The sequence below is a fragment of the Eutrigla gurnardus genome, assembly GCF_963514095.1.
Source record: "Eutrigla gurnardus genome assembly, chromosome: 12".
Classification (NCBI taxonomy): Eukaryota; Metazoa; Chordata; class Actinopteri; order Perciformes; family Triglidae; genus Eutrigla; species Eutrigla gurnardus.
Window position 1 is genome coordinate 4,060,578 of NC_139926.1, and position 128,298 is coordinate 4,188,875.

At 43.0% G+C, this 128,298-nt stretch overlaps 2 protein-coding genes across 2 annotated transcripts; one reads left to right on the plus strand and one right to left on the minus strand.

Annotated features, from left to right (window-relative positions):
• Nucleotides 1-45,082: 45,082 nt before the first annotated feature.
• On the plus strand, nt 45,083-96,234 carry LOC311022291 (radixin). The gene is made up of 15 exons (XM_084023443.1): nt 45,083-45,267; nt 51,895-51,996; nt 72,765-72,848; nt 77,199-77,294; nt 77,389-77,511; nt 80,415-80,566; nt 84,404-84,487; nt 84,568-84,714; nt 85,409-85,505; nt 85,584-85,747; nt 86,828-86,958; nt 88,904-89,064; nt 89,532-89,624; nt 90,458-90,667; nt 96,051-96,234. The coding sequence occupies exons 2-15, from the start codon at nt 51,985-51,987 to the stop codon at nt 96,213-96,215; spliced, it is 1,719 nt and encodes a 572-aa protein (XP_083879569.1). The 5' UTR covers nt 45,083-45,267; nt 51,895-51,984; the 3' UTR covers nt 96,216-96,234.
• A 10,337-nt stretch (nt 96,235-106,571) lies between these two features.
• Nucleotides 106,572-113,208, minus strand: LOC311022521 (putative ribonuclease ZC3H12C). Its single transcript, XM_084023815.1, has 5 exons — nt 112,456-113,208; nt 110,957-111,096; nt 110,622-110,856; nt 110,244-110,350; nt 106,572-108,181 (listed from the first exon to the last, which is right to left on the minus strand). The coding sequence occupies exons 1-5, from the start codon at nt 113,178-113,180 to the stop codon at nt 106,683-106,685; spliced, it is 2,706 nt and encodes a 901-aa protein (XP_083879941.1). The 5' UTR covers nt 113,181-113,208; the 3' UTR covers nt 106,572-106,682.
• Between the last annotated feature and the right edge of the window lie 15,090 nt (nt 113,209-128,298).

Here is a 128,298-nt window from a genome sequence, read left to right on the forward strand (position 1 = left end):
GCAGCTGACTCACGTGACCGTAGTTTCACTGGCGTGTAGAAATCATTTTTCAATTATGTATTTCAAACGCTGCTGAGAACAATATGCTCCCAGAGTCTCCTCCAGTCACCCGGTTACTGCCTCACCTCAGTGACTCCGCTTTGCTTTACTTATTTCAGAAGTGAGCTGCGACGACGGCCGCAACGGCAGCAATACACATACCGGTAAAAATGTCCGGTGACTGTCCTGCTTCATTGATTTGAATGGGAATGTCTGTTTACTCCTAGAGTTTCTGCTCTCAATCTTTCAGGACTTCTTTAATAACGCGTGATGTTGATTTAGCTCATTTCACTCACTCTGAAGCACCACATGAAGAAGCGTCACGTGAAGCGAAGTCTGTTTCTGATTAGGATCAGCTGATCACAGCTGTAGAGATGTTTGATGAACAAATGTTCACTGTACTAATAAACACACAGTTGTGTTCACTATCAGAGCAGCAGTGTTTCCTCTCTCGACTCTTAGCTGTTTAACAAACACCTGCACATGAAGAACAACCGCAGTTCTGTATTTCTATACCTTTATGTTATTTATTCTGAATTTCTCTCTGAATTCATTCACATTGATTGTGAATCAAAACAGCCATCGTGACAGCAACAGAAAGGAGAGAGCTGCTGGACCTGAACCAGCTGCCTATAGAACCAACAGCATAGGGACAAGTGGACGATGTGCTTGTTGTAGTTCATCATTGTAGTTTCTCCACCGTCGACCCACGTCAATCACCTTTCAATCATCAGCGGGCGCATTATAATGACGTAGCTGAGTGAAAGTCGTGTTCTCTGAGCACCGTCTTTTCCTAAATCCTGATCAGTTTTCCTGCCCAGCTTTCCATGACCTTGTGACGCTTTCCCCTGATGTAAAAAAAAAAATAGTCGTTAGGGTGACCAAATCATTAACAGATTTCTGTCTTTTAATTTCTTTGTTTGTGTTATGGTTCTGTTATTTGCATCTGTATCTCTGTCTTCCCCCTGCAGGACATGTGAGGTCGGAGGCGTGGCTGCTGCTTCTGCTGCAGGGGCAACAAGGCACACACCTGTTTCCACTCGTCTCATCACCTCACAATAAAAGCTTCACTCCTAGCTGGTGATTCATTCAGTGTCTGGAAGAAGTGTTTTCTCTAGTGTCCTTTTTAGGGGATATTGCGTTATATCTATATATATTGTATTGACCTGTTGTTCTCTGATCTCCTGTGTGCCTTGCTACAGTTTTCACTTGAGATTGGGGTGTTTTAGCCAAGGGTTCTCATTAGACAACATCAGGATTAGTGTGGGACAATATATCCATATATGATGATACTCCCTGCTGTGATACATTATTACATTATTGCTGCACTGGTGCCCAATATCAATATTAAAAATAATGCTTTTATTCAAATCTGCAGGTGCTATTTACTGATTCCATGGATTAAGCCTGTAACCATGTTGCCTCACCAGAGTCACTAACATGACTCCTCTTTATGACTAAGTTGGAATGATGTCACGTACACATGTTGTGTGAAACTGACACCACAATGCAGTGAATAAACACATTAATTCCTGCTTTTGCCTTTTCACTGGAATTTTTTCTTCTTCAGTGTGACAGTGGGCTCTGTCACGGAGTACGGCAGCCTTTCCCCATAACACACCACTCATTTTTCCCTCTGTTTGTTTTAGCTGCGGCAGTGAGTGCATGCACCGTTTAGCGGCTAACCGTTCTCGATCATAAAACAGACACACATAACCCACGTAAGTTCTTCCCTCCGTAAAATAAAACGAAGAGAGTGTGAGTTCATCTATAAATTGTTTTATTGTTAGACAATATAATACAGTTGTATGTTGATACTTAGCAAAGTAGACTGGCAGATGCTGGTATGGTCCGCTGTGTTTGTCCGTGTGGCCGTACTTCCGCTTCCGGGGTATGGATGATGGGTCAAACCAGACTAGCGATACAGTCACGCGTTTTAAGCGAAGTTGTCCCGGGAAAAGGGGAATTCAGGTGAGCTCAGGTGAGCTCAGGGGGAGGGGGAAATGTCCAGTATAATAAGCTGGCACAGAGCATATGTACAATGTGGAGATCTGAACTATAAGTCTGTTTCATGCATTTTGATGGAGATATTATTAGTTCTTATTGTGTGACTACTGTTATACTGTCATATGCTTATTTTACCCTGTAACAGGTTGAGCTATGATATTGTGCCATCCCTGCATGTGTTGGTTCGGGCCATGGGGGTGCGGTTACAGGTTTAAAAGTCGGCTAAGGAGGCCTGTTGCGAGTGTGGAGGCTGAGACCTTAAAGGAGTAGGTCCAGTTGAGCAGCGCTTGTATTGTTTGTTTTGTTTGTTTGTGATTGTCCTTTTTTGAAGATTATTCTGCACCACACCCTTTTGCAGAACAGTTAACACAGATGTCATTCAAGCAGTCCGAACTCCATTTTTTTAGCTATGGTAGCCAAACAGAAACGATGGGTGCAGTCGAATAGTCTTTTTTGCTTAGGAAGGTTCCTAACTGAAGAAGTGACCCGGAAGTAAACAAGTGGCCGCCATGATAAGAGCTGTTCGAATTCTCTAAATGCATAGGAAAGGAGCTCCAATGCTTCCTTTCAGAGCTCCTTTAGCATAGGATGCAACGGACCTTCCTATGCCATAGGAAAGGAGATTACGCCGACCCACAATTCTTAGCGAGAGCAACATTTAAAGTGCCGCACACCTCGGCCGTTATGAAAACAAACGATATGTGCATTTACATATTTAACAATTACTTTCATGCAGACATGAAAGTAATTTTTATTTATTTCAATCATGTTACAAATGTTTGACAAAAACGAAACTAAAACCACATATGAAAAGTAAATAAAACAACGGTCAAACAGGAAGGAGGAGCTGCTGGACCTGAAGCCGGTCAGTGAACCAGCTGTTTATAAAACCAACATGTGGAGAAGTGGACGACGCGCCTTTTGTAGTCCATTATTGTAGTTTCTCCAGTGCAGACGCACGTCAATCGCCGGTGCCGATCATCAGCTGTCAATCATCAGCGGCCGCGTTTTAATGACGTATCTTAGTGAAAGTCCGGTCGGATTCTCTGAGCACCGCGGTCGACTATTCCTAAGTCCTTTTGCGTTCTCCTATCGCCTTTCCTTAACCCCGTGACGTTTTCCCCAGAGGTCAAGGAATAGGAGATAGGAATAGGAGTTAGGACCTTATTTTTTGACTATTCGACTGCACCCCATCTGTTCCTAACTATTAGGAACTACCTACATCAGTATGAAATCACTGAAGCACCTGTGTGACACTCATTCACACAAATCTTCAATTAGCAATCAGTGTGCAGGTCTTAAAAGGTGCAGCATCTGTGTTGTTCTTTGCCAACATGGATGTAAGAGGTCGAAGGCAGATGAGAGTGAGAGTAAGAGTGAGAGTTATTGATCACGTTATCAATCATGGCCTTTCGCTGAGAGAGGCTGGACAAAGAGTCCAACCTGTGCTAAACAGAAACACTGTCGCATCCATTGTCAGAATTTTTCGACAGGAAAACAGGTAATGTTGCTGTACATTATATACAGAAATATCTTCAGTGATATACTTTATGTAATTGTTTCCTCATTCCCATTACATGTATCCTTTATAGAATCCAAAGGCTACCATTCTGGTAGAGGGAGAATTTTTAGTGCTGAGCCGGAGGCAGCCGTTGTGAACATGGTTGTGGCAAACAATGCCATAAGGCTGCGTGAAATCAGGGCAGCAGTGATTGCAGATCAGGGCATGTTTAGGAACATCAACAACGTGAGCGTGACCACCATTAACCGCATCCTAAGAAAGAACCATATGGCCATGAAGCAGCTCTATACAGTTCCATTTCAAAGGAACTCTGATGTTGTGAAGGAGGCCAGATGTCCATATGTGGAGGTAAGGAAACAATACTACAGTATACTGTAATGCCTTGTCATATCATGCAGTTAGAGTCAACTGGAGTCACTTTTCATTGTCATTTTGCCTTTTTTTACTTAGAGAATAATGGAGCTTGAAGCTGAGGGGGCACATCATGTCTTCATTTATGTTGATGAAGCCAGCTTCAATCTCTGTAAAGTGAGGAGACGTGGAAGGAAGCTCATTGGGAACAGGGCCACTATCACAGTTCCAGGACAGAGGGGCACCAACATAACCATGTGTGCTGCCATCTCCAATGATGGTGTCCTATGCCATATCCCCACTATTGGCCCATACAACACTGAGCGCCTCATAACATTCCGGAATGCACTTCATGACAGGCTGATCCCACCTGAGGAGAGAGGGGCTGTTGAGGCCTGGCATGCCACTCTTCGTCATTATCTGGGACAATGTGGCATTTCACCACTCTTGCCTTGTCAATGAATGGTTTGCAGTACACCCTCGAATGATGATGCAGTTCCTTTCAGCATATTCCCCATTTGTTAATCCCATAGAGGAGTTCTTCAGTACTTGGAGGTGGAAGGTTTATGATCACTGTCCCTATGAGCAGATGCCCTTGCTGAATGCAATGACTGCTGCTGCCCAAGAAATAGGTGCAGAGGAATGTCAAGGTTGAATAAGGCATGCAGGGAGATTTTGCCCTCGGTGCATTGCAAGAGAGGATATTGAATGTGATGTGGATGAGGCCAAGTGGCCCCATCGTCAACACAGAAGAGACTGAGAATGAGTGTAGAAATAGAGTATAAATACATTTTTATACTTTACTGTAATAAATTTGACAACAAACGGCACTGGCATGAAAGCTACGTACAGTTATAGGCTACAATGACAAGCAATGGTGCACTGATTCGCACTGAGTGCTGTATTTTGTATTTTGTTGTCCACTGTGTAATGGTTGATTGGAAGAGCTCATACACTTGTTTGTAAGTTGTGTTGTTTGAAGGCAAAATGTGCTTTCGTTACATATTTTTAATGTTTTGGCACGGTTAGAGCCTTTTGCAAACAAAATGTGTCATTTCGACTCGATGCGCGGCGGTGCCGTCTCTGAGGCATTGAGGTGGGAGGGAGGATCGTCGTGGGGGGAATACCTAGGCGCCAACCTCTGGGACTTGGGCCGAACTGGAGGACGCCCCCGTTTCGGAGGCTGGGCTAGCCCAACAGGTTTGTCCACATCCAGATGAGCCGGCTTAAGGCGGTCCACAGAAATGCGTCCTGCCCTACCGCCAATGTCTACCACAAAATGCTTTTCCCCTGTCTCTAAAACACGGAACAGGCCGTCTGTGCTGTGAAGTGGGTACAGGCGCAAAAAGCCTAGCCTTATCCTGAAGCACCGTCCGCTGATGGGCTGAGGACCAGGGAATTATAGAGTCCGGAACGAATCTCCTGGAACCCGCAATGGCTGGCCATACACCAGCTCCGCTGATGAGGACTGTAGGTCCTCCTTAGGGGCAGTCCTCAGCCCCAGCATGACCCAAGGGAGCCTGTCAACCCAGCCACTGTCCTTGAGGCTGGCCCGAAAAGAGGCCTTCATAGCACGATGAAAACAGGTGGGCGTAGCTGGCGGCTAAAGAAAGCCAGCGGTTGCCAGGCACCATCCACCCACTGCTCGTGCAGACCGCCAACTGCATAGTCCGACGCGTCTGTCGTGATTGGCAATGGGCGCATCAGGCGATGGGTGTGCCAGCATCGTCGCTTTGGCTAAAGCAGCCTTTGCATCTGTGAATGCTTTGTCTCTCTCCGAGGACCAATCCACCAGTTGTTTTGGTGTTTTCCCCTTCAAGGCCTCATGCAGGGGGCACATGATTGCAGCAGCTCTGGGAATGAAGCAGTGGTAAAAGTTCACCATTCCAAGGAACTCCTGCAGGGACCTCACTGTGACGGGCCGTGGGAAGTTCGAGATCGCCTCAACCTTAGACGGGAGTGGCACGGCCCCGTCCTTGGTGACTCTATGTCCCAGGAAGTCGATGGTGGTCAACCCAAACTGGCACTTAGCTGGGTTGATGATAAGTCCGTGCCAGCTGAGACGCTCGCAGAGGATCCGCAGGTGAGCCAGGTGTTCGGTTTTGGAGGTACTGGCCAAGAGGATGTCGTCCAGGTAAACAAACAGGAAAGGCAGATCACGTAGCACAGAGTCCATGAGGCGCTGGAATGACTGGGCGGAGTTTTTAAGGCTGAAAGGCATCCTCAAGAACTCGAACAGTCCAAAAGGGGTGATCACCGCTGTTGGACAGGAACCTGGTGGTATCCACGGACGAGGTCCACTTTAGAAAAGATAACTTTGCCAGCCAGGTGCGCTGAAAAATCCTGGATGTGAGGCACTGGATAGCGATCTGGCGTCGTAGCATCATTAAGTCTGCGGTAATGGCTGCAGGGGCGCCACCCGCCGGCGGGCTTGGGAACCATGTGGAGAGGCAAAGCCCACGGGCTGCTGGAGCGGCGGATGATGCCAAGGCGCTCCATGCTGTCAAACTCAGCCCTGGCAATGGCCAGCTTGGCTGGGTCTAGTCATCGCGCCTGGGCGTAGACAGGCGGGCCAGTGGTGGCGATGTGGTGCTCGACATGCTTGGCCGTAGATGATGAAAAGATAGGCTCTGTGAGCGCTGGAAACTGCGAGCAGGCGATGAAACTCGTCAGCCTGTGAGAGCATGCTAGACAGTCTGATGGAGTCCACACCACTGAGAGCGCAGGTGTATGAAGAAAATGTGGTGGCGTCAATCAAGCGACGTTTTTTGATATCCACCAGCAACCCATAAGCGCATAGAAAATCCGCACCCAGGAGGGGGACAGCCACTTTGCCTGTGATAAAGTCCCCGCTAAACCGCTGACCGCCAGAACACAGTTCAACGTGTCAAGTGCCATAAGTGCTTATGGGGCTGCCATTAGCAGCCTCCAGGGGATGCCGGTCATAAACCCTCACCTCCAGGCCGAGATAAACTCCTCTATTGGATTAAGGAATGGGGAGTAGGCAGGGAGATATTCGACCAGTATCCTGTCATGTGCTGCAAACCACTGTCTGACCAGATGTGAGTGGTGAAAACGGACATTATCCCACACAACAACATACCTGCTGAGTTGGCCTCCACCCCTCTCATTCTCAGGGACTATGTCCCTGTAAAGAGTGTCTAAAAAAGTCAGCAGATGTTGTGCATTTTATGGTGAGGACGCCATCGTCTGAGATGGCTGCACACATTGTAACATTCCCTCCGCGTTGGCCTGGGACATCAGTGGTTACTCTCTGTCCAATGCGATTTCTTCCACGCCTTCTACCTTTGGCCAGATTGAAACCCGCCGATAGCCTCTTACCTTAAGTTAAAATAGACCTAACATGCCTGGGCCAGAAGAATATTGCAGGGGATTTTGGCACATTTTTGTTGGGCCGCTGCCCACACGGTTAGCTGTGTTGCTCATTCCCACGATTGCATGATCCTTACAAGTTGTACCTCTTTGTAAAGGTGACTAATCAGGCTTTCCAACTATATAAAATACAATACCAATTGGTATTATTAAAGGGGAAGAATAATCGACTGAAATAACGTTTCCAAACTTTTTTTGAGGAGTTTATATATATACATTCATATATAGCAGCGCACCTGACCCCAGCGGTTCCTCCCACGGGTGGTGAGCCCACAGGATGGCTGAGGAGCCGTTGCCACGTCACTTACTAGGTACTCCATTGCAAGCCCGGCCACCAGGCACTCGCCTGGCTCCAGACGGGGGCCCTGGGCTTCCTCTGGGCTGGGTCACTCCTCTTTTTCCTCGATTATCCATGGGGTCTTTTGAACCATTCTTAGTCTGGCCCCTCACCTGAGACCATTTGCTATGGGAAATCCTCCCAGGAGCACAAAGCTCCAGACAACACAGTTCTCAGTGTCATAGGGACACACAAACCTCTCCACCACGGTAAGGTGATGGTTCCCGGAGAGGAGAAAGCAGATTAGCAGAGCAGCAGAGAAGCAGAGATGCAGCAGAGAAGCAGAGAACAGGAGCAGGTTAGCAGAGCAGAGGCACATATTAGCAGAGTGGCAGAGAAGCAGAGCAAGGCAAGGCAAATGTATTTATATAGCACCATTCGTACAAGCAGCAATGCATAGTGCTTTACAGAAAAAATAAAATAAAAGAATAACATCATAAAAAAGACAGAATAGTCATACAATACAGGAAAATGAAATAGCCAATAATTATGATAAAAAAAATGATAAAATAAGCAATAAGACAAATGCATGAATAGTAAAACAAAGTCATTAAAACAATAATAAGATTTTAAAAAAGCACATAAAGGTTTAAGATTAGGAAGTTAAGATTACCTGCATGTTGGGTTATGAGAAAGCTGAGTAAACAAAAGTGTTTTTAGGCCTGATTTAAAAGAGCTGACAGTCTGTGCACACCTCAGGTGTTCAGGGAGCTTGATCACCTGAGGTGATCACCCAAGCAATTTCTCACGCCGACAACGCAACGGCGTGTCATTTATTTTGTCACTCAAAACCGTTAGAAACAAACATTGCGCTGCCCGCGATATCAACAAACCAGCTAGGCATCCTTAAAGAGACAGCGTCCCTAATACTGGGACGAGCTAACACAGTAAAACAACAGCGTAGCTGAGCAAGGGAAATACATGTCAACATACATTATGGTGAATTCTGTCAATATGTCCACTACACAATCAAGAAAAACTTTAACATTTAGATACATTACATTAACCATGTGTTGCCTATAGTCAACAATTTAGCTTTGATTGCCATATTATATTGAGTACTATATTATTTGAGGCAATCCCCTTCACATATGCAGATGACCTACGTTGAGAAAAACACATTGACCTATTTTTGACAGTAACGCATATCTTCTTGTTTAGTCTTCATATTTTTAGTTTCAACTCTTGTATCATAGTATTGAGATAATATAATCTGGTCAATTTGTTCCAAGAAGCAAGAAATGTTACATTGCCAGCTGCCTCATTACAAACATGACTACATTTGTCAGAATACTATCAGTTATATAGTATAGACCAACCAACTGGAACTCACTATGTAATTAAAGAATGCATGGAGTAGGACACTTTATGTAAATTACAGCCACAATTTTGATATTTGGGTGAGGATATTAAATATCTTGAATCATCTTGTTCTGTCATAAATTACTTCTGGTTAGTGGATGTGACTGCAGAATGCATCTAGTTGGAGTTCAGGTTCCTTCTTTGTGTTTGCATGTTCTCCCAGTGTAAGTGTGGGTTCTCTCCGGGTTCTCCGGCTGCCTCCCACAGTCAAAAAGACATGCAGAATGACCTGTCTGTCTCTACATGTCTCCCTGTGATAGACTGGTTACCTGTCTGTCTCTACATGTCAGCCCTGTGATAGACTGGTTACCTGTCTGTCTCTACATGTCAGCCCTGTGATAGACTGGTTACCTGTCTGTCTCTACATGTCAGCCCTGCGATAGACTGGTTACCTGTCTGTCTCTACATGTCTCCCTGTGATAGACTGGTTACCTGTCTGTCTCTACATGTCAGCCCTGCGATAGACTGGTTACCTGTCTGTCTCTACATGTCAGCCCTGCGATAGACTGGTTACCTGTCTGTCTCTACATGTCTCCCTGCGATAGACTGGTTACCTGTCTGTCTCTACATGCCGGCCCTGCGATAGACTGGTTACCTGTCTGTCTCTACATGTCGGCCCTGCGATAGACTGGTTACCTGTCTGTCTCTACATGTCGGCCCTGCGATAGACTGGTTACATGTCTGTCTTTACATGTCGGCCCTGTGATAGACTGGTTTCCTGTCTGTCTCTACATGTCGGCCCTGTGATAGACTGGTTACCTGTCTGTCTCTACATGTCGGCCCTGTGATAGACTGGTTACCTGTCTGTCTCTACATGTCTCCCTGTGATAGACTGGTTACCTGTCTGTCTCTACATGTCAGCCCTGTGATAGACTGGTTACCTGTCTGTCTCTGCATGTCAGCCCTGTGATAGACTGGTTACTTGTCTGTCTCTTCATGTCAGCCCTGTGATAGACTGGTTACTTGTCTGTCTCTACATGTCAGCCCTGTGATAGACTGGTTACCTGTCTGTCTCTACATGTCAGCCCTGTGATAGACTGGTTACCTGTCTGTCTCTACATGTCTCCCTGTGATAGACTGGTTACCTGTCTGTCTCTACATGTCAGCCCTGTGATAGACTGGTTACCTGTCTGTCTCTACATGTCAGCCCTGTGATAGACTGGTTACCTGTCTGTCTCTAAATGTCAGCCCTGTGATAGACTGGTTACCTGTCTGTCTCTACATGTTAGCCCTGTGATAGACTGGTTACCTGTCTGTCTCTACATGTCAGCCCTGTGATAGACTGGTTACCTGTCTGTCTGTCTCTACATGTCAGCCCTGTGATAGACTGGTTACCTGTCTGTCTCTACATGTCAGCCCTGTGATAGACTGGTTACCTGTCTGTCTCTACATGTCAGCCCTGTGATAGACTGGTTACCTGTCTGTCTCTACATGTCAGCCCTGTGATAGACTGGTTACCTGTCTGTCTCTACATGTCAGCCCTGTGATAGACTGGTTACCTGTCTGTCTCTACATGTCAGCCCTGTGATAGACTGGTTACCTGTCTGTCTCTACATGTCAGCCCTGTGATAGACTGGTTACCTGTCTGTCTCTACATGTCGGCCCTGTGATAGACTGGTTACCTGTCTGTCTCTACATGTCAGCCCTGTGATAGACTGGTTACCTGTCTGTCTCTGCATGTCAGCCCTGTGATAGACTGGTTACTTGTCTGTCTCTTCATGTCAGCCCTGTGATAGACTGGTTACTTGTCTGTCTCTACATGTCAGCCCTGTGATAGACTGGTTACCTGTCTGTCTCTACATGTCAGCCCTGTGATAGACTGGTTACCTGTCTGTCTCTACATGTCTCCCTGTGATAGACTGGTTACCTGTCTGTCTCTACATGTCAGCCCTGTGATAGACTGGTTACCTGTCTGTCTCTACATGTCAGCCCTGTGATAGACTGGTTACCTGTCTGTCTCTACATGTTAGCCCTGTGATAGACTGGTTACCTGTCTGTCTGTCTCTACATGTCAGCCCTGTGATAGACTGGTTACCTGTCTGTCTCTACATGTCAGCCCTGTGATAGACTGGTTACCTGTCTGTCTCTACATGTCAGCCCTGTGATAGACTGGTTACCTGTCTGTCTCTACATGTCAGCCCTGTGATAGACTGGTTACCTGTCTGTCTCTACATGTCAGCCCTGTGATAGACTGGTTACCTGTCTGTCTCTACATGTCAGCCCTGTGATAGACTGGTTACCTGTCTGGCTCTACATGTCAGCCCTGTGATAGACTGGTTACCTGTCTGTCTCTACATGTCAGCCCTGTGATAGACTGGTTACCTGTCTGTCTCTACATGTCGGCCCTGTGATAGACTGGTTACCTGTCTGTCTCTACATGTCAGCCCTGTGATAGACTGGTTACCTGTCTGTCTCTGCATGTCAGCCCTGTGATAGACTGGTTACTTGTCTGTCTCTTCATGTCAGCCCTGTGATAGACTGGTTACTTGTCTGTCTCTACATGTCAGCCCTGTGATAGACTGGTTACCTGTCTGTCTCTACATGTCAGCCCTGTGATAGACTGGTTACCTGTCTGTCTCTACATGTCTCCCTGTGATAGACTGGTTACCTGTCTGTCTCTACATGTCAGCCCTGTGATAGACTGGTTACCTGTCTGTCTCTACATGTCAGCCCTGTGATAGACTGGTTACCTGTCTGTCTCTACATGTCAGCCCTGTGATAGACTGGTTACCTGTCTGTCTCTACATGTTAGCCCTGTGATAGACTGGTTACCTGTCTGTCTCTACATGTCAGCCCTGTGATAGACTGGTTACCTGTCTGTCTGTCTCTACATGTCAGCCCTGTGATAGACTGGTTACCTGTCTGTCTCTACATGTCAGCCCTGTGATAGACTGGTTACCTGTCTGTCTCTACATGTCAGCCCTGTGATAGACTGGTTACCTGTCTGTCTCTACATGTCAGCCCTGTGATAGACTGGTTACCTGTCTGTCTCTACATGTCAGCCCTGTGATAGACTGGTTACCTGTCTGTCTCTACATGTCAGCCCTGTGATAGACTGGTTACCTGTCTGTCTCTACATGTCAGCCCTGTGATAGACTGGTTACCTGTCTGTCTCTACATGTCAGCCCTGTGATAGACTGGTTACCTGTCTGTCTCTACATGTCTCCCTGTGATAGACTGGTTACCTGTCTGTCTCTACATGTCAGCCCTGTGATAGACTGGTTACCTGTCTGTCTCTACATGTCAGCCCTGTGATAGACTGGTTACCTGTCTGTCTCTACATGTCAGCCCTGTGATAGACTGGTTACCTGTCTGTCTCTACATGTTAGCCCTGTGATAGACTGGTTACCTGTCTGTCTCTACATGTCAGCCCTGTGATAGACTGGTTACCTGTCTGTCTGTCTCTACATGTCAGCCCTGTGATAGACTGGTTACCTGTCTGTCTCTACATGTCAGCCCTGTGATAGACTGGTTACCTGTCTGTCTCTACATGTCAGCCCTGTGATAGACTGGTTACCTGTCTGTCTCTACATGTCAGCCCTGTGATAGACTGGTTACCTGTCTGTCTCTACATGTCAGCCCTGTGATAGACTACATATCATGTAGGAAATCACAACAATGCATTAATATTAAAGCGACATCATTATGGCGTTGTTTCAGCTCAGATAAGCATGATTGTATCTCGCCATACAGCATGCCTGGGAAGACAAAAAGATCAACAAGGTTGACAAAACTACAGTTCAGTCAGGACCACTTTGTCAAAAAGAATCTTTATTTATTTGCACAAGTTTCATTTGGCGGTATGGTACTGTTCGTGGACTCCCTGCTCTTCCACGTGCTTGCGTGGAAAGCCTGAGGCAGGAAGAGCACCTTCCTGCCCTTCATGAGCCATCATGAACGGCATAAGCAGGAAGCGTAGCAGCAAAGAAAAACCCCCAGACAGAGCAGAGCAGCCAACATGAACAATGGTAAGGTACATAACAGATGACGGGAGGAGCTGGGGTGGAGGTGGGTTGAAAACGCCGGCAGAGGAAGCAACGAGGGAGGTCAGGCTAGAGCGGTTTAAATAGTGCGCTCTGAATGCAATTTCCCAATAGGAAGCGAGCACGGAGAGTCAGCTGGGCCGTCAGCTGATCTCCTCGGTTTTGACAGCTACGCTGTTGCTGCTGATTTAGAGCTTGACGTCGTGGCCTGCCAGAACTAACGCTACGCTTGATGAATATAACTATTTCTGTGACTTTCTGTAAATTTGTTGAAGGCTGCTGGAAACTGTCCGTGTTGTGGCGACTCTTGTGTTCCAAAAAAAAAATGATGATCAAAAACATAAGAGCAGTGTGTGAGGAGGAGGTCTACGACTCACTAAATAAAAAGCACTCGCGGAGAGATAGTTTCGAGATTTATTTACAGAAACAAAAACGATCTCCGGGTTGACTTAAATCAAATCAAATCAAATATAATTTAGTGGTCAAAAAAATATTTCACTACTCAGAAAACACTTCCAGAACCAGCTGTCCTCACTCCCTAATCACTGGAGGAGGATCGCCTGACAAGGAGGAGGGCCCTGACTGTGTGGCTATAGAGAAACAATAATAAATAAATAGTGTAAATAATTATTATTCTACCATAATCAATTAAAAACAATTAAAAAGAATAATAGTGTCTAAATAGGCTCCAACAGTCCGACTTGCCGCAGCTTTTTGTCACAGCTTCCTGATGCTGCTGCCTGATCTCTACTTTCCAGCTGAGAAGACGTTCATCTATTGGCCCAATCCCAATGTCCACACTCACTGACTCGGAGGTGCGTTCACGCAGTTTTGTTCCACTCTGAAGCCATCGAGTGTTTGAGGACCGGCCCCGGTCCTTTAGGTTTCTGACAATGCGGCCCCTCAAACAGTGAAGTGTGAACAATAGCCCTAGTTTAAGGTCTTAGGGGGGACATTGAGATTGGGTATGGATGGATATTTTCTACAGTCTTTCCAACCCACCACAGTCTCCTGACTCTCGGTCCCTCCTGCTCATCACCTGATCTTCCCATGCCCACCTGCTCACCTGTTTCCACTCTTCCTTCATCAGTACTGCAGTACAAACACTAGTCACGCTGCTCACAATGAAGCAAGAAAGACAACATTTTTGCATCAGACTCTGCTGTGATAATTGCTGCCAAAGGCTGATACCATCAGGGTTTTGTCTTCTTTTCTCACGGTAATTAATCTTATCAGGCTGTACTGATGAGGATGGATGCTTATTTATAATTGATAATCAGTTGTATGCACAGGCTGCAAAACTTTCTGTAGAAAAGGAATTTCATGGTTCGGACATGTGACATGATGTTGTTCCACTAATATCAAGTTGATGCACTTTATTGTGTAGCCTGAAAATGTTATTTAATTTAATAGTTTTATCATATAACAATATTTACATCATATACCTGCCCACTTTTACACATATAGCAGTACTTTCACTTGAGTAAAATATACTAGTAGTATTGTAACTTTTACCATTACAGTATGTTTGACCATCCCTCAGCGGTAGAACTGATGGACCATGTGTTTTAGCACTCTCAGAATACCAGATTGGTGGAGTTAACAACATCTGAAGGCATATGCAAGACACTCAAGTCCACCATCTGGAACAAACCGTGAACATTTTTGTTGACGTGCTTATGAATGTGCCTCAGGTCTAACAATCTGTGTGAGGCTGAAGTTAAAGAAACACATGTCAGAGTGTGATGTTTAACCACCAGCTGTTCAGCAGGATTGATGCAGCCACCGTGACACAACAACAGGAATTCCTTGAAAGGAAAACGTACCAGAAATATCAAAATGTCAGTTATGTTCCGTTGACTGTCTCCGTGTCCTCTGGGACCCGGGAGATGACGTAAGAAGGGGCTGAACTGTCAGCAGCTGATACTATTTATGGCCAACATACCTGGCTGCTGCATCACACCATGAACCCTGTGGACGGGTTCATGGTGTGATAATAATAATAATCACATAGTTTAATAGTCGTAGTAGTATAGTGAGCAGGTGTAAACACAGGCAAAATCTTTCCTACCTGACACACAAAGCAGGTTTTTAATGGTAACTTCCAAAGTGCATTGTGAATTATTTTCCAAAGGAAACATATTTTATCATGGATTATTTTTGCTATTTATAACAAAGTTCAAACTAGTTCACAGGAGTCTGAGGAGGTCAGGTCCAAAAGCACAGGACTCTCACCCACTGCTGTTGATGTCCATTGTGAACCAAGTATTTTGTAAAAAATGTTTTCAGTTTCATAGTCATTTTAAGCCAGACCCTGATTGTTTTATATTAAACCTAAGAAAGGAATTTTGTTGCCTTAAATATTCTGTTTTTTTTTGGTTAACCAGGTATTTTAAACCGGCAACATCGTGAATCTCTGTCCATCTGTCTGTATGTCCTTCACAGATCTCAAAACTGTTCGTCCAATCTACTTCCCACTTGCTGGGAAAGGGTATGTATTGCTGTGGAGTGCTTTATCCACTTTTGTGATGTTCACAGGAGTCATTTACTTTAATATTCTTTGAATAAATAAGCATTCAGCGCTCTGCTCAGCAGCAGCAGGGCTTCAGGGTTCTGCAGTCCAGCATGTATCCTGCCAGCCAGCGGCTCACTGACTGCAGTTCACTCAACAAACAAAACTCTTATCCTCTGACAGTCTGCAGTCAACAGCAGCGGAGCAGACCCAAGTGTATTTCATTGCCTACACATGACACTTTTCCATTGACGGATCTCATTGACTTTGCATGGGCTTACGTCACATTATGCCGAAATGATATGTGGATCCGCTCTGTTGCATCACTTTGCTCGTTTGCGTGAATTAGTTGAGAAAAGTTCTTTTTCAGGGCCGACGGATCCGTCAGCCAATCAGATCGAGATCAGGGCTGGCTGCGTCTGCAATGGCATCTCCCCCATGTGCCAGACACGCCTTCCCTCGTCCGTCAACGGAAAGGTGTAGTGTATACGCGGCCTAAGACTGTATATTCCCGCTGTAAGACTTCAGATGAACTGCCAACAAAATACCTACTAATTAAATCCATTCTCTACTTTATACATACAGTAGTGTCAAAACAAGCGACTAACAGCACTCTTTGGAAATGACCTCCATGAAGCGTATTTCCTGTTTCTGATCACGATTAACTGCAACCTGAGTGTGTTTTTCAGGGCTGAGTGATTTGAAGGTTCCCGGTAACAACCATCTTGCTTTACTTTTCACACTTTCTCTATTTGGGAATGTTGGTACTGGTGCAAGTAGAAGAAATACTGATGATTCTACAGAAACAGTATGAATAGTGAAACTATTAGTACACACTTTTTTCACCAGTGTTTCTGTGATTAACCACAACGGGTGTAAGATACAGATATTATCATGGCAGTTGTAATGCTCAGCAACCATGGGAGGTGTGTGTGTGTGTGTGTGTGTGTGTGTGTGCTACATATCTACAGGTTTTTGTGCATTTTTAAATTTATATATGTCTTTATTAAATGGTCTTAATCTGGGCAACAGATTAAATCTTGAACTGTATAAGAGGTAAAGCACACGATGTGACGTTGAAGACGTATGATGCACAGTGGGTCTTTAGTAGGGTTGCACATCTCTCTGTGATAAACGGTTCATTATGCATCTACATACACAGGTTACGATTCGATTCAAAAACTATATCCTTTTATTACAGACCGATTCGATTCGAATCGATTCCATACAGTGTAAGAACGATACGATTTGATTCTACGGTTAATATTTGTTGTAGATATTTTATAAAATAAAGAAGCCAATTCTATGAAAGTGACAGTACAATAGTTTCTTTTCAAATATGTAAAATACCACATATCCCCAAGCATTGTGGCTGTATGGCACTAGCAAAAAAATAAATAAAAAATGTATTTATTTTTAGACATGGACCAAAAAAAAAAGTCTTGCTGAATCGTTGGATGGCGGTCACAGGACAGTGTTGTGGACGCTACCTGTGCTGCGGCCGCCTCTTGTGGCGCAAGTTGAGACACAAGCGATTGACATTCAAAGCCATCCGTCTCTCACGTGCAGTCGTGGAGTGCCTGCGGTCACAGCTACCTGTGCTGCGCCCGCCTCTCCACCTCCTCCATGTTCCGTGTTGTCCCTTGTTTATCACTCATACAGCTAGGCAGCTACGGCGTTTCGCGCGCAGCTTCAGCTCTCGCGTTGTTTTAGAGACACTGGTGTAATGCCGCCAACCGCTTCAAAGTCTCGCGATACCCGATCCATGACTCTATAACCGATTCATCTAGGAATTCATTGATAATTCGTATCGATTGAGGAGGCTGCTACCAATGCAGCTGCATCTCTCACTTGTTGAACCAAATATCCGGTCGCATCGGTTTATTGTTCACAACCCTAGTCTTTAGCATAGATATAAGAAGTGGACATCACCCATTGGTTTGTGGACTACGGATTGTTGGGCATTTTAACTGCTGCCATCTTGGGTTTTGCAACTACTGAAGGAACTGACCATATATGGACTATGGAGGAGCGACGGGTGGATCTGATGAACACAAGCGGCACCATGAGCAGCTATTTGACTCTAAATGGACCATAATGTACTAAATGAACATCGTGCTGGATTGAAGAAGACTTGAAACTAGAGATTGAGACCATAAACTCATGTTTACAATTTTTACTGAGATCGTAAATAAAGTAAGAAGTAGGTCATTTTTTTCATGGAAATCATGCAATCGGACTTCTTTTTACAAGCAGAGGATCGGCCCCTGATGGCCAGTAGAGACAATGCAAGTTTAAGGCACTTCAGAATTGACTTCACGTTTCAGAACCGGAGGACTTTATTTATGGTGGAAGTCTAGTAGATATGTCTGCACTAAAAAATGTGAGTTCTCATTAACCATCTTGACTTGTAGTCAATCATACCAAAAAATCATAATGGTCAGAGATCAAAATAAAATAAAATAATTGAATCTTATATTATCATGTGAGGGTTGCATCAACCAAATAGCAGGTCTGCACCTCCTGTGTGTGGGGCCAATCAGCTTCTGGATTGTTGAACTTCACACTGATCCATGGAGACTATTCACATATGCAACAGCTGTAGGATACGTACATACATATATACATACATACATACATACAGTATACATACAGTACATACTACTGGATCAGCTTCTACTCTGGTTCCCACTCTGTGGCTCTGGTCCAGCAGAAAGTCAAGTGAATCCAACCAGGGTGAGTGGTTCAGTTCCTGCTGGGACGACTCAAACCAAAGACAACAACACCGTACAAGAACACCATGTGCTTTTGATAAACTGCATGATACAAACATTCCCATGCCTCCTATAATGGGCTGAGTTTTTAGAGTAGGTCAGCAGCTGAACTTCCACAATACAGGTTTGTTTCTACAGGGTGTTTTTGTTGTTTGTGAAACTTGGTCACCTTCAGATTTAAAGTGAAGTGATATGTTGTATCTAAGTGGGATCTTTGAAAGGATACTGCAAGGATGAAATTATGTTATATGTTTTATGTGTCTTTTGTGTGGGTCTTTGTTATTTACTGTCATGAGCACACTGAAACAAATCCCTAGCAACTTGTACAGAGTTGTATGGCAATAAAGTATTGAATCTTTTAATTAATACCATAACATCCTAATTCATTACAAAACATGAATTATGTATTTAAATATTTTTAATACCAATATCATGTTAATGTTACATTGGAATTTTTTTTAAATAACATCTTACAAATGAATTACTACTTGAGTGCAATAAAACATTCTGTATGACATCTTTATATATATATATATATATATATATATATATATATATATATATTTTTTTTTAAGATGCACAAGCACATACACAGGTCGGCAATGTGGACATGACTTTAATTGATAGGCAGTCCCTCTCATTATCACTCAGTGTTCAACCCCGCTATCGAGCCATTTTATGACTGAACATACTGTTGATGAGTGTGTAGGACACAGCGGGATTCTGGGTTGGGCTTGGGCTTCAGATTCATGGTGTGAGCGGAACCGGACGGGAACCGGACGGGAACCGGACCGGTACTTTTATAATACAAATGCTGCTGTGTGCTTTCACTGCCCGCGTAATCAAGCTGACGAACGGTTGACGTTCTTCTTTGCATGTGATGTTGATACTTCACCTGTGTGGCTCGAGAAGTCGCGCAAGTTCTATTTTGGAACAATCACAGCAGAGCAATCGCTCTGATCCACACACACACACGGGACGAGCCTACTGTGTGCACGAGGGTGGCTGTAATTCCATAAAAGCCCACCATGCATCACTAGCGCTGTTTAGACTGGAACTTTGACAGGGGCACAAAGGCCACCTTGACCGTAAATCTAACATTTTTTCACAGGGCATCAAGGCCAAAGTGCGGGCCATGGCCGTTGTGGCCGTCGTAAATTTCCCACCCTGACATACACTATATTGCATGGAGCGGGGTCAGCGGATGCTGAGGTACATAGTGCACAGAGGTTGCCAACTTTCTGCAGAGTCAATTGCTACAGACCTCCAAACTTCATATGGCCTTTAAATTAGCTCAAGAACAGTGTAGAGAGCTTCATGGAATGGGTTTCCATGGCGATCAGCTGCATCCAAGCCATACATCAGCAAGTGCAATGCAAAGCGTCGGATGCAGTGGTGTAAAGCACGCCGCCACTGGACTCTAGAGCAGTGGGGACAATCTCTGGAGGGACCAATCACGCTTCTCCATCTGGCAATCTGATGGACGAGTCTGGGTTTGGTGGTAGCCAGGACAACGGTACTTGTCTGACTGCATCTTGCCCCGTATAAAGTTTGTTAGAGGGGGATTATGGTGTGGGGTGTCTTTCAGGAGCTGGGCTTGGCCCCTTAGTTCTTGGCCCCCTTAGGAACTCTGAATGCTTCAGCATACCAAGAGATGTTTAGATGAGACAATTCCATGCTCCCAACTTTGTGGGAACAGTTTGGGGACGGCCCCTTCCTGTTCCAACATGACTGTGCACCAGTGCACAAAACAAGGTCCATAAAGACATGGAGGAGAGAGTTTGGTGTGGATGAACTTGACTGGCCTGCACAGAGTCCTGACCTCAACCCGATAGAACACCTTCGGAAAAGTTAGAATGGAGACTGAGAGCCAGGCCTTCCCGTCCAACATCAGTGTGTGACCTCACAAATACGCTTCTGGAAGAACGGTCAAAAAGTCCCATTAACACACTCCTAAACCTCGTGGAAAGCCTTCCAGAGGAGTTGAAGCTGTTATAGCTGCAAAGGGTGGACTGCCGTCTTTTTAAACCCTATGGATTAAGAATCGGATGTCACTTAAGTTCATATGTGAGTCAAGGCAGGTGAGCGAATAATTTTGGCAATATAATGTATATTGAAGCGAACTGCTGTTGTAAACGAATGTTATAAAATACAAATTTCCTTGTGAAATATTTTCACTCTTGTTTGACGAAAATATTGAATTCAGTCACTCAAATGATTCGAACTGTAAAGATGGAAAGTGTCTAACGTGTGGCATTTGATGGTAGTGTTTTAGTGTAGTGCTAATTTTCATTCCTTCTTGTTTTACCTAAAAAAACACACTGAGCAGTGTAGCATAATCTGAGGCACCCTGAACACAAATACACAGGTTTTCTTGCAGATGTTTTGTGGAGTTGTCCAAGAGGGTTCAAGTCTTGAAACTCTCATCAAACAAACTGATTGACAGCTCTGGTGGGGGTGGCCAGGGAGGGTGGCCAATCAGATCCCAGGGGAAGCCGGTGCCACCCCTGTGGCCAGGCCCCCTGAGTGGGATGGGACAGAAAGTGACTGTGATTTCTTTCCAAAAACGTTTAACAGGTGCCTGGTGACATGGTCATAGTCGAATGAGATTCTACGGATGAGTTAGTGATGGTTTTGGAGAATAATTTAACCTCTTGCCATACAAAATAATCTTTTAAATTTACATAATATATTCAGGGTGCAATTCAAACATGATCATTACATTGTCTCTCTCTTGACCACTGTAATCAAATTTTCATGTTGAACACCGGAAGGGGCGGGACTTAGCCACCCTTTTTCAACAAAGGTTTACAAAGTGATTTTCTGTTATCAATTCTTAGAAACCTTTTGTGAGCCACTCAGAAACGGCTTCTTATTAGAGAACCCGCACAAACCATAGGTTTCTAGTGGAGTACTTCTTTACATTTGTTTTCTTGTTAGCCCTTCCCTGAAGGCTCATTACTGGTTTTACAGGTGCAGCCCATGCTGTCAGACCCTCAGCTGCCCTCCTGGCACCAGTAAAGTTTGATTTTGTTTTCACCAGGACGATAAGGGAGTTTTAGGGCAGCTTGGCTTCTTTGCAATATTCCCATGCCAGCTCATAGCTCTCTGTGCAATGAGCCAGCCTGATACAATCTACCCGTCTCGTGAATTTCAGTCAAACAGCAATTAGCTGTGTTTTCCTCCCTCCGCTACACGGTTGACCCACTCCAGAAAGCATGTAACTCCCTGCACAGGAACCCTGGTAGCATGCCCACTTATTGTTTTTCTGACACACATTTTGCAGCTCTGGTGAAGCAGTTATGTTGCAATGAAAAGCAGTCCGGGCGAAATCCCCCTTGAAGCCCTCACGGGACCCTACATCTGATGTCCATTAAGTTTCTACGTGCAAAATATCACAACATAATGACACTGAGAGAGAAAAGTCTCCATGCTGACTTGCGTCCTAGTTTACAGCTGGGTCCCATGTGATGGAAGTAGCTGCTGTAAAAGAAGCAGCATTGTTTCCAGTAAGCTGAAAGCCACAAAATATAATTGTGTGGTGATTTATGGGACTCTGCAGAGGTACAGTTATTTGAAGAAAAACATGTCAGTTTTTTGTTTTAACATCTCAATAGCCGCAAGTTGCTGGCACAGCTCAGAAGAATTTAGGACCTCCAGCAAAGTTCAGTTAAATACCCGGAGAGAAACGTTTGTTTGGGGAGAAGACGACTAAAGTAAAGCAGAGACACGGTGAATAAGAAAGATTGTATGTGTGCAACAGTCTCACAGCAGTTCCATAGACTGTATATAGTCACCATGACGTTCCCAATTGGTTTCTGGAGTTTTGAAGCCTCAAATTCGGCTTTCCCTGGCGCCATCTTGGATCTTTGCAACCAGTGAAGGAAGTGACCATATTTGGACTGGTGAGGAGCGACGGGTGGATCTGACGATCACAAGCAGCAGAGCGGCACCCCAATCAGCAACTGTAAAAGACCCTTTAAAATAACATGTCAAATTGCAATGTTTAGCTCTAATTTAAGAATTGGCTTATATGAGGTTTTTTATTTTCTATTCATTGTCAAAGTCAATTCTGGGCTTTTATTTTAAAGGCTGTGTGACGAAAAGTCCCTTTGTTTTTTGTTTGCATGTCCCTCCTGTTGTTTATAATGTGCTATACAAATAACATTGACTTATGTATTACACAGTCATATTCAATGCTTCTTTGATTGCATTAAAGCCTCAGAGTGGCATCTGGGATCGGTTCATTGCAGCACCCGGTCAGCAAGAACTGAGTTTATGGCATTGGTTGAGCCGTGGCGGCACTCAGTCCGTCCGTCGGCAAGAGAGAACTCAGTGGTCGCAGTGGTTTATGGGATGGGTTGATTTTACAGTCTGAGTCAGAGCAGCACTGTGGGATTGGTTCAAAACCTGCCGGTACCAGCCTTCGTTTGGCAAGTGAGCTGTGAGTCGAGACTTCTTGGACTCGGTCTCGTGGACAGCTATTGCAGTTCTCACGGTCGCGGATCTGTGCGAGTGTTTTGAGTCATAGGCCGACTTTTGAACTCCTACCTTCAGGAAAACTTTTCAGAGCCAACAGATTTAAAAGTAATTGTCTTTAACTCTCATCCATCACACTCTTAAACAGGTAGCCACACACACAGCATCCCTCAGCTTGAGAAGCAGTTTTTCTTTTTTATTCTAGATTTATTAGCCATCACTCATTTTTTATTTGAATGATTAAAGCAACATTATTTATTGTACCTCCTTAATCTTTTCTTCTTTTATGTGCCTTAGCCATTTTTACTCAAAAGAAGGTGCAATATACAACCCAACTACCTCATGAGTTATGTCAGCATGACGGTGTTCTGTGTTCTACACTGTATTGACAATAAAGTTTATATTATCTTGCTCACAGTATGTAATGCTACCACATATAGCCAGTAGAGGTGCTAGTGGGCCAGGAGACTAATATGTTAAACACCATAAAACAAAATGGGCTCCCTGCCAATGCTTTGGCCTTGGTAACAGCGTAGGTTACGTATGTCCTCTACTGGGACAGACGGCGAAAGGAAAACTTTATATGTTTGACAAAGAACTGACTTGTTTGCTGCTGACACTCGACAACGAGCTAACACAGAACTGACATGAGGACAGAAAACCCTAAATGACTCAAATTCAAAGTGGAAACGCTCTTCCTCTTAGGTTTAATGGAACCTATAGCACCTAGCTTGATAGTGAACAACGTTTGATTTTGATTTACTATGATACATTTGCACAGTTTGTACATGTAATACTGTTGTGTGTATTCACTTGCCTGAGTGTTTGGTGAGAATACTAGCGTTACATTTGGACTGCTAGCTTAGCCCCACCCTCTTTGTAGGGACAGCGTTGCTGTGTTTAAACCATGAGCATCCATGCTGCAGTGAGGCATCTTGGGTAAAAACACAACGTGGACTCTGTGGCTACAAAGGACCCTGCAGACTTCTGCTCTCGTCTACAAAGGCTGAAGTGTGCTTTGAATTCCTGCCTGTGGCTCCTTGAACAATGATTCTCCATCACACTCCCAAATGCACACTGATAATACACACTTTACTCCACCACAGAAACAATGACCAGTGGTACTACAACTGCTACTTTATACTCCACTACCCCTCCAAGGTAAATATTGTACTTTTTACTGCACTACATTTATCTGACAGCTTTCGTTACTAGTTACTCCCTAGATTCGGATTAAGAATACAAAATATAAGCAAATGAATATTGATATTATTTTAGCAAATCACAAGCTGCCAACCGGTATATGAAATAATATAAAATAGGGCGGGGTGATAATTTAACATGCTAATCTTTCAATGGAGTCGTACTAGGATTAATTCATATATCACAAAATATTGTGATACACAATTCCTTTATCCAAATTGATAATAACAGGCACATATTAGTGTATTCGTTTTGCATAAAAATTCTTAAGTAAATGAGAAAATACTCTTCATTTGTCAAGTATTTAATTCAGACAAGAGAATACAACCAATAGATTTTGATGTGGTTATTTCATATATCGAGATAAGGCAGAATATTTCGATCACATCACTCAGACTTATTATATATAAATATAAATGAAATAAAATAAGCCAGCTGCAACATTAAAGTGAAGTAATCATTGATGCATCAATAATCACAATACATAAAATAATGTTATCATAACATGGGCTACTCTCCATAATGAGTGTTTACTTTTGGTACGTCAAGTTTTACGTTTTGCTACTAACATTTTAAATAGATGGGTTTTTGGAATTACTACTTTTTTATTAGTACCACTGACAACACACATCCGCTTTCAAACATTCAGTTGAGACTCTGCCTCAGACAGTGTGCAGACGGAGGGGCACAATCACACTTCAGTCTGGTATCTGAAACACAGTGAACCTGCATGCTTTTGTATTTGTGTGCCTTTCATGTGAAGGTGGGTGGGAGGCCACATGAGTCTGACCTTTGCTGGCATGAAAGGAAACGCATCAGGCCAAACTTTCATCTGCCTCTTTGTTATCATCACCAACACTCTCATCTATGTTCCACATGAAATAAAAAGGATTTGAAGATCCCTTTTCCCCGGGGTAACCCCAGAATACTCCCCAGAGGAATCCCATTATATCTGAAGGATACCTTAAACATGTGAAGGCTCTCTGTTGCACATCCCGATGACAAGCACAGTATTTATCTTTGCGTATTTCGATGGCTGGAAAACATGAAAAATAACAATAAAAATGATATCTTGCATACATTTGAATCTATAACACTCCATAATAACATATGTCAACATGTCTTCCTCAGTGATAGTAGATACACAATAGATACATGCGATGACAAGAGAAGGCATATTTGCATCTTCACCTATAAAACAAATTTTAAAACATCTTTTGGGCCAATATAATAATTACATTTTAAATAAATTAACTTTTCCTCTGAAAACACAAAGAGGAGATATTATTTTGCCTGACATGATGATGATGCCCAGTGATGAAAAATGATCCAGAAGGATCTATAACTTAGAAGGCTCATCAGATGCACAATAGTTTATAATACTATGAGAGAGAATTATACAATAACTTATTGTTGGGATTTAATCATTGGGAAGATTGTGAGGTAAACTAGAAAAAGAAATCCAGCAGTCATGCTACAGAGCAGCACATATTTGACTTGCCAAAACAGCATCTTCATGTAGCTTTATTTATTTATTAGCTTTTTTTTAGAAAATCACTCAATATAATTAGTCTCTCAACATATCTGGGGCTTGAAATGTACAGCATGTTGTCATGGCAACTGGGCTGCCTTCAGCCAAATGTTTGATATCAACAGCTGTGAGTTCGTGGCCAGATATCTAACCCCTGGCTTAAAGCATCTTTGATGCAGTTTGTGACAAAGAGTGAAACATGGAAGGAAACATGAGGGGGGGGGGGGGGGGGGGGGGGTAGGTGAGGTGGGGGCGCTACCTACTAAACCGAAGTAAAACCGAAGAGATCAAGAAGCACTGAGTCCCCGCCGCATGACATTAAGGCCTCAGAAGCACATTGTCCCCCCCATGAACAGCTCCACCCCATGTCCCTCTCTGATGACTGACACATATGTGAGTCATGTTTGATGGCAGGCAGGTCAAAGCTATTCATGTTAAACGGATAAAGTGTTGTCTTATGTCTATGTATAGATCACTGCATAGATCACTGCATGTGTTCCTGTGGCCATGTTGATCATTATTTAACAGACTACAGACTGTTTCTTCTTTTAAAAGCTGCTGCACATGACATTTACCACCCACAGACATCTGTACAGTGTGAACTTCTAGGGTGATCTCCTGTTACACACTGGTTTTGTCTGTCCCTGTGTGTGAATATTTGCTTATGTGTGCAAGCATGTTTCTTTGAGGTCCTTCTGATTTTGTATGATGGTCTCTTCTCCATCATGCAACTTTTTGGTGACCCTCTCAAGTTCTTCTTCCAGGTCCTTAATTCATTGGAGCATAGACTGGTTTTTCTTGCTTCAGCACATCATTTTTGTGCTCAGAGCATTTCAGTTCTTGCTAAATATTTTTGAGCTCCAGTTCTTGGACTTCGTTCTGCTTTTATGTCATGGCCTCTTCTCGATCATGCAACTTTTTTTTTTTACCTCCACAAGTGTCTCTTCCAGGGCCTGGTTTCGTTGGAGCATAGACTAGTTTTCTTGCTTTAGCACATCATTCTTGTGCTCAGAGCCTTTCAGTTCTTGCTGAACATTTTTGAGCTCATGGTCATGTTTTGAGCTCCTGGTCTTGTTCTTGAAGGTCCTTCCAATTTTGTATGACGGTCTTTTCTCCATCATGCCACATCCTATAGGTTTGTGTCTGAAGCGTCAGGACAGCAGAACGAAGACAGCTGAACAAAGACAAGGGAGTCTATCTGTGGGAGTCCATCGGGGAAGTCCATTGAGGTAGGCATAACATCTCAACCCCCTCCCATGGCAGCCATGTGTCCTATCCCAGTCAGGACATCACACTGGAGAAGATTTTACCAGAGACCCTTCGCTCGAGGCTGTAACCCATCCAATCTCTGCTACCCACCATTCTCCACCGGTAAGGAACTTGAAGTACTAGGGGGGCTGTGGAACGGCCATTCTGCAGTCAAGAAGGCGGACAGCATTTCAGCGTATGCCTCCCTGCAGACTCTCCACTTCCTGGCCCTTACGGAGACCTGGATCACCCCAGAAAACACTGCCACTCCAGCTGCCCTTTCAACTGCCTACTCGTTTTCACACTCCCCAAGACGAACAAGGCGAGGAGGAGGAACTGGGCTCATCTCACCCAGGTGGTCCTACCAGGTCCTTCCTCTGGACCACCTACCCTGATCTGCACTTGAATTCCACGCTTTCTCTGTCACCCTTCCTTTCAAGCTCAACATCATAGTGATCTATCGCCCACCCGGTCCTCTCAGTGACTTTTTAGATGAGATGGATGCCCTCCTGAGCTGCTCCCCTGATGATGGCACACCACTCGTCATCCTTGTTGACTTCAAAATCCACTCGGGAAAGCTGCACTCATCTGAATTCATTGACTTCTTCTCCGCATTCGACCTTACACTCTCCCCCTCTCCACCCACTCACCAGGCCGGGAACCAACTTGACCTTGTCTTCACAAGATCCTGTGGCATCTCGGCACTCTCTGTTACCCCGCTCACCATGTCCGACCACCACTTTGTGACTTTCTCCCTCCCAATGAAGCCCACCACATCCCTCCCCTCTACTTCTCGAACTGTCACCAGCCGCCACAACCTGAAATCCCTCACTCCCTCCGCACTCTCCTCAACTGTTATTTCCTCACTACCATCCACAGAACAGTTCTCCTTAATGCCTACTGAGGAAGCCTCCTCCATCCTGATGTCCTCACTCTCCTCTTCTTTGGACACTCTCTGTCCCCCAATCTCACGACCTGCGCGATCATCTCCCTCCCCTCCCTGGCTGTCTGAACCTCTGCGAACCAACAGATCATTGTTGCGAGCGTCAGAGAGAAAATGGAAGAAATCGGGCCAGCACGAGGACCTTGCTCACTACCACCACCTCCTCTCTGACTTCACCTCAACTTCTACCTGGCAAAGATCAAATTTTCCCAGGAAACTCTTCTCCATGTTCTCCCAACCACCAAATCCTCCTCTCCACCCTGGCTGAACTTGGCATAACTGACTCTGCTCTCACCTGGTTTACATCATACCTGACAAATCGCACCTTTCAGGTCACATGGAATGGCTCTATGTCCAAACCCTGTTCTCTGGACACGGGTGTCCCTCAAGGCTCAGTATTAGGACCACTTCTGTTCTCACTCTACACCAGATCACTAGGTTCTGTTATTACATCGCATGGATTCTCCTACCATTGCTACGCAGATGACACCCAGCTGTTCCTCTCTTTTCCCCCAACCTCTGACTCTCACATTGCAACTCGCATCTCGGACTGTCTGGCTCAGGGTGCGAACTACGGGGGAGCCAGGGGGGTCTCAGCCCCCCTTAATGAGACATGAGCTCCCCTGAAAACATGATTCATGAAATTTATGGGGGGTCTCTAAAATATTGGCAAAATGCTGTTTTTTTCCCATGCATTTCCTTTTTGTTTTGTTTTTTTGTTTTGTCATAATCATGGATCATGTGTAAAATTAGGCTATTTTTAATGTATGATTTGCGCATGAGGGTGATTGATCACTATTTCACTTTAATAAAGATTCCGGCCTGCATGCAATTCTTGTCCTCACCATTGAAGCGTGGGGGCGTTATGTCTTAAACGTCTTAATGCGGACTTGATTCCTTGTAACCAGACTGGCATGTTTTGGTTTTGATGCGTGTGGAGGTTGGATGTGATATGTGCTTATGTGCTGGCATACAGGCTTGTAATAATGGATGTGTTTTGAGTAAGTCCTCGCTCTGAGGCACGTGCAAGCCCCCCCCCGCCAATATAAGTGAGCCCCCCCGAAAGCGGCGGTATAGTTCGCACACTGGCTGGCTGACATCTCTGTCTGGACAACTGCACATCACCTCAAGCTTAACCTGAATAAAACAGAACTCCTCTTCATCCCAGGGAAAGACTGCCCTCGCATGGACCTGTCGGTCACTGTCGAGGGCATCACAGTATTACCTTCCTCAACTGCGAGGAACCTGGGTGTAATCCTCGATGACCAACTATCCTGCACCCCCAAACATCACTGCTTTGGCCCGATCCTGCAGATTTGCCCTCTACAATATCCGCAGGATTCGGACCTTCCCAGTGGTGTAGTGGTAGCTGATGAGGTGGGTGTACTGCTAGGTAGATGGGAGGTTACAGAGGAGGACGTGGGTATACTCTCCTATATAGTCCAATGGCTTTCTGGCTGATAGGCGGGTATACTGCAAACTGCCAGAAAAAGAGGTGGGTATACCCCGTATACCTGCGTATACCCTCCACTACACCACTGGACCTTCCTCACAAAGGATGCAACACAACTCTTGGTCCAAGCACTGGTCATCTCCCGCCTTGACTACAGCAACTCTCTCCTGGCCGGACTCCCGGCCTCTGTGACTAAACCATTGCAGTGCATCCAGAACGCTGCAGCTCGCCTTATCTTCAATCTACCCAAATTCTCCCATGTGACCCCACTCCTCCGTGACCTCCACTGGCTTCCTGTTGCAGCACGCATCCAATTCAAGACGATGGCACTGGCCTTCAGGGCCATCAATGGAACGGCACCCATCTACCTTCAAACACTGGTCAAACCACACGCCCCGAAGCGAGCACTTCGCTCCTCTACTTCAGCTGGCTGGCTCAAAATCAAACAAATGTTGCACTCTTCTCTGTTCTGGCGCCTCAGTGGTGGAACGAACTCCCGACCAATGTCAGGACAGCAGAGTCATTTGCCATCTTCCGAAAAAGGCCCAAGACTCACCTGTTCAGACTTCATCTCGACTCTACATAGCATGACCCACTAACACCCCCCCCCCCCAAAAAAACCTTACCTATAGCACTCTGATCATAGCACTACTAAGGTACTACTTTACTCAGATGACACTTGTTCTATTTTTAGCTCATACTTTATCGGCAATAATATGTTGTGGTTTCTTTGTTTCCTTCTTTGGAAAAAATTTACTTATTGTAAGTCGCTTTCAACAAAAGCGTCTGCTAAATGACCTAAATGTAATGTAAATGAAGCCTTTGACATTCCTTGCACCACATGACATTGTTCACCGGGTCAGCAAGGGCATTTAGGGGGTCTTTAGAAGGCTCATCCACTTCCAATCCAATAGGGATGAGCAGGAGGAAACTGAGGCTGGGTTCCAGCAGCTGTCCGGTTCCCCCATAGTTCCAATGTGGTGATGGGGATGACTGCCACGAAGCCACTCCAGCAGTCTGGGGACATCCTCAGAGGCTCGCAGCTACAGTGTCGGCCCCACTGTCCAGATCGCTGTACTGCAGGAACATGATTATTGTCAAGTTGTTATTTGTGTTAATCAGTGGTGGATTTTATAAATAATATAAAGCGCTGACACCAGTGCGTGGTCCCTTCCGTTGCTATAGACAATATATACAAACACTTCTCATAATCATCATTTAGCTAAACAATTCACCACAAGTCATACTCTATTTACTGTAATACTGTACCATATGGGATAAACTTAATGGACTCGATGTAATAACACATTGTAGATATTACCCAGCACTGACTTTGCCTGGTTATTTAGAAGAAAGACAACATCATCTTGTTTCTTTCATGCTTCACATCAGTAATGTAGTGTTCCATACTTTAAACTGCTTCCAACTCACTTTGTATTTCTGCACTTCTTCTTTTCCCATCCGGGCTCCAGCTTCCCTCCATCCCATGTTCTTTAATAAACATCCTATATGAAGATCAGCATGTAGAAAAGTGTTACAGCTCATTGATGATTTCTTGCCGACCTAAATAACTGTTCAACAGAAACGTTTCAGGCAGACATCTCAGGAGAGCAGTACATCTCCCATTTATATACGCTGGTTTTCAACCTTATATCAATGAGAAGCTAAATATGCAACAGCAGAACTTAAACGGAGCCCTGCATATGATAATTATAACATTAAATAACATTTTCTTACGTGAAGCGTCTCATAGCAGCATTTCTCCTGCCGGTGAACTTCTCCTCATCGTTCCCTCCACCGAATGAGGCGCTCGGTGTCTGCATCCTTCCCTTTAACGAAAAATGGTGCACAACGTTATTAATCACTGTTAGTAAATATATAACCACGTTTTAAGATGGGCACTATCTCTTTAGTTAACGTCGGTAAAAACGTTGGTTTGCTAATGCTCACTGCTGACCTCTATGGTAAATTACCGTCAGTAGGCTAGCCGGCTAGCAAGACCTTTTGAGGCGTAACGTTAACGTACAATTCCAACAACAACAAAGTAACGTTCATTATTAATACAATTTATAAGTCAGCTGTAAACATAAAAATCATGTTACAGTATACTTTGTACGCAGTTTGTTTCTGGCTGATGCCAGGGCCGACACATTCGTCCGCCATCATCATCGAAAGATTGCATTTTGGGGCAGGTGAGTATATCTAGCAAGGTCTGCTGTATACTCAGAAAGTATTGCCAATGCAGTATACGTACAGGCATTTCTCACGTACACAAATTCACGTACTATTACATGTAAACGCACTACGTACTCAAATTTACGTCATACGTTAGTATGAATAGGATGTTGCATTTCGTGTGGCATTTCGAACACAACCTATGATTGTGAACTGGTGTTGAATGTATGAATCCACTCAATTTTTTTTATTATTTGTAATACGCTGTGTTGGCTTTAAGGTGTGTTTGTGTGATTCAACAGCACAGCATGACCTCAGAGGAAGAACTTGGCAGGCATGTGAGAGCGCAGCATGTGTGATTTCTTTCTTATTACCTGGTCATGGGTGGCCATTATATTCATGACCTCCAACCCGCTTACATAAGCTCAGTTGTTTAATACATTCAAGCCTCTTTTACAGTCCCCTAGAATGGGCATGCAAAACCTTTGATATTGCCAAAATGTCCGTGTGCAATTTGTACAGCTTCCTAAGAGGTGACTCAGTGCTGGAAACACACCATCAGGAAGCCATATTGGAGCTCTTGGTGCAACAGTGGCTGCATACAGCTATTTAAATTTTGCATTTTACTGACCAAAAGAATGAGATTGCACATGAAATGGTATAAGAATGTGATAAGGATGGAGACTACTGAAGGTATACTAAACCAGCTGGGGAAGATCTGAAGGCTGCAAATAAGTTGGACGGTTATCGCAGTATATACTTGAGTGGGAACATCTTGGGATTCCCCTGAAGGACGTGTTGGTTGTCTAACCAGATCTAAAGTGTAGGAGCTCCGGCTGCAGGTCGGAGACAGTACTGAAGATCTGGGTCTGTCCACAGTGGATTGGTTTTTGTCAGAGGCCCCACCAGAGTCTGAGCTGAGGGAGTTTCTGAAAAGTGAAGCCAATGCGTAAGTGCCTTAAAGGAATACTTCACCCATTTGCATTAAGCTTTGTATCGTCAGAAGCCTGGTAGTATTTTTGAATGGTCATGTATCATTCCCTCACTTTCCACAGAGACAGGAGATCTCCATATTTCTATCCTGAAAAGGAGCCTCCGATGACGCAAATGTCATCATAACACTAGTTCCTCATGTTTTCAACCCGCCTGTAGGGGGCGGGACCCACTGAGGCTACAGACCTATTACAGATCAGTGGGTGGGACCTCACTTCAGACTCGGGGTGTGTGTGGAACTGGACCGGTCCTTCTAAAATACAAATGCCAATCGAGGGATCCAGAGGCCAAGTGTTTACTAGAAATGTGTTCAGACGTGACTTGTCAGTAAAATTTCAGTCATGTTCTCTGTGGTGTTATTTTTTGTTAATGACTTTGAGACGGCTGTTCTTGAAAACAATGTAAAGCCATGCGTGTCTATTACGACGTGATGACGTATGTAGAAAAAAGGCATTTGGCCTTTTCTCGGTCAAGAAGGCATTTATTTTACATTTTGACTACATATATGGACCTACATTTTTATATAGCACTTTTGAAGCTAACTAGCTACTCAAGGCGCTTCACACTACATTCAGTAACTTTTACCCGTTCACACACACTTTCATACACTGATGGCAGTAATATGTTTTTTGACGCTGGATTGAACAAGACTCTCCATGTACTGATTCAAGTTCTCTCGTAAAGTTTCCATTTGGTGTTAGTTGTTGGGTGACACTGTTAGATATATCATCAGGAACAATAAGCAGGACCTCAGGAAGTTGGAAGCCATCCATTCCTTAATGGCAGCAAGAGCAGTGCAGAGAGAATCCAGACTATGATTGTCAAGATATGACATACAAGGAGTGGGTATATTAGGCAGTATATAAAACCTGGGAGGAAATGTTCTTGCCATGCTCTAAAGTTGATCCTGCATTAATAACTTCCTGTGGTTTGAAAGATTGCGTTTTTGGAGAATTTCTTTTTGGACCACAATGATAAAATAACAGAATAACAGCGAACATTTAGTTTGTCATTTAGTTCCTTTGGTCTCATCATTCCTGGAACGTTTTGGTAGAAAAACACCAGTAGACTGCTAAAAAGTAGGTTTCATTTCTTTAAACAAGGATGTTTGTTCTGTATAAATCATAAACACACATTTACACTTTTTTTTTATTAGTTTTATGCATACTGTCTGTGATTATAAAACATAAAGTGTACAGATACGCGGTAAATTGGATGTATTGGACACAAACACACACATACAGAGGGATAAGCATGCTCATAATCTGAGTTGCATCCCACCAAACAGGCTGGTGAATGACAGCTGGTGAACTCTGTCTCCCCTGACAACCACCGGGCTGTGAGTCAATAGAAAAGCAGAAAATGGGTCAGCTTGGTAGATTTTAGTCCATCATTAATCAACGATAGGGACATGTCTAAATGTTTTCCTTCTATTATTGTTCAGCTAGTCAGACGGGACCAAAGCCTCTTAGGGCCACTTACAATGATTATATTAATCAGATTTGAGGGGATTTGTAAATCAAATCCTTTTGAGGGATTTATTGAGATTCATTGAGCGGATGAAAACTGAAAATTGCTCTCCTTAACATAGTTTTAGTCACACAGCCTCACTCAACTGAAATATTTTAACTTGCATGCATGAACTTTTCATTGCATTGACTTTTTATGCAATCGAGCTGCGTAAACAAATGGAGCGGTTGGTACTCCAAACGCATCACTCCAGTCCTTCAGCCCCTGGCTCCCCATTTCCTATAGTGCCCAATTTATGTTTGTATTGTTGACTTTAAAATCGCTACATGGCCTATCTCCGGGGCTGCACGGTGGTGTAGTGGGTAGCACTGTCGTCTCACAGGGTCGCGGGTTCGATTCCCGGGTCGGGCCCGGGTTCCTTCTGTGTGGAGTTTGCATGTTCTCCCCGTGTAAGCGTGGGTTCTCTCCGGATTCTCCGGCTTCCTCCCACAGTCCAAAGACATGCAGGATGGGGATAGGTTCATTAATGACTCTAAATTGCCCGTAGGTGTGAATGTGAGCGTGAATGGTTGTTTGTCTCTACATGTCAGCCCTGTGATGGACTGGTTACGTGTCCAGGGTGTACCCTGCCTTCGCCCAATGACAGCTGGGATCAGCTCCAGCCCCCCCGCGACCCTGAATACAGGATAAGCGGTAGACGATGGATGGATGGATGGATGGATGGATGGTCTATCCACTTTATATATTAACTCGTAGCCCCTTAATTCTGGTCCGAGACCCCTCAGATCAGAATATCATTTGCTGTTAAAATTTCTGTGTCCAAGCTTAAAACAAAGAGGATGCGTACGACCACATCTACCAGGATTGAAATGGTTAAGTAGTAAAGCCTCTTGCTCCATTTAATTGGATTATTATTATCAAACCGCAGTCAGCAGCAGCAGCAGAACGAGTCCCTCCAGCTGACTGGCAGACTGGTAAACATCATAATCACGAGAGCAACAAGGAATGTAAACATGCGCACAGATGACATTTTCCCAGCAGGCATTGGGGCTTAAGGGAAAGTTTTTAACATCTGTGCAGTGTGACTGATTGCAGATATTTCCTCCTGATTCTTGAGAGCATTTTGCCAACACATCACCTGGCATGTTATGCCTGGACATGCAGGAGCCAATCCGCATCAGAAAAATTGACAGCTCGTCCCCCCCCCGTTCAGCTCATGTGTTGTAGCCAAATGAGGCCCTCTGACAGCATCACTCCCAGTTTAACATCTGCCATGTTGGATCTAATAGAAGTGTCTCCTGCTGCTCCCATGTGACAGGCTGTGTCAAAGAATGGAACAATGAGAAACGATGACTGAAGGGAAAAATGACGAATTCTGCATTCCATCAAATATGGAAGAGAATACTTAGCGAACTAATAATTGTGTCTGTTTTATCTGGGGAAAGAGCATGAATGTTTTAAATACAAAGTGAGTGTCAACTGAAACAGGAGAGAAGAAAAAGAGAAAACCAGACATAGAGAAAGACAGAGTGAAATAGCTGTTTATAAGGAAATCTTGTTAAAAGCATCAAAGGTTAACATTTGAACGACGGCGGGACAAGTTCAGAGAAGTGAAGCCAATGCTTTAGTGCCTTAAACTTGCATTCTCTCTACTGGCCATGAGGGGGCGACTCCTCTGGTTGTAAAAAGAAGTCTGATGCATGAAAGTGACCGTACTTCTCACTTGATTTATTATGTCAGTAAACATTGTTATCATGAGTTTATGGTCTCAATCTCTAGTTTCAAGTCTTCTTCAATCCAGCATGGTGTTCATTTAGTACATTACGGTCCATTTACATTTAGGGTGCACTCCCACTAGGGCCATTTGATCCGTACCATGCCTTGGTATTGCCAACCCCCCCCCCCCCCCCCCCCCCCCATCCCCCGCCAGCTTGCACTCACATTGCTCCAAGCCCAAATGGCCTTGGCCCGATTGTCTCTTGTACATCATCACATCGTAATATGACACACGCATGTTTTTGTGCCATCCCATTCGTATTCATGCCACTTCAAGCCCTCGCAGCCTCTCACATTCAACCAATTAGCAGTCACTGAGGGTTCAGGGTTTATTAAGGCCTTTGGGAGGACGCTGGGACTCAGCTTCTTGTTTCATTTGAGTGAACATAGAATTCACAGTCTCTCTTAATCCAAGTGAATTTCAATGAACAGGGAAAGATTTCCATTTCCACAACTGTTTATAAAGTGCTTTGGAAGTGAACCTCAGTTGTAAAGTGTTAAGTGACACATTGATGAGACAAGACAAAGAAAATCACAGACAGTGTGGGCTAAATGTTTTATTTAACAGGCCTGGTTGTGCACCTGTTTAACCTCAGCTGTGATGAGAACGGACACGTTGCCGGGATCCGTCTATCAAGTGACGTTCTTGCAGCTGAACAAATGTCGTTTTTGGCTGACAGCTTTCCAAGCTTCCAGTGTTAGTTTTTTAATGTTTCGTTTTCATTTAAATATACAAATGCGTGTGAGAGCAGGTGACCAGAGAGCAGGTGTGTGCATGGATGTCCATGCACACACCTGGCAGCAAGCCTAGATTTATTTTGAAAAGCTGAAAACAGTATAGAGTCTAAAGACAATGCAAACACAAAGGTCTGCAAGGTCAATATGGCTGCCAAGTCAAATATAGAAATGACATTTAGAGAACAAGCCCTCTTGTTAAAAGCCTGAAGGTAAAGTGAGTAGCAGTCCTGCCTGGAGAGCAGCAAAGGTCACCGATGGAGAAGCATTAGCCTCAGTAGCACACGGTATGGGGTCTGTTCATTTCTGACAGTTGTCTGAGGAATAAACCCAACCAGGAAACAACAGACATTTGTCATTGTTGTGTAAAATATTTTGATTTCATCTCCACCAGCGGATCATGTATTTGGTTTTGTGTTAGCTAACATGGCTAACAGCTTGTGCATCTCTGTCTGTCTAACCTCAGATAATGAAGGCCTTGTTCCTTTTTTGTGCTCATTTTGCTTTTTGAAAAACAATTTTCTTACCTATTGCTTCAGTTTGGGCTCTTCTGCTTCTGCTACTGATTACAAATTGTTCTTGTTGTGATTTGCCTCAGTAAGACAATCACATAGCCTATATGTAGCCTATGTCTGAAGAGAAAAACTGGAAAGAGTGACATCTAGAAACAAGCATATCTTCTGGTGTCAGTAAGCTGTTAGCAGCTCTCTCTTACATTTCAAATTAAATTATCTTATTTTAATATCACAATGTGTTAAGCTGTTAGCTGTTCAGTCTGATATGAGTTTCGTTGGCCAACCCAGATATGTATTGCTTTTTTCTAGGTAGCTGTGGATTAATCACAATGAATCACCATTCATATATATATATATATATATATATATATATATATATATATATATATATATATATATAGAAGGCGTAAATGCACAAGAATATGAAATAAGGATGCACCGATACCACTTTTTATCTTTTATTAGACCGAGTACAAGCGCTTTTCATTTCAGTACTTGTCGATACAGAGTACTGATACTTAATAATACCGTCACAGTTCTAACAATAACTTTGAAAACATTCAACCTTGTGTTTTTCTGATACAAACAGCATAATTTGCAGTAGATATTAATAATTAACTGTTTAACATGTTGTCAGTTACACAGTTAAAAGAAATATTAATATAAATAAAAAAGCTAAGAGACTCAGAGGACCAGCTTGTCACTGAAAGAGTCTTAAACCTTAAAGGTCAGCCCAGCTCAAAAGGTCAGCCCACCTTAAGTGTGACTGAGCCAGACTTTATCCCTGAGCCAGTTGCTAATGTCGGGGCTAACTGCTACATTCACAGCTGTAATGCCATCACACACTCTCTCCTAAAGCAGCTGGAGCTGCTGACTTCAAAAATGAATGCATTAACCCAAAGACATGAATCGACATGCGTTAACGTGTTAATTTTGACAGCCCTACCTTTTTCTTGTTTTGATGCGTTAGTAAATGTCAAATTACTGACCAGACTTCCTCGCCTTCCTTCACAAATATTTACACCATGATACATGTTTTATCAACTCTGTGTTTATGTCAGCAGCCACATGTCTACCTCCAAACAGCTCTGCCTTTTATGACATTACCTCTTATAGATCTTAATATTTATATGATTGGTTATTTCCAGGGGTTTCACAGAGGAGTACAAGTTGAAGTGCGTTTAGCTGGTAGATCTAATGACCCACTCAGGACCAGAGAGTTCCAACAAAGTGCTGACTCGGACTTGGAAGGAAACAAGGTCCTCGTTCTCTCTCTGCCTGAAGACTCCCAGGAAGTGCGATGTTATCATCCTAGCATTAAAGGGAGAGCCGATGATATACATTTTATAAAACCAGAACTCTGTGAGGGAGATCCAGAGGGGTGCTTGGTCCTGGTGATGGGGGTCAGAAGCCACAATATTAAGCTGATGTAATTACCAACATTATTATGTCAACACAACTGATCAAAATAATGTATCTTAATCTATGTATCTAAATCAATACATTAGATTTTTTAATTTGCAGCGATGCTTTTAATTAAGTAGTAGTAACAGATCCCTGAATAACTTTTTTAGAGTGTATTATTGCACTCAAAGATTTTTGAAATGATTGCAAAGTGCAATTTTCCACTGATTCTCTCTTTCAACCGTTACTATCATTCTCATTTATTGGTGCCTTTTCTGTTGTTTAGTCATTTTAAAGCAATTTGTTGTTTTGTTTGTGAGAAAGAGAATAGATTTTTTATTATTATTAAAGACAACACTTTAATATCTGTTTATTTATCCAAAGTAATAGTTATCGTGATATTCACTGTTATTGTTACATCCATCCATCCATCCATCCATCATCCATCCATCATCCATCCATCCACCATCCATCCATCCATCCATCCATCCATCTATCTATCTATCTATCTATCTATCTATCTATCTATCTATCTATCTATCTATCTATCTATCTATCTATCTATCCACCATCCATCCACCATCATCCATCCATCCATCCACCATCCATCCATCCATCCAGTCATCCATCTACTATCCATCCATCCATCCATCCATCCATCCATCCATCCATCCATCCATCCATCCATCCATCCATCCATCTACTATCCATCCATCCATCCATCAATCCATCCATCCATCCATCCATCCATCCATCCATCCATCCATCCACTATCCACCCATCCACCCATCCAACATCCATCCATCCATCCACTATCCATACATCATCCATCCATCCATCCATCCATCATCCATCCATCCATCCATCCATCCATCCATCCATCCATCCATCATCCATCCACCCATCCATCCATCCATCCATCCATCCACTATCCATACATCATCCATCCATCCATCCATCCATCCATCCATCATCCATCCATCCATCCATCCATCCATCCATCCATCCATCCATCCATCCATCATCCATCCACCCATCCATCCATCCATCCATCCATCCACTATCCATACATCATCCATCCATCCATCCATCCATCCATCCATCCACCATCCATCCATCCATCCAGTCATCCATCTACTATCCATCCATCCATCAATCCATCCATCCATCCATCCATCCATCCATCCATCCATCCATCCATCCATCCATCCATCCATCTACTATCCATCCATCCATCTACTATCCATCCATCCATCCATCCATCCATCATCCATCCAGTCATCCATCCATCCATCCATCCATCCACTATCCATCCATCCATCCATCCATCCATCCATCCATCCATCCATCCATCCATCCACTATCCACCCATCCAACATCCATCCATCCATCCACTATCCATACATCATCCATCCATCCATCCATCCATCATCCATCCATCCATCCATCCATCCATCCATCCATCCATCCATCCATCATCCATCCACCCATCCATCCATCCATCCACTATCCATACATCATCCATCCATCCATCCATCCATCCATCCATCCATCCATCCATCCATCCATCCAGTCATCCATCCATCCATCCACTATCCATCCATCATCCATCCATCCATCCACTATCCACCCATCCAACATCCATCCATCCATCCACCATCCATCCATCCATGTCTGAAACGACGCTAATTTCTTCATCAATATGTTGACATGGCGATTAAGTAAGATAAGTTACATATAGAGAAACATTTAAATGAAATGAAATGTCTGCAGATATTATGAGAACATAGTTTTTAAAAGAATTGTACAATGGGGTTCTGAGGTTAGAACAAACTAAACTATCAATCATTCACAGTGTCCTTGATTACTGTTCCCTTTATCTGCTGTATAAATAAAGTTATAAAACTCTAACCACCTCCATGTGCAAACACGTTGGCTATTGTAACCCAAAGGAGTGTGGACTCTCCCATCAAACAAGACAAACATGTGTTTGCTCAACACTTCGAGTAATCAATAGACAAAGAATGCCACGTGCAAACAGCAAGATTCAACACTTCAGCACTGTTTGTCTCACATTTGAGACCACAAATATGAGACCAACAGTAGGTAGTGATCTGCTGCTCTCGTGTGGCCAGGGAGGACACTTCTGGTCACATTTTAACTCCCTCTCACTTGGATCACTCCCACAGGACGTTCACCTGTTGTGCGTTTTGTATTGAGTCGTCATGTCTGAGGCATACATAGAAGACATGCAAGGAATTCATAACAACAAAAACAAAACGTGTGTCATTTTCTCACCACAGGTTTAATGTTATGGTTAATATTATTTGAAGGACGGCCTTTGTTTAAAGACAAGCAACACCACCAAACCATGTGCTGGGTCAACATGAACGAAGTTATAACATTAATTTGTGAATGCATCAATTATGAGGAAATAATACTGAGTGGGCTGATCCAGTGAGTGAAGATCAAATAGTTCACGTGTGTGTGTGTTTTTGTGTGTGTACAGGCGACAGACTCACCTGCTGTCAACAGGAGAAAAGACATTGAGTATGGAGTGAACTTTCGAGTCGTTTCAACAGTGTTTGGTTTGAGTGGGGAAGCCACACGCTCAAAAACCCAATGACTTTTCCACTTTGTTGATTGTCTGTCGTCTCACTGCAATTTCATTGGCTGATTGGTTCTGTTGTCATTATTGGCTCAGACATCAGTATTTGTGTAAAAGACGATAGTAACTGTGGTCACCATGAACAATGTGGAACATCTTCTAACAGACAACTTGACATTAAACACCTCTGTTATTTTCTGTTGTATACTTCAACAGCAACAAAATGCAACTTTCTTGACATAGTTAATTATTTTTTAAATTGACAAGCATCAAATGTGTAATTTAGTTTTGTGAGTTTTGTCTCTTTGCATCCTTCATTTGGAGATCAGGTTTGGTTCAAGAATATGAGCGTATTCAAGGAGAGCTGTTTGAACTGGATTCATCTGTTCACACCATCCCAGTTCTGTAAACATGTAGGGATTAAGAGATCCATCCATCCATCCATTCCCAGCTGTCATTGGGTGAAGGCAGGGTACACCCTGGACAGGACGCCAGTCTATCACAGGGCCAACATGTAGAGACAAACAACCATTCACGCTCACATTCACACCTACGGGCAATTTAGAGTCACCAATTAACCTATCCCCATCCTGCATGTCTTTGGACTGTGGGAGGAAGCCGGAGAACACGGAGAGAACCCACGCTTACACGGGGAGAACATGCAAACTCCACACAGAAGGAACCTGGGCCGACCCGGGAATCGAACCCAGGACCCTCTTGCTGTGAGGCGAGAGTGCTACCCACTACACCACCGTGCAGCCCGGATTAAGAGATTTAATTTTTAAAATTAATGATCTTTGGCTTAGTGAAGGTTTGTTATCTTTGTACTCTAAACCATTTTTATGAAAGTCTGTGAAGATCCTCAGTCATCCAGGTCCTGGTCCTCTTTGAAAGCTTTATCATAGACAGCTGGACTCTCTTTACTGACATTAAAGAAACATGATTGATGGGCTCAAAAATAAAATGAATAAATCCTCTGTCCTGAACCAGAAACCAGCTGCAGATACAACTGATCTTAAATCTTTATACAAAACAATCCTGTTTTAGCTGCAGCCTCTTTGTGTCTCATGTGGCCATGGAGACAGCATGAGGTCATGTACATAACTCGCCACAAGGTGTCAGTGTAGCTCAACACAAAACAGTCAACCAGTCAAAACAACCACAATCCAATGTTCAATATAGAGTATATGAAGGACAATATAATCACTCAATGGTAGTTACATTAAATCATTTTTCTAAAGCACTTTCCATACAGAAAAAACAGGGTGCATTATAATAAATGAAAAAAGCAAAATTGAAATAATACAACAGATATAAAATTCTACCAACAAAATATTACTTAGCAAGATGACAAAGGTGAATCTTGGTTGCATGTCAGATATGTATGTGCAGCACATTGCATCATTTTGGTCTATCATAACAGAAATACACTCAGATCAGGTAGGGACTCAGATCAGGTCAGGACTCAGCAGTCCATCTGCATCTTAAGGAGAAGGCACACTCCTTCGAAACCACCAACGTTTGCTATCTGGCCAAGGAAGTTAGACGATGTTAGAGAGGCGTAGGTAGGTATGTAATTAGGTACCTACCTACCTACCTACCTACCTACCTACCTACCTACCTACCTACCTACCTACCTACCTACCTACCTACCTACCTACCTACCCATCCAGGTTGGTGGATAGTACCCACCTACCTATCTACCTACTCCCCTAGCTTCCTACCTACGCAACCATCCTCCTACCTATCTACCTACTCACCTATCTATCTACTCACCTATCTATCTACCTACTCACCTATCTATCTACTCACCTATCTATCTACCTACTCACCTATCTATCTACTCACCTATCTATCTACCTACTCACCTATATATCTACCTACCCACCTACCTATCTACCTACTCACCTAGCTTCCTACCTACGCAACCATCCTCCTACCTATCTACCTACTCACCTATCTATCTACTCAACTATCTATCTACCTACTCACCTATATATCTACCTACTCACCTATATATCTACCAACTCACCAATCTACCTACTCATCTATCTACCTACTCACCTATCTATCTACCTACTCACCTATCTATCTACCTACTCACCTATCTATCTACCTACTCACCTATCTATCTAACTACTCACCTATCTATCTACTCACCTACCCACCTACCTAGATCTACTTCACATTCTTCATTATGCAGCGTTTTCACTTTTCTCAAGTTGATGTCAGTGATATTAAAATAGGCCAGAAACTCTCCAGAGATCCTTCATTATAATCTGGCCTCCATTTTCAAACTCTTCTCACATTCTTCGTATGATGACATTGAATGCAGCACACACTTCTTCTGTTTCAGAGCTGATGTTAGACAATTAATCTAGTCTGGAAATACTAATAAGGTAAAAATATATATTGTCCCACATATTCTTTTTCTTTTCCTCCCAACATTTATTAATTTTACATCTTCTATACTAATTAGTGTAAATATATTTAAATTCTAACAATAAAATGTACTATCCGGAAATATATTGAAAGTATTCTAACATCATATTTATCAATATTATAGTATAAAGTATTTTTTCATCATAATGCTGAACAAAATTTAAAAATATTGTACTATACTACACTTTCTATAAATATATTATAGGAAAATATACTTTCAGTGAAAGTCACACATAATTACTAATTTGGACATTACAGTTGTCACTGCTCTTAAATTGAATTCCAATTCATTTTAATACTTAAACTCATAATATCATGAGTATATCTGTAAATATATTAAGTTAAAACAGAACTTGCTGTTGGCCATGCATGTAATAAACAGAACAGACAGAGAGAGTAAAATATTGCTTTCTGTGACAAAAGGTTAAAACATCGACTGTTTGAAATTGGATGTCAATGTCCATGCAGGTTATTAGAAATATGCTCAAGCTATATTGTATATTTTTTTATATTCACTGCAGACTAGCAACAGTCAATTAGTATACTGTATATCTGCACTGGTGTATTAAAAAGAACTCTTTATAAAAAAATTAAATGTTAACATAATGCTCCATGTATCCAGGAGGGAAAGGTATTGTCACATATTAATTCCCTTAAATATTGGCTCCAACACAACAGATCAGATCGGTGGTATGTTTTTCTCATTATGACTTCACTTAGAGAGAAGCTGTAGGTCAATGACTCACAGATTAAAGATGACGTGTGTGCTTAACGAACTAAACAAAACAACATAGTTAGGTTTAGACAACAAACCTACTTGGTAGGTTTAATCAAATACAACATGGTTTGGATTACAATGACTATGAAATGTAAATTTAAAAAAATGGGACACTAACAGCAGTCTCCTGGGTCAAAGTCCTGTGTTTTTTGACCCGTCCACCAACCAGACTTCCTCGGTATGCAGATTTCTGTAGTCTCATTTGAAACTAATTTGTGATACGCCAAGAGCAAACGTCGTCAATGACAAAATACATTTCCCTCAAGACTTAATTGAAAATACAGTTTGGTCGTGTGGGAATTTAATTTTCAAGGATAGGCTTGTTTGTGTTATCAGTGCGCCCATGGCCTATTGATGCATCAATGTCACATAGATAGGAATAACAACTACATGTGTTCCATTATCATGGTCACCCATCAGTCTGTGGATTCTGGTTTTGAAGCCTCCAGTTTTGTTGGAATTTTTGCAACCAGTAAAGGAGGAGACCATATTTGGCCTGTCGAGGAGCAATGGGCGGATCTGACAAACACAAGCGGAGCAGCAAACAGTGAAGTAGGGTCATATTCACTTATTTTTACAACCAGAGGAGTCGCCCCCTGATGGCCAGCAGAGAGAATGCAAGTCAAAGGCACTAGAGATTTGGCTTCACTGATCAGAACTGGAGGTTGCTGCCAGGTTTATACGAAGCATTTATTCATATATATATATATATATATATATATATATATATATATATATATATATATATATATATATATATATATATATATATAGTTACATTTTCCTTAAAAATACTGTTTCTGAGGACCAAGAATTATATATATATATTAACACTGAATGCACTGTGACATCTCTCCAAACCGTTGTTAGTTTATAGCAGGGATGTATTCCTAAAGTGTGAGCCAGAAGCACCACTGCGGTCAGGTGGAGGAGTCCCGGTCCTGCACGTTTCAGTCACGGGGCGAGGAGGGGGGGTGAATCTGCAGGACTCGGCTCACCACGCCTCGGTACGGTAAGTTCGTCAGCCATATTGACTGTGTGCACCTCTCCTCCGGTCGCGCCAGTCTCTCCGCCACCGACGCTCGCATCACAGGACGCCAAGCGTGTCCGGTAAACGGCGACAGAGGACGGGGGAGGCGAAGCGCTCTATTTATACTCGCTGTGGATATATAAAGTAGCGCTGCCAGCTGGAGGGGGGCAGTTGGACACATCCTTGAGCGCAGGGAGCCGTTAGGTGAGTTTGATCCGCCTGCCTTCCTCTAAGCTCTCTTTAAACCGCGGAGGATTCACGTCCTTCACCTCAACCAGCCGCGGCGCTTTCAACTTACTCCGGAAAGGCGTGCCTCTTTTTTCTCCTTCGCTTCTCCATGTTCTAACCGGCGTCTTGCACGTTTCGGGACGGGTGAGTGAAGCGGTGTCACTTTGCGCTGTGTGTCAAGTTAAATGTTATGCAACAGAACACCATGGTGATCAGATGCCTGACCCCTTTCCTCCCAGTGCGACCAGTTCACGGACCTCGTTATTATGAAGTGTCTGCACCCCGAGCCATACTCGGTTTTACATTGTTTACATTTCTACAGCCATGGTGCCCGTTAATGCCTCACGAGGAGCCGCATCACCGGCACCCGGACGGCCGCGGTGCTTTTACCACGCCGCTTGTGACACTCACAGCGGAAACAATGTTTCTTTCGCCGTTTGCAACTTTTGCCGTCGCGGCGACTTGTGCTGCTGACGACGCAGCTTTCTCCTCCTGCAGCACTGTCGCCCACAGCAGAGCCGTGAAGCCTGTTTGATTCCAACTCCGCTGTTATGGTTTTACTTTGGCGCCTGCCGAGCCAAACAACAACCCAACTCGCTTTCATCACGTGAACGACTACAGTCTCACACTCGTTGCTAGGATACAAAACACGCACTTTACGCTACATTGGTATGAACACTGAATAAGCCATTCAGTTGTGATGTAATACCAATAAGTGGATAAAAAGAGTGCCGATAGAACGACATAGTTATGCCGATGAGTAAAGAGTCTGACTCGATGCTGTCAGTTCTGACTGCAGGACGACAAAACAAACAGCTTTGAAAATGCTTGTTTTCTGAACAGAGCTCGGGTCGATATGCTAACATTGAAGAACTAGTCTCACCCTGGCATGTTCACACTGGAGTGAATGGCGCTGGTTATGATATGATATGGAGACTCTGTCCACGAAGTTAGTCTCTGTGAGTTCAAGTGAGAGCACGTAGAAACGCGCGGCTTGTAACACTGAGTGGTTTAGCTTTCGCACGTAAACATCGCTCCTGAGGTGACATTAGCGCGCCCACGCGCGATGCTCGCGGTCCATCTGGTACAAACAGACGCTCCGTAGGCGTCAAGGAAGCGCGGCGTCTCTGATTGGCTTCATTATAAGTAGGGGGAGTGAGTTGATTGGCTGTTTCCGCTGTCGCTCACGTCGCTTCGGCCCCGCCTCCTCTGAGGACCAAATTACAGCTCATTTGAGAGAGAGGCTCTGCATCAGGACACGAGACACCGCGGACGCCTGGTTTTAGATTTCTCTGGAGCGCAAATGTTGTAACCTGTTGAATAATCCCATAAAGAGAATGTTGAAAAATGTTAGCCTTCTGTTGTTATGCAGTTTTTAGTATGGCTTTAAATTGAAGATGGTTATGTGGGTGCATGGACTGTTTAATATGTTTTGTACTGCTCATCATTATGTATGGCCCATAGAAATATAATAGTATAGAACAGACATTCCCATTCAAATCACTAGCAGGATGGTCAGAGCAGCAGCCATTTTTACGTGAACTGTTAGTGTTGGATTCACTGATGACTTCCAGTCACGACTATCGGAGGAACATTCGTAAGCCGAGATAGAGCCAGACTACGTGAGACATCTTAATGCTTCATCCACACACTCTTACCACACCGTAGGAAACATTGATGCATCAGATGAGTGACAACTTTGTTCAAGTCATTTTATGTAACTTAAAGAAATTTGAAATCGTTTTTACACTTGATTGAGTTATCATTTTAAAGTTGTACTCTTTGAGATACGTTGCTTCTAGCGGCCTCTTTGGCGGTAGATGTAACTGCAGGCGAGCCTCTGAGACCTCATCTCCCAGAGTTCCTTTGGAAACCGAACAGTGTCGACTGTATGACGTCAGTTGTGATCCTGGTTATCCCTCGTTGGCGGTCACTTTGCTTCTTGATGACTTTCCTTTTTCACTTCCATTCTTTTTTTTGTTTCTTTTTCTTGGACTGGAAGTTGAATGGTCTACTTTCTCTGGCTGTTGATCCTCTATTGTGAGTCAGCAGTAATGTAATGTACTTGGTCGAACATTAGAGAGAGCCTGACTCAGCAGTTGGAAATGACCGATTTCCAATTACAAGTAGCTCCACCTGGGAGACCGACCGCTGCTGACTGACGGAAAAAGCTCAAACCAATTTAGAATTTAGCGGGAATGTGGCCACAGACACGGAGATCCTATTTCTGGACAAAGCAGCAAGTATAAGCCCTTTGATTAGTGGGTCACATGATCAACCACCATTGTTATAACTCACTCTTTAGATAGGAACTTAAAAGACAATTAAATAGATGGAAATGTTAACAACTTTAAAAGCATAATCCACTTTTATTTGAGGGAAACATTTTTATAACCGATAAAAAATATGGTAAATCTTTGATTATACAGCCAACCCGACTGTAAGAGAAATATTTGAAATGAACAACACAAAGGCACAGTAAAATAATATCTGTTAAAGTTACTGAGGAACTTTTTTTTCTATTGCTGTTGTTGTTGGAGGGAAGGACGGCACCAGGAACCAGAACCAGAACTTTGTGCTCCTAAAAGCTAAATATTCTTTTTCCAGCTGATCATAATGAATAATAATTGTAGTTACAATACCACACTAAAAGATACAATGCATGTGTGTTCCTTGCTTCGTATCAGTTGGAGCCAACGCTTTAGTTTCACAGCCAGGTTCACTGACACATGCTATCTAGTTTCTCTTTCCGTGCCTCACTTTTAGTTTCTCACCATTACATCTCTGAACCGTGACATCGTAGTGCAGGTTCAGTCTCGGAACATATGGAAGCACAAAGGAAAGACTGGATTTCATTTTTGTTCCTGATCCTCATATTTAGATCCTCCAGTCCTCTACAGAGTGGTCTCAGGTTTAACTGTCTTGCCTTTAAGCAAAGCACTGAACGTCCACCTCCTAAAGCGTTTCAAGTCAACCTGGATGAGTGCTGCCTCCATGCAGCAGCAGCAGCAGCGGCGATGAAGATTCATTTGAACAGTTGACTTTTGTCACCATCTCGTTATCCAGTGAATATTTATTACAGTAAATATCGATCAAATGAATATCAACAATGTTGATGACTCATTTGATTAGTAAACAAGATAAATAGGCTCATTAAAGGCTCATATAAATATTTAAGTAATAATTACTTTCTAAAACATTGAATGAATGACTAATGACAAAAAGATGCAGTGCGTGCTGACCAAAGATACCTGAGAATGGACATGGAGTCGGTGTGGAAAAGCTGGTCAGGTATGATTTTGTCTTTATTTTTGCGTTTCCAGTCGCGGTCGGGTTGAATGACAGCATCGACCCACACATCACTGTCTCTGCAAGTCAGTTTACTTTATATGGAAGTTGCAGTGGCAACGATGCACTTAAAAATGGCCACTGATCTAACTATCCTGCTCCTTTACATTTCTACGCTTTTTGCATGTTCCTTCATCAGATTCGCTTTGGACTTGATTGCCATCAGTTGCTTCCTGCTGTTATAACAGCTGTTGGAAGTGTTTGTGTGTGTGTGTGTGTGTGTGTGTGTGTGTGTGTGTGTGTGTGTGTTAGAACAGGACATTGTCTTGCCTCTGCAAACACATGTAATGACAGACATTACACAATAGTGAACTATTCCTCCATTCAATGTGCAGTCGCGATGTTGCCATCGCACCAATTGTTTTTCAACGTGATGTGTGAAGATGGCATAAAGGTGAGCCACCCTATGAAGGAAGCTCATCACACTTGTGACAAATAATGAAGAATGTAAAGGTGATTATTATTGGGTATGAAACGCTTGTTTTGTGTGTTATAGAGCCTAAACCTGGTGAATGAGTTTCTGGGGGCGTTTTCACACCTGTGGTTCGTTTGCTCTGGTCCGAATCAGGGACCAACTTGTTACAATGTTGCAAATTGCCTCGAGTTTGGTTTGTGTTCACATGGCAGCATTCACAAGTGGACCAAAATGTTTGATGTGCGGGGAAACTGCTCTCTAATTGGTCGGAATTTCCTCGTGGGGAAACTCCCGGAAGTAAACAAAGAAGAACAGCCTCCAGAGCGCTACTTTTCAATTTTACAATGGAGGGAAAGGTACGCGGGTTGCTCTTGGCCCTGGTCATGGTGTATTACGTCGTTTGCACTTATCACTGTAGGCAAACGGTACTGTTTGAAAATGAGGCAAGGCTATCCTCCTGAATTGTGATATGCTCATCAGCACAGCGCAGCTGGCTACGGGAGGTGGTTTAGTCCAAAACAGGCTCAATGTGCCCGCAGTTGGGTCGGATCGAGGTTGGATCATGTTCTCACCACAATCGAACCGCACCAGAGTTTGTTTGGAACCGGACCGAGACCACCCCTTCCAGGAGGTCTCGGTCCGGTTGTTTTGGTCCGCACCCGAGTGCGATTGATGTGTTCACACCTTCCCAAATGAACTGCACCAAGGGGGGAAACGCTCCAGGATTCTATTCAACCGAACTAAACAAGGCAGGTGTGAAAACGCCCTGAGATTATGGTCTCAATCTCTAGTTTCAAGTCTTCTTCAATGAAGCATGATGTTCATTTAGTACATTATGGTCCATTTAGAGTCCAACAGACCAGAAAGCAGGGTACGCTTTAGGGCGGGACTACCTGGTGATTGACAGGTCGCTACCAATGCAGTTAGCTAGTAAGATGACTTTAACTCTTAGCTTCTTTTTTTTTTACATTTGAATCACAGTCACAAAATAGCTTTTAATGTTTTGAGAAATACTACAATGGACAGGCCCCCAATAAAAAAAATAGTGCTTTCTGGATAATGTTCATTTTATTTGCAGCAACAAAACCGGATAAACCAGAACCAGAGTCAGAATTGCTGAGGAGAATCAGAATAGTATTCCACTTGTTGTTAAAGGGGAGATGAAAGAGTGTAATGTGCACCGAGAGCAGGGTTTCTTTCTGCATGAATGGTGACCTGGAAGCTGTTTCCGCTTGGGAGCGACCCTGGTTTCCCTGAATGAAGGCACATAAACACACCCTGAAAGCTTATAGAGTTACGAGGTAGTGGGCTGCTAAACAGAGCAGACCTGTGTTCCATTGGAAAGCTCCGGATGCTTTCAGCTGCAGCAAAGGTCACCCTTAGGTGTCGGTGTGTGTGTTTCCGTGAAGCCTGGGGCGTTTAAATCTTTAAAATTCTGATGATGGAAACCACTTTGAGATCAAAGCTGATGTTATCATTCTGGGGGCTGTTAGACCTGAAGAAGGGAAACGGAAAGAAAGAGGAAGAGATTGCTAGTGTGAAGTTGTCCAGAATATTATTATACAGAATTATAAAACTTGCAGCATGGTTTTATAAAGCCCTGCATATTCTCTACATTCAGTGTCGATGTATCTCCTCGCTGCAGGAATATGGGTCAAGACAAGCTTTGAATTCTTATGTGTCTCTCTGCTGTCTCTCTCCCATGTATATCCCTCCTCCTCCTCACCCTCTTACCGGTGATGAGGTGGGATATAAGGACATCAGATCCAGAGGAAATTGCGACCCAGTGGATAACCTTGCTGCAGTCTACCTGCTTTGGATTTTCAACTTCCAGCCAACGGACTGACACTGATAAAGGTTCAGTGTCTTGACCCGTGATGTGAAATTAGGTAGGGCCTACCTTCACATTTAGAAGTTGTTCGGATATCATAAATGCCTATGATGCAGCCTAAAAAGCTGTATTGGATCTGTGGGTCTTTACAATGATGGTATGATGTTATCAAATCATCGTCAGCTCATTTATACTACAGAAACAACATGATCTGATCGCTACTGTACATGTGAAACTAGTGCTACACACCTGTGGTGCTCTGATGCGGGGTCGAGTATTTACTCGAATTATGTGCAGGCGCGACTTGTCGATAAAGTTGCAGGAATGTTCCCTGTGTTGTGATGACTGAGACAGCGCTCAGAAAACTACCGAAAGCATGTGCTGTATTACCACGTGATGACCGATTTCAGAGGTACTCTCTTATTGGTTTGACGAATCATTTTTCAAACACCTTTTGAGCATTTTCTGCTTTTTTCTGTTTTATATCATTATAAACTGCATATCTTTGGACTTAAAGTTCAATTTCATGACAAAGTCACAATCTATGACTGGAAAACATATTTAAGATAGTATTTACAGTATATGCGTAAATTACTTCTACTAATAATAATAAATAGATAGTTTGATGAAGAATTGTACCTTTTTTTTGTGTTTTTAAAGCAAAACCCTCCACACTTCGGCCAGACTGCACCAGGACTTCGTCCCTCTTTGTGGAAGTAGAAATTACCAAAATGTGTTTCCCTCCAGGCTGTATTTTCCCTTTTTCAAACTCTGTCTGCAAGTGTTTTCTATTCCTGTTCATTTTTCTTTTCTTGGTTTCTCTAATTTTAAGTAAACTAGCTGATCTTTCTCTTTCCCTGTTTTACCTTTTGGATCTTGCCTTTGATTGCTTGCTGTCGTTGTCTCAAACAGTGTCAGATATACACAAAGTGACTTAAGGCTTCACTGAATCTCACGTCCATGTTATGTGTTTGCTGACAGTGGTGTCTCTGTTGTCTCTGGGTCCCAGGTGCTTGGGGCCCCGGAGAGTGGCAGGAAGACGGAAGACGACTACTTTCAGTTTTCTCAGCAGCAAGGGACGGGCGGAGAGAGGAGAAAGATGCCCAAACCGGTGAGTACCGACCGGGCTGGAGCTTTACAGCATCACCCTGGTTACCTCTCCTGTGGAGAGTCACTGCTTGTACTCCATCTGCTGCATTCTTCACCATCAAGATTGCAGATTTCCAGTTACAGTTATTTCGTCTCTGAGTTGTTAGCTGTTTGCTGTGTTTCAATTCATTTGTCAAGCGAATTTTAAGCAACCTTTTGAAATGCAATTAAACATGTTTAAACTGGTTGGGAGCAAACAATCAAGGCAGCGTAGTTTGTTCAGCAGTTGGTGCTTTAGTTGGAGAGGCAGGTGGGACTTACGATGGGAGGAATTTGATTTGGGAGTTTAATGTTGAAAGGATTAACTCGTGACCTTCTCAAGCTCTTTGCAGATAAAAGTTTCAGATTGATTGATGGATGGATGGATGACATGATTTGGTTGGTACAAGATGATGTAATCATGCATGCATGAAGAGCAGGTATTGGATTTGGATACAAAAATATGAAGAAATTTAAATGTATTAAGTTTAAAGCTGAAATCCATGAAGTCTTGGAATTAATAAATCCCATTTGTATGACATCTACTTGACTAAATATTGTTAAAAAGTATGACACATGAACACAGTTGGTCTACCTGGTCAGTGGGCTGCTTGCATCCATTCCTGCTGACGGTGCAGAAAAAGTCTGTTAAAATGCACACAGGAAGTATTTCCATTGATGGAAACCAGCATATTGTGATCAGTGGACAAAATTCTTCTTCATTAAACCCAACAAAGAAGCAGGGATAGAGACAGAAAAAGCTCACAGAACACTGCATGACTTTTTACAAATTGTCGTCATTATGTCGTTACTTAGGCATCCTTTTTATCCATTTATTGCAATGAAATCACAACAAAATAGTTTGTTTTGGGTTCATTCACCGTGTAAATCTGGTAATGTTATGAACTCTGAAAGGACGTTTGGTTTCCTGGCTCTCTGGGTCTCCACAACATGCACAAAACAAAAGTGGTTCTTTTCAGCCATGATGGATGAAACCCAACAGAAAGACCCGACTCCTTTCCGCCGTGTTCCCCAGGTGACTCAAATAAACAGAAATGTTCTTTGCAAGATACGCAAGGCAAAATTTTGCCCCGCCCTAAATCATCCCCTGCCATGGGGCAGCTATGGCTCAGAGGTAGAGCGAGGCGTCTTCCAATTGGAAGGTCGGGGATTCGATTCCCGGCTCCTCCAGTCTGCATGCCGAAGTGTTGTTGGACCAGATACTGAACTCCAGTGTGTGAATGTGTGTGAATGACTTGGATTAGAGTTTTATCCTGATGAGCAGCTCCTCTGCCATCAGTGTATGAATGTTTGTGAATGAGTGGTCGAAAAGACCAGAAATACAGGTCCACTTCATGGTCTATTGACTCTAAATGGACCATAATGTACTAAATGAACATCATGCTGGATTGAAGAAGACTTTAAACTAGAGATTGAGACCATAAACTCATATTTACAATGTTTACTGAGATAAAACATCAGAGAGAAGTAGGACCATTTACTCATTGACTTCTGAGGGCCATTAGAAAGAATGCCAGTTACAGCACTTTTTGGAGGTCATAGGTCAAAGCCAGTTTGGTGGTGTTCCTGCCATACACATGTCATGCGTAGCAACATGAACTGAGGCTTTTTGCAGCACTCACATTAGTTAAGACATGTACAATAACTGTTGAGTAGAGCTCAAACAATGCTGGCCTCAATGAATAGTACTCAGGAGGTTAATGTTTCTGGCTTAGAAGAGAGGTTGACTACTAGTGCAGGACGGGTTTCAGGCTCTGATAAGAAATAGGTAAGAAACAAATAGAAAGAAGCCATTGTTCTTTACTCCTTAAGTGCAACATAAAACTGATGTAGCCATTCATATCTGTTTTGTCCCCTTTAAGTGAATCCAGAGTTTGTCATCAGCTGCTCCAGTCAGAAGTAATGAGTTGGGAAAACATGCACACACAGAAGCACAACAGTCAGTCACTTTATGGAAGGGTCCTGTCTATTGAAAACAGCCAACACAAAGAGGGCTTTCTCTGCTCTATTTCTGGACTAAAGGACAGTGGGAGCTTTCATGACACCAACACATACAGGCTGAGTTTGCACTGCAGCTTGAATAACAGGGTTGTAGTCTGACGGAGGTGAAGCCATTTATTGAATTTTAAACCTGGAAGCAGGTACATAAACTCCAGGAATTGTCTCAGTGAGAGCCCTTTGAAACTGAAGCCTTTATGAAAAAATCCATGAATAGTGAAGGTTACTGGGTCTTGTTCTGAGAGGTTGCTGTGGTCTCTTCTCATATCCACTAGATCCATAGTGGATATGAGAACAGACAAGAGCAACCTCTCAGAACAAGACCCAGTAACCATCACGATGGCAGACATCACAGAAAGAGTGTCAGGTATGAAGAGCTGGACAGCACTGATATGATCCACACCTACTGACTAAAGAAACTAACTGCACTCCATGAACACCTGGCTGCTGATGGATGGGACCCACGGGTGGTTAACCCAAGGCCTGACAGCTCTGACCATGAAGGACCCCCAGAAGGGAGCAGTTCTTTACAACTGCTAGCCAACAACCTGCCTCCGCACAGAATGGAGGCTCCTGTCAGGCATCATTGTGGCTTAGATGAGTAGGCACAAGTGGCTGGCAAAGTGGACAGGAACATCTGTGCTGAGTATTTTGGGCTGGAAGTCCTGAGATCAAAATGGAAGACACCTCCAAAGGTGGTTGAGAATGACCAAGCTGAGATCCTGTGGGACTTCCAGATCCAGGCTGATAAACTGGTGATGGCTAACCAACCAGACATGGTGGACAGCAGTAGTGATTGACCCAGGCCTCTGGTAGAGGACGCAAGCTTGAAGGAGGACACACAAGAGTGGAGAATTTATTTATATATAAGGTTATCAGTTCAACATGGTCCGAAGGGAATAAGAGTGATTACACAGACAATATTGCATTCCCCAGTGGGGACCAGCGGAGCAGTGAGGTGGTGTTGTCATAATACCAGAACTGTGATATGATGCAATACCCTGCTTAATAAAATAATAGATGACAGAACAAGGAACTTAAAATTTGTTTTACTATTAATTTAAAAAATGTAATGTAAATAGTATGCTGTAATCTGATGTCCCCCATACTTGCATGTGACTTGCTTGAAAACTTGAAAATTTGCAACCACATATCACGTTAATAATGCATTTAGATGAAGTTCTGTAATTGATGAGGGAGAGCTGCTAAAATGAGGAAGCCACCACAGTAACAGTAGAAAGCTCTGTGTTGAGTTGAAGTGGTGTTCGTGAAGAGAATGTGACTTTCTGTCCACTTCATGTTACTGAGAAACGTGATAAAATAATACGATAATGCGTGATCTTTGGTGGATTATGCATCTTATGAATTATTCAGATTCAGCTGCTTACATCACCTCATACGAGTCGTTAAAACACTTTAAGAACTGCTACTAATAAAATGGGGTATGGTACCATTTTTAAAGGCAGCATATTGCGATTCTCGTATCCGTATACTGTGAACACTACACTGGAGTAGTAGCTGCTGCTCCCGGGGGCGGAGCTCTCCACCTAAATGCAGGGTGAAGGCAGTAGCTGAGTTTGTCAATGGTGGGCTGGTTGCTGCTGGAGTCGGAGCTTCGCATGGAATCTGACCTGATGATAACCATTTAGAATCCATCTATAGAAATAGCCAGTCTTCCCACTGATCGTCATTTATTTATGACACAGTAACTTTAAATAGAAATACATTTTGCTCCAACCTAATCCAGGATTAATTTTGATTCATATTTCTTTCAGTAGATAGAAGAAGTTAATCGTTTTTTTTTTGTCAAAAACTGCCCGACTGTAAACCTATACCTAATTCTACCAATCACATCAACTATAAATAGATAGATGGAGGTCAGTGAAAACTACAGCAAGGACAGAAAGCTTGTAGTTGCAGGGTGTTTACAATCCTCCTGGTTGCTTCCACAGTTATCTACAGCCAGCCAGCTACTGCACTGAGCTCCATCAATCTCAGTAATGGGGGAATTAGGCCAGACCCAATTCCTGGAAAGAGACCAGGGACATGTGATGGGAGGTGAAGAGAGAGATGGAAGGTGATGGAAATGGAAAGAGGAAGATGGAAAAATATAAGAAGTGCATTTTGACGTCAATATCATCAAATGTTCTTCGCCATGAAGGAGTCTATAATAATTTAAATGGATGTTAGAGTCTACTCACAATATCATATCTGTTGAGGGATTCATGTATATTTACTCAAGAGGAACATTTGGACAAACGAGCTGTGTGGATGAACAGACGGAGGGAAAATGTACAAGCGTGAGCAAAAGAGAAAGTTGGAGTTAAGCTGTGATTATTGAAGCGCACCGTAGGGAAGAAAAAGGGCACACAATGGGGTATAAGAGGATTTGGGAGAGCAGTGAGTGACAGGCACTTTGTTTCGCATCCAGTCCAGAAAAATGACACCCAAGCCGCCCTCGAGGGGAACTCCCACTCTGGTTACATTAGGCCACGCTTCGACAGTAAGCCCAGCAGTTGGGACAGTAAACGCATCAGCCCTTCACTGCATCATCTGTGCATTTTTCTGCTTGTTTTTTTTGCCATGAAGACGCTTAAATGTCACATTGGATTAGAAGCTAAAGCTGCGTGGCCCCTGCAGGCTTTATAATCTCTGAACAAGTCAGACAGCTTGGCTCCATTAGCTCAGAGCTAATGAAGAACAACAAAAGAGCAAAATATAGTGATTTCAAACTAGTTTACAGTTGAGACTATTGTTGCATGGTGTACGTATACTAGAAAAGAAAGAAAAAGAAAAAGGTTGACTCGTGTCCACATATCTACATGTATTTGTTGTGTAACGTCACACTAAGACGTTACGAGCATCATGACACGAGATGATCAACTACATTATCTGTGGTCAAACACCATGGCATGAGTTGCATGGTCTGCTAGAGGACTGAATGGATCCACAAGTGGATGGTTTGACCTTTGCTGCAGTCACAACATAAAGTCCAGGTCCAGGGTTTTGCTAGCGGAGCTAACTAGAAGCATCTTTTCTGAATCCGTACAAGCCTCTCCTGTAATTCAGACATAAACCACCAGGGAACATGCACACACAAGATGTCTAGTTGTAAACATGCTAATTATACAATAAATCATATAAACTTAAGCATGATGACTCCATACATGTTTATGTAATTAAAAAAATAAAAGTTCCGTCGTCTGTTGTTCCTCTTCTTGGCGTTTTAGATTTTTGATGCGGTTTCAGTATTGCTATTTAGGCAGGATATTATATTAAGGTCAGTATGTTCGACAATTGTTGAGACAAGTGAACCCACAAGAGCTAAAGTGTCTCTGTTGTATTGAGACACTTTTGTTTTCTGCCTAAAAGGCGAGACAGGCTAAAAGCTAGTTAGCCTCAGGCATGCCATTAAAAAGTGAATTTGGAATCTGGACCACGACCCTCCTCACAACTGTGTTTTAATGGTGTGTTTGTGCGTATGTTTACCCTTAAGGCAACATGGGGGTCCCCTGGTATTAACGCTGTTAAAGGGGAAGTTGTACGGGGGGCTCAGTGGCAGCAGGTTCACCAGAAAGGGAACGCTGAACCAACAGGAAGTGATTTCATCGAATCCAGAAGAGGAAATTCCATGAAACAATCTAACTACATACTGTGCTCTCATGTATTGTTAATAAGAAGCATTGGGCACACAGGCAACCCTCCCGCCTTTAAAAAGTATGTTCCCACAACTCTTCAAGCACAAGTGAAGTTGCTGTGCACCTTAACGTGAAACTTCTTCTGAGCTTGTTAAATCCCCCCAGTGGTGGGTCGCACACACAACACGTCATCAAAACGTCACCTTCGGCTTCCAGGCTCTCCCAATTCACAGGTCTTCTTGCCTTGTTCCTCCTCTGAGACAACCTTCACTGCTGCTCAGAGGAGGAACCACTCTCTCTCTGGACGTTTTACAAAAACAACGTTGCAGGAAAAAGGAGTGATAATCCCGCAATGAAAATGCAGCGTAAAGGGGGACACAAATACACAACAGTGGCTGCAACATGATAGCTTTTGAAAGTCACTCATGACAATATTTACGATTATCCTGATATAGAAAACTTATTGCAAGTGTTTTTTATCCTGATCCACGATATAATCGCTTCGTCTCGCTGTCTCTGCATGTTTCATGTTGTGCTGCTGCCTCAGTTCAGACCTGAACAAGATGCAGATGTGACCAGAGTTGCTTGTTCAGAAGTGAGGAGAGCAGCACGCTGTGCATCTCTGAAAGGAGCTCTGGTTGGAAGCACATTTGACCCCTTTGCAATCACAAATAATGCTTTGGGGATGTGGAACAAGGAAACAGAAAGGAAAAAGGAAATGAAAATAAGAGCAAAAATGGCAATGCGAGAAAAAAAATCTCATCCAGCTTTGGGCACCGTGGGGGGTTAAATGTAGCTGGAGAATCCTTTTAAAAGATGTATTGATTTGCAGTATCCCTTGGGTGGTGCATGTGTTTGCCTAATGACTACATGTGCAAGAATAAAATGTGTTAATACATATTTATTGGCTTCCATATATCAGGCTGCTTGTTGCTCAGGTGTGTGTGAGTGTGCATCAGGCCTGTTCATCCAGGGTGTGAGATGTGGTGGGACGTCGTACATTATTGATTCGTGGCTGCGTTTTGCACATGTTGCCCCTGCTGGTGATGGTGTCCCTAGGGTGCTGGCGGGCTGATAGGGGGGTCGGGGTCAGCAAGCCTGCGCTGGAGGCTTTAAATATTTCAGAGGGCCATTTTCATTTATATAATGGGAATTATCCAAGTCACTAAACCTAATTAGAGGGAGGGTGTGAAGTTCACAGCTCCTCTCAACCTCCACACCATTCAGCCTCCGCTCTTTTGAAATGTAGGAAAGCATCGGGATTCAACTTGATCATGATCATCACCTCTAAATTTGAATTTACGGAAATCTTATCATAACATTGTAGACAATAGACTCTTAAAAGAAACATTTTTCCTGGTTTGGTAGCCAAAATCTGTGAGAGATAGCAGTGTGGGAACATACTTTTGTAAGAGACATGGTTGAGCACCAATGAGTTTATGATTAAATAGTTTACAAGAGCACAAAGATCTTCATGGAACTTTAAAGTCCCCCTCCACTCAAAAATGTGTTTTTCTTATTTTTCTGTCCTCTAAAATGTCTGACACTGACTATAGTGACTTGTATCTGAGCAGAGTTTGTCACTAGAGAGGTGTTTTCACATTCCTCTCCTGAAGGAGGAGATTTCTGTGCACCTCTTTGAAATTTGAAATTCAAACGAATCCTGGCGAGCGAGATTATGTACGTCTCTAGTACACTCAACCAATCACTGTCGTTCCCTGAGGCGCGCACGTGTGCGCCCGCTGTGGCCAGGGGGGCGGCGTCCCCCGCCGGCCGCGCTGCGGGCGTTCCACGTTTCGCACCTTCTAGTCTGGGCCTCGCGATCGGACGCATCCATCCTCGTGTCGGTTCATAGTACCCCAGCTGAATCTCCCCGATGTTTCCGCTAGCCATCTTGTTGTTGTTCGTCCACCAGTCACATAGAAGCATGAGCGCAAGCAGCTGTGGTGGTCGGGGTGCGCGGCCTGTGGTATTTGCATATCATGAATATTCAGTGTCTCAGAATTCCTCCATGAGGAGAGAGCAGTGGATGTCCTTAGAGCCCAATTTCAGAGTTTTTTTTACTTTTTATTTGGGGAAACAATGTTAAACAAAATATTTGGCATTGCAGATTATTTTTATATACTTAAAAACATGCCTGGAGGGGGTCTTTAATTAATTCCCTTCCTGTGTCCACTATGGGACCATATTTTGGAAATAAATCGCAAAACATTTTTTGATCCTGCTTGTGGATCCTGCAAATGGTGTTTGTCAATTTCAAATATATATTTCTAAGTCAATAAAGTCCCAGTGTGTCGTAGGTTTGTCTCAGTAGCATTAAGTTTAGTGTGAAATGGAATACTCTTTCAATCAGTCCTCTAAAAGGGGAAACAAAACTAAAGTTTTAATAAATCACCAAATAGTATGTTGTGGTTAAAACCCTTAAGTCTTCAGAACATTAAACAATGTTTAATGTGTGGTTTTAATATTAAAGCTGATCCAAATAGAGGATAAGTCCCGCCCCTTCCTGTGTTCCCCTTCTTGAGACCTTAATTTGGAAAAACCTTACTATAGTCAAGGACGGAAGACAAATAATGTGTATGTCCTATTTTAACAGTGTCATGAATTACATATATGATGTTTGTCAATTTGAGTCCAGAAAGTCTCTGTGTGAAAGCGCTCAGTGAAGTACATCTCTAGTCTCACACAACGTACGTCACCAACACGGCTGTTAGCTTGTCTTGCTAGCAAGCTAACGAGACTCTTGGCGTATATCGTCGTTAGCCTCGTTATAGCGTATTTGTTTACTTTCCGGCTTTAAACATCCACAATTTTTCAGTACTTGGTGTTTTATTTCTTCGTGCAAAAGTGACAAGGTGCAAACAATAAAACGAGGTGCAAACAATAAAAGTAGCCTATTAAAAGTTTAAATGGCGGTGTTTATGAGTGGAAACCGGAAAGCGGTCTCCAGCGGATGTAGTTAGCGGACCAATCACAGCCAATGCCGCTGCGTTGGTGTTGCGTTGGTGTTGCGTCGCCTCGACGTGCGTCTAGGATTTTTGGGAGGTGCACGTCAGGCCCTTACGTTGGACGTAAGGGGGGTCCGCAAGGACGTAAGGGGTCCGCAAGCCCCCTTGCGTTGTGTCGACGCGGAAGCATAACTTGGGCTTTACCATTGACTACTGTACATATTTTTTTCCGAGATAAGGTCCCAACACTGGAAGGGACAGGACAGCCAGGACATTAGGTTTGCGCTGCTCATCAGTGATGAGTCATCACTCTTCATTCTTTGTTCTCCACAGCTGAAGGCGAAGTTGTATCTGCCATGATAATTCCAAACAATATACTTGTACAATTTCTACACCTTGAAAATACAGCTGTGATAAACAAGTGCAAAGCATGACGGATAAATACTCACATTACTATATGTCATGACCTAGAAACATCCGGATAGAACAGTGGAGTGGAGAAGTGGTGATGGAGAGAAGAGCTGTAGAGAGAAAAAGGGTATTGAAGAGGCAAAATCCGAGTGGGGGTGATGAACGCAGAGAAAACATTTAGCAGATGAGTGTACAAAGAGTGGATTTCGATGAAAAGGTGAAGATGGCAGCGTGACCCTGGTTGCCATCAAAGCCTCCATTAATCTACTTAGCTAGCAGCAGCTTTTAATTATGGCTGTCTGGACAACGCAGTCGACAGGTGGCGGCCTCTGACTCGACACAATAGCCTACGGGTAGCTGTCAGCCCTTGCTGTGGATAACATGGTAACAGGCGGCACCCTCCGCTTCTTAAAAGTGAAGCCAAATCTGAAGTGCCTTCAACTTGCATTCTCTCTACTGGCCATCAGGGGGCGACTCCTCTGGTTAATAAAAAGAAGTCTGGTTGTTTAGAAGTCAATGAGAAAATGAGCCTACTTCTCTCTTGATGTATTATCTCAGTAAACATTGTAAACATGAGTTTATGGTCTCAATCTCTAGTTTCAAGTCTTCTTCAAGCAGCATGATGTTCATTTAGTACATTGTGGTCCATTTAGAGTCCAACAGACCAGAAAGCAGGGGATGCTGTAGGGCGGGACTACCTTCTGATTGATCGCTACCATGCTAACAATGCAGTTAGCTACTAAGATGACTTTAACACTTAGCTATAAAGTTGACTTTGAACTATGAAGCTAACTTTGTTAGTAGCTTCACACCAGAATCCAGATGGATCCAGTTCCAGTAAGGGTTCTGCTCTGCTGCTTTTCTTTCTCAGATCCACCCGTCGCTCCTCCACAGTCCAAATATGGTCACTTCTTTTCACTGGTTGATGAAAATTACAAGATAGCGTGATGGCTGAAATGCCTAACTTGAGGCTTCCGTAGTCCATTAAACAATGAGTGACATCTCCGTGACTACGTCCACTTCTTTCTCTGTACGAGCATGAATCACATTACTAATACATGTTGTGTCTTTTAATTGAAATCTGATTCTGCAGCATCTGCTCTCTATTGATTATGGAAGCGACACATTAGATCATAGCTGTGTGGCTCGTTAAAGCTTTACCATTCATAGTTTGTCGCCGTTCTTTCTACGCTTCACTAAGGAGGTTTGCAGAAAAAGGTTTCAAACATAAACTGAGAAGGAGGAGGGTCTCCTTATCTCTTCCGTAGGGATTGTACTATAGGATCTCGTTGTGGAACGATGGATAAAAACGCTGATAGTGGTGAATTGTCATCAGGAATATCGTGAATATCAGGAGCGACTTGAAAAATCAATCAAGTTAATCATCATGGTAGAAAATTGAGAAATAGATTTAAAAAATCATTATTTCATTGTGTTTCACTAAAAGGCGTTATCTGGCCTAGATTAGTCTGGCCTAGGTGGGGTACATGGGGGGTCGGAACCGAACAACACAGTTGGTAAAGGTGAATAACAAACAGTCTTTATTTGATAAGGTGGGGAGACTGGGTGAGGCCAAAGTCCAACATAAATTCTTCCCGATCCGGGGTTCTTCACTCTCAGTGTGAGGTGTCCTTCACCCATGCCTGGTGCTGCGAGAGATTGGGTGAGAGGTGAAAAGAGAGTTAGTAGAAATGATCCACTTCCCTGCATTGGTTGGTGGCCAAGTCAAACGCTCCCTGTGTGTTCTCCATTCTCTGGAGCTCTCCTGTTTCCTCCTGCGCTGGAGTCCTCGGGCCCCCTGAGACTGGGGAGAAACTGTGCTTTATACAGAGGGTGACGTGAGTAGTGGAATGGTGATCACCTGTGTTCTGTTGCCAGGTATTGAGCAGCTGTGAGTGATAGTACTGGTTGTCAATACACCAGCCTCAGTCTGTGGGCAAACGGTCGCTGTCCCTGATGGCGGGCCCTCCCGCCAGTCCTAGGGGAGGAGGTTGGTTGCTGGGATACCTCACAATAAATATATATAGCATAGCATTAGGGATGGGTAAAAATATCGATTCAGCAATGCATTGCGATTCTTTTCCCCGCAATTCAATATCGATTCAGCAATCTTCTGAATCGATTCAAGCCCCTGGCCAGTGGGGGCGCTGTGACCGGCACCCTCGTGTGATTCGCGCTGTACGGACGGGGACACTAGACCAAACCATTACAATATGGCGACCGGAGTGAGTACAGCGTTCACCGCTCCTATTCGCCGCGAATAGGCGCGTAGCGGAGCCCGCTTCCTTTCGGCGCTCTTGTTAAGCAATAGTGTAGTTCACACCAGACACGGAGCGCCGCGAATAGGCGCGGCCGTCCCGCGGCGTGAAGCGATCGTTTCGGCGTCTGCTCTATTTTTTGCGCGTGCCGCGAGCGGACGCATCAATTCTGGCAGTAAATCACACAAAGAAACACGAGACAATCCGGCCAATTTTAAAAATAAAAACAATTTTAAAAATAAAATACCGAGATTGACAAATGCGATCATAGTTGTGTATCTCAACTCACACTGGGAAACAGGAAGAGAAAATACATTTAATAAATGTGAAGATTAGATACACAAATATGTGTATTTCAACGGTATATCTGCACTACTACTGTCTACTACCATAGCTTCCGCGGCCGGTGTGAACCCGTTACATGCACTGTAGTTCAGTGTTTAAGCAGTGTCCTGTTTGATCATGCTATGAGTTATACCACGGCTGTTCATAAGGCATGAAACTAAATAAATTATTTGAAAAAATGATTTGGTACTCTTACTTGTGTATTTCTACTTGATACTGAATCGATATCGAAGCATTTCAATCAATATCGAAACGAATCGATATTGAATCGAATCGTGACCCAACGAATCGAAATCGAATCGAATCGTGAGATTCTAAACAATACCCAGCCCTACATAGCATTGTCTTCACATTTCAGAAGTGTAGGTTTCTGTCTGATCCTGGTTCATAATAGCGGACCTGCAATACATCCACGTATGTCGTGACTGAGCCATGAAGTGCTGTGCAGTGAATTCTTCAAATCAATCCTACAACTTCCTGGTAAACAGTGAAGAGAGGCTAAAACAGGGCTGCTTTGATCTTGTCTTCTCGTATTCGTTAAAAGCAGAGCAGCAGCATTTTGGAGCAGCTGGAGGGGAGAGATAACTGTTTGGCTCAACCATAAGGACAATGAGCTACAATAATCTAAACAAGAGGAGATAAAAGCCTGGATGACCTTCTGGAGATCAGGCTGAGAGACAAAAGACCTGATGCTCCTTCATAGATACAAATAACCTTTGCAATTAGTTTATTTTAAAGAAAGGTTGCTGTCAAATACTTTATTATACCCTGGTTTCTATTCTATTCTTATTTCTATGTATTATATTTATTATTTTTTATATACACTATATTGCCAAAAGTATTCACTCACCCATCCAAATCATTGAAATCAGGTGTTCCACTCACTTCCATGGCCACAGGTGTATAAAATAGTTTGTATATTTCTACAAACGTGTGAAAGAATGGGTCGCTCTCAGGAGCTCAGTGAATTCCAGCGTGGTACTGTGATAGGATGCCACCTGTGCAACAAGTCCAGTCGTGAAATGTCCTCACTCCTAAATATTCCACAGTCAACTGTAGGGGTGTAACGGTACACAAAAATCTCGGTTCGGTACGTACCTCGGTTTTGAGGTCACGGTTCGGTTCATTTTCGGTACAGTAAGAAAACAAAAATGCAAAAATATATTTTCTCCATCTGATGTGCAAAATTGAACAGTTGCAACACTAAATAGTTTCAAGTTGTTGCTCAGATTAAATAACAAGAATAAGGCTCAGACTGTTTTTTTAAAAACAAATCTTTTCTCCATCTGATGTGCAAAATTGAACAGGGCAGGGAGAGGCTGTTTAAATGCGGTGGGGAGCTGTGTTTGCACTAACGTTACGCTCGTCTTTCTCCTCGTTGTAGCGATGTTCACGTGGGGGTGGTGCCGTTTCAAATGCGTCAACAGGTTTGACGTGTTGCCAGAAACATACCCGACCTCACATGAACAATGTCGGTAAACCGCTTTGCCGAAGTGTTCCCAAACGGGAGACCTTAATGTCGCGGGAGGGTCCTCCAACTCTGGCTTGTTGCCAACGCTAGCGGCATTAGCCATGACGTCCGCTACTACTGCTGTTTATTGTGTCGCGGTGTGCGCAACTGCGCATGTGCGGCTGCAGCATGCTCCACACATGCGGTCCTCTACTTAATATGTCCGTATGGAAACTCGTTCGGTACGCCTCCGTTCCGAACCGAGCACCCCGTACCGAAACGGTTCAATACAAATACATGTACCGTTACACCCCTAGTCAACTGTCAGTGGGATTATAACAAAGTGGAAGTGATTGGGAACGACAGCAACTCAGCCAAGAAGTGGTAGACCACGTAAAATGACAGAGCGGGTTCAGCGGATACTGAGGTACATAGTGCACAGAGGTCACCAACTTTCTGCAGTCAATCACTAGAGACCTCCAAACTTCATGTGGCCTTCAGATTAACTCAAGAACAGCGTAGAGAGCTTCATGGAATGGGTTTCCATGGCGATCAGCAAGTGCAATGCAAAGCGTTGGATGCAGTGGTGTAAAGCACGCCGCCACTGGACTCTAGAGCAGTGGAGACGTTCTCTGGAGTGACCAATCACGCTTCTCCATCTGGCAATCTGATGGACGAGTCTGGGTTTGGCGGTTGCCAAGACAACGGTACTTGTCTGACTGCATTGTGTCATGTGTAAAGTTTGGTGGAGGAGGATTATGGTGTGGGGGTGTTTTTCAGGAGCTGGGCTTGGCCCCTTAGTTCCAGTGAAAGGAACTCTGAATGCTTCAGCATACCAAGAGATGTTGGACAATTCCATGCTCCAACTTTGTGGAACAGTTTGGGGACGGCCCCTTCCTGTTCCAACATGACTGTGCACCAGTGCACAAAGCAAGGTCCATAAAGACATGGATGAGAGAGTTTGGTGTGGATGAACTTGACTGACCTGCACAGAGTCCTGACCTCAACCCGACCTCAAAAAGTCCCATAAACACACTCCTAAACCTTGTGGAAAGCCTTCCAGAAGAGTTGAAGCTGTTATAGCTGCAAAGGGTGGACCGACATCATATTAAACCCTATGGATTAAGAATGGGATGTCACTTAACTTCATATGCGAGTCAAGGCAGGTGAGGGAATTCTTTTGGCAATATAGTGTATATATATATATATATATATATACACTCAACAAAAATATAAACGCAACACTTTTGTTTTTGCTCCCATTTTTCATGAGATGGACTTAAAGATCTAAAATTCATTCCAGATACACAATATTACCATTTCTCTCAAACATTGTTCACAAATCTGTCTAAATGTGTGATAGTGAGCACTTCTGCTTTGCTGAGATAATCCATCCCACCTCACAGGTGTGCCACATCAAGATGCTGATCTGACATCATGATTAGTGCCCAGGTGTACCTTATACTGCCCACAATAAAAGGCCACTCTGAAATGTGCAGTTTTGTCTCACAGCAAAATGCCACAGATGCCACAAGCATTGAGGGAGCGTGCAATTGGCATGCTGACAGCAGGAATGCGCTCACTAATCATGATGTCAGATCAGCATCTTGATGTGGCACACCTATGAGGTGGGATGGATTATCTCAGCAAAGCAGAAGTGCTCACTATCACACATTTAGACTGATTTGTGAACAATGTTTGAGAGAAATGGTAATATTGTGTATCTGGAATGAATTTTAGATCTTTAAGTCCATCTCATGAAAAATGGGAGCAAAAACAAAAGTGTTGCGTTTATATTTTTGTTGAGTGTATATATATATATATATATATATATATATATATATATATATTACATTAACTGCATCTGACATGTGACCAAAAGGGTTTTATTGTAGCTGTGGGTCAACGGTAGCAGAGGGGATTGTGGTCAGAGGAAGGACGGAGACCGTATGCTACTTTATCTGCTAACGCTTTGTAGCTATCAACTACAAGACATGTTGCTCTCTTTCTCTATCACACACACACACACACACACACACACACACACACACACACACACACACACGCGTGCACACACACATTTACTTGCTCACATTTCTACCCTCCAAGCAGAACTGCAGATTTACCACAACTGCTGTATTTTCCTTACTAAGGACTTCCTTTATAGCCTTTGTAACTACATTTCAATCATATGACTTATTTTATATTTGCCTCCAATATTTGGCTATTAACAAGGGCAAGTTGAATATGCATCATATGCCATGGTAATAATAGTAAGTGTAGTAAAACATACCTATTCAGTCAGGCCTTTGATTCACTACAAGCCATTATAGACACTTATTTTCAATCACTTTATTCTATGTCAAAAATGAATTTCAAGACATGAGGCCCCGAAGTTGAAGCTTAAAGAAGTTTGCCTGAAATGAACTTTCGAGACTAAAATGTACATAAGTGTTGGAAGCATAGAAATAAAATAGGAGTGGAGGGGACATTCACATTCAAATCAACTTCTGTGCAATGTAAATCGACTTACAGCAAGTGGCGGACTCACTGAAGTGAGGTTTTGAATGGAGTAGTAGGCTAAAGTTATGAAGCACGGAGAACCAGACTAAATAAGAACGATTCAGCAAGTTAATCCGTAAATCTGTTTTATGTTTCTGTTGTCATAGCCTGTTGGAAGCGACCATTCTACCATGCTGCATAAGGTACAGCGATGGCTCCTTAACCTAGAACTAGTGAATAGTGTGTTGGACTGTTGTTCGGACACCACAACATTCTTGTCTGCATTTTCTGGTATCCTATGAACTGAAAGATGAATTGTCAGATTAACAAATGTTACTTGCAGCCTTTGATTTAACTGCTATTATGTTGATCTCTTGTTTGGCTAGGGTCTCACCTCCAATCCTGTCTACGTCATTACCCAAGTGTTAAAATCCCTCTTTAGAAAATTACATTACAATTAGCCACAAGGATGTTGCTATGGCAGCCTTATCCGCCAGAACCCAGAGGCACATGACATACAAAGATATGCAGGTACACAGAATAAAGTGTGTGCATGCAAACCCCCATATGGCTGGGCTCCCATACATACACACAGATGTCTGTCTTGCTGTGGCACACAAGTACACACACACACACAAACACACACACATGATGAAGCCAGATTTTTGGCATTTTGCAAGAGCTGGACCTGAAAGGACCTGCGGTCAATATGACTCATGGTTTGACATTATATGAAAGAGCACACATTTCTCTACATTTGGACTTGAAATTACATCCAAAGAGTGAAGCGTGAAAACTGTAGGAATGAGTGCACTTTCTCCACTCTGTCTCTGAACACTTTGTCCAATACACACCAATGTAAATATGTGAGAAAGGCATTTTTGCTCGGCTTTAAAGAAAGTTTAATATCATAAAAAGTTGAAAATGAAATATGTCAACTTGTGCAACTACGCAAACCTTGCATCATTTGTTCCACCCAGCGCTGAGAAGTGTCTATTAGCATCTCCACATTGACTTTGTATACAATAGGGTTGAATGAATAATTTTTCGTTCACTGCTTGTGTCCATTTAAAGCTGTTTGTTGTGAATGTGTGAGTGTGTACTTTAAAAAATTCACATGGTTGTTCGTGTCTGTTCAGCTCCAGGGGCCCGTTGCACAAAACAGACATCCAGGATTAGTGACTGAGCTGAGCTCAATCGATCCAAAACAAAAGCGTCCAGGCTTAATTGTTTGCACAAAGACCAAGCCAGGATGAGCAGACACGGATTCATCAAGCCAGGTGAAACCAATCCTGGATAGGTGTGCGCTCACGGCTCCCTCAAATAGACCCCGCCGCCGATTACAGATTCACTGATTCACCATGGCCAATAGAGCGGCATACTTTTCCCCGCTGGAGGCAGAAATTCTCATGGAGGCATACGAGGAGGTGAGGCTGCTCTCACTCAGCTTTCGTACTAACAAGTATGAAAAGTAAAGCACAATATTTTTGTATGCTTTCCTACGTATTACACAGAGCCTTGGTCACGTTATGCTGGTTATTAGAGAGCATCAGACCTAAACCTAACCATAACCCTTGGGGGGTTAAGCTCAGGAGGTAGAGCAGGTTGCCTGGCAACTGCAAGATTGCTGGTTCAGTCCCCGGCTCCTCCTAGTTAGCATTTACCTAACCTAACCTTAACCCTTACCCGAACCAACGAAAGATCATATACATTCACTGAAGGCATAATATGACAACAAAATGCAGATTCTTTGCTAGGAATGTCATCAAAACGTACTTTAATACTCTTCTCCTCTAAAACAACGGGTTACAATATTATGACTTTATTCTCGAAGTCTGAATTTTTATTTTTTCTCTGTGGCTCTAATATTCCGTCATTTTATATATAGCCTTATAGTCTATGGGAAACTGTAAATTACCTAATGATAGCAACATCATCTAAAATCATAATTATCCAAAATGATTGAAATGAATGATCACAAACGTTTAAATAATGACAGTGTGTCTAGTTATATGTGATAACAATGTGTAGTGGGCAGTGGAATAACTATTGGTTTCTGTTTGTGGTGACTGCTGACTGAGATAAGGGATGAGATTAAATAGATCCTGGAATTTAGCCTGGTCTGGAGCAGGCTCACTCCGCAGAATAAATCTCCATGGTAACTTATACCATAACATATCCTACTGCCCCCTATCCCGCTTTTGTGCAACCGGATCACGGATAAGTTGAACCAGGATAACCAAGATATCCCGGCTTAATCCCTTATCCTAGTTTTGTGCAATGGGTCCCTGATGAGGAAGAAAAAGTAGATGTTGGGATAGTATGGGAACACAACCATACGATGGCATGTGTGTGTGTGTGTGTCTCTCTCTCTCTCTCTCTCTCTCTCTCTCTCTCTCTCTCTCTCTCTCTCTCTCTCTCTCTCTCTTTCTCTCTCTCTCTCAGGTCAGCTAAGCTTCTGTGAGTCTTAAATTTCCTGACTACTGGTTTCTTGTGATTGATGGTCTCTGCTCACCTCAGGCGTTATCTTTCTGTTTGTCTGACACACGCACACACACACACACACGCATGTACACACACACATTTACTTGCTCATCATCTTGTGCTCTCTTTTGTGAGGACAGTTGGTCTCGCTGCAGCACAGGACACCACCAACACAATATTTTGTATTACAGTGTGTTCAGTACTCTGAATAGAGCCCAGAAGAATTGCAGGACGCTGGTTTGCTTTTCAGCAGAAACATTTCTTTAAAACCTGTTAACCCTCTGAGAACCACAGGATCCTCGCTAATCCTGGGGGGCGACATAATGTCTTGAAGAGGCTGTAGCAGGCTCAGTCCTAATAATAAAGTGAAGTTGCTGGTATCATTTGAAACTAGAAAAAACAAATCAAATCGATTGATACCAACACTCTTATGTAGCTTGTCAGTAAGGAGGCTGAGTAACGCTCCAAATTTCAGATACATTTTGTTGGTTGACAACTGGCATGGTGATTTTCAAAGGGCTCCCTTGACCTCTGACCTCAAAGTATGTGAATTAATGAATGAAGGGTTCTATGGTGACCCACGAGTCTTTAACACAATTATGGCATGTCTGTGAAGTGGAGACCCTTATAGAACCATAGAACCCATTAACATGCAGTTTATAATGTATTATTTAATCCTATAAAAATGGTGCATACGTGGGTTCGACTGTAAAGGTGAGACTCCTAGATCGAAGGAGCTCAAATTCATTCATAAGTGATGATGTTAGTCCACATAATAGCCATTTCAATGTAGTGAGAATTTTTTTTTTTAATTGGGGTATACAATGAGCTGTTGTGACCTCTAGGACAATCACAGCCTCATGAAACGTTCCAACCACAAACTAGAGACCGAGGACCTTTAGAGACCTTCCAAACGAATACATAACAAACACTAACACATTATGGACACAACACAAACATTAACACATTACAAATACCAGCACATTACTAATTGCATTGGTAGCATGGTAGCATGCATAAATAAATAAATGTTATCTTTATAAAAATTGAAGTTGATATTGGGACCTTTTGAACGTATATCTACTCTGAAGATATCATTTTTTAATAAAAAATGAATGTGTGGGAATGTGTGTTTGAGGTTCGGCTGCTAGACATTTTCAGTGGAAGCTTTCAATAGAGTTTCCCTCATTAGAGTAAAGTGAAAGCATCTTCCTCCCCGCAGCTTCCTGGCAGACTGATGAGTGGCGTAAACAGCCGGTGCCTTACATGGACTGTAAAACTGTGTGTGTGTGTGTGTGTGTGTGTGTGTGTGTGTGTATTTATAGAAGCTTGATAGCAGGACCCAGGCTGTCCCACTAGCACATTTCGCTTCATCTGTGAATCAGCAGTCTTTCATACTTTTCCCTCTAGTTTCTCTTGTGTATTCACTTAGTGTGATCTCTTAAAATGTTATTATTTTTTTCCAATTTAAACTCAGTGATCATCAATCAGAATACATTTCTGAACAAAGCCCTTATTTCATCCAGATCAATATATTCTCCAACAATCAGCATTATCGTCTCGAGCTGTTCTGATTCCAAGTATCAGAAAGTCTGATATTACGTTATGTATCATTTATCAGCTTATTTATGCGCGCAGCAACATCATGCCGGATCACTACTGCAAGCAAGTACTACATAGCTGTAGTTTAAATTAAGACATTTCCAGAGTATCTATCTTCCGCATGGCGATGTATTCCCAATGAAAAAGGACAGACATGCAGGACATTCAAAAGATTAGCTCACCACCTGCTCTAGCTCTGATTGGCTGATATTGATAGATATCATGATGTGTTTTTTTTTTAAATTGGTTGGTACAAGCTGATGTAAGAATGCTCATATTTTGTTTTCCAGGAAGAAATAATATTGGATTTTGCTATAAAAATAAGAAGAAATACATGTATTTCATATATTGTAAAATAGGTGAACAATATGACCAAGGGCGTGATCTAAAAGGGTTGATGACATTTCTCCATTCCACTTCAAACATTCTCCTGCACCATATCCTGTCCCTGATAATGCTACATTGTGAACAGTAAATCTGCAGGAGGAGAGCTGCTTAATGTTGGCTTAAAGCTGGCGGTTAGCAGCACAGTCCTGTTTGGCTAAATAATGGAGCTAACTGCTAACGTTGACGGTGGTTGCATTTAGTTACATGATGATGCGTTCACATGCTATTCAGTTAAACTTAGTAGGTGCAAGTAAATTATACCATATGTTCAAATGTAATCCTGTAAAGAATATGTTTTTGACCAGAAGCTTGAATAAATTCATTGTTTGAAGCAGATGTTTTCACAGTAAATAGATATTAGAGAGGGAATTATGACCATTATATTCAAACATGGCCCTAATTCCCCACATCTGTTAAAAGGGGGAGGAGTTATATTGATAGTAACAATAAGACAAAAAATAACAATTAAATAACAATACAATAATTCAAATATAACCACAATCAGATAAGACAAAAGATAAAAAAATAAGAAAGAAACTGCCAGCTGAGTTTCAAGTCCGTTTCTGTAAAAATGTAGAAATGTAAAAAATGGATTTGAGGTTATCTTACAAATGATGAAGTAACAGCAGTCTAACACACCTTGGTTTGAGACATTATGTATTTGAAATGGAATGTATATATTATTCATTTTGTTTTCTTTTCTGCAGATTAATGTGCGCGTCACCACCATGGACGCTGAGTTGGAGTTTGCCATCCAACCCAACACGACAGGCAAACAGCTCTTCGACCAAGTAAGAGACGCACATACACACATACATGTTTGTATACAGGACCATGATGTAGGGGCACATTGTGAGGACAAACGTGTTTACAGCAGCTAGGAAGGTGTACGAAATCCATCTCGACAACAGTAGAGAGTAAGAAATGTGTTTTTCATCGTGGACTCTGCGACCTCCTGCAAGAATTACGATGATTGTTATCCATTACTAATGAAAAGACTGAAAGTGATTGTGTGTGCCAGTGGGTGCTTGGCCGGGTTTGGGTTGGTACTGGTTCTGTACAGAGATGACACACAAAGTGGTCTTTGTCTAAACTGGGAGCTTTTGGGAGACAGTGGATGGAAGTGTTGTGTGGACGGTGTGTGGGTCTGTGTGTAAAAGGGCAGCTTTCAGCATTGTTTCATGGCAGGCTGGAAAGGTTTGTTGGGGTTGCGGTGACGTAGAGGGAGGAAGACAGACAGAAAGGGGGCTGTGTTGATGTTGCTCTTTCATCTGCTTTCTGCTTTAGAGTACGAGATCAAAGCACTGAATATGTGGAAGGTTTGAATGGAGCTTTGGGGTACTGGATCAAAACTGGATCACAAACCAGGAGAAGTGATGCAATAATATGTAATGTTGAGTTATTGTGCATAGATATGTATCATATTAGATACATCAAACCACGTGGAGAGCACCCATAACAGTGAATTTATATGAAAAGATGAAAAAGTGGGAATGGGTTTAATTAGTATGAATGAGATTGGAAGGTTGAATTATACCAATCGCATTTAGAATATGTGGAATATTTGTTTTTTTGAAAAGCTGGCACCACACTGCATGCCTGGTTTAAATGTGTAAGAAGAACGTGAAGTAGTAGGACTATTTGAAAAGGTGGGAATGGTTTTCATTCATTTCCTTGAAAAGTTGAATAATATGTGATGCATCTGTCCTATAAATCATGTTGCTGTGTGAGGGAAGAGAGTCCCAGACAGAGTTTATATGATACTTCCCCAGTCAAACTCATCAAGGACTGTTTTGGTATTTGTCCTCCTGCGATGGATAACTGACCAATCAGGATAATCAATAATAGCTTTCCCCAGAAAGGCGTTGGAACATTGTGTCCATGCTTTCAAAATTGGACCACTCACATAAGAAATCGTCTTTTTGCTCTGCTAGCTCCGGGCTCGAGGGAGGCCGATGTTGGTCAGTCCACCACTTTGGTCCAAACTGAAATGGGGCTGCACAGTTTATTAATCATAATTTTGTCTTCTCACACTTAAACATGATAGACTGAGATACTTACTGGTAAAATGCGTGCTCTGCATATCAATATCTGAACATCATACACTGTCAATAACCATCTAAACCCATCTAAACACGGGGTAGCATTCTAACACGCTACAGTAAGATGGTGAACACAGTAAACGTAATTAGCTTGTGAATAAACACAAATGTCCCAGTGGACAAATGCAAGGCAAATATTCACTTTATGTTGAAGCAGAAATTAAAATGAATTCAGGCCATTCATCAGGGAAAGTAGCAAACGTTTGCTTTTTTGTGTTTTATATATCTGTGATTTGGACTTTTAGCAGACAGAAGGGGAAAGAGTGATTGAGCTGACAGGTGTAGAAGTAATGAGAGTGGTGGTGGATGAAGTTTCATATGTCCATCAGCAACTAAAAATAGATGTGGATAAAATAGATCCTCCCTCTTTGAAAAACCAGCATGAGCAAAGAAATCATGAGACGTCCTGGGAAGGAGACGTTTGTATGAGTAAATGTGGACGGACTGAACGCAGCACATTGTAGAAGGAAATTAATTTCCTCAGGAGACAAAGGTGTATTGAGACAATGCAGATCCACCATCACACCTTTCTCCTGTTCCTCTGTATATAATTTTGCCAAAGACCCACTCTAGTCAGAAAGGATTCCACAGCTTTGTTGTGAACTTCTTTCCCCACTGACAGTGATTAAATCTCATCTGAACCAGCCACACATGCACCGTTTGGTGTTGTGGGATGAAAACAGTCCCGTCTCCCTGTGATCCTTCATGTGTTTGTGTGCAACAAGAACCCTTCAGTTGGTCTGGAGAGCTGCTCCATTTTTAAATGTTGCAGATTCACATGGATGAAGGGAGTGCTCCGTTGATAAAGAGGCTGTCGAGGGAATTATACACACACAGAGAGATAAAGGCCTTGGTAGGGAGGAAAGCTTTTTAATCAAACTGACTAACACCAACATGTAAGCCTCTGAACAGTGTTGTCACGACACAAATAATGACTTTGATACAATACCCTACCTCAGTCTACCGATTATTTTCAAATTGATTTAAATGTCTTAAAAGTTTTCTGAATCTGCTCTTTTGATTTACAGAATCTGATCTTACAGGATAAACATCCATCCATCCATCCATCGTCTACCGCTTATCCTGTATATTTAGGGTCACGGGGGGCTGGAGCCAATCCCAGCTGTCAGTGGGTGAAGGCAGGGTACACCCTGGACAGGTCGCCAGTCTATCACAGGGCTGACATGTAGAGACAAACAACCATTCACACTCACATTCACACCTACGGGCAATTTAGTGTCAGGATAAACATTAAATAACAAAATATGTATTTATCAATAGCAAGTTTTGCCTTGAAGGTTATCTTTATAGCATAACCAACATAATAATGTTCGACAATGATGTGAAATTGCATAGTTATAAGTCAGCAATGTTCTTGGTGCACAAGGTACTCACTATCTCCTGGTTTCTTTTATTCACTGTAGACATTGTAATCATGATGGGGGACGGCTGGCAGTCTCGGGACAGAGGATGTCGTATGCTGCATTTTTGATAATCGGGGATATAAATAAAATAGAATTATATATATCCGCTTCAAGCCCTGGTCCCTTGCCCGTCTTTCCTCTTCTCCCTTGCTTCTCTTATCTTGTTCCCAAATCATTCATTCTGAGGCCTCTAAATCTGCATACTGAGCTCTCAGCATCCTCATAGCTGCCTCTGCATACTGCATACCCAGCCCCACTGTGTGTGTATGTGTGTATGTGTGTGTAATAGCTTGTACAGTTACATGTTTACGACGGTTGTTTCAGTGTGTTGCTGCTGTTTATGCCGGTCATTGTTGGATACATGCATGTGTGTGTGTGAGAGAGGGGTAATTAGGCTGTAGTGAGTGTTGTTTTATTGATTTTTAAAATCATGGAGTAAGCATCCGCATTCCCCCCAGGGACTCTGACTCTCTCTCTCTCTCTCTCTCTCTCGCTCTCTCTCTCTCTCTCTCTCTCTCTCTCTGTAAATGGGATGACAGTTGGTGAATGATGAAGCATGTTTGAGAGTATGGAGGGAGTAAAGTACTGGTCAGCAATATATAACTGTTTTCTCAGGAGACGTGATCTCCTGATCTCCTGTTGTGATTTTTAATTTTAAAGGGATAGTTCGGAATTCTGGACATAAGACCTATTTTCCAACTCAGCCGGTGTGTTCGAGACGTCTGGAGACGTTTTCAAGACATTTCATTCAGTTCTTCTAGTTGCCGAGTTCACTTGTGCTATGGCTAGCGCAAGTCAATCGTTCTAGTTAGCATGGTATTTAAAACAGTCTTGCCCACTCCACAGTGCACCCGAGGCAAATCAATTAAAACACTAGACTGTCGATGTACATATCTGTGTTGATAGAATAATATTTGAAACAAAACTAACCTCGCATCGCATGAATCATCCATTTTTTGAGGGACTAGTTTCTCAGCAGCAGCAGAATTTTACTTTGCTCCGTCAGACTCAAAACTCTAAGACGCGCTGCTCGGAATCCAGCCGGTAAATACCCACAATTACGCACCGCGAACCCGAACCTCTGCTCCGTCCGGAGAACCGTAAACCCTCGGAGGCATTGCGGTGAATCCCTCCGGTAAATACACACCTGAACACTGCCGAATTGTCGGCCCTTATGCCCCCAAGGCTGTCTGAAAAGCGCTTGGACCTCACACAAACACCGGGCAGCACACGGCCACGCGAATCCACACATGCGGACTCTCCGTCGGACTCAAAACTCTAAGACGCGCCGCCCGAAATACTGCCCATAAATAGGCAATCGAAAAGGGCCATAGCACAAGCGAACTCGGCAACTAGAAGAACTGAATGAAATTTCTTGAAAACATCTCCAGACATCTCCAAAACACCGGCTTACTTGGAAAATAGGTCTTATGTCCAAAATTCCGAACTATCCCTTTAATTTTTTGGAATTGAGGGACACAAACTGGACACCGGAGGGAAAATATCAAATAGACTATTTGACGATGCAGTCTAAGGAGCCGAAAAACGTGACGTGACTTGAGGAGCGTTTCCATCATATCCTGTGGACTGATGGAAAGCATTTGCTCTGTTTCAGGTGGTGAAGACGGTGGGTCTGAGGGAGGTGTGGTTCTTCGGCCTCCAGTACACAGACAGTAAAGGCTACGTCACGTGGCTGAAGCTCAACAAGAAGGTGAGAGAGCCTAAACACAACACCTTTCTGCCCATGGTACCTAAGATACATTGATTTTCTCCTGTGAAATATTGTGTGCGGGTGTCCTCTCCAGGTGACCCAGCAGGATGTGAAGAAGGAGAACCCTCTGCAGTTCAAGTTCAGAGCAAAGTTCTTCCCAGAGGATGTTTCTGAGGAACTCATCCAGGAGATCACACAGAAGCTATTCTTCCTGCAGGTATGCTGCAGCTGCTCCTGCCAACGTACTTCGGTGTGCAGGTCAACCAAAAACATCAGGTGGACATTACAGCTGTTGTATTTGTATGTTAAGAAGGTTTTTGGGTGAAGGAATACTTCACTCCCAAATGATAATTAGTATAGAGACAAAGTCCCATCCTACAGGTGCTCCCATGGGACGTTTTTTGGGGAAAAGTATGTATGCTACTCAACAGCGAGTGATGGAACGTAGCTAAGCTAGCTTTAGTTTTCTTTTTTTAAATGAAAAGTGTCGATGAACAGGTATACCTGCTAGTCATAAAGTCAAGGCATCCTCAGAGTTTTACTTTAATTTCTTTCACAAAATATACATTATTTTTCCCTTGTTAAATGGTACATGAAAAATGTACTTTTCACAAAACAATATAAATACGTAGAAAAGCAATATCTGAAGAAATCGCAGTGTGAATTGCTGGTTTGAATGTGTCGTAGAAATATTTGCTGTTTTGTTGGTGTCAGTTAACATGAGAGTCTATGCAGCAGTTTGTTGGTGATCCTCTTACTTTCAGGCTCTTAGGGCCAAATGTTTCAGTCTGTCTGCTTCCACGGTGACAGATCATATTTCTCTACATGCTGACCAGAAATTATGTTTAAAAAGTGAAAATTTGTCATGTGTCAGGCAAGGAGGGAGGACCCAAATGCAGGGGCAGTGTGAACAAAGTCTTTATTACGAAAACTCAAAAGGTGGCAAACGTACCAAAACAAAAGATCCAGGAAAAACAGACTACTCAAAACCTAAACTAACACTACAAACAAAAACCCACTCCACATGGAGGAAAACAAGACTTCAAACATAAACTGGCGTAAAAACAACTTAACTTGGACTCTGGTGGCATGGACTGTGACGTGACGAAAGACAAATGACGAACTGGCACAAGACAAGGGGAGACGCAGACTTAAATACACAGAGGGATAACGAGCAACAGGTGGCAACAATCAGGGATCAGGGATGACATCAGACCAGGGAAACACATGAGGAAGGGCAAGTGACCTGAAACGGGAAGGGAGTTATATTCAAAATAAGACAGGAAATGACAAGACAAAAACCCAAGACAAGACATTACCTCACCAACGTGACAAAATTGTTGTAATGAAATTAAGTTAAATCGATTTGAAAATATGTTAAACCTCCTCTCCACTCTTCCTCAGAACATTCTGTCCAATATACACCAATGTTAAAATTTCACTCAGCTCCAAAATAATTATCTTAAAAAGTTGAAATGGGATTTAAATGTGGAACAATATACTCAATGTACAAACAATGTAGTAGATAGCAGCTGGAAATGCATGAATTAGTGTCAACATCTCTTCATTTTAATGCTGATCATCAGTGTTGGGAGTAACGCGTTACAAAAGTAATGCATTACTGTAATGCATTACGTTTTGCTGTAACGCGGTAATGTAAGGCATTACAAAAAAAAACTGGTAATATTTTACTCGGTACAAATCTCAGTAACGCGCGTTACAATGCATTTTAAACCCGAAATCAATTGACTCTACATTCGCGATCGCGAGATGGGCATACGCTCCACTTTTGGAAAAGTGTGAAAGTCGGTCCGTGTAACTCCACTATGTTAATTAAGCGCTGTTGTTAGCAGGCTCCATGAGCTGGACACCGACTCACGGAGCGGGTCAGAGCGCAGCCGACCCGGCACACCGAGGATCAACAGCTGAGAGGCGGAGGCTCCGATTCTCCCCGTCGGTTTTGAACCGCTTTGATGTCCGCGTCATAACGCTTTTGGTGCGAGTTTAAAACAGTAGGTTTACTTCAAAACGCGAGCGTCAGACGCTGTCAGAACGTTTATGAACAGTGTTTTAGAGCTCCCCCTAAATGTCTCAGGTAGGCTTTCAGGTAATTTCGCAGCATAACACAGCGTCTTCAGGGTTATTAAAAAAGACGTACGGCAAATCTGGAATGAAAAATGGCACTGTTATTTCATCCCCGAATCCCATTCATAAACACAATATCTAATATCAGTTAACGAGTCGTTTTCCGTTTTTCAAATAATGGGATACGAGTCATTTTCCGTTTTTCGTTATTTACTTTTATTTTGAAGCGAATAACATCACATCCTGCTGTGTAATGAGCTGCATTGAACACAAGAAGATCTATTGAGAACAAAAAATCCATATTTCCTTTTATTTTGGCGAAAAGTAATGCAAAAGTAATGTAAAAGTAGTGTGATGCCTTACAATTCAAAGACAGTAATATTGTAATGTAACTAATTACTTTGAAATGACAGTAACAAGTAATAAATAATGCATTACGCTTTTGAAGTAACTTGCCCAACACTGCTGATCATTTCATGGAATATTCATGAAAGAATAAAAAAGGTATGACTAAGAAAAGTAATAGCACACTGAAAAACAAACAGGTAGCAACCTCTGGTGGTGAAGAGTGAAGCCGACACTGAACTGCCTAAACTTGCATTCTCTCTGCTGGCCATCTGGGGGCAACTTCTTGTGGTTGCCAAAAGAAGTCAGATTGTATAGAAGTCTATGAGAAAATGAGCATCTTTGGTCTCAATCTCTAGTTCCAAGTCTTCTTCAATCCAGCATGAAGTTCATTTAGTCAATGATGGGGCGGGGCTACCTGGGGATTGACAGGTTGTTACCACGCTACCAGTACAGTTAGCTACTAAGATTTAAGATATTTTACTTTAACACTTAGCTATAAAGTTGACCTTGACCTAGGAACCTAACGTTGTTAACAGCTCCTTACCTAAAAGACTTCTCAGGGGTTAAACAATAGTATATTAAATCTGGAGCGACATACTGGCAGATGTGACTGCTGCTGTGCTAAGGATCATTTTAGGTTGACTGTGTGTGTGTGTGTGTGTGTGTGTGTGTGTGTCCTCCCTGCAGGTGAAGGAGGCCATTCTGAATGATGACAACTACTGTCCTCCAGAGACAGCCGTCCTGGTGGCCTCCTACGCCGTCCAGGCCAAGTACGGAGACTACAACAAAGACAGCAACAAGCCGGGCTACCTGGCCTCCGACCGGCTGCTGCCACAACGGTACAGCAGAACCACATGAACACTGTTATGTCCTGTACTTGTTCAGACCCCATTCATTCACATGAACGTACTGCACTTAGAAACACTTCTCTGACATCGCTGACAAAGGGGAATTACAGTTTGCCTCTCTCTGTCTCACACACACACACACACACACACTGATTGCAAGGCATTTGTGTGGCCTGGCCATCAGTTTGTGTTGTACAAAGACACTAGAGATTCAGACGAACCACCAACCCCGCCATGAAGGTTCAACCAGCGGTACCTTCTTCTCATATGTCCAATATTGTGACGTATCATAGCTGACTGTGTTACCTGTAAGGTGATCCCGTCATTATCCACCTAACAGTCTTTTGTCTACGATAAAGTGATATCTTTGTGTGCAACATTGCATCGATACACGGATGCCAATAATCAGATCTTTCATTGTGTAAACTGGTAATATTGCAAATACAAATTCAACCATTTGGTAAAAATACCTTTTTCAGTCAAGAAGAGTTTTTTTGTCAACAAACTGCAAAATTTGCGGTAAAAAAAATATGTTATTGCAATACTGAACATATCGCAAAATACATTAAAATCGCAATAAGACCAGAGATGTGATCTGAAAGGGTTAAAAAGGCATTTTTCATTTCATCTTGACTTATAAGCAAGTCTAAAGTAAACACATTAAATCCGATGAATCATTTTATTCACAATGAGGATTTTTGGGGGGTTGATAACTTCAGAAAATATGATTAATGAATGAAAAGCTGACATTGGGTGCAGCCCTCTTTGGGTTATGTGTTAAACCTTTAAAGGAGAAATCCGGTCATTTTTGACCCCATTTTCGTTGTCCCCAGGGTCATCCTGACTTATTAGAAGCAAAAAACCCGACAAAAATTGACGTTGCCTAGCCCGAGATCTGTACCTGCCTGGCAGCCTTCCAGACTCGCTCCAATGCTAACCCATTGGGGCAAGTTTTATCTGCTTTTCTGGGCCTCAGAAAATAATTCCAAGACCTATGCAACACAGGTTGGGTCCGTACGAGACACCACGGCGCTCGTTTAGCTCAAATTGTCAGGTTCTGGACAAGACGTGGACTCGAAAACAGGAGGTGAGGACCCAAATGCAGTAAAAAGGTTTTTATTCAAATCATTAACTAAAAACAAAACCAAAACCTAAGACAAAAAAAAACAAAGTATCAAACGAAGGAGACCACAGGGGCAAAAACACCAGTCAAAGAAACACTTACGAAACAAAACCAGAACACAAAGGGACACGGAAGGCAGGACGCAGGTACAGAGACAAATCCAGGGACATGACGGGGTGCATGACAGCGACAAACGACATTGACAATGAACCAACAAGAGACAGGGGAAACACACAGACTATATACACAGGGAGGCAGGGAGCTGACGAGGGACAGGTGAAACACATCAGGGCAGACGTGGTAATCAACACGAGAGGGTGGGGGAGTCAAGACAGTGGAAACAACGAGGACCAGGAAGTACGAGACAGGAAATGACACTGAGGGCAAAATAAAACAGGAAATAAAAACTAATGAAACAGAACATGACAAAACACAGATCATGACAGTACCCCCCCCTCAAGGGACGGATCCCAGACGTCCCCAAGGTTCATGATACGTAGGGCGGGTGGAGGGGGCCAGGAGGAGGGATTCAAGATACGTAGGGTGGGTGGAGGGGGTCTGGGGGCAGGGCTCAGGAGGCCGGGCATGAGGGCGACCCAGCGGACGGGGCCGCTCAGGAGGCCGGGCATGAAGGCGCCCCAGCGGACGGGGCCGCTCAGGAGGCCAGGCATGAGGGCGCCCCAGCGGGCGGTGCCGCTCAGGAGGCCGGGCATGAGGGCGACCTAGCGGGCGGGACCGCTCAGGAGGCCGGGCATGAGGGCGACCTAGCGGGCGGGACCGCTCAGGAGGCCGGGCATGAGGGTGACCTAGCGGGCGGGGCCGCTCAGGAGGCCGGGCATGAGGGCGACCTGGCCGACGGAGCCGCTCAGGAAGGCGACGTGGAGCAGGCGTAGGACGACCCCCCGTCGGAACATGAACGGGTGACGAGCGGACCTCCCGAAGGCTGCGTGGAGCAGGCGTAGGACGGCCCCCCGTCGGAACAGGAACGGGTGACGAGCGGACCTCCCGAAGGCTGCGTGGAGCAGGGGCGGGACGGCCCCCCGTCGGAACAGGAACTGGTAACGAGCGGACCTCCCGAAGGCTGCGTGGAGCAGGCGCGGGACGGTCCCCCGTCGGAACAAGAACGGGTGACAGGCGAACCCCCAATAGGCTGGACGATCCTCCGCCGGGACTGGTGACGGACGGGCCGCCGACTGAAGACCAATGGCAGGTGTCGACCGGGCCGCGGACTGAAGACCAATGGCAGGTGTCGACCGGGCCGCCGACCGAAGACCAATGGCAGGTGTCGACCGGACCGCCGACCGAAGACCAATGGCAGGTGTCGACCGGACCGCCGACCGAAGACCACTGGCAGGTGTCGACCGGACCGCCGACTGAAGGCCACTGGCAGAGACATGGGCTAGTGGCGCGGATGTGACCGAGGCGTAGGCTGGTTGCTTGGCTGTGACTAAGGCCTGGGCTGGATGCTTGGCTGTGGCTAAGGCCTGGGCTGGATGCTTGGCTGTGGCTAAGGCCTGGGCTGGATGCTTGGCTGTGGCTAAGGACGGAGCTGGTAGCGTGGCTGCGGAGGATGGCCGGAGTTCAGGGGTTGAGAGAAAGCCCCTGACCCAGGCAGGCAATGAGCCCCTGAGCCACGGGCTGGCAGAAACCAGATCCCTGGCCCTCGCCAGGGCCGACTGCCTCTCCTCCTCTCCTTCAGCATGCCTGTGCTCGGCCTGGAGACACTGGAGTCTGTAGGTCGCCTCCCGAAGCTTGTGTGTTGAGCCACATAAAAAAAAGGCTGCTGAGTCCATGGTTAGCTTCTGCTGGGTCCTTAATGTGATTGGTTCATTCTGTCAGGTTCTGGACAAGACGTGGACTCGAAAACAGGAGGTGAGGACCCAAATGCAGTAAAAAGGTTTTTATTCAAATCATTAACTAAAAACAAAACCAAAACCTAAGACAAAAAAAAACAAAGTATCAAACGAAGGAGACCACAGGGGCAAAAACACCAGTCAAAGAAACACTTACGAAACAAAACCAGAACACAAAGGGACACGGAAGGCAGGACGCAGGTACAGAGACAAATCCAGGGACATGACGGGGTGCATGACAGCGACAGCGACAAACGACATTGACAATGAACCAACAAGAGACAGGGGAAACACACAGACTATATACACAGGGAGGCAGGGAGCTGACGAGGGACAGGTGAAACACATCAGGGCAGGCATGGTAATCAACACGAGAGGGTGGGGGAGTCAAGACAGTGGAAACAACGAGGACCAGGAAGTACGAGACAGGAAATGACACTGAGGGCAAAATAAAACAGGAAATCAAAACTAATGAAACAGAACATGACAAAACACAGATCATGACACAAATAGTGTTGCAAAACGACATAAATATGTGTGTTTTAGCATGGAGTTACTCACCTCAAATCACCCAGTAGACATTAGCAGTAGATAGCCGAGCGGCGCTCGTCCCTCCCAGTCACCGCAGAAACAAAAACGTTTTCCTCGTAGTTTTGATTTTGTATCCATAAAGAAACGATCGAGCAGTGCAGTCGTCATGTCCGTAATAAATCCATGAAGCTGTTATATCCATATGTATGACTATGTTACAACATAGCAACGATTGCTTACAGCTAAACAGAGAGAATATACGGCAGTATTGTAGATCTGATAATAATGTTCTTACATATATGCGTTGTGTGTTCCCTGTAGAGTTCTGGAGCAACACAAGCTGACAAAGGAGCAATGGGAGGACAGAATACAGAGCTGGCATGAGGAACACAGAAGTATGCTCAGGTAAGTGTGACAAGACGTGACGGCTAAACGCCTTGTGTGTCCATATGTTCATCTGTGTGTGTGTGTGTGTGTGTGTGCAGAGAGGATGCCATGATGGAGTATCTGAAGATCGCTCAGGACTTGGAGATGTACGGCGTCAACTACTTTGAAATTAAAAACAAGAAGGGGACAGAACTGTGGCTGGGGGTTGACGCCCTGGGACTCAACATCTACGAGCACGAAGACAAGTAACCCCCACACACACACACACACACATTTTATTTCTATATTCTCACCATACTGATTCATCCATTCTTATAAAATTATAAAATATTTTTACATCTTAAGCTCATATAAAGAAAATGCATTTGAATGATGCAGTTAAGTGAGGGTTAAACTTTATTCTGAAGAATATTTGTCTTATGAAATTGTATTAAGTGGCAACATGTCTCAATCAATAAATTAATGTTTTGAAATTATCTTTAAGTTACGTCACATAGGCCACAACTAGTGTTGCTTAATACATAATTAATAATAAAATACTATATGCATTGTTATTATATTATAAATGGATGACAATAATAAAGTATGAAGCTCCACTGATGAGCTTAGATTTCATTGGTTTTACAACATCGCCCTCTTGTGGTGTTAACAGAACCTAAGATAATCCTGAAAGGCTTTTTCAGACACCCAATATTTAAAAAATAATTTTAAGCATGCATATGTTAGCGAACTGTCAGCGATAGAGTTAAGTGTAATAAATGATACATCTACAACTTGTGATGAAGAAAATATTATTTTTCCATCCATATGTGCAGTCATTAAAAACATCTTCACTGTGGTCAGAAGACTTTTGCTCTCCTGTTTGCTGCACACAAAGAAGCAGCGCCAACAGGTTAGATTCATTAGTTGACTTAATTCTTAAAAAATCTCTCCACTCAGGTTGTCACCGAAGATCGGCTTCCCCTGGAGTGAGATCAGAAACATTTCCTTCAACGACAAGAAGTTCGTCATCAAACCCATCGACAAGAAAGCTCCAGTAAGAGTTGGAACGGTGTGAGACCGATGCTTCTTTCCTTTTCCAGCTGTCCTAACAACATCTTTGTTTCCTATGGAGGACTTTGTGTTCTACGCCCCTCGGTTGCGGATCAACAAGCGCATCCTGGCGTTGTGTATGGGAAACCACGAGCTGTACATGAGGAGGAGGAAGCCCGACACCATCGAGGTGCAGCAGATGAAGGCTCAGGCCAGAGAGGAGAAGCACCATAAACAGATGGAGAGGTACAGAAAACGCTGGCCCGGCCTGGAGTTTTTCATTAATCATTCATCTGCTGTCAATTATGATTTTCTTGTTTTTACAGAATTCCAATCATTGTGTTTTTTATCTACTCCTGGCTCTGGCACGAGCACACTGTGATACCTACAAATGCATTCATTTTTATGTATTATAATTCATTTATTTGACCAAAGCAATGTATGTAAGACTTCTATCTATAGCGTATTTGCAGTTTTACGGTATAAAATATTATAGTACAATAAAAGAAACATACATAAACAATTAAGAATAATCATAACTCATATTCAATTAAACTTAATGTGTCAGTTATAATGGCCACACTGCCAAAAGTCAGCTTCTTTTCAAGTGATTTTTGTCTGTTGTTAGCCAACAAGTCATGTTATGTTTGGACTGCCTCCACTGCAAATTAACTTGTTTCATTTCTAAGCTATTTCTGGTGTTAATATAATAATAATGAATATTCAATGATCGATATTCTGTGCTGTATCAACATTTCATGTTTCATATATTTATTATCCTTAAACACAGATGTTTCTGGTATTCAGCAGTGGCTTACTTTGTCTTGTGGGATTTTAAGGGGTTATTTGAGTGCCATGTTTATCTATGAAAATGGTTAGTCAGCTGATAATCTAGTCAGTAAGCACATACTGTACATGACTGGATGTGTGCTCATGCTCCACTACAGAAACACAACTCAGCATGAACCAGCATAAAGATAATAAAAATAAGCTAGTTAGACTGATGTAGGGACATGTTCATGATGTCTCACGCCTACAGTACACTGATACCAAAGAGTATTGAGCATACAAATCCCAACAGTTTTCCAATATATCACTATTATCAAGCGAACATGTTATATTTATCGCCACAGAAACAGATGATTTTCCTACATACCAGCAGTACACAATAAACTAGGTCACTGTGAGAAATCAGATAACACAGGGAAAAGTCTCTCCTCAATGCAAACATCCTGTGAATGTCTCAGTTCATGGTGTATAACTTCATATGATCATCAGGTAGCCTACGTGGTGTGACGGTTGTGTCCTGTGCTGTTTCTTTGACAGAGCTCAGCTGGAGAACGAGAAGAAGAAGCGCGAGCATGCGGAGAAGGAGAAGGAGCGAATAGAGCGAGAGAAGGACGAGCTGATTGAGAGGCTGAGGCAGATCGAGATGCAGACGCAGAGAGCTCAGAAAGGTACATCCAGCAAGTTTGACTTTTCGTCGCTCCTCTAGCTGCTCTGATACAAGGCTGTCCCATTTAAAAGAAAATGCTTCTCTTTCCGAATTCGAGTGATTCAACTGATGGATCCTTCATGATCTTGAAGGGATGCGGCCGACCTGCCAAGTCTGTGTTCTCTGAAGGAACGCGACCGCTGAATTGGAACACATCGACAGTCATAGAGCAGACGGACGGCAACCTGAGTGCCTTAAACTTGCATTCTCTCTACTGGCCATCAGGGGGCGTCATCTGGATACACAATGGGCCCTAGTTTCGTGGCGCAGCGCAGGGCTGCGCAGGGTGGCGGAGCTGGCGTAATGCAAGTTTCGACCTGCGCAGCCTTGCGCACGGTCAGTTTGGCAGTTTGGTGGATCGCCTGCGCCAAGATGGGTGTGGCGGCGCAGCAGGGGGAGGCGTCACAGATTCAGCTTGGCGTAGCGGAAGTTTCGTGGCAAAAAACCTCGCCGAGACTTCGCCGAAAGCCCACCAGCTCCAACCTGGTCTACTTTCGGCGCAAAGCGCAAATAAAGTCCATTCATTCAAGGCGAATCACAGCTGGCGGAGTGGAAGTTTGGCTGACGGCGCGCAGTGCGCACACGTCACCGAGACCTCACAGGCAGGTTTCCACAGTTCCAGGCACATTTAAATGCAATAAATAATCACAACAAACACTATTTAATGCAACGTATTGAATCAACACATGAATTTATATCTATATAGATTGTCCCGTCACATCTGACGTCAGATCAAAGGCGGATGGCACGCGTAACGGAAACTCAGCCTCTCGGACCAAAACATCTCCCTCTCTCTCTCCTGTTTTTTATAATATCGGCATTGTTATTATTATGATACGCACGCACAGCGCGTGATGAGCGTGGTGGGAGCGGTGGCGCTGCTTCTGTCATCGGGTTGTCAAGTGACGGAACTTGCACTGAACCTCCCCTAACGCATTAAAGGAGAGGAGAGGAGCTCATTTGATTGGTGAAGATCTGAATCGGCTGTATTAATCCCAGTCCACGCCTCGTCTCCTCCTCGTCTCCCACTCACGCCTTCTTCTCCTCCCTCTTTCGCACTTGCGCGGGTGGGAGTGACGGGAGGTGCGAGCCTGCGCGGTGCACGAAACTTGCAAAGTCCAGGCGGACACACCCCGTCGGCGTGGCGCAGGTGCGCTGAGTGCTGACTGTGCCTGGTCTACGAAACTAGGGCCCAATGAGTCTGATTGCATGTCTATGAGATCACTGTAAACATGAGTTTATGGTCTCAATCTCTAGTTTCAAGTCTTCTTCAATCCAGCATGATGTTCATTTAGTACATTATTGTCCATTTAGAGTCAAACAGACCAGAAAGCAGGGGATGCTTTAGGGGCAGGGCTACCTGGTGATTGACAGGTTACTGCTCGGGTGCTGGTTTTCTGTTTGTGTTCCTCACATCCACCCATCGCACCACAGTCCAAATATGGTCACTTCCTTCACTGGTTGCAAAACTCCGGTCAAAATGCTGATCTCTAGGTTTCAAAACTGTAGTCCACAAACCGATGAGTAACGATAAGATGACTACTTCCACTTCTTATATACAGTCTGTGGTTTAGACCCATCTTCTATTTTAATGTAGTCCCAGAACCGGTCCCATGGAGACACCCTGTATCCTCATCCACACTTATTTTACTGAGCATATATTCGTAAGATGCCGTTTCCACCATCGCACTAACACTGTCTTCCAGTTCTTTCCAGTGTCTTAAAATAACTCAACAGAATGTATGTTTGGTATTTGGGGCCGGGCCATCTTTAAACATAACTTTGAATTTCTGAACCAAACCCATTTCAGTTTGACCTTTCCAACACCAAATTTGACTTTGTATGCACTGATCACACAACAACACCAGTTTAACATGGTCTGTGTATTTACACGTGTGTGCATGCAGAGCTGGAGGAGCAGACTCGCAAGGCACTGGAGCTGGAGCAGGAGAGGAAGCGGGCCAAGGAGGAGGCCGAGCGGCTGGAGAGGGAGAGGCAAGCGGCGGAGGAGGCCAAGGCAGCCCTGGCTCAGCAGGCTGCGGACCAGATGAAGAACCAGGAGCAACTGGTAGCTGCACTCACACAATCACATCAAAGCTGCTGTTCCCTTGTCACGTACTCCTTCTATCTATTTATTATTCTTGTTTTTATTCAACAGAATTATGTCATTAGATTTCATAAAAAAAAAAATTGACCATGAAATCAAAACCAAAACAAAACTTGTTAGATTTTGGCAACAAAAGTACTTGGTTGACTTGGGACACTAACAGCATTCTCCTGGGTGAAAGTCATGTATTTTCCTTTGTGGATTTGTTTGAAAATAATCTGTGATTTCTCAAGAGCAAACGTAATTCAAGAAAAAATGTTTAATTTCGACCGGAATATTCAGAAGACCAGGCTTTTTCTAGTTATTAATATATCTAGTAATAACTGATGAACTGCTGATTCTGTCTGATTCATATTATTGTAAACTGCAAATACATTTTGGTGTTTGGGCTGTTGGTAACTTCATATGGGCATGTGTTGTTTCGACAGGCTGCTGAGTTAGCGGAGTTCACTGCCAAAATCGCTCTGCTTGAGGAAGCCAAGAGGAAAAAAGAAGACGAAGCAACAGAATGGCAACACAAAGTAACATAGCCTCTCTTTACTAGTGTGTCTGTGACATGTTCATGTGTGTTTATGCTTTTGTAATACAAAATCTGGAAATGAAAATCAATAAATCTGGGTAAATGTGGCAGCCAGTTAGTTCAAAGGGAAAAGGCCGTTACCTAAAGTTGGGTTGGAGTCCTGGATCTGTGCCATCAACTTGGAACACATATGGGAGTTTTCATGGATGGGAAGCCAGTGAAGGATCATATTTTTGTCACTGGCACCCACATATTGAAATTCGAGTGGGGACATTCAACAGCTCATCCTCAGTGACGTGGAACCTAACCTATGTTCCCTCAACCCTATGTTCCCTCAACCCTATGTTTCCTCTACCCTATGTTCCCTCAACCCTATGTTCCCTCTACCCTATGTTCCCTCAGCCCTGTGTTCCCTCAGCCCTATGGGCCGTTCCCTCAGCCTTATGTTCCCTTAGCCCTATGTTCGTTCCCTCAGCCTTATGTTCCCTCAGCCCTATGTTCCCTTAGCCCTATGTCCCCTCAGCCTTATGTTCCCTCAGCCCTATCCCCTCTACCCTATGTTCCCACAGCCCTATGTTCCCTCAGCCTCATGTCCCCTCAGCCTTATGTTCCCTCAGCCCTATGTTCCCTCTACCATATGTTCCCTCAGCCCTATGTTCCCTCTACCCTATGTTCCCTCTACCCTATGTTCCCTCAGCCCTTTGTTCCCTGAGCCCAAGGTTCCCTGAGCCCAAGGTTCCCTCAGCCTTATGTGACCTCAGCCCTTTGTTTCCTCTTCCTTCCATATATTTCTGTATTCATGTCTGTAAACAGCAGCATGTGTGTTCTTTCCAGGCTTTGTCGGCACAGGACGACCTGGAGAGGACCAGGGATGAGCTGAAGACAGCCATGACATCTCCACCTGCGGCAGAACATGATGAGGAGGACGAAACAAATGCCGAGGCGAGTGCCGAGCTTCTCAGCGAAGGCGTCTCCAGCCACCGCAGTGAAGAGGAGCGCATCACGGAGGCCCAGAAGAACGAACGTGTCAAGAAACAGCTACAGGTAGAGCCAGAGTGGATAGATGGGGGAATAAAACCTGAACTTTATACAGTAACTTAACCCCAAACCACCTTTTTAAAAGGTAAAAACCAAAGTATCTGGTATGTATTCATGTTGTTGATGAATTCAGATCAAAATCTTGACATTTAAGTGAAACGTTTTTTTAATTCTACATAGTGTGTTATAAATATACATAGTGCTGCCCCTACTGGTTGAAACTCTGCCATTGCAATAAAATGTTGTGTTAACTGGTAGGCTTCACTGCCTACTACAGCGGAATAATAATTCTATAGAAGAACGGTGTCTCTTCAGCCAACCGGCATACTTTATTTCGGTGCCCAAGAACATGTTGCCCTCCGTGAGAGCCAGGTATAAGAGAGAGAGAAAAAATGCAGTGTTTTTCCCTTCTGGCCACGCGACACATGACCACATCCAGCGCAACAGCGCCTCCCCATGGACAAATACAGTTACATGCATTCATACACTTAAACCACTCTCAACACTCCCACTTATGAATGACATGGATACTGTACAGAGTTTACATAATTCAAATAAACAAAGCAAAACAAAACAAAAACATGACAATGTCAAGTGTCAACATTTTACACACCAAACATGACTCCAGCAAATTTCCTCAGCTTAACTCTGGAGGCTGGTTTTGTCATGACATCCGCCACCATGTTGTCTGTGGGACAGTAAGCAAGTGACATCTTATCTTCCCTTATGATGGACCTAATAAAGTGATACTTAATGTCCACATGCTTACACCTTTGTCTACACACCGGGTTATTAACAAGTGCAATTGTCCCCTGGTTGTCCTCATAGACAATAGTTTTCTTATACTCACAGGTACCTAAACCTCTCAGTAATTGCTCCAGATAAATACACTCCTGTATTGTTAGGGCTAGGGCAATGTATTCGGCTTCGCATGTGGATAACGCTATCGTGGGTTGCTTCTTGGCTTTCCAAGAGACTAAGGAGCTGTCTTTACCCAGACTCACACAATACCCGGAGGTACTACGTCTGTCGCTAGCGTCCCCAGCCCAGTCTGCATCGCTTTAAGCCCGTAGGCCTAGATCTTCGTCGCTCTTTCTGAAACAGAGCTGTTTGTCTGCAGTACCTCTGAGATAACGCAAAACATGTTTCACTGTAACCCAGTGCTCGTCTGTAGGGTCAGCAAAATGCTGGGATAACTTGCTCACTACGAAACATAGGTCAGGACGTGCACAGGTTGTCAAGTAAATGAGACTGCCGACAGCCTCTCTGTACTTCTTCACGTCAAGCATTTTGGGCACATCTTCTGAGTATTCTAATTTTTGGTCACATGGTGTTTCTCTAATTCTACACTCCTGCATGTCGAAACGTTCCAGTATCTTTTCAATATATCTCTTTTGTGTCACTTTCACACAGCCATCACACTGGCTGAAGTCCATGCCCAGAAAACACTACAGACTACCTAGGTCCTTCATCTTAAATCTGGTAGAAAACATGTTTTTCACTTCCTCTAGGCTGTTGCTGTTACTGGCCGCGATGATGAGATCATCCACCCAGATGACTACTATTACCTTTCCTACGTCCTTCGACTCCTTTGTGTAGACGCAGTGGTCTGACTGCTTCAGGCCGTAAATTGATTTCTCTAATTTACACACTAGCTTTTCTCCCTCTTTTTCGTAACCTTCAGGTTGTTCCATATAGATATCTCGATCAATGGGGGCGTGCAGATAGGCTGTTTTTACATCCATTTGATGCAAGATTAAATCGTCTTGGGCTGCTATCTGCATTACCACACGTATACTTGTAAGATTGGCTGTTGGGGAGAAGGTCTCGCCATAATCTATCCCTGCCCTCTGACTATATCCTTTCGCTACAAACCTAGCTTTGTACTGGTTGTGTCCGTCAATGTCACCTTTGATCGTGTACACCCATTTTCCTCCCACTGTTTCTCTGCCCTCTGGTAATTTAGTCAGGGTAAAGGTCTGGTTGTCTTCTAGGGACTTCATCTCCTCGTCCATCACTTTCTTCCACTTTTCTGACTCAGTTGATGTCATGGCCTCTTTAAAGGTCAGGGGTACACCACAGACTGCTCGATAGCAATAATCTACACTAGTGAGTGTACTATCATCGTCATCAGTCTTTTCTGACACATAATCTCTCAGGTACCCCGGGCATTTACGCTCTCTGCTGGGATATCTCCCACTGTCTGAGGCATGTGGCGTCGCCCTAGTGTGCTTCTCACCATCATCCTGCGGTGCTGACTGTGAACCATCAGTCTGTACATCTGTACTCAGTATACTAGGCTGTGGGGTCTCTATTCTCTCGTCACAACCTACATTGGGGTCCAGTCCCAGCTCCAGTGTCTGAGTCTCGTTTTCACAAGTTGTCTTGGTAACAAACTTTACTAGTCTGTGCTTCTGCACTTTTCCTCTGCTAGGGTAGTAGACTAGGTAGGCGGGACTGCCCTTATCATGTCCTACAAAAAGTCCTCTCTCGCACCTAGAATCCAGCTTTCCTCTGTCTTGTTGGTAAGCATAGCACACTGACCCGAATTTATGCATCCTGGCTAGATCACACTTTTTACCTGTCATTGCAGTATATGGGGTAGTGCCAGTGTGCTTGTTAAAGCACCGGTTCCTGGTATAGGCTGCTTCCTGGACGGCATAGTGCCAAAGACTTTTAGGTAGGTCACTGTCAATAAGCATACACCTTGCCATCTCGAATAGAGTACGCCCTTCCCTTTCAGCTATCCCGTTCTGGTGCGGGGAGTAAGGACAGGAAGTCTCGTGTCTGATTTTGTTCTTTCTCAGTAGTGTCTGAAATTCTCTGTTAGTGAATTCAGTCCCGTTGTCTGATCTTATACATTTCACAGTGCCGTAGGGCGCTACGTCTGCCAGATACTTCTCAGTGGCCTGGATTGTATCGCTTTTTGCTTTCAGGAAGTAAGTGGACACTGTCCCTGTATACACATCTGTGAAAGACTGCATGTACTTGTAACCGTCTATGGACGGATTGCTTACTGGGCCAGCTAGATCTGTGTTCACCAACTCGAGTGGTGTCTTTACCTTATCAGTAGGATCTCTGTTCCTCGTTTGAGTAAACTTTCCCTCTATGCACACTACACATTCTTTATCAGGCTTACGCTTTGCACCTTTAATGTGCATGCCTTCTGTTACATTCTGCAGCTTCAAGATATCATCGTAATTGCAGTGACCCATTACTTCGTGCCAGGTCTGGATATCATAGCTAACATGGCACACATCACCTACATCACACTCGGTTTGTAAGTAGTACATCCTCTTACATACATAAATATCAAACCTAGTGCCATCTGGCATCCCTATGACATCTTTACCTTCATCAAAGAACACTTTTGCACCGTGAGCAGTAGCAGACTTCACTGAAAAGAGTTCTTGGGGGTATGAGGGGATGTAGAGAGCGTTCTTTAAAGTCACTGCACACCGGCGCCCCTCACTGTCTATGAGACATACCTGTGCATCCCCCTTGCCTTGTGCCACTCCGGCTGTACGCTTCCCGTCTGCGAGCTCCATGCAATGTCTCTCTGGCTTGAAGGTGCTGTCGAAGTTCTTAAACTTGCTCCGGTCATTGATGATATGGGACGTCGCGCCAGTGTCCACGATCAGTCCCTTTCTCCGTTCCTGCGGTTGCTCTGAGAGGCTGGCATCTCCTGTTTGCGCGCGGAAGGTGTAGTCCTCTCCCGTGGCGCCATCTGGTCCACGACCTGCTCTACGTCCACCACCGTCGCCGCCCCCGCCATCATGGACACACGCACACCGGGTGTTACGTTCACGTTCCTTCTTGTTACACACCTTGTCTGTGTGCCCCCTGCTTTTGCAAAAACTGCACCAAACCTTCTCTGTACAGTCATCCCTTCTGTGGCCCTTTTCTCCGCAACGCCAACACACCATCTCCGCTGGCCCGGTCCTTTTCCGCAGCGCCGCTTGAGCCCTGAGCACCCTCTCTCCCGGCTCTTCCACGACAGGGTCTGAATCTTCTGAAGCCTCGAAATTTCGCAGCTTTGTCTTGAACTCTGCCAGCCTCATGTCCGCTGAGCCATGCGTCACCAACAGCGTAAACGGCTTGTACTTCTCCGGTAACCCCCTCATCACCATTGCCATCATCAGTCCCTCACTCGGTGCTTCACCCGCACTCCTAAGCGTTGTGAAGATTTGCTCAGCTCGGATAATGTATTCGGTTACAGTCTCGCTTTCAGCCTTCTTCAACGCAGTCATGGTTATGTACAGGGAGACAATCCGGGGCCTACCTTTTCCGATGTAGTGTTCTCTTAACACTTTGAGACTTTCTCTGCCATTGTCCTTTGTGTCTCTGAATATCAGTCCCAAGCTTGTATTGTCAAGTAGCGGCGCCAATGCACAATAGGCGTCCGCGTTTAGCTTGTCGTCTTTAGCCTTTTCTTCCTCCGTTAGCGGTCCAGCTGGCTCTGTGAGGATTGTCTGCTTCAGCCCCACTCCGTGCATGCAGCACAGCATCCTTTCTTCCCAGAGCTCGTACTCCTCTGCTCTCCAGTCGAACTTGGGCCATTTGGTCTTGCTTCCTGTCGCCATGGCTTTTTGTGTTTGTAGCTCTTACTTGTTTTTAGCCTAGCTTTAGCTTCCCGGGTACTCGATGCTAAGCTAGCTCTTTTACACTTCTGTATGCTAGCGCAACCTTGCTAGCTTTCGCCGCCTGTGTCCGTCAAACTTTAGAATTATTCTCGGTTGCTGGGCCCATAACCTGTTAACTGGTAGGCTTCACTGCCTACTACAGCGGAATAATAATTCTATAGAAGAACGGTGTCTCTTCAGCCAACCGGCATACTTTATTTCGGTGCCCAAGAACATGTTGCCCTCCGTGAGAGCCAGGTACAAGAGAGAGAGAAAAAATGCAGTGTTTTTCCCTTCAGGCCACGCGACACATGACCACATCCAGCGCAACAGCGCCTCCCCATGGACAAATACAGTTACATGCATTCATACACTTAAACCACTCTCAACATGTTGCTATTGGTGTGATCTGGATCTCTGTTGTGGGCTGTGGAGAGATGAGTATTAGTGAAGAGTAACCCTGACCTTCAATTAACCTATGAATAATCAACCTAATTACCATTGTGAGCATTGTACCAACACAAATCTCATGTAGTCTGAACCAGGATCTCATTTGGACCCAACCTGCAGGATGATGCCGAATGTGACCAAGACCAATAAGTGGTCAAAGGTTTTCCCTTGGAGATTATACAACACTGATCTCATCGTGTTGGAGGATCATTTTGAATGCTGATGCAATGATTCATTTAACCGCCCTCTCTCTCTCTCTCTCTCTCTCTCTCTCTCTCTCTCTCTCCCTCTCTTTCTCTCTCTATCTATCTCTCCAGGCTCTGAGTTCAGAGTTGGCTGAGGCCCGTGATGACACCAAGAAAACACAGAACGACATGCTGCATGCCGAGAACGTCAGGGCAGGCAGAGACAAGTACAAAACCCTGCGCCAGATCCGCCAGGGCAACACCAAGCAGCGCATTGACGAGTTTGAGTCCATGTGAGAAGATGGGTGGACACAAAGATGGAAAAACAGAGTTAGTCTCGTTGCCATGTCAACGCCTCACTTTCCTTGTAAAGCCCAAAACCTGCTGCCACCCCAGGAACTCCAGCTTCTTTTTTTTCGATCCAGGAGAAAACACCGGCTGACGGGCTATGTAGCTTCAGCCTCGCCAAAGCTCTGCCTCGCAGCGGTTGGCCAAGCTTTTAGAGCTCCGCCCCCAACCCAACTAAGCACACGTCCGGTAACCTGTCGGGAAAATAGCCAGTAACATATCCTGTCATGAACCTGGACTTCTACCTTCTACAGTACTGACCGTTTTAATGCTTGTATGTATGATAATTGGATCGTCAGACAAAATGAGAGAACAAATTGGCTGGTATCAAGCTTAACAAAATAAAACAGCCATTTGTAGCTTGCTGATGTTGCCGGCATGCTTGAGCTTAATGCTTTAATATATCTGAACCTAAGTTTTCATCATCAGTTGAACAATTGAAATCATGTTTTTTTTTTTTTTAAACACGCCTTATTTGTCTCATTTCCTTCCCGTCTAGTATTACTTTTACTTTTTGTCATTTTGTGTTGAAGAGTTAGCCTGTTGAGTTCTGCTGTCAGTAGTCGTGTCCAAAGTCAGCGTCTGCATCCTTCTGAGGACAGCGAAACAAGCCGTCTCAGAAAGTTTTGTGTGCCCAGTTGTTCCCACCCCCATCATTGGCCGCTTCCATCGCCTAGCAACCAGCTGCAGATGACAATAAAGAGCATAGAAGAGGTATATTTTATTCCTTTTATTTTTTATTATGATGGAGGATATGCTTCAGGATATATCTCAGGCTGCTGATGCCATGTTGATTAAAATCCCATTGTCACTGGCAATAGTTTTGGCCGTGAAGGATCCATTAGTTTGTTCCTCTGAATCAGGAAAAGAAGGCCACATTTCTGGACTGCATTTGAAGGAGTCTCTGAGATGGGACAGTCTTGTCTCAGATGGACACTGGATTGGGACACACTCATTGTGTTTGATCAGTTATGTCACATATCAGCTAACTTCTATCTTCTTGAATGGCTGTCAGTTAACTCTTAAAAGTTGTGATTGAAAATACATTGGCTTATTTTACATTTTTTTCTGTACTGGCATTCTCCATCCATGAAGACATTTGTTCATATATGTATTTGCTCCACAATAAAGAATTAATTTATATTTCCAACAATGCAGCTACAGTACGGTTTGAAGTCCTGACTGAGGTTAGAGCAAGTAGATATGAGTATATTCTTACCTGTCGCATAATGTGGTTATAAAATTCAATGAATTCACTGCGTAAAGTCTGTTTGTCATGAATGGCCATGTACATTGGTCAATATATAACAACATAATGACATATTTTCTCAATAACATGAGAAGACAATAACAAATGATTATGTGCCATCATTTTGGATGTTTTACACTGCCACGGTCACAGCAGAAGAATCCTTAAAATAACAGCAAGAACAACTGATTTTGTTGATTATTAATGTCCGTAAAATTAACATACAGCTTCATTTTTGCATTTTGTAACAGTAAGTTTTGCATGTTAACCTTTGTTGTTAACCTTTATGTAATTCTCGTAGTACAATTGAACCAGCAGCTGAGATTACACTAAAATAATATATAATATTAAATATTAAATTACAAAACAATAATGCAGAGTAGTAGATGTTTGGAATATAGAAAACATAAATCCTTAAAATTGACATAAAGTTAAGTTAATTTACAGTTAAGTTGAGTTAATATTAGCCTACTGTATGTCACGTTAGTTCCATGAAACAGTCCATTAAACCTCGTTGAAACCTCATTTGCAACTTTATCGGTCATTTATAATCCTCCCAACAATTAAATATAATCGTAGTCTATTCTTCAAAATTCTGACAGCAATATGAACAAACAATCACATGAATGATTCTAATGAGGTTGCATTTTGTCGACCTTTTTTTGTCAATATAAGGTCTGTTGTTAACTGGGACAGGTTTAGGCCACTGCTTACCTCCTTTAGAACATTAAAATCCCCTAATATAATGAGTTCATCATCAGCCTACTGAGTCAATGGGGGTGCTAATGGGCCCTAGTTTCGTAGACCAGGCGCAGTCAGCTTTCAGCGCACCTGCGCCGCGCCGACGGGGTGTGTCCGCCTGGACTTTGCAAGTTTCGTGCACCGCGCAGGCTCGCGCACTCGCGCAGGCACACCTCCCGTCTCGCCCACCGGCGCAAGTGGGAAAGAGGGAGGAGAAGAAGGCGTGAGTGGGAGACGAGGAGGAGACGCTGCAGGCGGCTACATCAAGTCGAATTCGCCTATTGTCTATGTGAAAAGCTGTGCAATGCATTCTGGTAGCGTCGCGGCGAATGTCGAGAGATGGCGCGCGAGTTGGCTGCTCCTCATTTGCCTAAAGTTGAAGTTGAATCTACTTTATGCTAATCAGAGGCGCCGGGCTCGACTCGCCGCCTCGGGAATGCTCGCAAAAATGTGTTGTTTAAAGGAGAGCGCCTGTCAATCATCCTCTAGTGGCAGCCCACCAAGCGTGCAATACTGGGAAGCGGCGCGTCCACTCGCGTTTAAAATCGCCCCTGTGGACACGCACCTTCAGTGCAAGATCCGTCACTTGACAACCCGATGACAGAAGCAGCGCCGCCGCTCCCACCACGCTCATCACGCGGTGTGCGTGCGTATCATAATAATAACAATGCCGATATTATAAAAAACAGGAGAGAGAGAGGGAGATGTTTTGGTCCGAGAGGCTGAGTTTCCGTTACGCGTGCCATCTGCCTTTGATCTGACGTCAGATGTGACGGGACAATCTATATAGATATAAATTCACGTGGTGATTCAATTAGTTGCATTAAATAGTGTTTGTTGTGATTATTTATTGCATTTAAATGTGCCTGGAACTGTGGAAACCTGCCTGTGAGATCTCGGTGACGTGTACGCACTGCGCGCCGTCAGCCAAACTTCCACTCCGCCAGCTGTGATTCGCATTGAATGAATGGACTTTATTTACGCCTTGCGCCTTGCGCCGAAAGTAGACCAGGTTGGAGCTGGCGAGCTTTCGGCGAAGTCTCGGCGAGGCTTTTAGCCACGAAACTTCCGTTACGCCAAGCTGAATCTGTGACGCCTCCCCCTGCTGCGCCGCCACACCCATCTTGGTGCAGGCGATCCACCAAACTGCCAAACTGACGTGTGCAAGGCTGCGAGGGTCGAAACTTGCATTGCGCCGGCTCCGCCATCCTGCGCAGCCCTGCGCTGCGCCACGAAACTAGGGCCCATTGTGTCAATGGTGGAAGGTGGTCTATAAATCCCAACCACATTATGGCGTTTCGTCCCAACTGTGTGGTGAGAGCCAGAAATTCAAAGTTTCTTGGAATTGAGAGCACTGAGCATTGAGACACAGAGAAAGCAGTTTAAACATGTATTCCTACCTCACCTCCCCTATAGCTCTGTCCACCCTATATACATTGTAGTCATTTCACTTAATACAAGAAGCAGAGAGTTAGAGCAAAATGGAGTTAATCCACTATGGTCTATAGGTTGTATGTTGTATAGGCCTATCAGCCTTATAATAGCATATAGGAGAAACGTCCAGTTGTAGGGGTAGTGGCAGGTGAGAGGGAGAACGTGGACAGAAGTGAGTTCAGTAGAGATGGTGGGGTTTTCAGCAGGTTTTCCTGTCCGACAGCGTCATCGTGAAAGCGTAGCACCAGTTGGTCCTCAGGTAAACACTGTCAGCACTACCAATAATGCAGCAGGTGGCTGTGTTACATACGAATGCTAAATGAGTGTCAGTTTCAGACACCAAGGAGTGCTGACTAAGCTGCATCATTTGAGGCGGGTGTAAACATAACCGTAACATTGAGCCAATGAGCAAACTAACGAGGAACACATGAAAGCTTGAGTTGGGCTTTTATTGCTCACTTTTACATCACACACAAGGACAGTCAACGCGTCTCACTTTGTTTCCCAAATTCTTTAGATATGACAGGTTTGTTATCCAAGCTTCTTGTTTTGGCTTTCGTTGAGCCCTGTAGCACAAAGAGACCCACTCCAGAAACGGCTTGGACAAAGACAACATTAACAACAAGGTAAAGTTAATGGAAAAGCATTTCACCCAATTTCATTTGAAGCTCAAGTTTGTTTTTTCTAAAAATGTATTTGGACTGAGCACCTTCTGTACATAGTTTAAGTTTAAAGCAATGCCTTAGTTTTGCTAACTTTTGAAACGGCATTTTACAAGGTTTAATTAATATTCCTTATGAATCAGCACAGATGTATAGCTTTGGACCATCTTTTGGAATGGAATTCAAAACAGCAGCAATGGTCAAACACTTTAATATCTTGCTTTTTCATTTTGGTTTCATATAACCACCATTGACCTGAGAAATGTGAAATATTGGAAAGCAAAAAATAGCTTTACTTGGCTTTGGTCCCTGAAGAGGTGGCGCTTTAATTATTTCTGTTGCAGAAAGAAGCTGTATTAAAGCACATTAGAAGAAAAGGTGAGAATAAACTGTAATAAACAGAGACATTATCGATATTTTACATTTCTTTCCTGTTCGATAAGACAGTTGGATTTTAGCCATTTTATTCAAAAGAGCAACACATTACAAAATGGCATAAAAACAGACACATAATTTCTTACAGGTGGGTTCAGACTGAACATGAAGGTTGATCACATGAAGACAAGTGAACAGAGGCAACTCAATCATTGACCACAGCGCAAAACAGTACAACAAGCATAGGTGTAAATAATAAAATATACCCTTTTCCCACCAAAATGAACATGTATATGCAGGTATTTAAAATCGCCAATATGTTAACAAAGTTAGCGTCATAATTAAAGGTCCCTTTACAGCTAAGTGTTAAATCATTTCATTGGTTAATTGAATCGGTAGCGACGGTAGCGACGGTAACAATTGTAACAATGGTAACAATGGTAACAATGGTAGCGACGCTGTGATGGTGTCAATCTAAATGTACCCACACCCCCTAAAGCATCCCCTGCTTTCTGGTCTGGTGGACTCTAAATGGACCATAATGTACTAAATGAACATCATGCTGGATTGAAGAAGACTTGAAACTAGAGATTGAGACCATAAACTCATGTTTAGAATGTTAACTGAGATAACACATCAAGTGAAAAATAGGATCCTTTTCTCATAGACTTCCATTCAATCAGACTTGATTGACTTGTTGGCCAGTAGAGAGAATGCAAGTTTAAGGCACAAAATGTGTACAAAGAAGAGCGTATACACTTAAACGTTATTTTTGCATTATTTTGAATAATTTTTTGGATACTCCTCTGGATTATAATTTATTTCTTTGTGAGTGTGTAAAACGGAGGATTATTCATATCTGCTTGAAGAGACAAGTGAAGTTTACTCGTCTTCAAACCCAAAGCAAGAAAGCAGCATGGAGGCCAGTAAAAATGAATGTGGTTAATTCTTTTTTATGCAGTCTCCATCTCCTTTAAACTAATGAAGTACTGCTTGGACAGACAGACAGAGTTTGAGTTATTTGTTCTTAGAATGAAAGTCTACTGTAACCTTTCCTTCTACAGAGAAAACACAAATGTTAGTGTTTTTTTTTTGTTTTTTTTGTCCAGTGGTAAATAGACTTTATACAGTCATGGCTCATTGACTACCTTTACTTGCACTCATATTCTGCTATTGTTTTGAATATAACATTATTCCTAATATAATCTGTGCCATGGAAACATAATTTTCTGTTTGGATAATCTGTTTTAGCAGCATTCTTTGGACCTAGAGAATATTCTCTATATGCATCTCAGATGGTGTTTTTACATTGCGTCTTCTTTCCTGTTTGCTCTGTGTTTGTACACAAACCTACTAGACAACAGTGAGTAAAGCTGGAGTAGATGCATGGCCACATGAAAAGTATAATTACAATATCACAACACCAACCTCTTCATGGAGGTGGTTGAAGGAATGAGAGTGGTAGGCCGTGTTCACAACAGGTCCACCATTACTGGAGAACTTTCACTAAACTGATTTTGACCCAAAGGAGCAAAATGAACAGACTTGGCTCTCTCACTTTTCCATGTTTTGACGTGTTGTGAGGGCATGGACCCGTCAAACAGCAGTGAGCGGTGCTGACGTGGGATGATGAGGATGTGACGTGAGCTGCCCAAATGGATGGATGATGGGAAGAATACAGAGGAAGAGAACTAACGGTATGTTAATGGGAATATGAAAGGCTGCATGTAAAGGAATATTAGTGGAATATTCCTTTCTATTAGTCATGTAAACAGCTGAGTAGGTATATTATCTTCCAGAATAAAGCAATGACTGGAATATTAAGTGCATGTAAATGTAGTCAGTGAAAAGTTTGACGTGAACAAAGCCATCGTTAATGTGACTAATGCTGTGAAAACAGGCCTTTACATGATGCTTGCCAGCGAGCCAGCTCATTGCTACACTTGCAGGGGTTGATACGCAGACAAAATGTTGGAATTTTGACAAAAATAAAACAATATTTTTTCAAAGCCAAAGAACTTACTGAAAAACAGAGAAAAAAACAATAACAGAAAGAATGCAATGGTAAGTTTTGCTCAATCAAATTCAGTCTGAACACCATCTAGTAGCAATTGTGGAGAAAACCAAACACAGCATTAGCACAGTTAAAAAAGTTTACAGTCCCTTATTCAGCAACTCCGACTACAATCTCTTCTTGCAGATAAACATGTATAATTAGAAAAATAGCTCTTAACAAGTTCACAATAATAGAAAAATAGTTTCAATATCCACAGGAATGTTAACGTCATTAGAGGTCTGTTGAATTCAATTGTCGGAGGGGAACACTAACTAGCACACGGTGCCAGCCAGACCAGCAGGGTGAGCTCACCTCAGCTATGCCGTCACACCGTAGCACAACGCCACAAGTAAAAGAGAAATCCACGGACACACGGGAATCACTGAGGACTTGTTCCTGAGAGAAATGTGTGGTTGATCAACCCAGTCTCCTGCAACATTACATTCCCGTACCAGTCAACTACTACTGTCAATTCTTTTCCAGGGAAAGGTATTTTTTTATTTTCGTGCAAACAACAAAACAAAAAATGCTACTAAACTACTTGGTTAGTTTTAGCAAAAGAAAACATGGTTTGGCATGAAATTATTTATAATATATATAATTATTTAAGTACTTGGTTGTGTTTAGGCAACAAAAGTACTTGATTACGTTTAGACAACAAAAGTACTTTGATCTAACAGGATACGTACAGCAGTTTCCTCGTGAAAGTCTTGTTTTTTTGTTTTTTTTTTGTTAAGGAAAAATGTCGTTATTTGACATAAAATGTCTATGCAATTAAAAAAAATGCAACAAAAGTACTTAGTATGTTTGTTTTTTTAAATAAACAACTTTGAGGACATGAACTACAGTCTCCTTGGTGAAAGTCCTTTGTTTTTTTGACACATCCACCACTGAGACCTCCACCCTATACAGACTTCTGCAGACTCATTTAAAACCAAGTAGTGTTAAAGTCAAGAGCAAATGTCATCCACAACAAAATGTTTCCCTCAGACCTCATTCACAATGCAGTTCTGTTGTGCAGGAATGTAACCTTTTCGGAGACCAGGCGTTTTGAGTTTTCTGGGAAAAGCATGATGAAAGATTTGGAGGCTGTGGCACAAAAATGAGTAGCAAGCTCATTAAAACCTCTCTGACCTCTCTTCTGAGGTGTGACACTAACAAGCTTCAGCATGTCCAGAGAGAAATCAAACACATTATCTTAACCACACCTGTATTTTTAACACCTTTTTAACGACGGTGATTCTCAGTGTGATATTTGCTTTTCACCACGGTCAGGCCGTTCAAACTCGACCCTGTTCAGGTTTGTTTTTGGGCTACACAGTACCATGCTTTCAGTTCACTGACAATAGAAACAATAAATGTTTCTAAAAAGTGCATTTTTTTCCTGCACTTGGAAAAAAGGGAATAAAAACCCCCATATAAATATAGGCTGAGGACCAAAGGTGACAAAGTTTGTCACAAATACTCAAAATATTCAACACAAAATATTTTTTTTGTTTAAATATTCTCATTTTAAACAATGATCTTGTTTGAAAAGTTTATATGATACAATTTGTATCAACAAAGAGAGGTGTCATCTGTCTACGAGCTAACCGGGCAAACATTTAGTTTTAGTTTAGTTTACAGTACAAACAGTTCCTCAGACATTAAAATAATCCCATTGGTGGAGATAATTAAAATAAGGATATTATCTCTGATTTCATAAAACAAATGTAGTTCAAGGTGCTTCACATTAAGAGAAAACAACCTAAAACACTTTGAAAGTGAATGCAGATAAAAAGAGGAAAGATAGTTGTTTTGAAAAAATACTGATATTTGATAATACTTTTGAAAGTATTTTAAGTTGCAGTCCTTGGACAGAACATTGCTCTTTGTTACCTTAAAGAACTGAATAGAAGTTTAAACACATCATATTAGCTTATTGCTATTTCTTCTTCTTCTTCTTCTTCTTCTTATTATTATTATTATTATTATTATTATTATTATTATTATTATTATTATTAATATAATTATTAGGTAATTTGATCAAGTCGTTGACCACTTATATTTTTGCATTTAGTGGAGACACTTCTGGCAAATAGGGGAAAGCATAACTAATAGATATCATCATGAAACGTCCACAGTTGATAACTTATTTTTTTTGTTTCCTGATGTTTAAATAGGCAAATTAAGCATTAAATATGTGCTAATTTCATACATTTCCAGAAGAGAAATCTGAACATTGGATAAAGCCAGGTTCACAATTCTTGTTTCATTTTGTTGATATTTTAAAATCAAAGGTTTTTACAGATGAATTTGGATTATTCCTTTGTATCACTCCATAAACCTGAACATTCTGTCATAAACAAAATCTATTTTCTCAATGTTTTTAGGAATACAATGTTGTGTAAATCAGGCTGAATTAATATAGAATGAAAGTGGTTGGATGTAAGTGCTGCAGAAGTGGACATTTTTGGCTGATATTAACCAAAAGTTATCATACATCGTTTAAATATTAAAATTAAGCATAATCTTATGGTAACTTTTGGTAAATTTAAGAGGAATCATCATATGCTAATAACAAACAGCTAAATCTGTAACTTGTATTCCTTTTTAAATGTGTATTTTGGACATAATTATGTGAGATAAACCAAAAAGGTTCATGAAAAACAATGCATTTGTCTGCAGTGCTTCTCGTTAATTTAACCAATGAGATTATTAGTGCCTCTAAGAATAGTTTGTAGAGCTAAAACCTACAAGGTGTTCCCACTGTTGTGATATTACATGTGTAGAAACATACCCTGAGGGAAGATCACAGTTTTTAGAAGGTGTTTCCCAACCCATGTCAGTCGGTTCTTGTTTTTCACTGCTGATCTAATGGAAGGGTACAAACGAGTTAAACCCTGTTTGAGGCAGCTAAACCCTCCTTGTGATGTCACTACTGACAAAGGAGACCCTGTGTCTCGTGCTAGACATTCACACACATAAAAAGGTAATAAATTAATATATATTAAATTAAAATAAAAAATACCAATCTTTTTTTCCACCTCAGGATTTCTGGTGCTTTCTACAGCCACTGTCATGATTTTGATATGTTTTAATGATGGAAAAGAACAGAGGGTGTGTTTAAAAACAAAAAACAGTACTGAAAGCTGAACCGTGAAGTCAGCTGACAGGGTTATCCTAGCAAAGGAAATTGTTGAAAGGTGAACAACGGCTTGGGGTTTTCGAGTGGAGTTTTGCTAACTTCTTTAGTTTCACTTCCCTGTGGGGGAAATTCACTAAAACTCACCACAGCATCTGATCAGCCACCTGTCAGCATAGAAAGAAACCCTCGATCTGTTTGTTGAGCTAATTCAAGCTTTAAAATGCTGTAGGAATACATGAATATGATGATGCTTTACGATTAAGTATATTCTTTTACATCCCCCCGTGACTGGAAAATAGAAGTATTTCACTCAGATGGAAATTTGAGCTATACTAATACCCTGATATGATTGCCAAAGGGGAAAGTAGCAATAACAAAAAAGTGCCAAAAACAGAATAATTATAAAAATATGTAAATAACTTAAAACATAATAAATTAATTAATTTAAAATGTAACCCTTGAAACACATTAACAACCTCCCTAAGCACACCAGTGTCAAAGCTTGAGCTCAGACATTAATCCCCAACCTTTCCTGATCTTAAGTGCTGAACTAGCAGGCATATTTATAGAAAAATATGGCAATTTGGGGATTTCCCCATTTTTAAGATACCATTAAAATGAATGAGAGATCTTCATTGCAATGACATTGAGCAGTGCATTAACAGCTTATGGAGCATTATGTCTTGTGCTTTTGGTTTGTGTATGTCCAACCTGACTGGCTGGATAAACCTGCAGACCTGAGCCCAGTGAGGATGAAGCTTAGCCAATTCATTCAAGAACCATGCTGCGATTTCTCCATTAGAATCACAGCTGCAAGCTCCTGAGCATCCACCATGTGAGGGTTCCTGGTCATCACCATCCTCACCAAATCTGGGGGGAAAATGCGGCACAAGTTAACAAACACCCTCTCCCTAAGGTCCTGGTATCGGCCCAAAGAAGGGGGCTCCTGGTGCTGGGGCACTGGGGGCAGGTGGCTGTTGTGGGTACTGATGGATGGAAGGGGGAGTGGTGAACGACTCAATGCCGAAAGCCCAAGGGGTGATGAATGGATTTGCCTGCCCCAAGGAGAGTGCCAAACCTTCTCATGGACTTCTGGAAGGCTCTTGAAGTCATATGGGTCATATCGAGGCTTAGGGGACTGTTGGTAATGGGGGTCCCAGCTTATCTGATGCTGTGGTTGTTGGTTTATGCGGGAAGTATGTGGTGACCCTTTGTACCCTTGGGAGTCGTGGAGCCCACCTTCATCCCAAAGGGAGCCCATGAAATTGCGACCTATAGGGGAGCTCTGAGAGTGGGAATGAGCAGTGGATGTTTGGTGTGGACGAGCTGGGAATTCCCCCGGGAAGCTGCTCAGCAAAGGATGCTGAAGGTGTGGTGGAATGCAGGCTGAAGGAGACTTGAAGGTACGTGGAGAGGCAACAGAGGATGAAGGGTCTTCCAGGCCAAAACCATGTTGACTCCGCATCGCTTGAGGAACAGGACAGCCATGTGGAGCATGCTGACCCAGTCCAGGGGGAATCCGGCTCACTGGGTGGTTGTACTGGCCAGAGCAGTGATGATGGTGGTGAGGATGGTGGTGGTGGTGATGGTGGCATTTGGGGCCATCTTCTAACAAGGGGTCAGGGGAGAAAGAGTCTGAGCTGACACTGCCTTCACTGCTACAGTCGGACAGTAGTGATGCAGTACGCAGGTCAGCTGCGTGGAAGCATTCAGGACTCTGTGGCACTACCAGACTGAGGCTAGAGTAAGCCTTTGCCAGTGAGTTGTAGCCCAGCTCTGGAGACTTGCATCTGTGGTAAGTTTCAGCTTGGCTTGGTCTAGAGGCTGCAGCAACCCTGAAGCTGCCTCCACCACTTCCCCCAGGGTGCTCCCATCGGTCAAAGCTTCCTGCTGAATGGGGTCCCCCTGGAGCTGGATATCCTTGAAAGCTGCTGCTACAGCTACTGCTGCTGCTGCTGCTGTTGCTTCCCCTACGTCCTTCCACTTTGGACTGTATCTGAAACCTGTCCTCCAAGAGGTCAGCGAAGGAGCTCCTAGGGCTGGGGTTTGACTGTTTTTTTGGAGTTCCCCGACCTAGCTCGGCCTCAGCCATTCCTTCTGCTTGACCAGAACTTTGGCTCTTCACCATGAAGGTATCTTCCAGAAAGCCTCTAGAAGCTACTGATGACATCTTGGCACTGGCACGGAGCTCATCAGCCACGGCACGCTGAGGCTGGCTACCCCTTTCAGGGTGGTAAAACTTGCATTTGTGGCCATATGTGCACTTCTTCCCTAGAAAAATGAAAAAATATATATCATTTGTCAATGATGTGCTGAAATTGATATATTTTATAACATAATTTGTTGGTAAATAATGCATCTTTTTATCTCCCCCAGGAGAATCATGGGATGTTTTCATATTTGTGAGTGAGTGAGTGAGTGAGTGAGTGAGTGAGTGAGTGAGTGTGTATCCTACAAAGAAAAAGTTCCCTGAAAATACAGGATTAGTTATTACATCTGTAACTAGCCTGAGTAAGCCATTTTGTGTTAATGTATGCTTTTTTGAAACTATTTCCCCCACTGTGAGAGGAGTCACATTTGGTGTAGAAATTGTTACGTGCCACGTGTGTGTGTGTGTGTGTGTGTGTGTGTGTGTGTGTGTGTGTTTCTTTCCCTATTTCAGAAACAAGCATTTTAAAAGTTGTTGGCTTGTCATCTTGCAGACAGATTAACAAAGCATGACTTCAGACTTCTTACTGATAACCATCATTATGGAGTTATTTCAGCATCTTTTGATCTGTTTATTGCTATTAAATCACAGCTTAATTGTTTATTTTTGGGTTCATCCAGCTGTGGTAAACATTTGTCTTGCTAAATCCAATGAATACAGCTTGGTGAAATTCTTGGTGATGTTATGAACTCAGACAGGACAGCGTTTGGTTTCCTGGTGTATCTGGGACTGGAACATGTACAAAGCAGCGATAGTGGTTATTTCAATGATTGATGTAGCATTGTTGGTGTGTACATGGAGGTAAGCCCGCCTCCTTTCTGGCATGTCTAGCACAAGTGATGCAAATAAACAAATGATGACACAGTCAAACTCATGAGGCGAAAATTCCCTTTATGTTTGGTGTGACTACGGCATTAAACCATTGGACATGTATCACTGACTAAAGCAGCCAACAGCAAATATTCCTCATTTTAAAATACACCCTGCTCTCTTTGTAATATAATATAAAAATGTCCTGGCCAGACTCAGTTTTCAGTCCAGGTCCCATCTTATCCTTTCCCCGTAAAGAAACATTTTTGTTAAAAAGAAAGGTCTATTTATGTATTAGAGCAATCTATGTGTTGTCAGACCACTTCCTTGCATGTGTTCCTGTGCTCACACATCACTGTAACCTCCCACCACACATCTAATTTTCGGTCTTGTCATCAATGTGTTAGTTGTCCTGGTACTGTCTATTGTTCCTGTATGTGATGGAAATTGTTTAATAAAATGTAAATATATATATATATATATATTAGGGCCAGGACTTTAACGCGTTAATTAAGATTAATTAATTATACAAAAATGAACGCGTTAATTGCACTTATTTTTGCACTGCGGAACGTTTCTCACTGGATGAGTTTCAGGCGGACCGATTATACTGGAGCACCAACTAGCATTCATGACTTCAGACAACAACAAACCACAGTGAACATGAACAAAGAAGAAGCTGATGAGACCGCTTTGGTTGGCCCCGTGGATGGGAAATTTTGTTATAAAAAATGAACGGATGGAAGCGTTGATAAGAACATGGTTGTGTGCAAGCTATGCAACAAGGAATTTGCATATCACCGCAGCACATCGAGCCTCAAGTATCACCTCAATGTTTTGCATTTGCTACTTGGACGCTAGCGTGCTAGCTAGCGTGGACGTCAGCCTGACTCAAGTACAAGGACCCACACCCAACCCACACTCCACCAGATGCTATTGCTACACTTAATGGCAAAAATTGCCCTGGCCTGTTGGACTTGGTTCAACAAAAATAAACAATATTTTGTTGCTAAAGCTTATGTATTCATTCATTATTCAATGGTATACTAAAAATCTAAAAATTACTTCTCACTGTTCTCAGGTCAAATTCATATGCGATTAAAATGCGATTAATTTCGATTAATTAATTACAAAGCCTCTAATTAATTCGTTTTTTTTTTTAATCGAGTCCCGGCCCTAATATATATATATATATATATATATATATATATATATATATATATATATATAAAAAGATGGATGTTTTTAAAAATATTAGTTCTCTCAAATACTTGAAGTTTCTCCACTGGCACAAATAGAAGAGCACATTTTTACCATAAGGACATGGTTGCTTCCTGTGTTCAGGAATAATCGGCCTCTTCCTCAGGAAGTTCTCCAGACTGGGTCCATGTCGTCCCAGTGGGTCATCTGGTGGCATGAACCTGAATGCACAGATAGTAGATTAAATCCCCCCCAAAACATTGCTACGACAACAGATCAGTGAAATAAAACAAGAGACATGCTGTCTCTTGTTTTATTTCACCTATAGAGGTATAGTGGTATATTGTATACTCTATGGAGTTTGAAGTGAAGCGAGGTAGAAAAGATCAAAAGAACACCAAAGAGGAAATGAAAATGTCTGGTGAGGAAATAGGAAGACCTCAGATAACTAATGTTAGTTAGAGGGATACCGGCTTGTTATGAGTTGCTTACTTGTCATTGACAAAGGAATACATCAGTAGACGCTCATCTATGAATTTCTTCCACTCTGGTTTCTCATTGGCTAGGTCACGGTAGTTGTCGTTGGAAACAATGATGCCGTCTGACTCGTAGGCCAGTTTGACGATGAAGCGATCATCGTAGCAAACTACACGGCGTCCCTGCACACGGCGAGATGGAGTGAAGACAAGGATCTTCTCTTTCTCTAGTCGCCGAAGGATCTCTTGGTCTGAAGGAGGAGCAGGGATACAGTTGAACATAACTGAAAAGTTGATAAATGTGTCATTCCCTATTGAAGCAGAAGCTGAGGAATCACTAATAGCTCCTACCTGTGATGAGAGCATCAGGTCGGGACTGCTCTTTTCTCCAGGCAGGGACAAAAACAGTTATGTCACGATGACCTCGCTCCAAGAACCAATCAACAGCCAGCTGGATGCCTTGACAGGAGAACACTTCCTTATTTCCATGACTGCAAGAGCAGAAAGATATGTTAAACTCACAATCAGTGATACGAATACACACCAAAGACCACAATAATTAAAAACGCAGGATTGAAACCTGATATCACTTTGAAATGGTTTTACTCTGCCTGAACAACCGTTTGTTCTCATCAGTGATATAAAAGAAAAAAAGTCTGCTGACAGCTGCTAGTGCCATTTTAAGTGAGTACATGTTGACATGAGCTGTAATGACTAGGAATCAAACTCATGTTTAAATCTGATGAGACATAAAATTGTAAAAAAAGAAAAAAAAAAAAAAAAAAGAACCCTGAATACAGGATAAGCGGTAGACAATGGATGGATGGAAAAAAGAAAGAAGAAAAAAAAGGAAACTTGACAAAGACTATGGGAGCACTCAAACCAACCGGACCGTGCCCAGGCACGAATGAGCCCAAAGTCCGGATTGTTCGGCCAGTGTTAGCGCTCCGTTCCGTACTTAGGACGGTCCGCTTCCTCGGCCTCGGCACGCTTGGAAGAGATGCACGGGTATGCAATGTGGACATGACGTAGGCTTTAATCGATAGGCCATACCTCTCATTATTGCTCAGTGTTCAACTCGGATCTCCCCCCGCCCTGGTGTGAGTGCGCCCTATGTTTACGTGCACAATATATTCACTTGTTATCCCCTTATACCAAAAAAGACAATATTAGCTGTTTGCATGGCTAATGAAAATAAATATTCTGCAAATAATCTAGTTTCCGACATCTGTGCATATTCCGACTTTACATTATTTACATTTAATATAAATACATTCTAAAACATCTCCAATGACCCTGTTCATTTTACTTTGCACATCTAAAAGGAAAGCACACCAGGTGTGCCGTACCACAGGAAAACAACGTGTTTTACAGCGATGGGGATGATGCATTTCTAGCATTATGCTGTACTGAGGACAGACTGGACAGTTACCCAATATCGCCTCTTGAGGTCACAAGTGGTAATACAAGTCAGGACGTTACGGGGCTAGCTGGTTAGCATGCTCATTTCAGGAGCTATTTCTGCACGCAGTAAAAATACATCAACAATAGACTGTATATAAGAAGATGATGTCACCCATTGGTTTGTTGCCTACGGTTTTAGAGCCTTGTGTTTGTCATTTTGGCTGTTGCCATCTTCTATTTTGACCGTTGCCATCTTGTATATTTTGTAACTAGTGGACTGAAGTGACTAGATTTAGACTGAGGGGGAGGTTGCCCCCTGATATAAAGCTATTTTCGGTTAGTAAACATTGTCACATATTTTTGAGGGCAGAGCATAGTTGCAGGCAGATGAATTAACTGCTTTAGTCTACTAATCATCATCATAGAGTGTGGCTCGTCTTCCTCACCTCATTGCTACGTTGCTCCCATCCAAAACAACAGGCCGAAGGTTTTCTTTGTCCTCCAGTAGCTGGGCAGGACACAGCAGCCGACAGGAGTCCAGAGAGGAGTTGAAGGAGGTGCAGGCCAAAGAGGATGACAAACAGGAGGAGGGAGACTTGGAGACGGTCGAACCTCCTTGTTGCTCCATCTCTGTCTTGGTTCCCAGTTTGACCAGCTCGCCCAGGATGTCGTTGATGAGTGCATCTGGGCCCAGTTTCCTCAGCACCAGCATCACCAGGTCCTCGGGGTAGCCTAGCTTGAGAGCAAACTCCACCTTGGTGCGGTAGTCTGTGACAGGGTTAGTGGGAGATGATGTTTCTGGCTGTGGGAGATCTCCAGGGGATCGGTTTGGTGTCAGGTCCAGCCTGACGGAAGAGGACTCTTGGTGATGTTGATGCTGCTGAGGGTGTTGAGATTCAGAACCAGACCCATTCTGGAGCCGTTCATCGTCACTGTCAGAAAAATTACTGCAACTACTACTGCTGCTATAGCTTGAATTAGTACTAAAACTTGTGCTACTACTACCAATACTGTTAGTCGGGGCTCCAACTTTGACCCCTATATCCCCAGCACCCGTCACCGTGCCCAAGCCGACCTGCCGCTCAGCACCTTCCACATGGAGGTAGGCCAGATCCAGCCCCAGGCTGAGGATGTGGCCTGTCCCATCCTCCACATGGTCTTTCACACCCATGAAGCTGTCTCATACATCCAGCTCCACGCCCTCCTTGACCTCCTGGGCACCAGACAGACCCCACCGTTACTGCTGGTAGTTCACAGCTCACTGACTGGTCCTTGGAGTGAAGCTTGAGGGAGACACAAGAAATTACTGGTTTTACTGGTTTAATTCATGAGGACTGTATTAAAGTGATAGTAGGCAGTGTGTTTTGAGTCGTAAAGGAACAGTGTGTAGGATTTATTGGCATGTAGTGATGTTGGTACGGATTGCAACCAACTAAGTATCTCTCTGTGGTAACACCATTGGCCTTGCTCAGAGGCCAGCCTGACCATAATAACACTACTTTAGGACCAACAGAAGTCAGATAGCAGCTGGGGGTACCGGGGTGTTGCACTCTGCACTCACATTATGGTAGTATGTCAGAGAACTACGGCGGGTCTTCAGGTATCTTAAAAATGCAAAAGCATCTCTCTAGTGCCAGTGTTTGGTTTGTCCCTGCTGGGCTACTGTAGAATATGACATATGTTCAACATTGTGGACTCCATGAAGAGGAACAGCTCTCTTTGTACATATGACAATGTTCTCACACCAGTGTGTCAAACTGCTTGGTAGGTGCTCAAACTAACCACGTTCCCCTCTAGCTTCAATTTTGGCTGTGTGAATCAACGCTTGTTACATACGTAGTGTCATTTCAAAATAAACATCCATCTTCACAGGAAGTTAGGTTTAGGCAACAAAACCACACAGTTAGGTTAAGGGAAAGAGCATGGTTGGCGTTAACTTGACCAACGTACAACTCACTAACTGACTGACTAACAACTGATGTGACAAAATGCCAACATTTAACATTAGTTTCGTAAGGGACAGATAGCGATCTCTGAGATGAAAGACTACTAGTACTTTACACTACGGCAGTTAGTCTGAGCGTGTAATAAGGATGCATGTGTGTTTACATTGAAGTTAGTTACAGATCGCATAAAGCCGCTAAACGCTGCGTCTGTGTGTCAGTATTAAAAGCAGAAGGGCACTAACCAAACTATTTTTTTTTTGACGCACTGGGGTTTGGACAAAAATCTGAATATGAAGAATGAAAGGTGTAAATGTGTGCAGAACATATTTTAATGAGGAATTACTAGATGTGAAGGTTCACATCTCAGCCGGGTGTAAAAGCATTCAGCACAGTTTAGCAACACAAAGGCACGTTATAGTTATATTGGGAGCATTTTGAATGCCTCTCAACAGTTCTCAACATGGCAATGCCTGCTCAGAGCCAACAGTCATTTCAACGCACAAACTACGACAAATGTGCTGACAGTGTTTACCTGAGGGGGAACCGGAGGGTGGGTGCTACGCTTCCATGACAACGCTGTTAGCAGTAACATGAAGATGAGAGCAGCGCTAGCCAGTGGGGCATGCTCACATGCACTAAAAGCATGCACGGCCCATCTGGCTATGTAAACAAAGCAAAGAGAAGCTCTGATAACAACACACACAGAGGGAGAGTGACTTCATTCTCTGCTCAGGCAGACATTACTACACTATATCTTTACATTGACAATAGCTGTTTGCTGCCATATTAATGTTCTGACTGTCGTATTGACTGCACTGAGGTAACATGAACACTTATTAATTCAAAGTCTTGTGATGATGCTAATACTAAACCCTAAGCTTACAACAGGCTTTCAAGACGTAAAAAGGGCAAGTGGGTAACCTCCCTTACTTCCCCTCCCACTTCTACTGATTTGCATTTTAGCAGCGACAAGCTCTGTTGCAAGAGGAACATCAATTAGACTAGAGGCAAAATACCAGACAGCTGAGCCAAGAGCCATGTCCAAGTGATGCCACAAGTACTTAGCATTAGCAATGTTTTTATACAAATATGCAGGATGTTACCTCCAATAAAGGGCTGGGTTATATGACAAACAAGGACATATGGATCATTTATGATTGCATTTGCATTTCCACACAATAAATTACTGTACTGCATTCTTTTATAACAATTGTGTTAGATTAATACAATAACACTATATGTTATCTTCGTCGCTTGTCCGACTCTGGAACCTAATCTTATTCACAATGATGTGCCTGCCATTGCTTGTTGCTCAAAGCACAACACAATCAGAACCTTGAGGTATATTGGATGCAGGCTTAAACACACTATTCCACTGTATTGTATTGTAAAAATACAACTTTTGCAGAATTACATGTATGTGGTGATGCAGTTTATTAAAACCAAGTGATTATTGGCTCAATTATCTTCATACTTTCTTGACAAGACCTTGGATACCGACTGTATGAGAACAAAGGAGTTTTTATGAATATTTGCTTTGACTTTGTTGTTTGAATTGAAGTCTAGTTCTGTCTCCAGTTTTCTTCTCGGATGTGTGTTGTGTTACAAGTGCAGAAAGATCAATTCAACCATTGACCAACTCCTTTGTTAGTTAAAGTAGCTCCTTAAAAAGTCACATTCCTAACAAACAAAATTCACATACACAGACTAGAAAAGGCTGGTCTCAACAACAGCACAAAGGCACTAATCATGGGGTGTACGATGCAGGCAGGTACAGAGTACATGGAGCGCCATAAGCAAGTGGCTGGTATAGTGGACAGGAACATCCGTGCCGAGTATTATGGTCCTGAGTTCAAAATGGAAGACACCTCCAAAGCTGGTTGAGAATGAGCAAGCTAAGATCCTGTGACTTCCAGATCCAGACTGATAAACTGGTGACGGCTAACCAACCAGACATCAGGGTGGTGGACCAACAACCAAGGACAGCAGTAGTGAAAGATGTAGCTCCCACTGTAGATGTAGACTTCACTGATGTATATAATTCCTAACGGACCTTAAAGCCTGTATGACCCACTGCCCTGGTGGGGGGGTGGGGGTCCACCAATTGGTTGAAACAAAGAAGTATCCGTTGTGATAGCACATTGGTCAGTGACCGCTTTAAATAAATGTGTTCCTTTGCTCCTACATTTCACACCCATAACTTCTACGTGACTGCATAATAACTATACTTAAAGTAAACATTCTTTATCCTTGGATCTAGTTCAGTCTTGTTTGCTTGATGCATAATTTTGTCTCATTACAACATCAGGGCTTTTGTTCATTGTGTTGCAGATTATCAAATGTATGAACAATGGACAAGGTTCATCCTTCCAGTTGCCTTGACTCGTCTCTTTGCTCAGACGCTGCTGCGCACAAAGGAATTGAAAGTCAAAAATCTGTAATATCATAACCGGATTCAGCACAATATTAATTCACACCACAAACAAAAACAAGTTTGTTAATCTGTGGGAAAACCCGTGAAGGGTACTTCCACAGCATCAAAATGGTCTGCAATAAACTTTGTTACTTCAAGCCGATAAACCCCCTCAAAGTGAAACAGCAGGAAATAAATTGAGACTAACTTTGCTGCCACAAACGGCAGCAGAAAAAAGTATAGGAAAAAACTGTGTACAAACACTTTAATTCATTCATAAAAAAAATTCTGATCTGGATGTGTTCGTACTCTGCAAAGAAATGTATAACTGCCTCAGAATCCATGCACGATGAAGCCCAAACGTCTTAGAAAATATAAACACATGCACTAAGCTGTCAAAACCACATTCATTAAAAAAGGCTACATTTAAATACATTAAATCATTAATTTATTGGCTAAATATATTAAACAGCAGTGTGGAGGATTTAGTGGCATCTAGTGGTGAGGTTGCAGACTGATAACAAAATAACCCCTCCTCTTACCCCTCCCTTTCCAAGCGTGTAGGAGAACTACGGTGCCTTCAAGTTACGTAAAAACGTGAAAGTCTCTCTCTAGAGCCAGTGTTTAGCTTGTCCTTTCTAGGCTACCTGTGAGGAGAGCTACTGCCTATGTAGATATGAGGGGCTCATTCAAATCTAACGAGAACATCCTTAGTTTCAGCTGATTATACACTAATGTAAACATACTGTAGATCCCCCTAAGTGCTGCACATTGTGTATTTAAATAAGTAAGTAATTAGTGCCCTTTCATCTCAATTATAAAAACTCTGTCCAAGTTGCAGCCAACAGTGGAGAGTATGAGAATGATATTTTAAATTCACTCACTCATGTTATTATTGACTTGGCTTTATTTTGGAAAAGATATATAGTTAATGGCTGAGACAGGTTGTCGTAGAATCATTTTGTTTGGTGAGAAACCGCTCAGTGAACTACATCTCTCGTCTCACAAAACATACATCACCAATATGCCGTTAGCTTGTCTTGATAACTAGCTAGCTAACGTAGCTACATTCCATCACTAATGTTACCTGATATGTTTTATCCAGTGACTCTTTTTATCAGCAGGAAGAGAAAGAAGGCGCGAGACCTGTTGTTAGTGTGAGTAACGTTACATCCTGGTACCCAACACACAGAGAGTACCGAACACACTCCTGGCTACTCCACCAGTTTCTATGCAATTGCCAATGCTTAATCTGTTACAACAACTTCATCACTTTCTCCATGATACTCTAAGCAAAAGCACCAGAAGTAATTTATGTCTCCGTTATGAAGTAGAGCAGATGAATACTTATAAAGTTTGAAATACAAGTGAAAGGAAGTGACTGGATCCATCTGGATTCTGATTTGAAACTGTTAACAACATTTGCTTCATAAGTGAAGGTCACCTTTACAGCTAAGTATTGAAGAAATTGTAGTAGCTAACTGCATTGGTAGCATGGTAACTACCTGTCAATCATCCCTGCTTTCTGGTCTGTTTGACTCTAAATGGACCATAATGTACTAAATGAACATCATGCCGGATTGAAGAAGACTTGGAAGTCGAGATTGAGACCATAAACTCATGTTTACTATGTTTACTGAGATAATACATCAAGTGAGAAGTAGGCTCATTTTCTCATACACTTCCATGTAAACAGAGAAGTTGCCCCCTGATGGCCAGTAGCGAGAATGCAAGTTTAAGGCACTTCTGTTTTGGCTTCACTCTTCAGAACCGGTTACACTGTGACCTCTTTACATTTGGCTGATAGCGTTCATTCATTTGTTGAATGGTTTAAGTTAATATTCTGGCCACACCTCATACATTGCACCTTTAAAATTATATTGTATATCAACCAGTCTCTGCCAACTGATACAAAGGAACTGATTTTAAAACTTTCTATGCATGCGTATGTGTGGTTATATTTTGGGGACAGTTGTAATGAGGAGGCTCTTGGATCTCAGGCTAAAGCACCGGAAAGCAGGGGCCCCTTAATGTCCCGACCCCGACGTCTAAGCTGCCGCGCCGCTGTTTGTCACCCTGAATGCCACTAGAGAGCTGGAATAATTTAGTCCTCTGACAACAAAAGAGGCACAAAAGGAAAGAGCGAGAGTGTGTTTGTGTGTGTGTGTGTGTGTGTGTGTTGGAGGAGGGGGGGAGAAGAAGTGTGTCTGGCTTGCCGTCCTTCAACAATGCAGCTGCCACCCAATCTGTCCTCCTGTGACGGGGAGTATTGTTCTCACAGGCCTGGGCAGCGTGCACAGACGGAGGCTGGGACTTTTAAAACTCATTCACCCCCGCCATCACACAAACACACACACACACACACACGATGCCTGGTGATGCAGCAGTCACACCAGCCTCACAGACGGAAACGTTGAGGAGTCAGCAGAAATATGACTGTGACACAGCAGGTGTGAGTCAGAAGCAGTCATGGCTTTTCCTGTTCATTGTACAAAAATACGGAATATAAAACCTGTTTTTCACACATTACTGGAGCAGAGACGGCAGTGAAATAAGCCCAAATAAATCAAATATGCAGGGAAAAATAGGCTTCACACTCTAAGTGCCAATCGTAAAGTAATAGTTGTTTTCATCATCAAATAATATTATGGATATAGTCAATGCTGCAGAATATTACAATATTTGCAGTAGAAGTCTGGAGCATGGAGCCATTTATTTGAGAGGACTATGGATGGATTAAGAGCAATAACAAAATAATCATTTGTATTTAATACTTATTTGTGGACAGAATGTATAATTCAAGGAACAATTTGCACAGACCAAGTCCGGATACGGCAATTGACTGGGCAAGTTAAAAATGGAGGAAAAAGAAAAGAGGTAAAAGCCAAAAGATAGGTCTGGCCGTGAACATGTCAATACTTTGGGAGCATTTTGAAAGTGGTCAAAGCGGCCAAGAATCATTAAGTCCCAAATTAACAAAAATCTATAAGAAGCTATTGTGCCAAACTTGATGCTCAGCTGATAGAATATGAATTATTAAATGTGTTATAACCATTTCCTGCTACTGAAAGCTCTTTGAATGATTGCAATGTACTATAGGATGTATGTTTAAACGAATATCTATGAAATTAACCAGACTTCAAAAGAAACGTTTTAGAATTACATCAAATGGATCCGTTTCTCTTGTTTAGTCCTGCAGAGTAATACCAGATCTACCATTCAAGACTAGCAAATCGTGGGTGGGGGTGAGTCTTTCCATGGTGAGCAGATGCTGCAGCCTCCACCTCTATGACCCAGCCTGCCTGCACTGCCTCTGCACTCTGTGTATCTCTGTATGTGTCATGATCCTGGGTTAGCCCCCTTGGGGGTTTATGGAAGGATGAGCTCTCCAGAGGCCAGACCCTGACCAGTCCCTCAGGGCTGCCGCATGGCAGTGAGCCAGTCTGCCACACCAGTGACCGGCTGGGAGGGGGACAAAGGGGGTGTAGAGGGTTTGGGGGGGGGGGGGCAACAGATGCCTGCTGAAGCCACAGGGGACCTCCCTGAAAGCATCCTCCTCCTCCACCCTCCCTTCCTTCTCTCCTGCAACTGGTGGTGTCCAGATTCATCCCCAGTGATACATGTCACCACTGTCTGTCATGTGACCTCAGGGGGTTGTGGGTAGCACTCACTTTCACCTCTTTCTACGTCTGGTTCTGTCGTTAACTAAAAGCCAGCAGTCGACACGTAACAAGCCACAAAAACACTGATCATATTTTGTTCCACTCTGATTTATGACCTTTGTGGTTTTGGATGCGTTAAACTGGTGTAAAATTCACAGTGTTGGAATCCCCCAAGAAACCCTGGTTGAAAACCACACAATATATATCTGTCTCAGTTTCACTCATGGACACTGTATATCTACACTAACACTTTCCACATTAAACAATACATCGCTAAAAGTCACACATTTCATGGGGAACCACTATATAAATGTTGAGATATGAAAGTGGAAGTGGTTGATAGACAGACGTTGCTACTCGCAGCTAGCATGGTTAATACAAACTCCTTTATAATAGGCATTGTCTCTCTTCATAGTTGAGCTGAAATGAAAACTTTCCTTTTAACCCTCTTAGATCGCATCCCCAGTCATGCACCCAACAACATGCCGAAAACTTACAAGAAAATATAAATGTCTATTTTTTAACGCAAAATCCATTTTTCTTTCAACTGGACAAATAAAATGTGATACATGCTAACATCAGCTAGTACCAGCCAATTTCAACCAATAATATCATGACATCCACGAATCAAACAATATGCAACTTTCAGCGTCAAAGAGCAAGAGAAGGTAGTGAGCTAAATTGCTCCAATGTTAAGTCCCACCTGTCTGTCCTGTTCCACTGGGAAATATGTCGCAATAGAAAAGATACTCTTGAAATTTTGAGCTTGACTTTGTATTGAACCATTTTAATGTTGTGTTTAAAACTGTTTGCGACATTCAACATGTAAAACACATCTGAACTCGAGACAAAAGAACACAATCATTCAAAGTTGGAGTTTCTTTCTTTTTCGGTGCAGCATCACATCGCAGATGATTTACTGTGAGTTGAGTAAAAACAAACATTTTTTTGGGAGCATGGACATGGAGATTTCGTGATAAAATAATTGTTTTCAATATTCTTTAACATGCAAAATGGAGGCTAATGCCAAACACTTACCAAGAACCTCAAAGAAAAACAGCAAGGCCGCGGAAACGTGAAAAGGCAACAACTCAGCGACTTCTGGTCATTCCAACAGCAGAGTGAAAAGTCAGAAAAACTTCAGGGGGAACTTCCAAATAATAGTGCTGGTACAGTAAGCCTAGATGTATGACGCAATTCCGTCTTATAGCAAAAAAAGGGGAAAAAATAGAAATGTCAAACTCTATATCCAATATCTGAAGACTTGGAGAATGTAAAACTTTCAATCCAAGTGGGTCAAAATTAGTTTCCCAGTTGAGTTCAGCTTTTGAGTTCTTCCTTTTTGGTTGAGAAGCAGAGTGCAGTGTCCTGAGGTTGCAGGTTTAGCAGTGTGACTGACAACAGATGGAGTGTAAGGCATCTACGATCCTCCTCCTCACACTTCCTGACCAATGCCGATGCAGGAATCTGACACACGTCTCACTTTCCTGTCTTCACCCAAGCTTATTCTGTACACACACCTCTCCACCAATAGGAAGAGACATTAGGATAAGCTAGGATATCTCCACCCCTTGCACAACCCCCACCCCCCAAAACCTCACAGACACAAACACACCACCACCAGCCCATCCGCCGGCTTGAGCCATGAATGGACGAGAAGGCGTGAGTTGACAATGGTGGGGAGGGGGACACAAAGGAGGGCCCTCGACGGGCAGCTGCACACACACCATGCTCAGGGCCATAGCGTACACACATACACACACACACACACACACACACACACACACACACGAGGAGAAAGAGCGAGTGAAAAAAAACAGGACCCAGAATGGAGCCCTGCGGAACACCTGGCCCACTGGGGACGGCTGCTGCCTTCGACCTCTTTGTTTCATTGGGGGGATTGGCTTGACTCAGACAATGGGACGAATTATCTTAAAAGTAGTGTGTTGGAGTGTGTGTGTGTGTGTGTGTGTGTGTGTGTGTGTGTGTGTGTGTGTGTGTGTGTGTGTGTGTGTGTGTGTGTGTGTGTGTGTGTGTGTGTGGGTGTGTGTGCATGTGTGAGTGCATCTGTGTGCCTGCATGCGTGTGTGCGTGTGAGTGTGTACATATGTCTGATGGAAAGTTAGCAGGTGGGGAAGAAAGCTATGAAGGGAAAAAAACCTTCAAACTAAGAGGCAGGAAGGGAAAAATGTAGGATAAGAGAGAAAAGGGGGTAAAAAAAAAAAAAAAAAAAGCAAAAGTAGGGCTCTATTGTTTGGACTTAGGCCTGACAAAATGGCGGCATCTTTTCAAAGGCCTCGGATTGTGAGGAGGGGTATTACTTATAGGCTCAGAGGAGGTCAGAAACAAAGACAGACTGTCAGGCTGGACTTAAACAGTTCCGGCTACCAGGCCATTTTACCTTCAGAAAGGAGGAAGTTTATTATTCCCCAACCCCCAAACACTCCCAGTGTAACAAAACATGGGTTAGTCTTCAGTAGAGAAGGGTACAGAACTAGTGTCAATAATGTGATCATATTAGCCAAAACAAGCTGTCAACAAGAAATTGAATCAAGTGAAGGGGAGACAGTATTCTACCATCTCAGAGAAAAAGTTCAGAAATGTTATAGTGGGATATTGTACTTTTTTATTTAACAACCAGATTTAGAATCAACAGCCATGCTAGCAGCTCTCTGAGGCTATACTTTGACCATTCCCACTCAGAACTCATCAAATACCAATGCTGCTAACGCCCATCAGCATCTGTAGAAGTCACACAGGGCTTTCAATGTAAGTACAATGTAAACCCATATGCGTTATTATTAGGCTCACAGAGAAAATGCTCAGGGAGTGTGATGACATAGTATAAAGACTGAAAAACGTTTCACTTTTGCTTTGGAAGCAGCTGTTCTTGTTCTTTAAACAATGAGCCTGTGCTTGTTTTTAGCGTCATGTCATGATGTTTTTCCTTAAACCTAACTACATGGTTTTGTAGCCTAAACCAAAGCAAGCATTTTTGTGTTATTTCACTATTGAATGGAACCTGAATGGAGCTTCATAGCAGTGTTTAAGAGAGACATGGGGACTTGACAAAGTGTCATTTTTTGGTGAGTTGGGAATGAGAACGTGTGGATGTTGACACAGCCTGGACAGTTTCATAGTCATAGTTTTATTGTTCTTGTTCTCGTGTTAATATGACATTTAACTTTTGTAATGTTTGGCTTCTCATGTTATTTTCATCAAACTATGATATTGGAAAAAAAGGACCATTTCCCTCTCATTACCCACACTTGGATATTTAAAATGGTCAAATAATACGCTTTAAAACACTTTCTCTTTGCCAGCTTCTTTCTGTCTCACAGGTGTTCCAGACAATTTGGAATGTTCCTTTCCGACTAGAAAAAGTAAACTAGAACACCGCACAACGTCTGAGTTTCACGAGTTCCTGCACGTGAAATCGAGGCAATACACCACAATGCAAGCATGCAGTATAAATGGTAAACTATCATCTAAAAGGCAACGTGAAGTATATTTGCCTGTATTCAATTAAAGTAATACTATCGTATAGTAAAACCTGTTCTGCATGTAAATTAATCAGGAGTGGGGGAAAATCACAACATAGTACTGCAATATTTTGTGTGGCAATATTGTATCGCTACACAGACGCCATAGTCTTTCATTCTATAAACCTCTAATGCTAAAAAATACAAGTTAAATCTTTCGATAACAGTTGCTTCTTCAGAGATTCTCTGGTGTGATCATGATTGACCAAACAACACAGATGAGATGAACAGAGTGAAAACGGTATCTTATTTGATGAAACTGTTGACAAACTGCAATCTTTGTAGTTGAAAAAGTTATCACAATACTTAGCATATCACAAAATATGACACCCAGCTGTTCCTCTCTTTTCCCCCGTCCTCTGACACTCACATTGCAACTCGCATCTCGGACTGTCTGGTTGACATCTCTGTCTGGACAACTGCACATCACCTCAAGCTTAACCTGAATAAAACCGAACTCCTCTTCATCCCAGGGAAAGACTGCCCTCGCATGGACCTGTCGGTCACTGTCGAGGGCATCACAGTATTGCCGTCGTCAACTGCGAGGAACCTGGGTGTAATCCTCAATGACCAACTATCCTGCACCCCCAACATCACTGCTGTGGCCCGATCTTGCAGATTTGCCCTCTACAATATCCGCAGGATTCGGACCTTCCTCACAAAGGATGCAACGCAACTCTTGGTCCAAGCACTGGTCATCTCCCGCCTTGACTACTGCAACTCTCTCCTGGCCGGACTCGCGGCCTCTGCGATTAAACCATTGCAGCGTATCCAGAACGCTGCAGCACGCCTTATCTTCAATCTACCCAAATTCTCCCATGTGACCCCCCTCCTCCGTGACCTCCACTGGCTCCCTGTTGCAGCACGCATCCAATTCAAGACGATGACACTGGCCTTCAGGGCCATCAATGGAACAGCACCCATCTACCTTCAAACACTGGTCAAACGTCATGCCCCGAAGCGAGCACTTCGCTCCTCTACTTCAGCTGGCCGGCTGGTACCACCATCGCTGAAATCAAACAAATGTCGCTCAGCAAAGTCCAGACTCTTCTCTGTTCTGGTGCCTCAGTGTTGGAACGAACTCCCGACTAATGTCAGGACAGCTGAGTCATTTGCCATTTTCCGAAAAAGGCTCAAGACTCACCTGTTCAGACTCACCTCGACTCTACATAGCATGACCCACTAACACCCCCCCCCCCCAAAAAAAAACCTTACCTATAGCACTCTGATCGTAGCACTGTTGCTCTTGAAGTACTAGTTTACTCAGATGAGGACCTAACACTTGTTCTATTTTTAGCTCTTACTTTATCAGCAATGATACGTTGTGGTTTCTTTGTGTCCTTCTTTTGACAAATGTACTTATTGTAAGTCTCTTTGGACAAAAGCGTCTGCTAAATGACCTAAATGTAAATGTAAATGTAAAATGTTTAAAATCACAATATCATATTGCGTATGTTGATTCCCAGCCTGAAAACTGGTGTCAAAATATGTTGCCAGTGCTATCAGGTAGCTGGTTATAGTAAACCGTCTCTGAAAGTTATCTTTTCTGCACAAACTGGGTAAATGTGAAATGCAAAATCATATGGCTACACTGCTGAGAGTTCAACTGTGTGCACACTTGACAAAGAAACATCTGATCGTCATGGTCAGCCATGTTTTTGTTTTACGTTGGGCTTCATGCACCTGGAATGCTTAGAGGTTGAACTGGGAAAATTCTGACCTTCAAAGTTGTCTGGAACACAGCATAGATACACAGAGATGAAAATATCGCCACCAGACCATGTAAAATGTCCCAAGTGTGCCCACACAGTCTGAATGAAAGGGGATTTTTGACAAGTGGCATTCAGCATTAATAGACTATAGAAAAATGGGTTTGGCGAAGTAAGCTCCCTTCAGAGACACATCCCTTAGATGAGGTTTGAAAATGCTACAATCGGTGAATCCTGAAAATCCGTGTTTGGAGAACGCGGTGTGTTCCCGGCTCCAGCCAATCACCTGCAGGCTCCTACTCACCTGCTTCCAGTTAGTCATCAGGGCCAGTATATATATCTACCACCTGAGTCAGCCTCCCCTTTAGTTGTCTCTTCCTTTGCAACAGCACTGTTGGTTTTTCAATATTTGAACAGATATATAATCACTCGGCACCAATTCCAACTTTTCTGTTCTTGTTGCACAGTGGTTAATGTAAACACAATGTAAACCGTTTACTCCATCTTTTAAAAACCTAACTTTGCCTGCTGCGGCTCAAAATCCAAATGAAATGGACAAAACTGACACCCTGTCCACTTTAATCTATCCCATAGATCTCCATCCAGGATTTTTGCTTCATTAATCAATTGATCCATTTTATTAAAATTTCAAGGTTACGTTTATTTGCCATTTAAACCGCGAAAAATACAGTCAAAATGAAGTGTGCGTGTGTGTGCACTTCTCATTTTAGTCTAAAGCCACAGCATTTATCTATATATATATATATATATATATATAGTTTTCAGTAAGATTTAAGATGTAAGTACATCTCTTCAGAGTTGTTCTTCAAGTTAAAGACCTGCAGTGTGATGTATAGTTTTCACTCAAATTGGATGTTTGAAATTTAAGACTCTTATTTTCTTTTATTTCTGCCAAAATATTCTCATCAGGAAGACAGGGATTTTATTAATGGTCTTATAGAGAGATGGAGAAAATGACAGTCGTTATTTGAAGCACAAGCTCGCTCTTTCCCCTTGCAGTGACAGCGTTAGCCGAACTAAAGGCTAGCCGTTGTTTTTCCGGAGCTGTAGCATCGAAATCGTTCTCCTCAACGCGCCTCGCCAACCTGCAGGTTGTGACGCACATCCTTCAGATACAATTTGAATTTCACTGTGATGTTCTTGTAACAGAATGCTTATGTGAAAATACTGTATAACTTAAGAACTGATTACTTGAATTGCAATAGTTCGCGTCATGTCCACATTCTAGCAGGAGAGCATCGGCCAGGTGCTGGGGAGCGCTTCATCCCAGTGTTTCATAAAATAAAATAAAACGCTCCTAACGTTGTTTCTATAACAGTCTCTTGACAAAATAACCTTATTATCTATTTAGGCTATATATAAATTTGTTTGACATAGATTTTTGGTTTACCATGAGCACCAGCCGGAGGATGCTGCTTCATACTTTGAAAGATAACATTACAGGGACAACGTGTACGGTGATACCGAGGCGGCTGTATAAAACAATAACGCTCACAGATAACATCTTTTTTTAGTGAAGATAATTTTTAGTGAAAAAATATTAAAATAATCTTAAATAAGATCATAAGGTCAATCATAAGGTCTCCCTGGATAAATAACATGTTTGTATCCTGTATTCTTTTGAAATCAGGTTCTATTTTGAACTTCTCTCCCATGATAGCGAGCTAGTTAGTCACAATATTTACCATGATAAACTGTTTTTAATTCCAATATGCGATGAAATACGGACACCCTGAAAAGATACACCAACCATTTGACATTTTGCCCATAACTGTAAATATCGTATTTATTATTGATTAATGGTATAATGTTTTTTGTTGGTCTAGAGAGAGAGCGCAAAGCATTCAAAATCACAGCTCAATGCAAAGATGCATCAGCAAATCATTTGATGTGATATGATTTAATAGACTTAACTTTAATATGTTATACTTTTAAAAGGTTTTGAAGTTTATTAGATGTTGACAAGGTTACTGGTTTCAAATACTACAGCTATTTATTTTTGAAATGTCAGTTCACATGCATATTAGCTCATCACCATTACAATTTACAAGAAAAGAAAAAAAACATAATTTAGGTGGTTTGCATAGAATTAAAAACAATTGGGGGTTTTATTCCTCTGTCTGTCTGTCTGTCTGTCTGTCTGTCTGTATGTGTATATATATATATATATATATATATATATATGTGTGTGTGTAAGTATATATACTGTTTGGATATGTTTGGAAAATGAAATAAAAGGAGGAATGGATATTAACAAATCAAACAGTATCTAAATCCAAAGATTTATCACACAGTCATTTCATTATCACACTGATTTTCCTCCCTATCTACACCCCCATCTCCGCCCACCTCCCCCCTCATCTGCTGTGACTCCTTAATTGGGGCTCAGCTGACAGGTTTTCCCCTCAGGGAGCAGGAGCCATGTGGACCATCTGCTTGCAGTCGCAGGATGAACAGGTGTCCTGCTCCCAGCCGCCGGCCTGCACCTACCCAAGCCTCTTGAACGCAGCACAGTGCTGCGCTGCGTCGCTACTGTTTGCACAAGATAAATCCAGGGTCATTTTGTTTGTCCTGTGTGGCTTTTCTACCTCAAACAAAAGATGAAACATATGGAAGCGTCACCAAATCTGACATGAAAGCAATCGCCTGTTTCTGCAGTTCATTCCTCAATATTTTCAAAAATGGATCCATGTATTTTGATAAACATACCCACACATAATGCACAATTATCTCTATGCAGGGAAATTCTCTTTGCATTATGACATTACTGTTGTGGATAAGATCTCACTTTGATCTATTGTTTACACTTTAATGGACCCATACAAGTATTAATAGAGAATAATCAAGTTTGACATGATTTTGGATACATTGTGTTTATTTGATGTTTTTTATAAAAACAACCTGACGGGAAAGGACCAATGTATCTTTACACAAAATGAAGTATTTTGATCTAAACCTAACATTTTAAAATGTTAAAGGAAAACACCACCGCATTT

Excerpts from the sequence above, each read along its gene's own strand:
- LOC311022291 (XM_084023443.1), top strand. Across the intron at positions 84,715-85,408 it reads ATCTACGAGCACGAAGACAA|GTTGTCACCGAAGATCGGCT; the intron begins GTAACCCCCACA and ends CTCTCCACTCAG. Across the intron at positions 86,959-88,903 it reads GACGCAGAGAGCTCAGAAAG|AGCTGGAGGAGCAGACTCGC; the intron begins GTACATCCAGCA and ends GTGTGCATGCAG.
- LOC311022521 (XM_084023815.1), bottom strand. The coding sequence starts at position 113,180 with ATGGGTGTGAAAGACCATGTGGAGGATGGGACAGGCCACATCCTCAGC. Across the intron at positions 110,857-110,956 it reads ACCTGATGCTCTCATCACAG|ACCAAGAGATCCTTCGGCGA; the intron begins GTAGGAGCTATT and ends CTCCTCCTTCAG. Across the intron at positions 108,182-110,243 it reads GAAGCAACCATGTCCTTATG|GGAAGAAGTGCACATATGGC; the intron begins GTAAAAATGTGC and ends TCATTTTTCTAG.